We start from the raw sequence: 144,179 nt of genomic DNA, 5'->3' as shown, positions 1-144,179 counted from the left end.
TGGTATTCGGCTCAAGCCTTTTGGGTTTTTTTTTTACATTTTTTAAAATTGGTTTTTAATGGCATGGTCAATTATCTTTTATATTTGTATGCTGTATCTCTCCCAAAATTAATTGTTACGCTGTTATGCTATTTCGCATTTCTTCTTCAACATTGTGTTATGATGTAATTGTTGTTCTTTAAGTTTTGAAAAAAAAAATTCCAATGCTAAACCTTTGGATCTTGTGTGTATTTCTTTACATCCAGGTTTAATAGCTAATACCTTCACTACTACTGGATTTAAGTGGACAGTGCCCTGATTTCTAACCAATCCTTTACACACAGTTTTCCTGTGCACTCAGCTCCTATGAGCATAGAGTGACCACAACAACACAGAAAACTGTGCACAGCCTATTCATTTTGTTATATTGGTCTTTAAGTTTTGTTCCTGAGACACTGGAGGGTAAAATCGCTTTCCTAAGGTCATAGGAGGTGAAACGGGCTTTGTTTGAATCTAATTTTGGGGGGTCTTAGCCTGCTGCTCTAACCACGAGGCTACTCCTCCATTCCATTCCATTTCTCTGCATAACTTTATACAGAAAGTCTAATCTAATCTAATCTAAACCTTAGGTTTGTGTACCGCATCATCTCTACATTCGTAAAGCTCGACACGGTTAACAAGAGTTAGGGTAGAAAGGAACTCCAGTGGAGGGAAGAGGCAAAATGAGGAGAAAAATTTAGAGGACTAGAATGACCAGAGAGGGAGGAGGAGTTACATTTTTGAGAATAACCAGGTTTTCAGATGTTTACGGAAAAGTTGAAGGGAGTTCAGATTCCTAAGAGGGGAGGTAAGGTTGTTCCAGAGCTCAGTGATTCTGAAAGGAAGGGAAGAGCCTAGTTTTCCTACAAGGGAAACGCCTTTTAGAGAGGGAAAGGAAAGTTTCAGTTTTGGGGTGGATCTGGTGGAATTGGGGTTAGAGGAGTTCCAAGCGAGAGGAATGAAGGGAGGGAGGATGCCGTGTAGGATCTTGAAAGTGAGGCAGGCACATTTGAAGTGGACTCTGGAGATTATCGGAAGCCAGTGGAGCTTGGACAAAAGCGGTGAGACATGGTCGAATTTGCTTTTTGCGAAGATAAGCTTAGCAGCGGTATTCTGAATCCGCTGGAGTCTTTGAAGGTTTTTCTTTGTTAGGCTTAGGTAGATAGAGTTGCATTCATCGTACTTTATACAGTATTGACAGCCTTTTTGGGCTAATGTCCCAAAGGTGCAGTGGAATGACACCCAGGTGAGGTGTCTTTCTACTCCTGGTATCAGCAGCCTGATGTGAGACCACTGAACCTAAGACAGGACATTTGATATGTCATTATTTGATCTCGGGACATTTGGAGGGCAGGTGAGCATTCAAAACAAGTTTCTAAGGACAAGGACCGGAATGACCTCATCTGTGACTGGACATTTTCTTGACTGATGATTAACTGCTTCCACATCTGTTATTAGAAGGGAGTGTGGATTTGGCTCTCAAGGCAAGTTACATTCTGGTATAAGTAGGGCTATCAGACTTCCGGATTTCCACGGACATGTCCTCTTTTAAGTTCAAACAAAGCCCATGTCACCTCCTACGACCTTGGGCAAGCCATTTTACCCTCTAGTGTCTCAGGAACAAAACTTAAAGACCAATATAACATAATGTGGAAGGTTTAGAACAGGCTCTGCACAGGTTTGGGGCGCGGAACAGGGCAGGGCTGGGGGAGGGGCAAAGTGGGATGGACCCTGGGGCGGAATGGGGCAGGGCCACACATCCTCTATTACCAGATGGAAAATCTGGTAACCTTAGGTATAAGGCCCAAAGTTAGACCGTTTTGATCCACACTAAGATAGTAGTCTGTTAAGGGTGCTCTGCACAGAACAGCTTTACAGAATACTAACTTAGGGTGCATTTTGCATCTAACTTTGGGCACAAGCACTTATGCCTGCCAAATGCTGGAATAAATGCTTGCATCCAACGGATGGCAGTTAGGCAAGCTAATGCAGGTATTGCATAATCAGGGATGACTTAACCTATGGACCTGGTGAGGCTCTGACCCAGGGTGCCAACTCTAAAGGGCCCCATGAATCCAGGGCCGTGACATCGCTGACCTATAAGTTAAGCTACCCTGCGGCTTTCCTCCTCCTTCCTCTCCTGACACTGCTGCCCTGTCTCAGCATCCTACAGGACCAGGCAGTAGCGTCAGAGGAGGGAACTAGACCGGGGCAGGGTGGAGCATGGACTGAGGGGGTGGGGCAAGGGCCAGGGCGCCGTAATCTCTTGAGCCAGACCTGTCTATAACAAGGTGCATAATTTCTAGAAACACCCCTGACTCACCTATGCCCCTCGCATGGCTAAGCCCCCTTTTCAGCTGAACACTCTGAAATATAGGTGCACGTATTATAGAATAGGATGTAGGGCAGATCTGTGCCTAACTCCTAATTACTGCCAATTAACTGCTTGTAAACACCAATTAGTGAATATTAGCACTTAATTAACCAATTATTTTACACTCAGATATGGGGTCCACCTAACTTTGGACCACCTATACTGAATCCAGGGGATAGTGGGTATGTTCCTGTTCTGGAAGGCTTACAAAGGGGTTAGTTCTATAAAGCGGCCGTGTAAATGCCAAAACTCTTCCTAAGCACTCACACTTACAGGTACATTAGATAGATTGTGAGGCCACTGGAACAGACAGGGAAAATGCTTGAGTACCTGAATAAATTCATGTAAACCGTTCTGAGCTCCCTTGGGAGAACGGTATAGAAAACTGAATAAATACCGTATTTGCCGGCGTATAAGACGACTTTTCAGTACCTTAAAATCTTCCCCAAAGTCGGGGGTCGTCTTATACGCCGGGTACTGTTTACATGGCCTTACTTTACATTAGAGAGCTGCACGGGGACGCCCCTAGGGTCGCGGGGATCCCATGGGGACGCCCCCTAGGGTCGCGGGGATCCCATGGGGACGCCTCCGAGGGTTGCGGGGCTGGATGCTCAGTCTTCTGGATGTACGCGGCTCTTCTTCTCCCTACCTTCTCTGCTTGCAGCACAGAGCCGAACGGAAGTCTTCCCGACGTCAGCGCTGACGTCGGAGGGGAGGGAGGGCTTAAACAAAGCTTAAACAAAGCCCTCCCTCCCTCCGACGTCAGCGCTGACGTCGGGAAGACTTTCGTTCGGCTCTGTGCTGCAGGCAGGGCAGATAAGGAGAAGGAGAGTAGCCTCGCGGTACCAAGAGAGAGGGGCGGCCGCCCCGCCCCGGTTGCAGCACAGCCGGCCAGGTTCCCTTACTTTTGTGGCACTTCCCTGACCGACCGATAACAGCCCGGGTCCGACAATCCTCCCTGCCCTGTAGCCGCGAATCTAAATTACCTTCTTACAGCAGCTGTAAGAAGGTAATTTAGATTCGTGGTTAAGGGCAGGGAGGTTTGTCGGACCGGGGCTGTTGTCGGTCGGTCGGGGAAGTGCCACAAAAGTAAGGGGACCTGGCCGGCTGTGCTGCACCCGGGGCGGTAGAGAAGGTGTGCGGAAGAAGGGGTAGTCTTATACGGCGAGTATATAATAAAACTCTATATTTTAACTAAAAGTTGGGGGGTCGTCTTATACGCCCAGTCGTCTTATACGCCGGCAAATACGGTAAATAAAAAATAAATTATGCGCATACAGGGGAATTCCATATATGGTGCCAAATGATAGGCACGAAAGAGTTTTCCAACGGATGCATGGCACCAAAACGGGACAGAACAGCAGATACAATATAATTATTCTCGTATTCTGCAAAAGTCTATCGAGGTTCTATGTGGATAACAATCAGAGGAAAACTAAGCAGACCTCGAGAATTGTGCATATACGAGAGACGCTGAAAAGTTCTCAGCCCAAGCAAGAAAAGGATGATGTGGAGCTATGAAACTTACAAGTTGTTCCACACTTTTCTTGACACTTTTTGTTTCAATGATATGAAATGAAACGAAAAGTAAGGAGTGCCTGAACAAATTCAAGTAAACTGTTCTGAGCTCCCCTGGGAGAACAGTATAGAAAACTGAATAAATAAATAAAGTATGGAATAACTTGTAAGTTTCATGGCTGCACATCATTCTCTTCTTGGTTGGGCTGAGAACTTTTCAGCTGCCCCTTATATTGTGGTGTCATAATGCCTCGTTCTACCAATAAGAGCCAACCTCACTGGTGATGTCACAATGGCTTGGTTTCCCTATACTTGTGTCCATGTACTAGATGCATTTGCCTCATTGAAATGGAAAAAAAAAGGTGTCAAGAGAAGTGTGAAATAACTTGTAAGTTTCATGGCTCCACATCATTCTCTTCTTGGTTGGGCTGAGAAGTTTTCAGCGGCCCCTCGTACTATGTACAGTGCTGTGTACATCTAGTAATGCTATAGAAATGATAGGTAGTAGTAGCAAGTACAATGTTAAATTAGATTAAGTTATATAGCAAACAAATTTTCTTTAACAGGTAGCCCATTTGTTCACAAATAAGAACCCCTCTATGACAAAGGCCTCAATAAAAGCCAAGAATTTGCATTCCCTCCAATTAAGAGAGATATGTTTTAAATAGAAAGGTTTTAAAAGCTTTTCTAAATGATACATAATGGCAAATTTTTCTAACTTCTAAAGAAGGCATATTCTACACTGAGATAAAACTCAACATAAAAGCGTTTTAAATCATTGCCCTTTCGGAGTAGAATAATATAATAACACTAGTGTTTTAGCCCGTTACGTTCGTTACAGTAACGGGTGCTAGAATGTACCCTGACCATGACTCTGACCTCACCCATGCCCCGTCTCTATTATGCCCGGACCCTGCCTCCCACTGATCCCAGTCTCACCACCTCACCTTTCACCATTTCCTTTGTACCCTTTTGGCCCTCATAGATCCTCCATTGCATTTATCACCTGACAGGGTCTTTACTTACAGCAGCAGTCCTGACTTACCAACCTTTCCTCCCTCAGTGCCCCAAAGCAGCAATGGTCCTACCATTTCCATCTCTCCTTGTCCCCCTTTCACACCCTCTACCATCTCTCTCTGACCCTGTTTCACCCATTTTGCCATCTTTCCCTTTCATGTCCCCCTCTGTCCTTCCCCAAGATCATCTCTCTCTCCTGCCCCCTCCACACTCCCTGAAGTCTATCTCTCCCTATCCCCTACCATCTCTCCTGGTCCCCCTAGTAGCCCCTCTGTCCTTCTCATCCATCTGTCTCTGTCTCTCTCTCCTTTCCTCACTTGAGTCCAACATCTCTCCCTTCTCCCACTCCCTCCCCCGAATCCATCACCTCCTGCCTCTGCGGAGCTCTCGCAGCTCCTCCTCGTCCTCCTCCAGCCAGGCTTCAGCCATCTACACTGGCTCCAGGCTCAGCCACCGCAGCCTGCATCCGCCAACAGCCACTGCGGCCTGCAGCCACCGACAACTGCTGCGGCATACAGCCACCGACAGCCGCCGCGGCCGACATCCGCTTCGGGGGAGAAAGAGAGAGAGATTCTCGTGTGTACCGGGAAAGGGTGCATGGGGGGGAGGAGGTCACGATGGTGGCGAATGACGGCGGTGGTTACAGGGAGGGAGTAGAAGCGCGCATGCACACTCTTGCCCGCGGGGCCCTACAGCTCACGGAAAACGGAACACGCAGGTGTGGGAGTGTGCATGCGCGCTTAGGCTTTTATTATCTTAGATTGAACTCTGGAGACTTCTATTTTGTGTTGCAAAACATATTTGACCTATTAAATAGCCAAATGCCAAACCATACAATATTTTAAAAATCATAGCACACAGTTTTAAATGAATTCTAGCCTCTATAGGAAGCCAATGTAATTGAATGAATAATAGAGTAACTCATATTTATGAGTGGAGAAAATCAATCTGACTGCCATATTTTGAATCGTTTGACGTTTGTTGTAAGTTCTTTTGACAGCCTGCATAAAGTACATTACAGTACTCTAGAGGTGACAGAAGAAGAGATTGTACCACTAACGAAGGGGTGCTGAAAAGTTCTCAGCCCAACCAAGAAGAGAATGATGTGGATTTGGTTCAATCAATGATCTGGAACAATGTCAAAACATAGAATTTTGTTTCTGCAAACTGGCACTTAATGAAATAAGATAACACTCTTTTCAGCTACAGTGTAAACAAGAATCTATACTATCTTGTATGGCAAAATAATTGCTCAGAATTTAGGAAGTTGGTTGGTTGGGCTGAGAACTTTTCAGCAGCCCCCCTCATAATAGCCCTTGAATCTGTCTCAATTTTTGTAAGGACAGAAATGATTTCTTAATTAGTGCATTAAACTGTGAATCCATAGAAAGCAAACCAGAGAAGAGAACTAGAATTTTGATACTTAATTCAAACTTCAAATTGGGATTACACAACTGCAAACAAAAAAAGGGGAGGAAAAAGTCCACCACAAAAAGAACAAACTGCAACCAACAGCAGGCATGATAGAAGACAACAAATAGAAACATAAAAACATGATGGCAGATAAAGGCCAATGGCCCATCTAGTCTGCCTATCCACAGTAACACCCTTTTACAAAACTGCAAAAGCGGTTTTTAGCACAGGCTGAATGTTCTGTGCTGCTCCCAACGCTCATAGGAACTCTATGAGCATTGGGAGCAGCGCAGAGCATTCAGCACGCCAGCCTGCATTAAAAACCGCTTTTGCAGTTTTGTAAAAGGGAGGGAGGGGATAAATCTAGTAGTGTTCATAAAACATTTTATTCAGAATTATTTTAATGACTCAACACATGTTCCTGCCTCAGGAATCTAAAAATATAACTAAAGTTGAAAGGGGATAGATTCCGTACAAACATAAGGAAATTCTTCTTCACCCAGAGAGTGGTGGAAAACTGGAACGCTCTTTCGGAATCTGTTATAGGGGAAAACATACTTCAGGGTTTCAAAACAAAGTTGGACAAGTTCCTGCTAAACTGGAATGTACGCAGGTGAGGCTGGACTCATTTAGAGCACTGGTCTTTGACCTGAGGGCCACCGCGTGAGCGGACTACTGGCAGGATGGACCACTGGTCTGACCCAGCAGCGGCAATTCTTATGTTCTTATATGGATGTTAGCTGTTGTATGATATTATATATTGTTAAAAATGTTAATCAGACGTAAATAAATATCAATATAGCCCTTATGAATTGAACAATACAAAATATCCATACAAATAAAAACTTTTAAAAACAAAAATTGAATCACATAAGCAAGTAAGATTGCATAAGCAAGTAAGATTGAACAATTCATCACAGAAGCATATCATCAAATAAATGAATCAATAAGTGAATATGGACAGAAATGACTCATAAATAAACCAACATAAATGATTAAGAGCCCCTTTCACAAAGCTGCAGTAGTAATTCTCCTGCGGCAAATGCACCAAAGCCCATAGCAGCTGAAAGCACGCTTCAGTGCATTTGCCACGGGGGAATTGCTACCGCGGGTTTGTAAAAAGAGCCCTAAATGATTAACTAACTAAAATGAACATATATTGTAAAATAACATTAGAAACAATATGTAGAGGGGTCACGTGATGACGTTGAGCTGAGCGGCGGCTCCTTGCTCGTGCTCCGACCCTCTTGCGCTTTAATCTTCGCTTTTTAAAGCCATCCTGTTTTGCCTTTATCATTTCTTTGGTGCAGGGTGGAGCGGAACGCTGTGGGGAGCTAGCAGCTGCATCGGCGGCTCTCTGCAGCAGCTTTCGGGCAAGTTATGCCCGTTAGGACCCCGCGGCCGATTCGGGCTCAGCGTGTGCACGGAGCTCCCAAGATGGCGTCCGGAACTGCGACCCCGCCGAGAGTGCTACTCCAGGACGACGCAGTCAAGGAGTTGACCCGGACCATCTCTGCGGCGATAGATGAACGGCTCACTAAGCTCCAGGCAACTGTGGAGGATGTGCGGGATTGCCTGGAGCAACATGGTCAGCGACTTCAGACCGCGGAGTCCCGCATAGCTGCCCAGGAGGATCGTTCTGGGGCGTTGGAGACACAGGTTTGGGCCCTGCAGGCTCAGTGCGCGACCCTCCACGAGCGGCTGGAAGACCAGGAGAACCGTGGCCGCCGCAACAATTCGACTGGTGGGCCTGGCGGAAAACATCCGAGACGCTGAGCTGCGTGAGTTGGTGGAGAGGTGGCTGCCTGGAGCGGTGGGTTTTACCCCAGAAGGATCGCGCACCTTAGTGGAGAGGGTGCATCGCCTGGGCCCGCGTCGAGAGGGCGCGGGCAGGCCTCGACCTGTTATTGCCAGGTATCTGAACTTTGCTGACAAGGCCCAGGTCATGGCTCTGTACAGAAAAAAGGGCGCGCTGGAGCATGAGGGCGTTAAGATCCTACTTTTCAATGACTACTCTGCTGAAGTGGCTGCTCGCCGGCGCGCCCTGGTGCCTTATTGCACCGAGCTCCGCAATAGAGGCCTATGCTTCGTGGTGCAATATCCTGCACGGGTCCGGGTCTTTGAGGCCGGGGGACCGAAGACCTGCGAGGACGTGGAGGCGCTACAGGCTTATATAAGATCTTTGGCGCCTATACCTCCGGAGCCCTGAGAAGATCTGCTTCGTTTCCCTAAGACTCTCTTCAGATTTTGTCTCTCTGGTGACTGGACCCAGGGCTGGATAGTCTTGAACCTTTGTCCTATGTTTCACTTTTGGGGGGGCTCTAGGACTCTGGGGCCAGCCTTGTTTTTCTTTTATGTCAGGTTCATGGCTGCCCTGATGGCTGTTTTTGGGGTGTAATATCCTGTTGTACCTGCTGCTACTCCCGCTTTGACACCTGCTCAGGACTTTCCCATCAGGATCCCTGGACTAGGATGCTGTTTTCTTTTTTGTACACAGGGATCCTGGACTCTGGACTTTGGGTGTCGGGTATTTCGAACTTCGCCCCTTGTTCTGTTTGCTTTTGTTTTTTGTTGCCTTTGGACATGTTTGTGCTGGGAGGTTTGCTGTTGGGGGTGGGGTGGTTTCTGAGGCTTTCTGGGTCTTTTTGCGTGAGGGGGTTGGGGGGCTTTCAGTAATATGTTTTTATTGTGGGGGGGGAGGGGATGGCTGGGGTGTTGGTTGGGTATGGATGGGAGGAGTGGGAGGGTGAACGGATGGGGTATTGTATGTCTGGTGGGCTGTGGACTGTTTGTGTGGGGTGTGCTTGGGTGTGCATGTTTGCGTGGTGTGGAAATGGGGCGGGGAGGGAGGGTTTGGCTGTGGGGGGGCGGTTCTCTAGTTCAGTGGAGGGTTTGGGGCTCTATTGATTGTTCTTGGGGGTTTGGCTGGGAGACCCTCAGGGATTGTGTGATGTTTCGTTGGGACGGTGCATTGGTGCTGGGCACTTCCCATGGCTATGGCTGACTTGGTGTGTCTTACGTTGAACGTGGCAGGCATCAACTCTCCTGTGAAGCGCACCAAGGTCCTGTCGTTCTTGAAGAAGGAAAAAGTCTCTGTGGCTTTTCTACAGGAGACTCACCTCACGGCCTGCGAACATCAGAAGTTGCAGCTGACTGGGTGGGGGAAGTGGTGGCATCCTCTTATTCATCTAGGCAGAGGGGGTTGCTATTCTCATCCATAAGGCGATGGTAGCGGTCACCCACAGGGTTATCCGGGACCCTCAGGGCTGCTTTGTCATCTGGGCGGGGACTTTGAATGATAGACCTGTGGTGCTCTGCAATGTTTACGCTCCTAATGTCTACACTCCCTCTTTCTTCTCTACTCTAGTGGCCCACTTGATAGCATTACCGAATTATGAACTCCTGGTGGGCGGGGATTTCAACATCACTAGCGACCCCTCCATTGATTGTAAGCCTCCGAGACCAGTGGCGGCGGATAATGAGCGTAGGGGGGTGAACTTCCTGATGGGAGAGCTGGATGTGTGGAGGGTTTACCACCCTGGGGAGGTGGACTTCACCTTTTTTTCAGGGGTTCATCACTGTCACTCCCGTCTGGACTACTTTTTACTCCCCTCTCGTTCCATTGGGCGGACGGTGCGCACCCACATATTGGATGTTCCTTTCAGTGATCATGCTGCTGTGACATTGACTCTCAAGTGGGGGAGCGGCTCTCTGGTTGATCGCATTTGGCGCTTTAATCCCTCCTTGTATCTGGATGAGGAATTTCACACCTTTTGGTATTGGAGCCCACTAGGGACCAGGCGTTACTAGACCTGGTACTCACCAACGGAGACAGCGTATCAGAAGTTTCGGTAGGTGATACGCTGGCCTCCAGCGACCATAACATGGTTTGGTTCAACCTTCGGAAGGGTTTCTCCAGATCGACCACAACAACAAAGGTCCTAAATTTTCGTGGCACTGACTTCAAACGCATGGGAGACTTCGTCCATCGGGCACTGCAAGACCATGCCGAAACCAATAATGTAGAGGCCATGTGGGCAAACCTGAAATCTACCCTACATGAAGCAATAAATCGCTATATAAAAACAACAAGCAAACGACGGAGGAATAACAGACCCCAGTGGTTCACTACAGAAATCTCGGACCTCGTTAAGAAAAAGAAAAAAGCATTTGTTTCCTACAAACATTCAGGAAGAGGAGCAGCAAAAGAAGACTATCTGGCCAAGTCCAAAGCTGTCAAAACGGCAGTCAGAGAGGCCAAGCTTCAGATAGAAGAGAATCTAGCAAAGGACATTAAGAAAAGGGATAAATCCTTTTTCAGGTACATCAATGATAGGAAAAGAAACACAAATGGGATAGTACGCCTTAGGAAAGCAGACGGGACTTATGCAGAATCAGATTCCGATAAAGCCGAACTACTAAACGAATACTTCTGCTCAGTCTTTACCTGCGAGGCGCCAGGGTCCGGTCCACAGTTGCAAGCAAGGCATAGCTCAGATGACCCGTTCTGGAATTTCGAGTTTACACCCAGCAGCGTCTACTGCGAACTATCAAGACTCAAAGTGAACAAAGCCATGGGACCGGACAATCTACACCCCAGGGTGCTTAGAGAGCTGTGTGATGTCCTGGCAGAGCCATTGTCTGTGATCTTCAATCTTTCCTTGAAGGCGGGAAAAGTCCCCTTGGACTGGAAAACAGCCAATGTAATCCCACTCCACAAAAAGGGCTGCAGGACAGAGGCTGAGAATTACAGACCGGTGAGTCTCACATCCATAGTGAGTAAACTCATGGAAACACTAATTAAGCATAAATTAGATACAATCCTAGACGAGAAGAATCTACGGGATCCCCGCCAACATGGATTTACCAGAGGCAGGTCCTGCCAATCCAATCTGATTAGTTTCTTTGACTGGATAACAAGGAAACTGGATGTGGGTGAGTCCCTGGACGTCGTTTACTTGGACTTTAGTAAAAGCTTTTGATAGCGTTCCGCACCGCAGACTATTGAACAAGATGAAATCAATGGGACTGGGAGAGACGTTAACTACATGGGTCGGTGATTGGCTAAACAGTAGACTTCAGAGAGTGGTGGTAAATGGTGCCCCTTCAAAAACGTCGGAGGTGATCAGTGGAGTGCCTCAGGGCTCGGTCTTGGGCCCGATCCTCTTCAACATATTTGTGGGAGATCTGACTCAGGGGCTTCAGGGTAAAATCACATTATTCGCCGATGACGCCAAACTATGCAACATAGTAAGTGAGAACACTTTACCAGACAGTATGACGCAGGACCTACTTCTATTGGAACATTGGTCCTCGACTTGGCAGCTAAACTTCAATGCTAGAAAATGTAAGGTCATGCACCTCGGCAGCAGGAATCCATGCAAAACTTACACACTAAATGGTGAAACCTTAGTTAGGACCAAGGCGGAACGTGATTTGGGGGTGATCATTAGCGAAGACATGAAGACTGCCAATCAAGTGGAGAAGGCTTCATCAAAGGCAAGACAAATGATGGGATGCATCCGAAGAAGTTTTATCAGCCGGAAGCCCGAAGTTATAATGCCATTGTACAGATCCATGGTGAGGCCTCATCTGGAGTATTGTGTACAATTCTGGAGGCCACATTACCAAAAGGATGTGCTGAGAGTTGAGTCGGTTCAAAGAATGGCCACCAAAATGGTCTCGGGACTCAAAGACCTCCCGTATGAAGAAAGGCTGAATAAATTGCAGCTATATTCACTTGAAGAACGTAGAGAGAGAGGAGACATGATAGAGACGTTTAAATATATCACCGGCCGTATTGAGGTGGAGGATGATATCTTCTTTTTTAAAGGCCCCTCTGCCACAAGAGGCCATTCGCTGAAAATCAGGGGTGGGAAATTTCATGGCGACACCAGGAAGTTCTTCTTCACCGAAAGGGTGGTCGATCGTTGGAATGAACTTCCACCTCAGGTGATTCAGGCCAGCAGCGTGAAGGATTTTAAAAGGAAATGGGATACACATGTGGGATCTCTAGGGGGGTAAATTCAAGGGGGTAGGGTTGTTGGAGTGGGCAGACTTGATGGGCTGTGGCCCTTTTCTGCCGTCATCTTCTATGTTTCTATGTTTCTATGTATCTCATCGAGGAATGGTCTAAGTATAAGCAGACGAATGAAGGGACCGAGGTCTCGGATACCGTATTCTGGGAAGCAGCGAAGGCTTATCTCCGTGGTTGTATAATAGCCTACTCTATTCGCAAGCTTAAGCTCCGGGATGCTGAACTTACGTCGTTGGCAAAACAAATGAGGGAATGCCGGTTATATCATCTGCGGCACAGTTCTGAGGAAGCTCGACAGTCGTATCTCCATCTGCGTAAACAAATTGACGCCATTCTTTCTGCGCGGGCTTTAACTCATCTTGATGTGTACAAGTTTCAACTCTATAGGTGGGGCAACCGGGCGGGGAAGCTCCTGGCCAACCTGGTTCGCCCACATCGTCGTGCAGCGCACATTTCCCATATTCGGGACTCCTCAAATGTGTCGCATTGGACGGAGACGGCTATCCAGTCCCAATTTGTACGTTTTTACAGCGACTTATACAGTGCGGGCGTGTATGATACTGAGGCTCGGGACCTTTTTTTTCGAGACTTGAATCTTCCATTTGTCTCGGAGGCGCACCGTGACTTACTCAATGCCCCTATTACTTGTCGGGAGATCTCCACGGCTATCGGACGCTTGAAACTAGCTAAGGCTGCTGGACCGGACGGCATGGGGCCCGAGTTTTATAAGATCTTACAACATCATGTGGGCCCTGCCTTATGCGCCATGTTTGGTGATATGCAGGCCTCGGATAGAATTCTCCCGGAGCAGAACCATGCTCACGTCGTGGTGCTTCCTAAACCGGGCAAGGATCCCACCTTGGTGGGCTCTTATAGACCCATATCCCTGCTTAACCAAGATATGAAACTTCTTACGGCTATCCTGGCTAAGCGCCTGGCTCAGGTTGTCCCTTTGCTTGTACATCCTAACCAGGTGGGTTTTGTGCCTGGTCGCTTTTCCTCGGCTAACATTCTCAAGGCACTGGTGGCTCTGAGGGAGGGCAGGGGACGCCCTGGGGACCATTTGCTGGCTAGTTTAGACGCCGAAAAAGCCTTCGATAAGGTTGTTTGGCCTTACCTTTTCTGGGTCCTGCGCCGCTTTGGCATTACAGGCTCTTTCCTTGAATGGGTGGTCCGTTTGTATATGGCTCCTACCGCTCAGCTCCTTATTAACTGTCAGCGCACGGCTCCTTTTCCTTTGCGGAGAGGGACCCGGCAGGTGTGCCCCTTGTCGCCGTTGTTGTTTATACTTTCGCTTGAACCGCTGGCGGCTAAGATCCGAGACGCCCCGGGAGTAGAGGGCATCCAAGTGGGGGCAGAGTTATGCAAGATTACCATGTTTGCGGATGACATGCTGCTATTTGTCGGTAATGCCCGGGTTTCTATCCCTTGCATAACTTCCTTTATTGACTCTTTTGGGGCTTTTTCCGGATTGTGTATTAATTTCAGTAAGTCTGAGGCGCTCCCTGTCACTTTGCCTTGCGCATCGCGAGCTCTACCCTCTTTCCCTTTCAGGTGGGCGGTGGGAGAGCTTAAATACCTTGGGATCTTTCTTAGCGCTGACTGGGCCGTGATTTATCGAAGCAACATTGTGAATCGTCTTGCCCAGCTTCGGGATGCTTGTCATCGATGGGGGGACCTCCCCCTGTCGCTCTTTGGTCGTATTGCCTTAGTAAAAATGGTTCTGCTGCCCAAGATTCTTTACCCTTTACAGATGATTCCCCTGTGGTTGTGGACGACCGAGGAGAGGGCCTACAGGTCCTTTGTTGGCTCTTTTATCTGGCGGAACCGGAGGGCCCACGTTGGGTTTTGGAGACTCACGCAGAGCAGAGACCGGGGTGGTTTAGCACTCCCGGATCTCCGGTTATATAATGTGGCGCCCTGATGCGCTGGGTGCATGAACTCTACACGCTAGGTTACCGATTTGCTCCTCCGAGATTGTTCGATTCTTGGGTGGCCCCGCACTGTGCGCTGGCTTGTCTTGACGTCCCTAGGTGGCGGCTCCCCAGGACGGGTTGTAACTCTCTTTGGATGGATCTGCTGCGGCATGCGCTGCTCTGGTGGCGGCGCTGGATAGGGGGGGGACCGCGGGACCACTGGGCTTTTCAATTTTTTAGGGGTAACCCTGCGTTCCCGCCGGGTGTTGGTGGAGCACGAGGCCTGGAGGCCAGCTTTGGCACTTGTTTCTGCTTGGGGCATGTTGACTCATCGCCATCCGCAGATGGGACTTTCCCTTCCCTTGCTGACCTCCGCCGTCACTGGTCTCTCCCTGATATGCCTTTCTTTGCTTATTTACAGCTGCGTCATTTTTATGAGGCCTCTCGGAAATGCGCCTCAACTGACTATCGTTTCTTGAAGGTTGACCACATCTTTCTCTCTCTCCCTGCCTCTATGAATTCTCTCTCTACTTGGTATAGGATGGCCCGGGTGGAATGACCGGACCCTCGGCTCCTTGGTTTGGCTTCCCAATGGACTGAGGAGCTGGGGGAGCCGGTCGGGGTTGAGATGTTGGTTGCCTGCTTTTCCAGCATCCCCAGAGGGGCGCGGAACGTTTCCCTGCAGGAAATACAATTCAAAATACTACACCGCACATATTTTACTAGGGTACGGGGCAGGAGGGCGGGCCTTTGGGGATCTGATCTATGTGTTAAATGTCAGCGTATGCGTGGCACCCTTGTACACATGTTATTGGAATGTCCGCAGCTGGAAACTTATTGGAATGGGGTGTTGGATTTCTTGGCTCGGGTTGTGCAGCTGCCTTTTCAGTGGTCCTATTTACTTATTCTACTGGGGTGTGAGGGGGAGGTGTTAGACCAGGGCCTTAGTTCGGAGCACTGGCGCTTTCTGTACACCGCTCTATTGGTGGCCAAGCGTGGAGTGCTCCGTCTTTGGATGGATGTCAATGTGCCTGAGGTGCTAGGATGGAAGCGCTCCTTACTCGAGGTGGCTCGCTGGGAGCTTCGCATTAGCCCAGAGCCGCTGACGGCGTCCCGGCGCCTGTACCGCTCTCTATGGGATGCTACCGTATTGGAGGTTGCCTCTCTGTGACTGGATGTGCGTCTTGCCCATATTCACTTTCACTGGACTGGGGGTGGGGGGGGTGGGGCTATCTGTTTCTTCGTTTGCTTGGATGGTTGCTGGTGTGTGAGTGTGCGGGTCGGTGTGACTGGGGTATGACTAGAGTATGGATGTTGTGGTGCATGTGAGTTGGCTGGATATTGGGGGTTTCTTTTCCTGTATTTCTCTTGGGGGTTCTGTTCATTACAAAACGTTGAATTGTACTGATCAGCTTACATGCACTTTGTGCTTCTTTCTTATGCGGACTGTGACGGGGTGGCTTTTGATTTGATTTGCCCTTTTCGGGGCCTCGTGGGGTTGGTCTTCCCCTCCTTTGGGGGGGTGCTCCCCTGTTTGCTATGTTGCATTGCTCAATCCTAGTCCTGTCTGTAATGTATTGTTTTCCTTGGCTGTTCAGTGCTTTTCTGTTTAATAAAAATTATTTCAAACAAAAAAAAAGAAACAATATGTAAAGTTATGGGGAGGGGGGGGAAGGATTGGTTTTATTTTTTAATTATGTATTTAAAGTGCCTTCTTTGTAGTGCTTATATCTAAATTAATTGTATGGCACTGTTAAAGTTTGAAAATGTGATCAAGGATATTTTGATATGAATGTGCCAAAGGATAATAAAGTGTATATATCTAAAAGTGACCTTTCAAAAAGAAAAAAAAAGAAGTAATTATATTGTATTTAATCAAAATGGGCCTGGTTCTCTAAAGGATGTCGATCTCGGCAGCCACCTAAGAAGCGGCTGCCAATCGTGTGTCAATCATGCATCGGTGTCCTTTAGAGAATCACATCTTTTTTTCTAACAGATGCGTTAAATATAGACTAGCATTTTACAGGTCCACATTTAAGGCGTCTGTTCCCTGCCTATGGAAACGCATCCCTATGCATCTCTTTAGGCAAGAGACAAATGCCTACAACGTAGGCATCATTCACTGCATCCATTTTTGTTTTAAATGTGTGTCCTGATTGGCTGGTGAGAAGGCGGCAGGATGCCTAAGACCGCCTACAATCAGGATGCCGTTTGTAGAATCAGCCCCCGATATTTATAACCACTGAATTAATGATCTACAAATGAAATGCCTAAATGTACATAAAACTCTCAAAATGACAAATTAAATACTCATTGAAATGACTCACCTATGTATAGCATAAGAAAATGTGGACCACCTACAATGAAGAAAAATTATTAATATGAACCAGAGAATGACACGGGGACAAATTTTTCCCTGTCCCCGCAAGAACTCATGGTCCTGTCCCAAACTCCTTCCTCATCTGCACAAGCCTCAAACACTTTAACATCATAAGTGTTTGAGGCTTGTCTGGTTAAGGCAGAGCTTACAGGAATGGGGCAGGGACAAGAAAAGAACTCTCTGGGGCAGGACCATGAGTTCTTGCGGGGACAGGGAAAAATTTGTCCTCGTGTCATTCTCTAATATGAGCCATGTGAAGTTCAAGTGAATACCTGCACAGTAACATGTGAATCAAATTATAGAAACAGTGTGATCTGAATTGTAAAAATAGTGTTATTGAGATTTTAAAACAGTCTAAAAAAGTGATACTGAAAAAGGAAATGTAGGTGAATAAGATGTGCATCACTCACTCCTTTATTACATAACATCCAAAAGAATGCTTGTCTTAAAAACAAATGCCATGACAACGATTATGTGGACCAGCAAAAGAATAATGTGAACTCTACATTACCCACTAAAAGAGATGCCAAACAGAACACAATAGGGCTCATCCAAAAGACAGCCCAAATTTAATCACCTCACTTGTCGTTCCAATTTCCAGGTCATTTATAAATATGTTGAAGAGCACGGGTCTAAACACCGAACCCTGCGGCACTCCACTTAGGACACTTTTCCAGTCTGAGTTTTGTCTATTTACCCACACTCTCTGTTTCCTATCTGCCAACCCGTTTTTAATCAACGTGAGTATTTCACCCTTGATTCCATGGCTTGCAATCTTTCAAAGCAGTTGTTCACGCGGGACCTTGTCGAACGCCTTCTGAAAATCCAGATGCACAATGTCAACCTATCTGCCTGTTTACTCCCTCGAAGAAGTGCAGCAAGTTCGTCACCCCTATCCTTAAATTACTTCACTGGTGAATCTATCGCCTGTTTGAACTTATGGGGTTCACTTCTGGTGTCGTTTGCTGGTCGTATATTTCTGTACAACATGATGGTGGTGCAAGAAGTTCTCCATGCCCCCTTTTGTGTTTATGCTTTGTTCCAATGCTGTTTGTTGGCTTTTGGATGTACTGTAACTGCAGGGGGCTCTGTACTTCTCAACTAAGTGGGAGGAACAGAAGGAAAAAAGTGTGTAGCTTTCTGCAAGACCTGGTTTGCGGGTTAAGATAAAATGCCTGTCGTATTGACTAGGGATACCAGACGTCCGGATTTCCCCGGACATGCCCTCCTTTTGAGGATATGGCCAAGGCTCCGGATGGCTTTTCAAAATCCGGTACTTTGTCCAGGTTTTGAAAAGCTTCTATCAAATCGCCGTTGGTCAGGAGGGCACATGAGCATGATACTGGTGACACATTCTGCAGGATCAGTGGCTTATTAAGGGGAGGCGGGTTGCTCTGGGTGCCGGCACCTCTCCTCTTCTCTGCCCCACCCTGGTCCTTCTCCGCCACACACATGCCTTGCTTTCCCCCATGCCTCTAACTATTCATCCAAATGTATTCAGTTCACTATTTTACATTCAGGTACTCAAGCATTTTTCCCTATCTGTCCAGGCGGGCTCACAATCTACCTAGCATGCCTAGGCCAATGGGGAATTAAGTGACTTGCCTAGGGTCACAAGGAACAGCGCTGAGCTTGAACCCACAACCTTAGGGTCAGGGCCGGATTTTCCTATAGGCTAACTAGGCTTCAGCCTAGGGCCTCAAGATCAAGAGGGGCCTACATTCAAATTGTTAGCAAAATTAAAATTACACTATTCTAAAAACAGTGAACACTAAAACACTGAACCGAAAATAAGGAGAAATTCTACGCTTCGGGATCGGAACCGGCTCCGGCCGCAACGGGACGCCGACTAGGCTTCTCTCTTTCTTTTTCTTACCCTGGGAGGAGGATCGGGGAGGGAAAGACGTCAGTCCGGAAACAGCTGGGCAAAGCCCAGCCCCGCGGGGAGAGAGGCAAAACGTGGATCCGTTAGGATAGGGCGTCCCAGACTGGCATGGGGGTGGGGTGGGGTGGGGTGGGGGGTTTCAGTGGAAGGGGAATGGGAGGCAGGCCGGCTGGGATCGGAGGGGGGGGGGGGGGGTTTAATGGAAGGCAGGCAGGCAGGTAGGATGGCATGGGGGGTGTTCAATGGAAGGGGGATGGGAGGCAGGCGGGCATCCGAGGGGGGGTGAGGTGAGGAAGGACGCACTGGGGGCACTATGGACATAGGAAGGGGCAATGTTGTGTGTTATGTTTGATTAGTTATTGTTACAAGTACTTTATATGGTGCTGAGAATAAATGTCCAAATAAGTGTTCTCGACTTTTTTTTATTTATTATCCGTGTCACATTTTTTATAAAGGTTAGTACCAATAACAACATGTTTCATTTAACATATTGATATATATCACAGTAATGATGTATTTTATTATCTCTCATGTAATTTACAAACTTAAAAATGGGAGGTGAAAGGGCCTCATAAGTGGAATAGCCTAGGGCCTCTTTTCATCTAAATCCGGCCCTGCTTAGGATGCTGAGGCTGTAGCTCTAGCCACCAGGCCACTCCTTCCTCCAGTGTCATTGCTACAGCCAAATATGCGTGCTTGTTTTCACATTGATCTGGTTATTTTAGTCTCTGAAGCAGTCATATGGCGAAACTTAACCAAATTGGGCTTTGTGTTCAAAACCCTCTTTTACAATAAAGATGTTTATGTATTATTTTGGACTTCTGTGGTCTTTTTGTGGTCTGCTCACCATTTCCTTCATCACAGAATACTAACATAGTCTGTATTTTAGCATCTAACTTTTGTTGCAGGAACTTAAGCCATGTCCAAGGCCAAAGACTTTCTGTCCTCTCGAGTTCTGTAACACGAAAGACTGGCTGTTGGAACCTTTAGAGATCCCGCCACCAGGCCCTTCTCTAAACCGTCGTGCAGAAATGACAGTACCTCGGAAATGGGAGTCCATAAGGGGTCTAACTGTTTCTCCTTACACAAGTACTGAGTTTCAACACTTTTGCACAGGCTATTACTGTCGCAGGTTTCTTCAATTGTGGAAGATAATCATATCCGAATAGCCTGTTGTTGCTAAGGTTGCGCGCTCAATAGCTATGCCATATGCCAAAGCGTTCCAGGTTCTCTAGGACTATGGGCCCCTGTAACAGAAGATCCTGGTGCAACTGGGCTAGAACCACGTAACAAGGACGATGCCAATCTGGGGCCACAGAATTACAGATCCTATGAAAGACTCTGCCTATCAGCCACAAAGGGAACACATTCAATAGCCCCATCACTGGCCATGGTATTACTAGAGCGTCTATGCTGTTGCTTCCGAGCTCAGAACTTTGATAGAAGAAACGAGGGGTTTTCCTGTTGTTTGCTGAAACCATGAGATCAAAAGTGGATGCTCTATGGAACAGGGACTATTCCCCTGGATCCAGGGTCTGCTAGCTGAAGTAGTCAGCTTGGACATTGTTCACTCCCATAATATGAGCCACAGCGAGCATTCTTGGTTCCTCCTTGTCTGTTGACATACGCCACAGCTGTGGCATTGTTTGAAAAGACCTTGACTGCTTTGCCTTGCTGCTTCACTTGGAAGAACCGCAGAGCCAACTGAATGGCTCTCAACTCCAGTCTGTTGATGAACCTTGTTCTCTTTGAGGGAAACCAATGTCCCGTATGGGGTCCAAATCATCTAAGGAGTCCACAATAATTAGTTTCCACCAAAATAAAGGCAATCTGAGGCAGAAAGAGGCTTTTAAAATAAAATTGGGAAATCCAAAATAGCCGCTGTGGCAGCATTTTAGTGCAAGAAAATGGCTCATGGGAGCAAAACTAAAAGACCACAATTACTCAAAATAGTTTCAAGTTTAATTTTAGTCAAATCTTTGATATACTGCTTATCAAATGTCTAAGCGGTTTACAATAAAAGTAAATAGAAAAAAGTTAAATTACAAATACTAGGAAAAACAAGAAAACAGTCAACTAGATACATAGGGATAAAAGTGGACATATACAATATATAAAAAAAATACAAAGGTATAACATAAAAGGTGGGGGGAAATATATTTAAAATTATCCAGAGTTGTCTAAGTTTGGATTAAATAGGATTTTAGAGGTGGGGAATCCTTGGGACAACCTCAGAATCCCTTGCTAAAATCAGACACAACCTTATTTTTCTATAGACAGTAATGAACTGCCATGTGCTGTGCCTGCATCAGCTTCTCACTGCAGCTGAAAATGGCGAAGGGAATTTCTGCCTCGGACAAGTAACGGGGCTACCTTTTTATTCAGGTTCCAAAACCTGAAAGCCTCGACCACTCACACATCCACACAATTCTTTAAGGGGGTGGGGTGCAGCCGACCTCTGACAAACCTCCCAGCCAGTCACAGGAGCAAATTAGCCTGCTCAAGTGCCTGACTCTGCAGGGGGCGAGCACTGCTCCCAGGGGACCTGACTCCCAAGCTCCCAAATGTTACACAGACCAGCCAGGCAGGTACTCTTTTATAAGTGTGGTCCTCCTGGCGACAGACTCTGACGTCTGACTCTTCTCCCAGGTAGAGTTGTCCCAGGATTACTGGGAACCTTTTAGCACAGGGAAGCCCTGATAAAAGATCAGATTAAGACCCCAAAATAAAAAATCTAGTACAGAGCAGATGAAGAAAAAATTAAAAAATGAAGAAAAAATTTAAAAATTTAAATTGAATCAGGTTGGGCAGACTGATTGGACCATTCAGGTCTTTATCTGCCTTCATCTACTATGTTACTAAAAGGCATCTTCTCAACTCGCTTGCAGAGTTAAACCGAGGAGAGGGGGCACTGCCCAGAGAGACAAGGGGGCGGAGAGAAGAAAATAACTGATGATTTCTGCAAGCAACTTGCAAGTTGGGGTGTTTAACCCATCGGTAAGGAATTGTATGCTGTTTGCATAAGAAAGGAATTATACACAAAGAGGGCTGTTACATGTATAACTACACATCAGCATCAATTAACTCCAATTATAGCTTATTACTGGTCATTAATACCCATTATCACCTCATTTAACTATTGTTACGAATGTAACTGCCATCTATAATAATAAAACCCTAGAGCGCGCATGCGCTGTTGAAACATCGTGATTCCTGGCGCCGTGAGGTGTGCCTCCGTGCCAAATTCGATTTTCGAACACGGAGGCAGGCCAGAACACAGAGCAACTCCCCCCTCGCCGTCACTCACCGCCAGAGTGCCGCCTCACTGTTGCCGCTGATTCATAGGGGGGGAGGCACAGGCGCACCTGCCAGCATCTTCTTCTCACCCTCCTCCCTCTTGCCTGCTCACCCGCCCGCCGCGGCTCCTCTCTCGAATGGGCCGGGGACCACGGGCAGGCGGCCCGCAGACAGGAGGCTGCTGAAATGCACAAAGGTTCCCCGGAGGGGGGGGGGGAATGGCAAGCGGTGGTGAGGAGGGAGTCGGAACAGGCCGCAGAGGCTATCAATGCCTGCAGGCTGCGGCAGCTTCAGGCGGATGTCGGTGGAGGGCAGACAAAAAAGAACGGAGGTAAGGGTTGCTGCTGGACAGGGGAAGAGGTGCTGATGGACGGGGGAGTAGAAAAGAGATGCTGCTGGATAGGGAGCGGCAGAAAAAGGAAGGGAGGCCTACTGCTGGACAGGGGGAATAGAAAAGAGGTACTGCTGGACAGGTGAAGCGGTGCTGATGGAGGGGGAGGGCAAAAAAAGGAAGGGAGGTCTACTGCTGACAAGGGGGAATAGAAAAGAGGTGCTGCTGGACAGGGGGGCAGAAAAAGGTAGGGAGGCCTACTGCTGGACAGGAGGAGTATCAAAGAGGTGCTGCTGGACAGGGGGGGCAGAAAAAGGTAGGGAGGCCTACTGCTGGACAGGGGGAACAGAAAAGAGGTACTGCTGGACAGGGGAAGAGGTGCTGATGGATGGGGGGCAAGAAAAGGAAGGGAGGCCTACTACTGGACAGGGGGAGTAGAAAAGAGGTACTGCTGGACAGGGGGATCAGAAAAAGGAAGGGAGGCCTACTGCTGGAGAGGGGGAACAGAAAAGAGGTACTGCTGGACAGGGGAAGAGGTGCTGATGGACAGGGGGCGCAAAAAAAGGAAGGGAGGCCTGCTGCTGGACAGGGGGAGTAGAAAAGAGGTGCTGCTGGACAGGGGGGAGTTAAAACAAAGGGAGAAGGGCTGCTGCTGGATAAGGGGAGCAGTGAAGGGGTGGTGGTGGACACAGGGGAAGAAAAAGGAAGGGAGAATGGACAGGGGGAGCAGGCAAGGGGTGGTGGTGAACAGCCGAGGAAAAAGAAAGACAGAAAGAAAGAAATACAGAAATAGGCTAAGGAGAGAGAGAGAGAAAGAAAGAAAGAAATACAGACACACACACACACATATTCTAGCACCCGTTAATGTAACGGGCTTAAAGACTAGTTATACTATAACCTATGTGTATAATTTTGTATACTAAGGGGCAGATTCCCAAAACTAAAATCAACCTTTAATGGGCTCGCTAAACCAGTTCCAGTCGGTTTAGTATGCAAGTATTTTAGTGGCAGATTATCAAAACAGCTTACCAAGGTCTTTTCTGAGGTTGTTTTTAGCAGTCTTTAATACTGCCATGCAAATGTAGTACAACGAGGTCATTTATATTAAAAATTCTCTAACCTCGTGCCACATTTGCAGCCAAAATTTATTGACAGGTCTGAGCTATCGTTGCCTTACTTTCTGATCAGTACCTGAGCGCTGATTGGCTCAGGCATTGACAGGAAAGTAAGATTTGACAGCTCAGATCATTCTCACCCCCCCCCCCAAATTAAAATAATAATACAAGAACAAAACAAATTGAAGATTGGCAAGAGAGATGTCCACTCACTTCCACCACCAAGCAAAACACCCCCAACACCCCCCCCCCCTCCCCGGCAGCGGGAGAGATGGCTCGCAACTAAAGCGAATGGGGACTTGTATACTGCCTTTTTGTGGCTTTAGCATGTCAAAGCTCACACTCAAAGCAGTGGGCACTGGAGTATTAAGTGACTTGCCCAAGGATTTGATCTTACAAGCTCTGGATGCAGAAGCAGCAGTTCTATCAGTGAGCGGTTGGGTGCATAAATGACCTATTCTTTAACATCATGCCTAAATTCCAGGAATGCTATGACCCCTGTTCCCTCTAAGTTGTGTGGGAGTCCTCCACCTACAACCCTGCCAGTAGATGGTGCTGTTTCACTATCACATTTTCAATAGTGAGAGTCAGGCAAGCTCTGCTGGACTCCTGGTAACCTGCCTCTGTCTCTAGCGATTGAAAGCATAATATTGAAGCCCCCCCCCCTCCCACACCCACACCCACAAAAAAAATGGCAACAGTACAGCTGGAAAACTCTCTCATCGCTTAGAGGGAACAGCACCACGACCTCAACATAGGATTATCAGATTTTGTTAAGCTAAAACCTGGACACGTGGCCCTGATCAGGCCTCACCCAGTTCTGCCCAAGCTACACCTTGTTTCACCCCAGCCCCACCCCCCCAAACCTCCTCTTGCCTCGTGCTCAGAGCCACTGGCCTCTGAGCATGTACAGATGTGATACAATGATGTCACACGCATGTGCACACATACAATGGAATTCGTTACCTATTGAGATCAAGCAAGCTGCTAGTATTTGACAGTTCAGAAAGGATGTAAAGACATTTTTATTTGAGAGAGAGTACACATAGATATCTCAATTTAAGTGTGATAGTATGGTGTAATTTGAAGAGAGAGCATTTATAGATATTTTAATTTAATAATAATAATAATTTATTTTTATATACCGCCAGTGAGTTCTAGGCGGTTCACAACAATTACGCATAGTACAAACAATGCAAATTGTTTGAGATTCGACAAGTTAAGTGCATACAATATAAAAGAAATATATACAATATAAGAAGAATACAACAATGTTAAAAGAAAATAAAAAGTTAAAAAGAATAAGATACATTAAAAACCCAGCCTGTTAAATAATTGAGTTTTTAACTGTTTTCTAAAATCGAGATAAGAAGAAGCTTCTAACACAATTTTGGCCAGCCATAAATTCAATTTGGCCGCCTGGAAAGAAAAGGTTCTCTCAAGGAATCTTTTATAATAACATAATTTTATTGAGGGATATGCAAACAAGTGTATTCTTCAAGAACTCTTATTAGTGTAACTCAAAGTAAAATGAGGAGTAAGATAACCCGGTAACATGCCAAATACGTATGATGCTATTTCATTTTTTTGTGTGTTTGTTGCACTTGAGAGTGGGTTTTAATAGATATTTTGTAAGTATGATATTGTATATAACTGTGTATTTGTTATAATTTTATTATGCATGTTTTGTTGTAAACCACGCAGAACTGTGGGATGTCACAGGATATAAGTTGTTTTTTTAATAAATAAATAAATACACATCAGGGGTCACTGAAGGATCCCTAGCTAGCTGACATAGCTGGGTCACGGTGTAGATGAAGAAAATTCCATTTTAGATCAGTGGGTCATAATTAGTACAAAGAACAACCTGTGACTCCATTTTATTGCTCTGAGAAATCACGTATACATACAGGCCTGTTCTATGTATCTGTCTTAAGTGCCAGGCACGGCAAGGAGGCAACAGGATGTTAGCCTGTTAGTTAGCCTTGATGTATAGATTATAGGATGGATTTATGGTTTTGTTTTTCTCTCTTTTGGTCAGAGCTGGTTATACCGGTTTGGACTGGTTAGGAGGGGCCGGCAGCGGGACCCTATATAACTTTTGTGTCCGAGATCCTCAGGGTCTTCTGTTTATGCAGCCAGTTCTGCCCAGAAGTCCAGCATATATGCTTGTTTAATAAAAGCCTTTTTACATCTCTTCAGTCTCTGGCTCAAGTCTCTGCACTACTGACGGAGGGCCTTATCCTAAAAGGTACCTTCATTTGGCGCAGCCGAACAGGGACTTGATCTACAGACTTGAGCCTGTTTGGCACGATCGTCTCCCTCGGAGGATTTCAAACCTTGCCTCCTACGAGACCCGTAATAGCCGGCATTAACCTGGTGGTTGACCAGGAACGGTTTCTCGTCGAAGACAACGGATTGCACCTCGAGAAGGAACGAATCGGTGGAGATTTCTGGCTCCTGGTTTTGTTGTGCCGGTACCGGACCTGTCTTGGTAAGTGAGAAGTTGATTCCTTCTCTATCCTGTCTCTACCTCTTCTGTCTAGTAACTTCTTAATCCGTTGTGAAGCACAGAGAGGTATATAGGATTCTGGTTTCTGGAAATTGGAACTTTTGTTGGGTGCATATATAGATTCTATAATATGGGTCAGAGCACCACCGACCCCCTTCAGATCATGCTTAAATATTTTACAACTGCCTTTTCTGGCGATTATGGCGACCCTAAGATTTTTTATTGTTTTCTTCACCCTTATTTTTATTGTTGTCAAAGGCTTAGTATTTGGAATTTAATCAACTTTTTGTCATACTTGTCAAATTAATAAAACAAAAGCTCTGGGGACACCTGACAAGACACAGAGAACGAGAAATTGGTGATGTTGAGAAATTACCCGGGGAGATGGAAATAGCATTTAGGTTGGAAACCTGGGAAAAGTTGGTAAAGCAAGCCAGCATGATTGTTTTGCCGAAAGTTGCAGACAGGATAGTGTAAGTTGCTTAACAGGGTAAAATGCATGTGGATCAAGACAGAATTAAGAATGTGAGTTCGCACTGATGAACGAGAATAAGGACTGTGATTTTAGATATATGTTGCGTGCAGTGGATTTGTTACAGACAGTGAGTAATTTCAAGAAAGTTGAGCCAGATAGTTTACGTGTTCTCGCAGTTGTCAAAGTGTGTCTGCTGGTAATAAAAAAAGAAAGAAAGAAAAAAAAAAGCAACCGTTTGTCAGACATGTGGGGTTTGTGTTGGGCACATCCCTGCCTTTGTATCCCAGTGTTGGGGGATTTAAAGTACAAGACTAACAATGATAGAGGTTAAGTATCCATATTTTTCTGAAAATTGAAATATTTGCTAAACATGGGCTTGATAATTCAAGTTCAAGTTTCAAGTTTTATTATTATTTGATGAATCGCCTATACAAACATTCTAAGCGCTGAACAAAAAAAAAAAAAAAAAAAAAAACATTTTAGAGGACAAACAATTTTAAGACACAAGTACAAAGTTAAATAACAAAGTTTTTAAGAGTTTTATAAAAGAGATAAGATCTTTTTCTTTTCTGATGTACAGTAGCAGTGCATTCCACGTTTGTGGCGCTGTAACAGAAAACATGTCATTTCTTCTTGTACCCACAATTTTTAAGGAAGGGACAGTTAATAAGTCTTGTGATGATGATCGTAGAGAACGAGGGGCATAATAAGGAATGATCATTCTAGACATGAATTGAGGCTCATTGAAAGCTAGAACTTTAAAAACCAAGAATAATATCTTAAAAGTAATTCGGTGGCTAATAGGTAGCCAGTGGGACTTAATCAATAGTGGTGTAATGTGGTCAACTTTTTTTTTTTTTCCTTTATGAATGAGTTTTATTGATAACGGATGGATTGAGATTACTTCTTTTGTGCTAACAGTCTCCCTTGCTTTCCCGTATTGTGTCTTTATTCTGGTGTTCTTTATGAATTCTTTCTTCCCATGCATGTTTGTATAAAGTGTTATTATCAATCAGATTCTAAATACAATTGGAAACAGAAATACCTTTCAAATAAACTTGGTAGCTCAAACTCCAGAGGAAGGGGGTAGTTATTATGTAAGGACAGTGCAGACTAAAGTAGCTACATCTAGTCTGCAGCAGTGCCCACTCCTCAGAGTGTAGCGGGACCCAGGTGGCAGACAAGGGTTCCAGGTCTGCCTGCAGGGAACATGGCTAAGTGACCTCAGGGGTGGTGTCACGTTAAAATGTCTCTTCTTTGTCTTCGCAGTCATACATACAGAGCTGTTCTGGACCTGTTACAATGAGCCTTTTTCTACCCAGAGAAGGAGGACAATGTTCTGCTTTCAGTAACCTTGAAATGACCTTGCACTTAACATTTAACATGTTTCTTTTTTTTTCCTTTGAATTGACATTGCCATACTTCAGAATACCTCTATATTAAACATTGTACACTGTATCTTACTTTACCTAGTAAGTTTTGCTTATTTTTCAAGATTGAAGCACACCCTAGCAGTTGCGTCCCTGTCTGCCTTATGAATGTAATTGGCAGGGCACCAAGCCAGAGTGATAACATTCTTACGTTTTCTCTTTCGGATGTTCCAGTAACCATTTAGATGCCTTTTATGATTATGTGATTATTATGCCATGTGTTATATCGCACTTTACTTTGCCACTGTGTGCACACAATTATGATTCGTGCTATGATGGACGTTTGTTTTTGTATAACTGTGCATTTCTCTGCAGATCTAAGTTCAGCTCTGAATCCTTGCCAGCTGGAAGAAAAGTTTCACGCCTTTTCTGTTTTCTATGTTTGTTTATGCCCTGTAATCTTTGTGTTGTCTATCTGTTTGGTTTGTGGGGTACCCCAGGGAAACCAACTATACCATTGGCCATTTTTGGAGATTTTTCTCTCCCTTTTTGCATTTTTGTTTTTTTCCTATCTAAATTGCCTTTCTAGCTGTTCACGCCCATGCTGCCTCCGTGATTTCATCAGCCGCGGTAATGCCTTGGCTGACCGCTCGGCTCGCCAGGCGGCCCTCCAAGGTCCGCCCACACCCCCTCTTCTGTTATCCCTTTCCTCCCCTCAACCTTTCCTTCATTCCCTTTCCCCCCAGTACACTGACCCCGAGCGCAAGTGGGCCACGCAGCAATCTGGCCATTGCACCCTCCCATCTGGATGGATTACTATACCTTCCTCCCACACATCCACCCCCCTCCTGTACGTCCCTCAACTCCTGGCCCTCACTGTTGTCCAACGTGCACACGATTTTTCTCATGCCGGTAACCCAGCTCTCCGCACTCTTCTCCGACAGAATTTCTATATCCCGAATCTCTCTCAACTCATCTCCCATGTTCTGCTCCGCTGTGTCATTTGCCTCCGACACACCCCTCTTCTGTCAGATCCCCCGTTCCTGGTCACCAGCCTATCGGTTCACATCCCATGCAAGTCCTCTCTACAGATTTTACCCACTTGCCCCCCCTCCCATGGGTTCCGTTACCTCCTGGTTTTCATTGATTCCCACACTGGGTGGCCAGAGGCCTACCCAGTGTGCACAGAGAAAAGTAGGGAAATAGTAAAGGTTTTACTCCATGACATCATCCCTCGCTATGGCCTGCCCCTAGTGATTGGCAGCGATAATGGCCCCGCCTACATATCACAAGTCACACAAGCAGTCTCTCGGGCTCTGCAAATCACCTGGAAATTACATGCGGCCTATCACCCCAGAGCTCTGGCCAAGTTGAACGCATCAACAGAACTATTAAAACCCTCCTCGGAAAAGCGGCAGAGGAAAGCCGCCTGCCATGGCCCAAACTGATCCCTTCTGTTCTATTTCGCATCCGCTGTACCCCAGGTAAACGCAATCAGTTGTCCCCATTTGAGCTCATGTATGGCCGACCCCCGCCAATAGTCAGTCTAGACCCTGAGTCTCTTGAACAGATAGGGAACACTATCACAGACGCAGAGATAAAGCAGCTAGGAAAGACCATTATGAAATTACAGAACTGGGTCATTTCTAGAGCCCCGCTACCAATTACAACCCCTGTCCACCTCTACAAACCTGGGGATCAAGTGTGGCTGAAAGTATGGAAGAAAGAACCGCTGAAACCCCTTTGGACAGGGCCTTTCACTGTCTTACTTGCTTCTCCCACAGCTGTCAAATTGTCCCGCCACGAGTCTTGGATTCACTACAGCCGTGTGAAGCCCGCTGCTGAGTATATTTGTGAAAAAGGGCCCACTGACCTTCAACTGAAAATCACACGGCTGCCCCACACTCTGGAAGAGTAATCACGCACGTCTGATCCGGAGATCTGACAAGATATTTAATATGAACTCTGTTGTATATTTACTGCTTGTGATTTACGTCTTGCCAACATTGTCCATGTCCCCTACCCCTCCCACGCCTGGGTGTGCCCCTTGTGTGGCACTAGTGGACAATGGGGGCAAAACGGAAAATGTTATTAGATTTCAAACTAATTATGAGTGTAAGGATCAACTAGTGACCCCTGTATGTATATATAACAAGGTTGAATATTCTATATGTAATAATGGAGATTCACAGATCTGTTTCGACCCCAGAGCAACTAATAGGGATACTTGGATAGAGGTCAGGTCAGTCTGGGATCAGGGCCCCCTGATTCAACAAACCCTGGTCACTAATCCCCATGTCCCGGCCTCAGTCCTCTTTGATGCTTGCTATGCCATGGACCAGAACCCCACCTTCCTTGGACGTTGTGGTGCCCTAGCATGGAGGAGGGAATATATGCACAACGATAAATACATGTGCCTGGCGGGACAGAAGCCGTCCCACTGTGAAGGGTCTTCCGAACACTACTACTGTAACTACTGGAAATGTGTATCCTGGGCTACTTGGGGTATGACCCGACTGCCCACCACCCGAGCCATATTATCCAAAGTGGTGACTACCTCTGACTGTGGCCTCCAGAACTGTAATCCACTTAACTTCACTATCCTACAGCCGTTTAAATGGAACCTCGATGATAGCCTCCGGAAAGCTCGCTATCTTGTGGGCCTACAGATATATGGTAAGGGCACGGACCCTGGTACTGTCTTGCACATCAAACTCGTTGAGAGACACCGAATCCCTGAACAACACAGCATTGTGTTTCCAGACTTTTATGAACATATGAAACTTGACCAACAAGACTTTGTGCCCTCTGTCACCACCTGCAACCTTTTCATACAGTTCGCTGAAGCCATAGGAGCCACCTTAAATCTGACAAACTGTTATGTCTGCGGGGGCACCCAGCTGGCCTCTGAAAAACTCCATTCTGGCAAAACACTGCATACAGCGTCTCGGACCATCCTTTACCACTCGTGTTGGACACCTGCAGTGCCAATCCTTATGGACTAAAAACAGCACCTCTCAGCCCGGTTGGACTTATTGGACCGGAGATCCTAAGTTAAAAATACCCAGACGATGGAATACTACTGGCAATGCTACCACATTAAATGTCTACCTCAACCTGCCTGCTTCTGCCCCTTGGGCTGCACCGGAAGGATACTACTGGATCTGTGGGAAAACAGCATACCCCACTCTACCCTCAAATTGGACTGGCACTTGTGTTCTGGGCACTATCAAACCAGCCTTCTTCCTCCTCCCGTTATCCGAAGGAGAACATCTGGCTGTCCCAGTATTCGATCAACGGGCCCGTTCTGAAAGAAGCCTGGAAATTGGTAAATGGGAAGACACTTGGCCCCCGGAGCGCATCATTGCTGTCTACGGTCCTGCTACATGGGCTGATGATGGTATGTTTGGGTACCGGACTCCAATCTACATGCTTAACCACCTCATACGACTGCAGGCGGTTTTAGAAGTTATCACCAATGAAACAGCTAGGGCCCTGGGAGCCCTGGCCAAAGCGAACACTATGATGCGTACCGCCATCTATCAGAACCGACTGGCCTTAGACTATCTATTGGCCGCTGAAGGAGGGGTATGTGGAAAATTCAATTTTTCCAACTGCTGTCTACAACTGGATGATGAAGGATTTGTGGTTGAAGAGGTCATAGACAAGATTACCAGATTAGCTCACGTTCCTGTCCAGACTTGGAAGGGTTTTTCTGCTGATATGTTTGGACTCAACTCACTGACTGATTGGGCCTCCAAACCGGGACTCTTTAAAGCCCTCACCATAATTTTCCTGGTATTCTCTGTCATATTTTGTGTTCTTCCTTGCCTGTTACCATGTTTATTGAAAACCCTTAACCGTACTATTAGGACTACGATTGACAAAAGTACCACCGCCCTAGTCCTGGCCCTTTCCTCCTATCACCCAGTCCCCACTTCTGATACAGATGGCCCTGAACTCCCATAACCCAGCTAGTCAGCTAGCCTACAGAAGAAAAGTTGGGAATGAAGGATCCCTAGCTAGCTGACATAGCTGGGTCACGGTGTAGATGAAGAAAATTCCATTTTAGATCAGTGGGTCATAATTAGTACAAAGAACAACCTGTGACTCCATTTTATTGCTCTGAGAAATCACGTATACATACAGGCCTGTTCTATGTATCTGTCTTAAGTGCCAGGCACGGCAAGGAGGCAACAGGATGTTAGCCTGTTAGTTAGCCTTGATGTATAGATTATAGGATGGATTTATGGTTTTGTTTTTCTCTCTTTTGGTCAGAGCTGGTTATACCGGTTTGGACTGGTTAGGAGGGGCCGGCAGCGGGACCCTATATAACTTTTGTGTCCGAGATCCTCAGGGTCTTCTGTTTATGCAGCCAGTTCTGCCCAGAAGTCCAGCATATATGCTTGTTTAATAAAAGCCTTTTTACATCTCTTCAGTCTCTGGCTCAAGTCTCTGCACTACTGACGGAGGGCCTTATCCTAAAAGGTACCTTCAGTCACCTTCAGCCCTACACATAAGTGCCAACATTTCAAAATGATTGGGGGTACCAGACACAATACAAATTACGCTTCCCTGAACACAGTGAAGGAGATTGCTCAATTATGAGGTACTTGAGTCGGCACCCACTGCCACTACAGAGCTGGCTCCTATGGCCCTACTAACTGGAAGACTGGCTACCTATATATTTGAGGATGCAGTCATCCCTGCCATAGCCAGAAAGTCATGAATCCAATTATTGATGGACATAATTCATCTCTACCTTATTTTAAATTTTTTTGTAAACTGCTTGCAACCATATATTATTGGAGGAGTCATATATATGCCTCAATTGGTCTACCATAAGAAGAAATGGAGTCCCCCAGTTCTGACTGCCATTACTCTACCCATATATACCCATATTTGCTATGTTATCAAGCAAAATCTTATAATTAAGAGACACCCTGTAGCCTTTATCTGTATATAGGCCTAATTCCTCTTCAACTTCCTCCTCATTATCCTTTCTTAGGGCTTTGGAATCCAAAGTTACCACATAATGTTGGACTTGACAGTAAATGTACTAGTCCTTGTTGCAGATGCCAAATTTGGCAGTTATTTGTGGAAATCTACAAAGTACCCTTGGTATCCACAAGGTCTTTAAGTTGTTTCTTCTGCCCCAAGCCCTAAATTGCAAATTTGTCATGGCTCCTTTAAATTTTGCATTATCATGCATGCGAGTCAAGGGGGTCACTTTAGAGTTAAATTTATTTTGTTTGCAAAACCAATGCCAAACTAGCTTGAGGGGTTTTATCAGTTTTTCCCTTAGCAGAGATGGTTAATTGGTTATCCTCAGCCAGCAGCACATAACTAGGTGCTAAAAGCTTCACTAATTCCTGTTCAAAAGCTAATGGGGGTGTAAATTGTATTTCCTCCTAAACAAACCTTTCTCCTAGGACAAGCAGGATGAGTCAGCCACATATGGGTGTTGTCCCAACACCTCCCAATTTGCGGATAAGCTCTCCAATAGCTCAGAGAGATTTTTTTTTTTTTTTTTTCTCTGAGCATGTGCAGTGCCCGGGCCCCACTGGGCATGCCCGAGCCCTACCCATTTCCCCCTGCTTCCCCCTAATCCCCAGTCTTTAGTTTCCGCCCGTTCCCATCGGTCGGATTTTCTACAGCTCTCCATTACAACTTTTCTACTCATCAACTTGAAGATGCCTGAATCATCTAAAGAAACAACTGGGATGCAGGAGGAGGATGAACACACTGGATCCTCACGAATTGTGCGCCCACTGATTGGATCCGGCGCTCGAGGTTTCCGTGTGGCTTGCATTGTGCGCACATGTCACCACGTGCACGCAAGCTAAGGAAGAGGGCACTGAGAGACTTCATGAAGAGAAGTGAGGCCCGAGAATCTCCCTCCAGCAGCCATCCTCATCGGAGCGTAGCAGCGGGGGATCCACAGACGAATCCGGTGAGGAGCCTCCAGGACGTCCTGGCTCAGTCAACCCCCCCGACTGCAACTTGCCCGGTCGAGAAATCTCTCCCGGAAGTCCTGTATGCTGTCGCTAGCCGTCGGCCCCTACAGGAAGCCGATAGGAGTCTCACCAGACCGAGAGATCTCTACAGGAGTTCTTGCATGTTGCTGCTGACAGCCAGCCTCCGCAGGGCATGAAGAGAAGTGAGGCCCGAGAATCTTTCTCCAGCAGCCATCCTCATCAGAATGCAGCAGCGGGGGATCCACATGCTACAGTGGCAAGGAGCCTCCAGGATGCCCTGGCTCAGCTAATCCCCCCGCCTGCACTTGGCCCGGTAGAGAAATATCTCCCGGAGTCCCTGCATGTTGCCGCTTAGAACCAACCTCTGCAGGGCAGCCGATAGGAGTCTCGCCAGACCGAGAGATCTCTCCAGGAATCCTTGCATGTTGCCACGCAGCCATCCTCTGCAGGGCAGCCGATAGGAGTCTTGCATGCTGCTGCGTAAATCCACAGCCTCTGCAAGCAACAGATCGGGGCTTTCACCCTCCAGACGGCATGCTGCCTCTTACAGCCGGCCTCTGAAGGGAGCCGATTGGGGTTCAAAGGTAAGTCCTATCTGCTTGTTTTTGGGAAAACCTCTGATAATCTGTTGCAGCCCCGAGGGCTCTGCCCCACCCTCCTCCCAATCTGAATTTGAGAAAGAATCTCCCATGCTTCTTTTCCTTGGAGGGGACCTGCAGACCTCTCCCCCCAGTAGGAGACATGCTGCCCCAGAGTTCAGCTTATAAAGGACATGCTGAAAAAAAAAAAACAAAAAAAAACCAACTCGATGTTTCTTTCCCTCTTGGGGTCCTGCAGAGTCTACAATTCACACCTTTCCCACCCCTCCCCCCTCCCCCTCTCAGGTTGGGAACGAGGAGTCTGCCTTTCTCAGCAGGGTGCTGATATCTTCAGAGATGCGGCATGTCAGACCATGCCTCTCCAAGGGTGGGGGTTTGAAACTCCTCAGTCTAAAAGCTGTTTGCTCTTCATAAAACCTAGGCAGAGTGTTTTTCCAGCTAGCATGAGGGACTCTGTACTATTCATGATTTCTATAGCACTGAAAGGCATATGCAGCGCTGTACAGTTTAATATACAATAGGCAGTACAGCAGCAGAAGCCCACTCAAGAGGCATTATCACTCCTCTTTCTCTGCCTCCAGGCACAGTGGGAAACGCAGCCAGGAGCACTGGCACAGATGAAGGGGTGCATCCTGCCCCCTCTCTGCAGGCTCTCCCCCCCTCTCAAGAAGGACAGAGAAGGGTGGTGGGGTACATGGAGCCACCCAACCAGTCAAGTGGAGCAGCACATGAACCTGCGAACCACCAGGGGTGGGACCATCAGCCACAGTTAATCCTCCTGCTGACCCACTCCTCTCTCGGTGGGCTACACTCCCCACAATGCCCCCCTTTAGAGGGAGCCACGCACAACAACATGGCACGGTTCAGCAGCAGGCCATGCACCCAAGCAACGGAGGAACAAGCTACACACCAGCCTCCAGCCACGCCCCGAGTCACCACCCACAAAAATAAATATATATTTACTAAAAAAAGATCCACATGGGGGGACAACAAGTACCCAAGACAGAGTACTACAAGGCCTGAACTACCAGTACCAGTACTTCACGCAGGCAGTGGCGATTCCAGTCCACAAGAAACTCCTGGACTGCAGAGACAAGATTTGGCTGACTCCCTCCTCAGGGCAACCAACATCAAGGAGACTGGGATTGAAGTACCAGATCTTTCCAGCCCAGGGATTCGACAACCCGCAGCAGCCATACATGGACATTGCGGTAGCTTAAGAGAAACAGGGCAGCACGACCCCCCCCCTCCAACCCCCGTCAGGGAAGGACCTGAAAAACCCTGGTTTCCACGGGGAAAAAGACCTTCGAGGGCGCAATGCTGAGCGCACGAATTGCTGCGCTCCAGTTCCAGATGCGGCTTTATCAGGAGGCCAGTGAGAGGAAATAAATAAATAAAATAAAATAGAGACTCCAGCTCACAACTGAGCCAGTCCACACTGACAGCAGTCTGTGCCCCAGCACTCGCAACAGTAACATAACTGCTACGCAAACAAGCACCGCCCGAGGGGCAGGGGCATCCAAGGGCAGCCCTCTCCCCAAGACAAAAATAGAACCATGACCACCCTCCGGCCCAGCAGGATCAGATTGTCTGCGAAGACTTGGCCCAGGATCACCATCGACCAGTGGGCCCTCAGCATCATCAAGCAGGGATTCCGAATTCGTCTCCACTCCCGCCCCCCCCCAAGTGGGCGGGGCACCCTCCATCTGACGACCCAACTTTCCTGCAGCAAGGAGAGGACCTGCTTCGGCAGAATCAATAGATGCGGTGACGAACAGAGGAGATCACCAAGGGGTTTCTACTCCGGGAACCCCCGCGTCACCATGGACAAGGACAACGCTCGTCCCTGGATCTCTGTAAGCTCAACAGATACATACACAAGGTCCAGATGCACTCTCTGGGTACAGTCTTGGCCCTGTTACAGCCCGAGTATTGGCTAGTATCCCATGCACCCAGCCCACAGGAGGCATCGTCGCTTCTAAAGCCAAGACAGACGCCTCCAGTACAAGGTCCTGCCCCTTGGACTCTCAACGGCTCCAAGAGCGTTCACAAAGTGCGTGGCAGTGGCACATCCTCGCCTTCAAGGGGTGCGCGTCCTATCTTATCTCGACAGCTGGCAGCCCCGTTAACCACCATAACCCTCCTCCAAGAACTGGGGTTCCTCATCAACTACATGAAGCCCAACCTGATACCCACCCAGGGGATATCGTTCATCTGGGCAGTCATCGACACCACGCAGACCAAGGCCGTCCTACGGGACTACCAGATCGACGCCATGACATCCCTGGCCCAGTGCTTCCCTGCCAGCAGCTCATTGTCAGCACGCTCCGGTCTTTGTTGTGCAGCACACCAGACTACTCATGTGATCCCTGAAAGGGCACCTCAGACATCACTGAGACCAATGTACCCAACCTCTGACCACCCACCCACTGGAGCTCAGGGCCTTAGGGAATGCCCTCGAAACCTTCAAACAGGCAGGGCAGTCCTCACCCAAACAGAAAACCAGGTGGCCTCGCACTATATCAGCAAACAGGGAGGGACAGGGTCAACCTCGCTATGCAAGGAAGCTTGCCACATGTGGGAGTTCTCCAACTCCATTCAATGCACCATCCAGGCAACTTACCTCCTGTGGGAGCAGAACGACCTGGCAGAAAGACTCAGCCACCAGCTGGATCCCGATGAGTGGTGTCTCAACCCAGCGGCGATTAAGAAGATCTTCAGCACCTGGAGCACACCGAGCATCGACCTGTTTGCAGCCGAACCGAACTCAAAATACTCGACCTTCTGGGCAAAGAGATCAACCCATCGCCATCTCAGCCCCGACGGTCTGTCTGTGAGTTTGAACACCCTAAGTCCTGCAGAAGATTCTTCAGGACAGAGCAACGGTGATCATGATTGCCCTGATCGGGCTCCTGCAACCATGGTTCCCGTTCTGGCAAGGGATAGCGGTTCACCCACCTCTCCCCGCTCCAGATCAGTGCAGTTCTCATTACCCCCTCCACCACGACCTGCGTTCCTTAGCCCTGACCGCATGGATGATGAGAGGATGAACCTACCACAAGACGTGGAGCACACTCTTATGGCAGCCAGAAGACCTTCAACCAGAAAACGCTATGGGTTGAAAGGGAGAAGGTTCCGCTACCAGTGCACAGACACGCAGCGAGACCCCTACAACTGCCCCATACCGGACATCCTGCAGTACATACTGAGCTTATCTCAGGGGGACCTAAAACCTACTTCCATCAAGGTCCACCTAAGTGCAATCACGGCATACCACGCTGGCCTAGACAGCAAACCAGTGTCGAGGCATCCAGTAATCACAAAATTTCATGAAGGGACTGTCCAATCTGCACCCACCGGTCAGACCACCACCGCCCGGATGGGACCTCAACTTGGTGCCGCATCATCTCACCTCGACCCCTTCAAACCTTTGGGGGAGGCAGATCCCGTATTCCTGGCTGGGAAAACCCTGATCATCGTGTCTACCGACACACTCCCTCATGAGAACAGGGTGGTACCCAGTACCCATCCCCGATTCTTGCCGAAGGCGGCTTCAACGGGCCTCCCGGCACTCTACATCTCCCCACAGGGAGGCACACTGCCACCTCAGCAACACCTCCTGGACTGTGTGCGGGTCCTGACTATGCAGCAGATTAGACAAGCCTCAATTGTTCGTCTCCTACGACCAAAACAGACCGGGACTTCCGGCCACCAAATGCAGGCGCGCGCGCTGGATATAAGAGTGCATCCCCTTCACCTATAGAAAAGCGCAGCATCAACCGCAGGTGGGAGCCAACGCCCACCAGCGCAGAACCATAGCCAACACAACGGCACATCTGCACCACACACCAATAGGGGACATCTGCGATGCAGCCACATGGTCCTCCATGCACACCTTCACCAAGCACAGGTTCCCTCCCAGGAGGGACAGCAACCACTAGCACAGCCTTGACAAACACTGATCAAGTAGGGTGTTATAAATATCGACAAATACTGTTCAAGTAGGGTGTTATAGATATTGATTAAGTAGGTCTTCCAGCACTCCTTCTAGACTGAATGTGTAATAGGCAAGTATGAATTCTCATATGCAAGTACGATTTGTCACTGTTGACCAGTTGGTTTCTCACTGTTCATTGATTGTCATTGACCAATTTCACTGTTCTGTGAGTTAAGTAGGTCTTCCAGCAATCCTGTCTAGTCTGAAGGTGGAATAGGCAAGTATGAATTCTCATATGCAAGTATGAATTGTCACTATTGACCAGTTATGAATTGTCACCGTTGACCAGTTGGTTTTCTCACTGTTCATTCATTGTCATTGACCAGTTTTCGCCGTTCTGTGAGTTAAGTAGGTCTTCCAGCACTCCTGTCTAGTCTGAATGTGGAATAGGCAAGTATGAATTCTCATATGCAAGTACGAATTGTCACTGTTGACCAGTTAAGAATTGTCACTGTTGACCAGTTGGTTTTCTCACTGTTCATTGATTGTCATTGACCAGTTTCGCTGTTCTGTGAGTTAAGTAGGTCTTCCAGCACTCCTGTCTAGACTGAATGTGGAATAGGCAAGTATGAATTCTCACATGCAAGTATGAATTGTCACTTTGGACCAGTTGGTCTCTCACTGTTCATTGATTGTCATTGACCAGTTCACTGTTCTGTGAGTATTATTGCTCAGTTAACACAGCACTTTATCTAAAACCTTGTTTCCACAACCTACCTGCTTTGCCTGATTACCCTGCCCGGCTCGGCCTCCACAGCCAGGCGAGGGATGCACAAAGCGCTAAGGCGCAGGTCCAGTCGGTACATCCCTCGGCTAGGGAGTCACCCATATGTGGCTGACTCATCCTGCTTGTCCTAGGAGAAAGTGTAGTTACTTACCTGTAACGTAGGTTCTCCGTGGACAGCAGGATAGTCAGCCACACAACCCACCCGCCTCCCCATACGGCCGACCCGGCCACAGCTAGGAACATCCTGGGGATTAGGGGGAAGCAGGGGGAAATGGGTAGGGCTCGGGCATGCCCAGTGGGGCCCGGGCACTGCACATGCTCAGAGAAAAAAAAAAAAAAAAAAAAATCTCTCTGAGCTATTGGAGAGCTTATCCGCAAATTGGGAGGTGTTGGGACAACACCCATATGTGGCTGACTATCCTGCTGTCCACGGAGAACCTACGTTACAGGTAAGTAACTACACTTAATCTGGCAAGCTGATCCACTTTAACACAGGGCTAGATTCACAAAGGGCACGGATCGGGTCTGATCTGTAAGGGATCCGATCTGATCTGTATCCAGGGGGCTGATTCACAAATCGCCTTCATGCAAATAAGGGCGATCAGAATCATGCCCCCCATCCGACTATCGGGATCGCTCATTAGCGATCCCGACTCAGGCGCAGACCATCTGTAGATGGTCTGCGTAAGATCAAAAGCAGCAACAGTTTTTTTTCTTTTTTTAAACTTTATTTTTTTTCTTTTTTACTTTGTGAGCCCGTGTTTTTAACGCGTTTTAAACCTGCAGGTTAAAACCACGAGCTCGTAGTGCAGGAAAGGGCAGGAGAGATTTGGGGCGAAAGTGGGGCGGCAGGAGAGATTCGGGGCAGACAGGCAGAAGAATGGGAGATTTGGGGCAGGCAGGAGAAGAACAAGAGATTCGGTGCAGGCAAGAGAGAGCAGGAAATCGGGGCTGAGAGCAGAGAAGCAGGGCGGCAGAAGGCATGGCAGTCAGAAAGGACCTCAGCGACTGATCCTCAGCAGTCGCTTGTTTGTGATCAGCCAGCCCAATCGGTGTTTTAGGGATTTGGTTAGTGAATCGCGTCCCTGCCTACTTTGCATGCCATTCCCCTCATTTGCATGCGCGGATCAGAGGATGGTCGGCAGAGAGGTAAGTGAATTGGGCCAGAGTAAAACCGGGTCTCAAAGGGGTCACAAACCGATCGGTACACAATTGGTTTGCTTAGTGAATCTAGCCCATAGGCTTGGATGTACTAAAGATACCAACTGGATCGCTGGTGGCTGATTCTCCAGGAGTGATCGATGCGCTATCAAGTTTGCATGCAAGCCCGACAGATCAATCGCTCAGTGAGCGATTGACACATTCACAGAGCCCTAACAGTAGTAATAGGGGAAGCAGCCTTCTGTCACTGCTGTTAGGGCTTCTTTTTTTTAATGGCACAGATGTGTGTGTTACACACACACACAAACTGCCCCATTAAAAAGAAAAAAGCCCCCTCCTGCGCTGATGGCCCTCTCCAATGACCCCTAACCCCCCTCCCCTCATGGCAGTGAAAATGGCAGGAAGGATGCCTATTCCCTCCTGCCTGGCCGAATACCCCTATGCCATGCCCCCACCCAGTCCTGGCGCCACCGACTCTCCTGAACCAATCCCCTCCCCTTCCCCCCAAATAGGCACTCCTGCCACACAGAACACCCCTGCGCCATGACCCCTGGGCCATTGTCCCCCCTTCCAAAAAAAATGGTAGGAGGGATGACAACTCCTTTCTGCCACCAGATACCCCACCCCATCCCCCGAACCTACCCCCAAATCTCCCCGTACCTTTTTAAAAAGTTAGAAGCAAGAAGCCCGCTCTGAGGTTCTTGCTTCATGCCCGCCAGTCCTAAATGAAGGGCCTTCACCTCCCCGGTACATCATGTGATGTACAGGAAGGGGCCAAAGGCCCTGATTGGTTCAGTTGCCTAAGGTACCTCCAAGAAGTAGAGCTTAAGTGTCTGAGTCAATCAGGTCTTAGGCACCTCCCTCTGTATTCAGGATTCCGCGGGAGTAGCTAAAGCTCTAATTGGTTATGCCAGTGGCTTTCCCAGGGTCACAAGGAGCAGCCCTGGGATTTGATCCCATGGCCTCTGGGTGCAGAGGTGGCAGCTCTACCACTAGGCTACTCCTCACCTTAAATTTAACATGGAATACTTTTGACCTTTTTTCCAGTTTTTCAAATCATCTTGCATCTTATCATAAGAACATAAGAATAGCCTTACTGGATCAGACCAATAGTCCATGTAGCCCAGTATCCTGTCTTTACAGAGGCCAATTCAAGTCACAAGTACCTGGCAAAAACCCAAATAGTAGCAGCATTCCATGCCACCAATCCATGGCAAGCAGTGGCTTCTCCCATGTCTGTCTCAACAGCTAGTGTATGGACTTTTCCTCCAGGAACTTGTCAAAACCTTTTTTAAAACCAGCAGTATTAACCACTCTTACCACATCCTCTGGCAACACATTCCAGAGCTGAACTATTCTCTGAGTGAAAAAATAATTCCTCCTATTGGTTTTAAAAGTATTACTGTGTAAATTCATCGAGTGTCCCCTAGTCTTTGTAAATCTTTTAGTCTATTGCAAATGTTCAAATCATCTGCAAACAAAGTAGGTCCTCTGACCTGATGCTGAAGGCCATTCAGTGAGAGTTGGAGACATGGATGGGATTAGAAGTCTGTAGGTAGAGCAGCTTTGTATGCTTAGTGCTGAAGTTTACACAGGGAGAGTAGATGCTGGTGGTAGTGATAGGATTGGATGGGACCCAGGTTTATTAGTGTAACGGGTCAGGGACAGTGGTACATCTTGTTGCTTGGGAGAACCAAACAAGCAAAATTCTGTTCCTGCCCCCATTTGCCTAGTCACTAATGTGGGGCAAAATCGTAGGGCCATGGCACACTCCATTCCACTGCCTATATAACAGTTAGGTGCTCTCTCTGCTCTTATAGATTTCTGCTACTTCTCTCCAATGCTCTAGGACAGGGGTGTCAAAGTCCCTCCTCAAGGGCCACAATTCAATCGGGTTTTTAGGATTTCCACAATGAATATGCCATGAGATCTATTTGCATGCACTGCTTTCATTGTATGCTAATAGATCTCATGCATATTCATTGGGGAAATCCTGAAAACCCGACTGGATTGCGGCCCTCAAGGAGGGACTTTGACACCCCTACTCTAGGAGGTCACAGGGCTGGCTTAACCATTAGGCAAACTATGTAGTCACCTAGGATAGCAGCTTCTGGGGGATGGCACAGAAGAGCTGCAATCCAAGCAAAACAATAGATCCTGATGGCCAGACAAACTTTTGTTCACAGGATAAACAGTTATTTACCTGGGTATGTAGCTTTTGAACAATACCCTCATCATACCAAAGTTTTTTTATTTATTTTTTCCCCAAAGTTTATTAATTTAATAGTAATAGTGCTCATCTATGCAAGTTGACATGATTATTCTGGGATGGGTGAGGTTAGTATAATCATGATCGCTGGGTTTAATTATTAAAATCTCATGGAAGGGGTAGATAGACTAGAAGAATGAAAAATAATTGAGGAGGGGGATGCAAGGCTGAAGGTTGGCCCTGGGGCCTCTAATATACTTGCACCGACACTGATAGGTCAGGGTGGAGAGGGGTCTTTTGTTTCTCTTAGATCATAGTCTTCCATTAGTCTGGTCCCCCATACATAATAGCCTTTCCTTACTCTGGCAGACAGACCTATGAAAAAGGCTATTGAAAATGCTGCTGGCCAGCCATGTGAGTCTTGGCACCCAGGAAACTAATAGTAGAGATACTAGTTTGGGATTGAGCCAGCCTGATCTGACTTTGTCCCGTTGCATTGGCATGCATGAGCTCTAGTTGCCAGTTAGAGTAGGAACCCTGATGTGACTAAAGCAGACTCTAACCGTAATTGTTCAGCACTGCCTCTTTAAGAGCGTCCCCCACCCCCCACCCCCGTTGCCAGGGGCGCGGTCCTCTCTTAAAGACACAGCACAGCCGCATCCTTTCCTCATTCACTGTGCAAGCAGCTTCAGCATCTGCATCTCACCACTGCTTCCCTGCATCCAATCTGCTCCTGCTGCAAAGCTTCAGAGCAGCTCATCTTTGCCAGGTGAGACCCAGTCTGCGCTGTGCTCCAGGGACTCAGACCCCTTTCAGTGTCATCTGGGTGGGCGAGACGAGCAGATCTGCCGCTTACACCTTTCTATCACTCTCGAGGCTGTATAGATCATTCTCTGTGACCAGCAGCTGACTGAGGATCATGTCTTTTAAGGACACATCACAAGACTAGTGGTTTGATCATCACTGGCATGCATTTAATAGACACACAAACATTCCCATAACCGTGCACAGGGACATATATATATACACACACACACACATATCCAAAAGCTTTACGCAAAGATATGATCATTGACATATAGAAACATGTCACACACACACGGTGACAGTCACAGAGACACAGATAGAGCCAGACACTTTCAGAGCCTTTGCATTTCCTTTTTTACTTTGTTGCTTCTATAGATGGATCTCTGTCTGCTGTACAGGCAAACCCTCCTCTTGGCATTGCTGCCTCTTGCTTGCTCATCCACAGGTTTATCTCTAGTGATGCTGAGGCAGGGAATAGCCAGAAAAAAATATCCGGGTAGGAGAATCCAAGCAGAAAGTTTTTCTGCCCAGGCACTGAATCTCCATAATACCAATTTGAGAGCCTTAGGAATCAGACAATTCCAAGAACGCTGAGATCGTTGAGATTAGGAAGCCGAGATGTTATAAGACACAGTTGTTTTATATTAAAATTATTTCACACTTTTTGTTGTGCATACATGCAATTTCTGGTTATGGCAGGGGGGAGGGGGACAGGGCATTTCAACCACTTTCCTGCTCCATATTGGGGGGTAAGAACATATGCCTGATATTCTCCCTAGTAGCAATAAACACTGGTGGGGGAGGGGCATATTGTGAGGGATATATGAGAATACTAAGGTAAGGAGAACTGGCAATGGATGGTGCTTCTCCTCACCACTTTTCCATACAGAGTCCATTAAAAAAGTATCAAACTGATTCGGAAGCCACACATGAGTAAAGCAGCGAGGTAAGGAAGGTAAAAAGCTGGGGGTCTCTGGGAGTGAGAACCCCTATAATTAGTGAAGGCAGAGAGGATCATCCACCTTGGGAAGGATGGGATGGAGAGAAGTCCTGAAAGGTTGACCTCACAGCTGCCCTGGCCTAAAGTTTGGTGTGTTCTCGAGTGGAAGCTATAATTCTTCTCCTCTTAAAAAAGTGATGGCATTTCTCCCCTCCCCTGAGAGGATATAAATCCCCACAGGTCTTTCTGCTCTGGCCTAAGGGTTGGGAGTCTATGTAGAGGTCTGCTAAAGAGAAGGAGCAAAGCAAAACTCTGATAAGAAACATTGTACAGGGAGTTACTGTGAGATGGGAAAGATTCAAACATTGTAAAAATGGTTTGTTATAAGAGGCCGACACATTTGCATGGTAGAATCAGAAAGAGGAACCCTGAGAGAGACAGAGTGAGGGATAGCGGAAACAGCTTGAGACTGTCAGAGTGCTTTTTAGCTGCAGTGTATTTATTTATTTATGTATTTAACAAATTTATAACCCGCATTATCTATAAAGTCTAAGCAGCAGTGAATCTTCACTCATCCCATGTAACTGTTGACACAGAAATGTTGAGCTCCTGCAGTGCACAGAGACCCACTACTCTGACTCTCTCAAAGGAAACACAGAGGCCCTGGAGACCCAAATGCAGCATCCATGGGGGCTGCATTTTCCCAGTTATAACTTGCCCGCATGCTGATGGGAGAGTATTATCACAGAGAAAAAGCCCAACAAGCCCACTGCTTTCAGAAACAGGTAACCCTGCAGAGTTGATTCATTCCTTTGCAATGAAAGCAGAACCAGAGGTGGGGTGGGGTGGGATGGGGGAGAATAGCAATGCTGAAAGTGGCAGAAGAGGCAGACCCCCCTCTCAAATTATGTGCTCTTACACAGAGTGGGATTATGGAAGGGCAGGGGGGGACTCCAGATCATTTTTCCATTCCTTCCTTGCACTGAATAGCCATCTAAACTTTCTCTGCTTCCCACACTGCTGTAGAGGACCCACAGCCAGTCAGGTTTTCAGGATATCTACAACGAATAATCATGAGACAGATTTGTATGTGCTGCCTCCATTGCATGCAAGTTAATTAATAATCATTATGGATATCCTGAAAACCACTCTACAACTAATATGTAATAGATTAGTGGTTCCCTAAGTTGCCTTGGAGAGGACCACCAACCAGTCAGAATTTCAGGAATATTCATACAATCGATTTACATGCATTGCCTCCACTGCATGCAAATTTCTCTCATGCATATTCACTGCAGATATCCTGAAAATGCAACAGGCAGGAGGTTGCCAGGGCAGATTGGGAGTCACTAATCTATTACCTATTAGTTGCAGTATAGTTTTCAGGATATCCAAAATGAATATTGAAGAACTTACATGCAATGGAGGCAGCACATGCATATCTGTCTCATGAATATTCATTGTACATATCCTGAAAACTTGACTGACTGGGGGGTCCCCGCAAGACAAATATAGCAACCTCAGCTCCAGTATGCATTATCTATATTATATCATAACTATCTTATCTCTATTACCTATGTCAGTAGTTCCCAAAGTTTCTTGATTCACGGCGCCCCTAATGTTTAAGAAATTTTTCATAGTGCCTCTAGGCAATTCCGGTCCTCGAAAGCCAGAGCCAGGTCAGGTTTTCAGGATCTCCACCATGAATATGTATGAGATGGATTTGCATGCACTGCCTGCTTGAGATGCAAATCTAATCTATCTCATGCTTATTTATTATGGATATCCTGAAAACCTGACCTGGCTCCGGCTCTTGAGGACTGGAATTGCCTACCCCTGCCCTAGGCCATACATTTCTCTTGGGCCTTCTCCCTCTGCAGCAACATGGAGTCCTACTTTTACTAGCAGGGATACCTAAGCCCTGCCAACTGGAGTAGTCAGCTGCTCAGTCCCCAAGCTTCACACTCTCCTGAGCAGCGAGGGAATCAGCAGCATGCTTGAGCTGCCGACACCAGCACTCTCGCTCATGCTCAGTTCAACATGCCAATGACTTCTTCAGGCAGCAAGGATCTTTGGGCTTAGACAGTGGAATTCTTCACCTGGCAGGGCTTGGGCATCTATGCTAGTCATTCCACATGTGCCACAGTTTTGAAGGGAGTCTTAAATTATCCCTTGGCTCTCCTATGAGATTACTGCGATGCCCTGAGGTGTTGCTGATCTATGTATTGTGTTTATAACACAGTTAACCATTCATCCTTCCCTCCATCCCTCTTTCCAGCCACCTATTTAGCCTATTATTAATACATCCATCATTGATCTGTTTTCAATCTTTCTTGGAACTATCCTGTCATACAGCTGCCATGAGTAGGAAGGTGGTGCGCTCCAGCAAGTTCCGGCACGTGTATGGGCAGCCGGTGAAGGCAGACCAGTGCTATGATGACATCAGAATCTCACAGACCACATGGGACAGCAACTTCTGTGCCGTTAATCCCAAGTTCCTAGCCATGATCGTAGAGGCCAGTGGTGGAGGGGCCTTCATGGTGTTGCCACTCTCCAAGGTAGGACAGAAGAGAGGGGAAGAAACATAGAGGGATAGAGAGAGACAGACACAAAAGCATAGCATGTCTTTAAACACCTATTGGTAAGCCAATCTAAGGCAGTGAGTGCTGAGAGGTCTTCTGTGCTGATGAAGGGATTCTTGGAGTGCATTCAGAAGAGCCTGGAGCTGATGCTTTATTACAGTATAACACAATATAAGATGACCAGCATTCCTGTGTTTCTGCTGTCCCCAAAGCAAAGGTTCATTCATTTCATGATTTCTCCTGTACTTCACCCCAGGAGTTGCTATTAGGTACTATAGAATCAGTCAAAGGTTATTAAACATGGCATTCAAGGATATCCCCTTGGCTTCAATGCCAAAACTGTGACTGCGGGGCGATGAAAAAATGACAGAGATGGCAGCTCTGTATATTATTCTCATGGGCGGAGTCTGGGCTCTAGGCTAGATGGACCCAGTAGTACAATTCACACAAACTGAAGATTCATGGAAGAGGTGGGGGGGGGGGGGGGGGGGGCTGTGGAAGGACTCTTTCTTCTTCTTTTTTTTTTCTCTCTCCTTTTTGCCTTAAAAGGGAGCATTGTGGGGAAGCAAGACAGGAAGAAGCTGTTACCTCCTCCTTCTCTGATGTGAGAGCGGAAGTGGCTGTGGCTTCTGCAAGCTGTAAGGTGCTTTCACCATGCTCAGAGTTGTGCCAGGGTGTTTCTGAGAAGGAGGGGAGAGAGTCAATACAGAGTGACAAAAACAGCATCCCCACCCCCCCAATTCAGATTAAAAGAAAGGTTTTGCATAGCCATTTCTGGGATGCAGCGTTGTATATAATTTGGATTAAAATTTAAGCATTCTACTTCTAAGTGTTAGCAGAAATTAGTGGCAGTACAATATTCTCTGTTTATAGCATCGGATACACAACTTCACATCTCTCTCCATAAGTTGTGAAGGATATGATGCAGTTGTGGTTCAACGGCTCTGCGTAACTGCACTTGCGTTGCAGAGATGACACATGGGGAGGCGAGACAATGTCAGGCCATTGCTGTATCTGGGGCAGTGGTTTTCAGCTCAGTTCTTGGAGCACACCCTGCCAGACATGTTTTAAGGATATCTATAATTAATATGAATTAGACAGATTTTTATGCACTGCTTCCTTGGTTTGCATAGGGTTACCATATTTGTGAAATGAAAAAAAGAGGACACATGACCCCTCCTCCACCCCATCCCCAGCCCTGCCCATCCTGCCCTTCCTCCGCCCCTGCCCAATGAAGCTAGTTTGGCAGGGCCTGTTTAGAAAGAATCCTGTGGCTTTTCCCCTCATATCGCATCATGCCTGGAATTCACTTGTCTTCGGGCTACTGGCAACTCAGTGAGGTGAGCCTGCTGCTGTTGGCCTGCCCTGAAAGCTGCCTCTCTGCAGCAACTTCCTCTTCCCACGTAGGCAGGATCTGCAGAAAGGTGGCTTCCAGGGCAGGCCAAGAGGAGCAGACTCACCTCGCTGAGTTGCCAGTGGCTCGAAGAAAATTGAATTCCTGCGCCAAGGAGGTAAGAGTGGGAGAGCCACTAGATTTTATCTAAGTCCCCTGTCAAACCTGAATAGACTTCTACAATATAAAAAAAACCCCCATCCGAATACCCTTACAGTAAGAGGACATGTCCGGGTTTCCCGGATGAATGGTAACCCTAGGTTTGTAGATCCATCTATCGTGAAAACATGACTGGCTAGGTAGGTGTGTCCTAAGGAGTGAATTATGAAGTACTAATCTAGAGCAATGGCTCTTAAATCTGCCTTGGGGGACCCCCAGCCAGTTGGGTTTTCAAAATATCCCTAATGAATATGCATAAGGAAAATTTGCATATAATAGAGGTGACAGGCATGCAAATCCGCCTTATGCATATTCATTAGGGATATTTTGAAAACCCGACTGGCTGGGGGTCCTCCGGGACAGGTTTAAGAGCCATTGATCTAGAGCAGTGGTTCCCAACCCTGTCCTGGAGGACCACCAGCCAATTAGGTTTTCAGGTTAGCCCTAATGAATATGCATGAAAGAGATTTGCATGTAATGAAGATGATAGGAATGCAGATCTGCGCCATGCATATTCATTAGGGCTATCCTGAAAACCCAGCTGGCTAGTGGTTCTCCAGGAAAGTCCAGAACTACAAGTATATAAACACAGTGGATAATAGAAGGGGTTCAGCTTGCCCTCTGCAGAGCTTCCCTGTTATCCTGTTCCAAGAAGAGACATAGTGTCCAGTCCTGGTTTTTAACTTACATGTAGGATCAGTTTGAAGATTTATAGCTATGTAAGTATATAATATGGAATCTGCTTTGAATATAAAAGAAGAAGTTTTTCTGCCAATGAGGTTCTCCCAAAGTAAAAACCTGGCCCCATAAATTGGTTGGGGTAGGTTTGGAGTCTGAGGCTTTTCCTCCTTTTTGAAAAGTTGGTCTTTGGAAAGTTGGTGTGTAAGTTTAGTTGCTGGTAACCCTTTCCTAGAGCTTTTGATTTAAAAAGGGTATTGGGTATTGTGTGAACCCCACTATTTACCCTTCTCTATTAAGAATATTGACCATTTACTCTCTGTTTTCTGTCCTTTAACCAGTTCTTAATCCATAATAGGACACTACTTCCTATCCCATGACTTTCTAATTTCCTAAGGAGCCTTTCATGAGGTACTTTGTCAAATGCCTTTTGAAAATCCATACACAATCAGTGCCGTAGCTAGGGGTCTTGGCGCTGGGGGCGTTGATACCTGGCATTGCTGCGCTGTACGACTTGCCTCCACTCTTCCCTGCCCCTTGGGCACCCCCCACTCTTCTCTGATGCTTGAGTGCCCTCCCCACTCCCCACGTATCTCTTGAAATGTTTGCTGCTGCGAGGAGCATCTTCCACCTGCTGCTTGCACCGTCCTCTGCTCCTCTTTGTCACATCCTGGACCTTGAGGCCAGAATGGAGCCAAGTCCGGTGCGAGCAGCATGTGGAAGATGCTGCTCATGCCAGAAAACATTTAATGAAGTACTCAGGGGGGTGGAAAGGTGCCAGCGTCCCCCCTGAAGACAGCACCCGGGGTGGTCCGCTCTCCCCCCTTACTATGACACTGTACACAATATCGACTGACTCACCTTTATCCACATTTACTCAACCATATGATGAAATGTAGTAGAATGGTGAGGCAAGATTTACCTCGACTAAGTCCATGTTGGCTTTGTCTTATTAATCCACGCTTATGTATATGCTCTGTAAAATCAGTCACATCACTGACTGCTTCATTGCAGCACAGTGGATGGCACTGCTGACTAATTATAACATCATGGCTTGGTTTTCTTAGGTTTAGATAGCCTATTGCATCATCAACCTGCAACAGCTTTTGGGAAAGGGCTATGACAATTCTAGTTATTTTGGAAATTTCAGGCTGATTTTATGACTTTGAGAGGCAAGATACCAAAAATGCTATCCAAGAATAAGGCCTTATACGTATATTTTAATATAATATACTGTTAAACGAAGCTTTTTGTTTCCACAAGCCTAACTGCAGAATTAACTAGCCAGAATAATTCCTTGTAAACCTTACATCTACCCCTATAGGCTATTTGGCAGGGCCATAGCCACGGGTGGACCCAGGCCCACCCAGGAGCAGTGGATCTTGACAATGCTGGCATGTGGGATAGCAGGCTGGGCTCCTGCATTCCTACATCTCCTTCTCTAAAACCTTTTTCCCTAAAGTTCCCCGGTAGTGGTAGTAGTAGTAGTGGCAACAGCAGCAATTCTCAAACGCTGCCTGCCACTAACCCAGAAGCCTCTCCTCTGCTGAATCCTGCCCTCTCTGTTATAACTTCCTTTTCTACCTGGGCAAGGTGTGGCAGACGAGAGGCTTTTGGGTTAACAGCAGGCAGCATCTGGGAATTACAGCTGCTGACTCACTGAAATGAAAGAGAGAGAAAGAGTTGTGGGTGGGGAAGGAAGGAAGGAAGGAAAGAAGGAAAGATGTTGCACGTAAACAAAGAGGAAAGGAGGGAAATAGGGAGAATTGTTGGATAAGGGGTGGAGAGGAGGGAGAGATGCAGGAAAGGGGTGGAAAGGGATGAGAAAGGGAAAAATATGTATATGGGGTGGAGGGGAGGAAGAGATGCTGCGAGAGGAGAGAGGGATGAAAAAGTGAGAAATGTTGGACATAGGGATGGAGGGGAGGAAGAGATGCTGCATGGGGAGAAGAGAGATGATTGACCCAGGGCACAAGGTAGGGAGAGAACTATGGTGGGTAGTGGAAGAGAGGCAGAAATATTGGACATGGCAATAAAAAGGAAAAGGGAGAGACTACTGTACGGGTGGAAAGGGGAACAGAGATGTTGAACCTAGGGTTCAAGGGAGAGAGAGATGTTGAACATGGGAAGAGAGGGGAGATGTTGAATCCAGGAGTGGAAGGAAGTGGTGGAAAGATGTCAGACAATAGGAAGTAAGAGAGAGGGAGAAATGCTGGACCATGGGGGGAGGGCAGGCGGTAAGAGAGAAGGGACAGGGAGATGTCATGCTATGAGGGGAGGAGAGGAGGAAGAGGGAGCAGATGCTGCACTAGAAGGGTAGAAATAGGCAGTGGCATACCTAGCATATGTGACACCCGGGGACCATAATTTTTTGGCACCCCCCCATCTGTACAAAAAACATGATTTTTAGTAACAAGCCACACGTCACACATGAGTACCTAGGAAAAGGAGGCATCTTACATACTGCAGTGAGCAGTACAACATCAATACACCCATTGTAAAACTAAACAAGCCAGACTAGTACAGATCAATCCTACATCGTCAATCCTAATAGAAAATCATGTCTTTTGAACACACAGAACACAGAAAACACCTTTGCCTAGTATGGAATATGCCATCACAAACTAACCCCTCCCTCTTTTACAAAACTGTAGTGTGGATTTTAGCCATGGTGGTAACAGCTCTGATGCTCATAGAATTCTGAGCATCAGAGCTGCTAGCACCAAGGCTTGTGCTAAAAACGCTCCACAGTTTTGTAAAAGGGGGGGATAAAATAGAAATACATAGACAAAGGTTAAATTGAACCAGCAAGAAGCTGGACTCTACATACAATGCAACACCACAGAACAGTGACACATGTCTCCTAAAGCAATAAATAAATAGAAAATTTTTGTTCTACCTTTGTCTTCTCTGGTTTCTGCTTTCCTCATCTTCTTGTTACTATCTTCCTTCCATCCACTGTCTGCCATCTCTCTGCCCCTATATGGCATCTTCTCTCCTTCTATGCCCCTTCCAGAAACTGTATGCCTCCCCCTTCCATCTCTCCTTTCACCCCCATTGGTCTGGCATCTCTCTCCTCACCTTCCCTCTCCCACACCTCTCTTCTGCAATCTGTTTCTTCCCTCATTTTCCTTTTCAGTTTATTTTCTGCATCCATCTAAATTACGTTCTTACTACCCTCTTATCAATTTCCTTTTTTACTGTCTAACTACAGCTCACTACCTCTTTCCCTCACCCCCTCCAGTATTTCCCTAACTCAATCCTTTTCCCCCGTCATGTGCCCTCCTTTATTTTTTGCCTCCGTCTAAATTAAATTTGTTCTTACTATGCAGTCCCTCTTTTCACTATGTCTACCCACAGCATGCCACCCCTTTCCTTCACCCCTCCACTATCTCACTAACTCTATCTTCTTCCCCCATCCAGCATATGTTCTTTTTCTTTATCCCTCCTTCCATCCAGTATGTGTTCTCTTTCTCTACTTCCATTCAGCATTTGCTCTCCCTTCTCCTCACTTCCATCATCTGCCCTCTTCTCTTTCCCCACTTCCATCATCTGCCCTTGCTCCCCACTTCCATCATCTTCCCTCTTCTCTCTCCCACTTCCATCATCTGCCCACTTTCATCATCTACCCTCTTCTCTCTCCCCCTTCTCTCCACTTCCATCATCTGCCCCTTCTCTCTCTTTCCTCCCACTTCCATCATCTGCCCTCTTCTCTCTCCCCACTTCCATCATCTGCCCCTTCTCTCAATCTCTTCATCCACCACAGGCCCATCTTTCTCCCTTCCTTACCTTTCTGATTTTGGTAACAAGAACGGCAAGGCCCCCCCCCCCTGCGATGACACTAATGATCGGCAACGGGCCTCCTTCTACCCCCGGCATCAACAGAACTTCAAATCAGCAACAGGTGCTCAGTCAAAAGCTTCCCTCTGACTGAACTGCCTGGGTGGAAACAGGAAGCTGAGTCAGAGGGAAGCTTTTGACTGAGCACCTTTTGCCAATCTGAAGTTCTGTTGATGCCGGGAGAAGGAGGCCGAACTTGAGTGCTGTCATGGGGGAGCACCGATGCCACTAAGTGCCGTTGCGGTGGAGGGAGTGTATCAATGCCGCTGATACAGTGCAGAGCATACCATCACGGGGGGAGGGCGCCGATGCCGCTGAGTGCTGTTGCCGTTGCAACCCAGGAATTTTTCGGACCTGGCCGGCAGTGCACCCCCCCCTAAGGCTGTACCTGGGGTGGACCGCCCCCGCCCCCACCCCTTGGTACGCCACTGGAAATAGGAAGATGCTGGGAAGGGTGTAACCCTATTGGAGAGACCAGGAGGGAGAAGAGAGGGTGACAAGGAAATGAATGAGAGGATATGGATTACAGGGGGTAGCAATATGGCAATGGGAAGAAGATTAAAGATGAAAGGGAATGGAGGGCTGAGGAAGGAGTGAGATGGGGAATGGGAGAGCTAGTGGGTGAAAAAAAGAAGATGGAAAATTGATAATAGCTGAGAAATAAAAGGAGAAAATGGGTGAAAAAGAGGCAGAACAGAGCTAAAAAGGAATGATCAATATGTTGGAGGCAGGTGTAGTGAGGGAAAAGGGTCATCATTTGGATTTGTTTTCATTTACCAATCATTTATCAGGCCAGAATTCCTATTGGGATAATGGTTGGGATAAGGTAATATGATTAGATCATTATCCCCCCCCCCCCCTTTTTACAAAACTGCAAAAGCGTTTTTAGCACAGACCTGTGCGCTGAATGCTCTGCACTGCTCCCAAATGTAAGGTTTTGAGGGGTAATGTTGAAGCAAATAAACTCCAGCGATATATTGTGGCGGCTTTAAAGCTAGACAAATGCTAGGTTGCATCCGGAGAAGCTTTGTCAGCCCAAGGCCCGAGGTGGTGATGCCGCTATACAGGTCCATGGTGAGACCATATCTGGAGTACTGTGTACAGTTTTGGAGGCCACACTATCGGAAGGATGTGCTACGAATGGAATCGGTTCAACGATTGGCCACCAAGATGGTCTCAGGGCTCAAGGATGTCCCTTATGAAGAACGACGCAGAGAGAGGGGTGACATGATAGAGACGTTCAAATACGTTACTGGCCGCATTGAGGTGGAAGAAGATATCTTCTTCCTTACAGGCCCTACGGCGACAAGGGGGCATCCGCTGAAAATCAGGGGCGGGAGATTCCATGGTGACACTAGGAAGTATTTCTTCACCGAAAGAGTGGTCGACCGTTGGAATAATCTTCCACTTCAGGTAGTTGAGGCCAGTAACGTGACTGATTTTAAGATCAAATGGGATCAACACGTGGGCTCACTTCAAAGAGGAACTTAGAGGGGAGGGTTATTTGAGTGGGCAGACTTGTTGGGCCGTAGGCCCTTTTCTGCCGTCATATTCTGTTTCTGTTTCTGTTTCTTTACAATCCGCCAGGCCCCGGGTTCAATACTCTCGTTGAAGATTCAGTAGGCAGTAAAATTACTGACAAAGACAGCTAAGAGTGATTGCATAAAGAATATAATGTACAGAAAGGCAAGGTTTATAAAGATATATCAAGCATATACTGGGTTACAAACGTACAGAAAGAAATAGACATAAGCTTTACAAATACAGAATTGATTCAGAAACTACTTCTGTGCTCTTGTGAATGAGAGAGAAAAGACAGCTTCCTGAATAGGTGCTGTGAGGACAAAGAAAGAGAGAGAGGTAGAGAGAAGGAGGGGTATGTTGTTCCAAGCTTCAGGTTTCTGAGAGAGAGAGGGGGGGGGGTGTTGCAGAGAGGAAGGAGGCTTTTATAGGTTGGAATCTTATTCTAAATATAGAAACTATTGTATTTCCCAGTATTTTTCTGTTTATAATTTGTAAACTGTTTGAAACAGTGGTTAGTTTAATTGATAAGGAAGGTGTAACACTTACAGGAATGGTAGATGGGATTAGTCTCTGGCTTCTTTGTCCCATTGAAGTAGCCTATCTTCTTGATAAACAATCCAGTCTGGCTGGATGCATAATGCATGTGAATTCTGTGCAGGAGCATTTAGGGTCTATCTGCACCAACATTCCAGAGTCAGATTGCTATAATGTCCCATAGGCCTCTGCTGATATTGGTTAGGCCAACCGAAAATGCTGACTGCTAGCAATGCTAGGTTGACACCTATGAGCATTGGGAGCAGTGCAGAGCATTCAGCGCGCTGGCCTGTGCAAAAAAACACTTCTGCAGTTTTGTAAAAAGGGGGGGTATATGTTGAATTTTGTAATTAGTTGAAAATAAACTCAAAGGGAGAGACTAAAGTGTAAAAGCAAAGTAAAATATGATAGTTGGTCAAGAGGGAAAATAGTTCGTAATTTGTTTTGGCAAAAAGTCACAAACTTATGTGATGAAAATGCAGCTACTGATCTGTTTAGAACATGGAATTCAAGGAATACTTCTATCTAGGACCAAATAGCTCCTTTAAAGAAGATACTCAGCTTGAAAAGAAAATCCTGTATTTGGTTCTCAGAAGAATTAACAACATTAAAAAGAAAATGTAGGAAGTTGGAAAGATATTGGAAAAAAATTGGAGCTGAAGAAGCTAGAGGGTTCTTTAAAAAAAAATTCTTTATTTATATTTTAAACTTTTGACATACTTTGGGCCTGTTGGGCCTGACATACTTTGGGCTTCGGGACCGTTACCGCGCTGCTTTGTAAAACAGGCCCTTAAACAAATAAAGAAAAAATACAATGTAAACAGAAATATTTCTAGCAAGCATTAACTTCTTGCAAAGAAATTAGACAATGAAATAATAATCACAAAGTATAATCAGTCCTCAATAATTGGAGGAGGAGCTGCAGTTAGGCTGAAAAATTAACAGGAAATGAAGAAGCTAGAGTTAATTGAAGAATCATGATTCGTAATTATATAAATAAATTGATATTATCTAGGAAAAATTACTGAAACTATAATGGGTTAAAGCATGTAAATAGATTATTTGTTATGATAAATCACTTAAGTAAAATTGATGATATAACAACGGATATTAATTTAAATTTACCATCAGCTAATGATTTGGCTAATTATTTTAAGTCAAAGGTAAAAAAAATTAAGAAAAGAGATTTTTCTGGGATCTTTATCTCATTTATTATCAGAGGATGTAACAAATTAAGCAATTCCTGTGAACAGAATCTGGAGTACTTTTGAATTATCAACCTATCATGAGGTAGAAAAGTTGTTTAATAAGTATCTCCCCCTTATACAAAACCGCAAAAGCAGTTTTTTAGCACAGGCCAACACGCTGAATGCTCCCGACACTCATAGGGCTCCTTTTACAAAGGTGCGTTAGGGCCTTAAAGCGCGGAATAGCGCGCGCTAAAATGCCGCGTGCGCTAGCCGCTACCACCTCCTCTTGAGCAGGCAGTAGTTTTTCAGCTAGTGTGCACTATAGTGCACGCTAATCCGGTGCGTGCACTAAAAATGCTAGCGCTCCTTTGTAAAAGGAGCCCATAGAGTTCCTATAAGTGTCAGGAGCAGAGCAGAGCATTCAGCATGCCAGCCAGCGCTAAAAACCGCTTCCACAGTTTTGTAAATGATGGGGGGGGGGGGGGTATGTTAAGTCTTATTGTATACGAGACTCTTATTCATCTCAGTTACTTCAAAATTGTCTACCTTTCTTTTTAATAGCTATAACAGATTGATTAAATGAAGAGTTGCAAAGAGGTACATTAAATAAGTCAAAAGGAAATATAACATTGACTCCAATAATAAAAAAATCACAAACAGTGCAAGATGTTAAAAATTATAGATTGGTAGGTTCAAATACCTTTGTTTACTCAGATAATGGAAGGCTGGGTTGCAGCAAAATTGACAGAATATGTGGACAAATTTGGTCTGTTACACCCAATTCAATCAGGGGTTTAGGTCTGGTTATTGTACCGAGACCTTGCTCTGTTCGTTAGTAGCTAAAGGTAGGTCATTACTTGCTCAAGGGCAAAATGCCTTTGACCTTGTTGATCATAATTTACTTTTATTTATATTACAAAATTGGGGTTTAGAGGGCAAACTATTAAATGAGATAAGGGAGTTTTTGCCTCATTGTTTATTTATTAGTTAAAATGAATAATCTGCTATCTATAAGTTGGAAAATAGGTTGTGAGGTGCCACAGTTTTCACCCCTTTCCCCAATACTGTTTAATGTTATGATGTAATCTTTGGGTAAAAAATTAGAACAATATAACATGTTTAGTTATATCTATGAAGATGATATTAATATCTTATTACCTTTTAGAAATATGAATTTAGACTGGACCTTGTTAAAAGCAGTGCTTAATATTGTTGAAGAATGGGTTTTGAAAATATAGAAAAAACTTTAAAAAAAACCAACCCTTTTATAAAGCTGTGTTAGGCTTTTTTATCACCGGCTGTGGTGATATTAGCTCCGACGCTCATAGTAATTCTTTGAGCGTCCGAGCTAATACCGCCACAGTCGGCGATAAAAAAGCATAATGTGTCTTTGTAAAAGGAGCCCTAAGTTTCTTTGGTTGGGTCCCCTGAATCTAGCTAGATCAGACATGTTGTCAACTATAGGTAAGAATAATTATATTTTTGATTTGCAAACCAGAGCTCTGGGAGTCCAATTAGATAATTTACTGACTATGGTATATCAGTTTAAATTGGTTAGTAAGAAAGTTCTGCTTATTTCTTTGGACTTATTCACCGCCTTTGACACAATCGATCATAATCTTCTTGACCGCCTTCAAGAAATCGGAATCACAGACCAAGTTATGGACTTGTTGACTTCAATTTCATGGATCGTTCTTCAAAAGTTATCTTTAATGCCTCTACCTCTGACATTTTCCCTAGCAATTACGGTATCCCTCAAGTTTGATTCTATCACCTTTATTATTTAATATCTTCCTGGCACCCTTACTAACTTTAGGGCAGTCAATTGGTTTTAATACGTTCGCTTAAGCTGATGACATACAGTTAATTCATCCTATCAATTTAGGGAATCCCGAAGACATAACTATCATAAATCATAAATTAGAAAAAAAAAAATTGGCTGACTAATAACATGCTAGCATTAAATATTAACAAAACAAAAAACATGATTTTCCCCATCAAAGATGGTCTTTCGTTATCCAGTCCTATTAAACTAGATTCCACCCCTATACAAATCGTATGGAATGTCAAACTACTACTATCCTTGATGAAAAATTATCTTATCGTGAACAAATTAGCTCAGTTGTGCCGAAATGTTTTCACCGACTGAGTGTGATACGCTCACTTTCAAAACTATTGGACTCTTCCTCTTTAAATATCTTAATCCATTCACTCATGATCTCTTGCCTCGATTACTGTAATGCACTTTATAAGGGCATAACCCTTAAGGAAATAAGACGCCTACAGATAGTGCAAAACACTTCCATCAAAATTATAGCCCATGCAAGAAAGTTTGACCGGGTTACCCTGCTGTTGATCAAAATCTATTGGCTACCTGTGGAGCACCGAATAATATATAAAATCTTATTATTAACTTTCAAAACTCAAACCTCTTGTCAACCTGAATTCATCAATAAATTACTAATACTGTATGCCCCTCAAAGAACTCTCCAATCAGTTTCACAAAACTTGCTTACCATATCATCCTTAAGACACATCAATACCATGCGTACTAATAACTTTTCGGTTACTGCTCCTTCGCTTTGGAACTCTGCCCCAAACCATCTAAATATGAAACATCCCTCAATTACTTCAAGTCAAAACTAAAAATCTTTTTGTTTCATGACGCCTTCAGGACTTTTTTTACCTATAATTTTCTCAGCGTGCAACTTTTCTGTCCTCCCTTCCCTTTTGTATCTGCCCTTCTCCATTCTGTACTTTGATACAATTTAGTTCTCCCACTTTTCCCTATCATTTTTAGTCTGTTTTTCTTCTTTGTTGTTTGTCTCAGAGGAAGAGCCAACGCTGGCGCAAGTGGCAGGTTGAGGTTGCTGCTCGTGCCGCAAATGTTAATGAGATATGAGGGAAGGGAAGGGGGCGCTTGGGCGGTAGTGGGGAGGCAGGGAAAAAAGCAGGGGGCAGAGGGTAGGACAGGTGTCGGCACACCTGGTGGACCACCTCCCCTTACTACACCACTGATCACATCATATTTTATTAAATTATATTGGTTTCCAGTACATGCAAGGATAAATTTTAAGCTTTGCATGTTAATTTTTAATGTTCTGTATAGCCAAGGATAATTTGATTTTCTGGAATTAGTCTCCTTATTAGTACAAAATACTAATATGTACAAAATACTGTTCAGTTTTAAAGTCTTTTATTGTTATATTGTGACTTGGGTTATACCCCCTTTTTTATTTTTAATTTAATTATTAGATGTACACCGCCTTGACGTCTGATTAGGTGGGATAACAAATTTTTAATAAACTTGAAAGCCTTTGGTCTTTTAAGGAAATTGTGGGTTGTATGTAAATATTTTAATACAGCAGTGTTTGCTGTATTATAATATATAGTAAAACCTTGGTTTGCGAGCGTATTCGTTCCAGAGGCATGCTTGTAATCCAAAGCACTCGTATAGCAAAGCAGATTTCCCCATAGGAAATAATGGAAACTCAGACGATTCGTACTACAACCCAAAAACTTTAATACAAAATACTATACGTACTTGTATTGCAAGACCTCGCTCGTATGGAACAGTCACTATACTCCCACAGCGTCAGAGAGAGAAGAACCATCGGCTCAGTTGTGATGATGTGACTTGTGTATACTGTATGTACTCATATTGCAAGACTTTGTTCATTTAGAAGTTGCTACACTCCTACAGCGTCAGAGAGAGAAGAACCATCGGCTCAGTTGTGATGTGTGTATACTGTATGTACTTGTATTGCAAGACATTGCTTGTATATCAAGTTAAAATTTAATAAAATGTTTTGCTTGTCTTGCAAAACACTTGCAAACCAAGTTACTTGCAATCCAAGGTTTTACTGTATCTGGGATGTGCAAAGGGATTTACGAAGAGACTACAGACAGTGTAGAACACTGCAGTTAGGGTCATTTTCTCGATTTCTAAGTATGAAAGAATCACATCCAAGAGTAGCAAGAGTGAGAGGCGCCCGGGGCATTGGTTCCCCTCCCCTGCCTTCTTCTCTGCTCCCGCCTGCTGCACACACGCACGTCCCTTCTTCCCCGTACCTCTTTAATATTTGCGATGTGAGCAGCAACCCCAATCTGCTGCTCATGCCAGCTTCGGCTCTTCCTCCGACGTCAGTTCCTAGGCGCGGGTCCAGGAAGTGACGTCAGAGGAAGAGCCAACGCTGGCGCAAGTGGCAGGTTGAGGTTGCTGCTCGTGCCGCAAATGTTAATGAGATATGAGGGAAGGGAAGGGGGCGCTTGGGCGGTAGTGGGGAGGCAGGGAAAAAAGCAGGGGGCAGAGGGGAGGACAGGTGTCGGCACACCTGGTGGACCACCTCCCCTTACTACACCACTGATCACATCATATTTTATTAAATTATATTGGTTTCCAGTACATGCAAGGATAAATTTTAAGCTTTGCATGTTAATTTTTAATGTTCTGTATAGCCAAGGATAATTTGATTTTCTGGAATTAGTCTCCTTATTAGTAGTTAGACCAGAATGTGCTGTAAGGATACAGTATTATCTTCGATTTCTCTCCCTAAAACAGAGTAAATTATCTACTCAATGGAAGGCATCTTTTTATTATCAGGCCCCTTTAATTTGGAATGCCCTGCCTTTTTCAATTAGATTAGAAGCTTATTACACTGCTTTTAGGAAGCTCTTAAAAACATTTCTATTTAAGAAATTTTTATTTTGAAATTGATAATTATGTATGCTTTTTCATGTATAATTTTATTATTGCATTATGTTTAACTGGATTTATTTCTGGTAGTCAAATCTATTGTGATCTGCTATGAACTCATAAGGGCTTTGGCAGAATGCACATAGTAATGTAATAGACAGGAGAGAGAAGAAAAGACAAATGGGCAGCAGTCACTTGAAGAATTAGCAGATGACAGAGAGGACAGGAGAAAAGAGAAACTGAAATTAACACAATGGAAAAATAAACTGGCAAATTCTATATAGCCTGCCTAAGTTAGGCACCTATATTAATGCATCTAGCCAATGTAGGAGCTAAATTAATTGGTTAATAGTCTTAATTAGTGCCAATAATTGGCATTTAACACCTCATAATTGCCATTAATTGGACTGAATTGAAAGTTAGGCATCTAACCTAACATGATTCTATAAAAAGTAAGGGCCAGATTCTGTAAAGGATGTCTAAAAGTTAGGTGTCATTTAGACATCCAGGAGCACAATGCTGAGCGTGATTCTATAATGCAGAGACGCACTATAGAGAATCACGCTCAGTGGTGCTGAGCGAATCTAAGCGCATCTATATTATTAGACGTCTTTTGCAGAATCACCTTTTAGGCATTACATAGGCATCCTAATAACGTCTGTAACATTATCATGTGCTAGTGTTAAGACGTCATTAGAATGGCAATTTTATGCTTTTTTTATATTAAAATATTATGCAGTAAAATGCTGGCACCGCTATTATATTTTATTTATTTATCTTTTAATTATTTATATACCACTTATATCCTTTGTGGTATTTAAATTTGTCTCCTTTATCATATTTCTCTTCTGTTCCAGTTGCCCAGGGTCACAAGAAGCAGTGGGGGATTTGAACCAACAACGTCAGGGTGCTAAGGCTGTAGTTCTAACCACTGCACTATACACACTCATATAGTAAACTAAATGTCAGTTCCAAAGCCTAGCTAGGATAAATATCAAATATGTACCTTCAACACTTATCCAGTTCTTCTTTTGGCCTCTATGTTCCTCAATCAAAGCATATGAAAAAAAATAGAAAAAAAAAATATATATATACATATTGCATACTAAATCTTCTATTTATTAGTGGAAAGAGGACTCCTTGCAGGTCTACTTTTGAGCGTGAATTGGGCGCTTGATAGGCTTGAATTAGGTGGATGCTACTTAGGCGTCACTTAGGCGTGCTGGAAGAGTCCGCATATAGGTGAACGGGGCTTTATTTTTTGGGATAAAGATGACTCCAGTTTATACTACCGTCCCTCTGGACAGAATGAGCAGACAGATGAAGAAATGTTTTCACATATCAGGAAGGCTGGCAAATCGGGCAACAGTATAATAGGTGATTTCAGCTACCCCAACATTGACTGTATCAGGGAGTGCTAGGGAGGTAAAATTCCTAGACGTCATAAATGACTGCTTCTTGGAGCAGCTGGTCTGGGAATCAACAAGAGGGGAAGCTATTTTAGATTTGATCCTTAGTGGAATGCAGGACATAGTACAGGAGGTAACTGTGTTGGGCCCACTGGGAAACAGTGATCATAACATGATCAAATTTGAGCTGATAACTGAATTGATGTCGCTAAAGAAATCTACTATGGTGGCATTTCATTTTCACAGGGCGACTATGATAAAATGAGTAAAATAGTTAAAAGAAGCTAAAAGGGTCTGTGGCAAAAGTCAAAAGTGTAAACCAGGTGTGGATGTTGTTCAAAAATAGCATCGTGGAAGCACAGACCAGATGTATTCCACATATTAACAAAGGTGGAAAAAAGAGAAAACGAGAGCCGGTGTGGTTTAAAGGTGAAGTGAAAGAGGCTATTACAGCCAAGAAAACATCCTTTAAAAAAAGAAAAAAGAATCCCAATGAAGAAAATAAGAAGAGAATATGCACTGACAAGTTAGATGCGAAGCATTGATAAAGAAAGCTAAACAAGAATATGAAGACCAACTTGCCAAAGAGGCAAAAACTCACAGTAACAATGTTTTTACGTACTTCAAAAGCAGAAAACCTGTGAGGGAATCTGTTGGATGATCAAGAAACAAAAGGGGCGCTCAGGGAGGATAAAGCCATAGCGGAGAGACTGAATGAATTTTTTGCTTCGGTCTTTACGGTAGAAGATGTAAGAAATCTACCTGAACCAGAAATGGTTTTCAAGGGTGATGAGGCGGAGGAATTGATAGAACTCTAGGTGAACCTGGAGGACGTACTAAGCCAAATTGACAAGTTAAAGACTGATAAATCGCCTGGACCGAATTATATACATCCCAGGGTACTGAAAGAACTCAAACATGAAATTGCTGACCTGCTTTTAGTGATCTGTAATCTGTCACTAAAATCGTCTGTAGAACCTGAAGATTGGAGGGTGGCCAATGTTACGCCGATTTTTAAAAAGGGTTCCAAGGGAGATTCGGGAAATTACAGAAAGGTAAGCCTGACCTCGATGCCGGGCAAAATAGTGGAAAAAATTATAAAAAATAAAATTGTGGAACATGTAGACAAACATGATATAATGAAACAGAGTCAGCATGGGTTCAGCCGAGGGAGGTCTTGCTTCACCAATTTGCTTGACTTCTTTGAAGGTGTGAATAAACATGTGGATAAAGGCAAGCCGGTTGATGTAGTGTATCTAGATTTCCAGAAGGCTTATGACAAAGTTCCTCATGAGAGGCTCCTGAGAAAATTAAAGAGTCATGGGATAGGAGGCAATGTTCAGTTGTAGATTAAGAACTGGTTATCGGACAGAAAACAGAGGGTAGGTTTGAATGGCTGTTTTCTCAGTAGAGGAGTGTAAATAGTGGTGGGCCGCAGGGATCTGTGCTAGGACCGGTGCTATTTAACTTATTTATAAATGATCTAAAAATTGGAACTATGAAATCTCAGGAGGCACACAGTTAGTGATACATTGCGCTATTCTATAACATATGTGCCACAATCGTTTAGATACAGATAATTACAAACTTGTGTTTTTCTCAAAAAAAAGTTTTCTTACAATCTGTGTTGAAGTTGTGGATGCTAGGGGAGCCTACAAGAACTTTGGTGTCTGTACCTAAAAGTTTGATCTCAACATATGTTTTTCAATTCACTATTGCACATTGGGAATGATTATGGTATTAGTACTTTAAAAGATTCAGATTTAGATATAGCAACAAGTAAAAAGATAAAAACAAACTTGAGTTACAATTAGACCACTTAATACTCATTTTCACTGGATTTTACACAGTTGCACAAGGTCTGAGGATGTTTCACACTTGAGTACTCCGTTGGTAACATTGCCTCATGACTCTCATTATAGGCTTGTCCTGACTAAAGAGGAGTGAATACTGGGGACCTTAACAACTAAACAACTAAACAATTTAGCATTATTAATCCAGTATTTGGAACTTGTGCCATTGGCATGTTTGACTTCCCAGTGGCAATATAATATAATATTATAGGAAGTTTTTGTTTTATTTTGTTCATTCACGCTATTCTTCTTTTTGTGGGTTATATTATCCAAAACAATCGTTTAGCACATACATGCAAGGGGGCACAAACATAGACAAAGTATGGGTGGGTCATGGGAGTATCTCTGAGATACACATGTAACCTATGGAATATTATATATTACGTGCATGTCTGGGCACAAGTAGGTACCAACTGCAATTGGCATAACTGTGCCCAACCATAGGTGCCTTATTGTCTTTCTTTCCTATAACCTATGTAGTTCTGCCCCTCTACTCTATTGTACCAGTACATCGGTTTGTCTTTTAATCAATGTAACCAAGTTTTTCCTTTTTAATGTAGACTTATATGTACCTCGCATAGAATTCTGATAGGCGGAATATCAAATTTTTTAATAAAACTTGAAACCTGAAAACTTGCACCAATGCCAGCTTATGTTATTCTGTGACAGAATCTTGATGCCAATATGCAGTTATAGAATTGGCACTAAGCATATGGCATTTTGGTACCCTAGTGAAAAATTTCAAATACTTAGGGCTCCTTTTACTAAGCTGCGCTAGTATTTTTAGCGTGCGCTAAAAAGGATATGGCAATACTCGAGAGGGTTCAGAGGAGAGCGACACGACTGATAAAGGGTATGGAAAACCTTTCGTATGCGGAAAGATTAGAGAAACTAGGCCTCTTTTCCCTGGAGAAGCGGAGGCTTAGAGGGGACATGATCATGAAGGGCATAGAGAAAGTGGAGAGGGACAAATTTTTCAAACTTTCGAAAACTACAAGAACGAGAGGGCATTCGGAAAAATTAAGAGGGGACAGATTCAGAACCAATGCTAGGAAGTTCTTCTTCACCCAAAGGGTGGTGGACACCTGGAATGCGCTTCCAGAGGGTGTGATACGACAGAGTACGCTACTGGGTTTCAAGAAGGGATTGGATGATTTCCTGAAGGAAAAGGGGATTGAAGGGTACAGATAGAGGATTACTATACAGGTCCTGGACCTGATGGGCCGCCGCATAAGTGGACTGCTGGGCGTGATAGACTTCTGGTCTGACCAGCAGAGGCACAGCTTATGTTCTTATGTTCTTATTAGTGCGTGCTAACACCATGCTACACAAAAAATACTAACGCAAGCTCTATGGAGGCGTTAGCATGTAGCGCACGGGGCAATGTAGCATGTCGTAAGAGTGCACTAAAACCGCTAGCGTAGCTTAGTAAAAGGAGCCCTTAGTCAAATATAACAACTCATAAAATGTTCCAGTAGCCACTCTTTATATATTAAAAAAAGAGTCTAATTTAAATATTATATTTTTCCTAATGCCTAAAGTTTTGGCTACTCTGATCTCTAATCTCTGTCAGTCTCTATCGGTTCTGATGTTCACATACAAACACTTCCTGTCCCCACATAGAAAGAAAGATGACGGCAGAAAAGGGCTACAGCCCATCAAGTCTGCCCACTCTACTGACCCACCCCATTAAGTCTGCGTGCATATGACTTAGTTCCTTAGCTCGACCTTCGTAGGGATCCCACGTGGATGTCCCATTTATTCTTAAAGTCGAGCACGCTGGTGGCCTTGATCACCTGCACCGGAAGTTTGTTCCAATGATCCACCACCCTTTCTGTGAAGAAGTACTTCCTGGTGTCACTACTAAATTTCCCTCCTCTAAGTTTAAGCGGGTGCCCCCTTGTGACCGAGGGTCCCTTGGGAACGAATATGTCGTCTTCCAGCTCTACACGACCTGTGACGTATTTAAATGTCTCAATCATGTCACCCCTTTCCCTGCGTTCCTCTAGAGTATAGAGCTGCAATTTGCCCAGTCTTTCTTCGTATGAGAGACCCTTGAGTCCGGAGACCATTCTAGTGGCCATCCGTTGTACATATGCACACATACTCTTGTGCTTATAACCATCATTGATTTTCTCACACTGCTATGCTCACAAAGAATGACAGTACACATAAAATAAATCTTTTATTAAACAATAATACTTCTAGTAAAATATGTCAGTCAATATTCATCCCGTGGTGGTCAGTGCTTTTTAACTGACAGCCATGGGCAGCATTAGCACCAGATATTAAATACCGAGCCATGTTTGGGCACTGGCACTGAACATTTGGGGCTAATTAAAGTTGTGTTGGCTGCTGGAGCTTATGTAGATCCTGGCCAATATTTCATCTGGGACCTACATAAGAAACCTATGTGGGTCCCAGCTGAATATTAGCTAGGACCCACATAAAGGTTTCTGCCCCGGTCCAGAGTCCCTCCTTTCAATCCCCCCTTCCACCCACCCCTCGGAAATGCAGCATCCTCCCCTCTGATTCCCCCACAACATTATACGCCTTCAAAGAAGGATGACAGTAGACCCTAGAGCCCCCCACTGCTCTTATCTTCCCTAGGCCCCCAGGCCTACCCTGATGGTGTTTGGTGGTCTAGTTCGGCCACAGACAGGAGCAATGCCCACTTACTCCTACTTCATGTGGCAGCCTTTTCAAAAGAGGACGTTATAGGGCAGAATACAGTACTGGGATTTAAGAAAGGATTGGACATTTTCCTGCTGGAAAAGGGAATAGAAGGGTATAAATAGAGGATTACTGCTCAGGTCCTGGACCTGTTGGGCCGCCACGTGAGCGGACTGCTGGGCAAGATGGACCTCAGGTCTGACCCAGCAGAGACATTGCTTATGTTCTTATGTTCTTAACCTCTAGCGGCCATTTTGAACCAGGCAGGAGTTAGTGGGCAACACTCCAATATGTTTGCCCTGCATCAAAGTAGGCGGGGTGGGGGGTTGCTTATGGGGGGTCAGTCCTGCGTTATCTTTCTTTGTTGGAAAGGGGGTATGCTGTTTTGGGGTGTTGGAGGGGGAACTGGAAGGAATGTTGCAGTTCTAAGGGTGGGAGGGGGATTGGAAGAAGATGTGCTGTTCTGGCGGGTGGGAGAGAAGATGGAAAGGGGGGGGGGCATTCTGAACTCCTCTGCCGTTATTGAGAGGTTAACCGGGAACTGGCTGATATTCAGACTGGTGTGCAGTTAACTTGCCGCACAAAGTTTGCTCTCATAAAACTTACATTTTCTTTTAAGGGACTGGTATTCCCAGAAGGAAGCTAGTTAGGAGGAATAGGAGCCTCCTTCCCCCTCTTTACCAGTCTCACCAGTGTGTCATGGTTCTTCTGAAAGGGAAAAACAATTAAGGAATTGTCCTCAATGTATTACTAGCACAAAGCAAAACACTGAATTGAAAAAGGAAATCTATACTGTAGGCTGCTTATACAACTCCACAGCCAAATAGGCCATTTATTCCACTCTAGGGTATATCCCAGTGCATGCATTTGCTGGTGGAAGACCCTGACTGAAAATGTTGGGCCCCTTAGAGAGTGAGCTGCCCGGACTGTCTAAACTGAAAAAAAAAATACATACAGTATACGAAAACAATGTTGAAGCTAGAAAGCTCCAAACAGACATTCAGACCCCCCCCCCCCCCTGTGAAAAATGCCTCTGCCAAGGAGTGAGAGGGACTAGAAATTTCAGGAGTAGGATTACCAGACATCTGTGAAAACCCGGACATGTCCTCTTTTTAAAGGACTGTCCGAGTGCCTAAATGGATTTCCAAAACCCGGCAGTTTGTCTGGGTTTTGGAAGTCCCTGAACTCTGGGCCGCATCTGGAGGGCCTCTGTGCATGCGCGGATATCGACATGATGATGTCACATGCACTTGCGCATACATGTGTCATCATCACATCGATGTCCATGCATACGCAGAGGCCCTCCAGATGCGGCCCAGAGTTCAGGGACTTCCAAACCCTAGACCGGGGGTAGGGAACTCCGGTCCTCGAGAGCCGTATTCCAGTCGGGTTTTCAGGATTTCCCCAATGAATATGCATGAGATCTATTTGCATGCACTGCTTTCAATGCATATTCATTGGAGAAATCCTGAAAATGGCTCTCGAGGACTGGAGTTCCCTACCCCTGCCCTAGACAAACTGCCGGGGTTTGGAAATCCCTCTAGGACATATCCGGGACATATCCGGGTTTTCACAGATGTCTGGTAATCCTACATAATTAACATACTCTCTGGATGAACTATTTTGCATAACCAGGGCCTTAAAACAAATTGGGCAGACTGGATGAGCCATACAATCCTTATCTGCTGTTATTTTGTCTATTTCTCCTTTTATAATGTTCATTTATTCTTAATAAATTCACAAAAACTTTTTCTTTTTTCAAAATCTTTATTCATTTTAAAACTTTCAATAAGTGCAACAAAAATACAATCATATATACTTTAACATCACTTACTAATCCATCAAACACTAAATCACATCAATTACCCTCCCTCCCATCTTTATAGCCAACATTATATAACATTAGAATAACCCCACCCTGGACATTAGTAAACAGTAAAGGGGAAAATAAAATTATTAATTATATTCAATCTGTACAATAATTTGTTAATGGCTCCCAAACATCCTTAAATCTTTTATAGCGCCCTTGCTGAATAGCTATTACTCGTTCCATTTTAAAAATGTGGCACAATGAATTCCACCAAAAACTATAACTTAATCGATCATAGTTTTTCCAATTATTCGTGATATGCTGAATGGCAACTCCTGTCATTATGAGCAAAAGTTTATTATTATTAGAGGAAATTTGACTCTTAGCCCTCATTGATGTACCAAATAGTACCGTACAAAAACTTTTTCAATACAATTTAAAAGGAACAATATCACTTAGTCTTATAGTTGCCACCAAAGCCACACACACGCCCTTTCCCCAAGCCTCCTTTGTTTGATGCTTCTTCCTCTTATGTCCACCACTTTTCCCTCCATGGCTCAACCAAACCACGCCTAGCCAAGCCCTTGCCTCTCTAATCTTTGTACTCTGCCTGACACCTCACCACATCCTGCTGTATTCTCTTATGTTCACAACCCTTTTCAACCCCAAACCAGCAGTTGACCTGATCGACTCAAATGGTGAAAGTGCCTTGCACTCTTTGCTTTGACACGCAGCTCCTGATTGGTTAAGGCCCGACTTAGTGCAGGAAGAGGCAGTCGGAGCATACAGCAAGTGATTTCTTGCATTCGCCGGTGCTCCAGCTGCTCTCTCCTGCCTCTCCCGCTGCCCTCTCCAGTCTCCCACATGAAAAACCGTATTCACAATTTTTCAAGATTCACGGGGGTTCCATACTGGTACTTCAATCAGCCATTAGAGCCATGAGGTGTGCCATAGAATTTATAGACTTCAATATATCCCAGCCACTACCCAATTCACCTTTAATTTGATCAGGTAACCCCTCTGCTCAAGGAATTACATTGGCTTCCAGTGTATCTCAGAATTCATTTTAAGTGCATTTGTATTGCATTTAAGATACTATTTGGCATTTATGCTACTTTGATTCCTTTAGACTGGAATGTTCATAGATCTCATCTTGCCAGAAGTTCTCAAAAATTAAAACTTACATTTCCCTCTCTCAGTGGCAAAAACCGAACCTTTAAGAGATTTAGTTATTCTTTTGCTTTTAAATTAACCGAATTCTGGAATGCTTTACCACTTACATTAAGAAGTTTAGGTTTTTTTGCTTTATTCCGGAAAGTTCTGAAAACTTTTTTGTTTGCTAAACATTTTGGAAATTAACTATTTCAGTCTACTTTTTCTTATCAAATTTATGTATTATGTTTTACAATATTGTGAACCGAGTCGAACTCCTCGTGGTTGATGACTCGGTCTATAAAACTAAGGGGTCCTTTTACAAAGGCGTGGTCATGGTTTAACGCGCGGAATACTGTGTGTTAAACCGCCTGCCACGCTAGTACCTAACGCCTCCATTGACGAGGCGTTAGGATTTTAGACTGCCGCGGGGGTTAGCACATGATGAAATGTCCGACGTGCTAACCCCCGTAGCGCGCCTTGATAAAAGGAGCTCTAAGTTTTAGTTTAGTTTAGTTTAATTATTATGAAAAATGTTGAACCAACCAAAATAATTTTTAATTGAACCATCAGTGGTGGCATATTTCAAACAAGCAATTGATCATTTTAGCTTGTCACTCCCTATTAATTGTCATCGGTCCCTTTTTTAATATTAATTTTTAAATATCCTTCTTTTTATTCCATCAATTATCCCATTTTACTTGTAGTGCTTCATTTCCAGCATTAAAAGCCATCATGGCCGATGTTTCGCTTTCTTCCTCGGGGAAGTGGTCCATTGTATTATTTAGAGCGGTATGCGTACCTGTTGGGAGTAGGCAAGCTGGCCGCCCGAGATCTCTCCTTGCCTGCCCACCACTGAATCCACCACCGCCGTCGCAGGTTCCTCCCAGCCCGCTGCACCCCTGCACCCCGCTGTACCCCCTGTACCTGCTGCACCCCCTGCACCCCCCTCCACTGCCCTCATTCATGTTACCACAGTGCCTTTATGTGTTAACAGAAGTATCTGATTTGCAAATAAGCGTACCTGGGCTACATCAGTCTTTGTCGCTTAGGGGCATGAAGAGCAATTCTACTGTATAATCTAAATGTCTAGAATGTTAGCACATACACATATAAATGCACTCTTATCCATAAAAGTGCCAATAGGGATCCTAGATGCTATTCTGTAAAAGCATGCCTAATTTGCGTAGCATATAAGTGAAAAGGGGTGAGCAACAGGTGGAAGATGCTTCTTTCACCAGCGAACATTTCAAGAGGTATGTGGGGGTGGGGGGGCCCAAGCAGCAGGGAAGAGTTGAAGGGGAGGGGGACGCAACCTCCCTCGCTATGCCATTGAGTGGAGCTTCCAGTAACGCATATATCATTTACAGAATACTCAAAGTTATGCATGGTCCTGCCATATTCAGGTGCCCACACTCATGCCACTGTATGGCTAGTATAACTACAGGCATGCGAATATTAAGGCACACTAATACCAGGTTACACTAGTATTCTACAACGGAACCTGGGCACCTAGGTGCTGTTAAAGAATAGGTTTTATCATGGTTCAGTTGAGGGTCCTTTCTCCTTGTGAAATCAGAGCTGGACATCTATATTGTGGTCTCTTTCTAGTCTCACCCAAAACAGGCCCAGACCACACCTCCTTCCCAATCAGGCATACGTACTGCAGTTTTAAACATCCCGAGTTGATGGCGCCTAACTAACTAACTATCCCAGCTTTATAAATTAGGATTTAGACATCCATGTAATATGACGATCTATATGCTGGTTTCAGATATCTAAAACTCAAACAGAAGACAAGATTCTCAAAACTTTAGCGCGGTCGCTAAACTGTTTTCTGGCGGTTTAGCCTGCACCCATTTTAGCAGTGGATTATCAAAATGGATTGTCTCTGTCTTTAGCGAGGTTTTTAGCAGTCTCCGACAATGGCATGCAAATGTGCTCTTTAACACTGAAATGAGCCCTCTGGTAGATTCGTAAAAATTGCCGAGGCATTTTCGAAGAATGGCGTCGGCTTTTGGAGACAAAAAGCAGCGACTGGTCCGGGGGTGCCGTTACAGTGCCAGCACTTCTGTTTTGACTGTGGCAAATGAAAAAAAAAATGTCTATCTATATATTTTATAAGTGGAGGGTAGTAAAATCACGCTTCTTTTGAGTTTATGGGAGAGACAGGCATGTTTCATGCGAGCTTGTTAAAAGCCAATGTTTCTTCTTGAGCGCCTGTTTGATATCCTTGTCTTGTGTGTTTCTGGCTGTGGGTCTTGATTAAATTTTTCATTAGAAACAAATCACAAGATTTACCTGAATTATAGTAGTTTTTTTGGAGAGAAAGGCATGTATTATGCATGATTGATAAAAGTCGATGTTGCTTCTCCCCTCCTGTCCCTTCCATTTGTCCAATAGTGCATCAGGAGAGTGTGTTTATTTTTTTATGGCGTTTTTCTGTGCGTATGCAAATGTAGGAAATCTTTGCTGCTGTCCGCCGATCTTTTTTGCATGCGCGATTTTTTAAGAATGTCTCAGGGGTTTAGATTTGGTATCAAAACGGCTGCATTAACAGACCGTCGCTTTTTAACGCGGGTTTTTGAAAATCCTGGTCAGAGCTTCTTAACTAAGGACCGTAGCGATTACTGGAATATAAATTAACCAAATGAAAACGAAATGAAACAAAAGGATTTGGATTTAGCTCAGGTCTTTTAAATTGTAGCCCGAGGTGAGTTACATTCAGGTACAGGACGTATTTTTGTGTCTCTAGAGGACTTATAATCTAAGTATATACTTGAAGCAAGGGAGGATTAAATGATTTTTCCAAGATCACAGGTTGCTGCAATAGGATTTGGCTTCTCTGGCTTTCCACCCACTGATCTAATTATTAGGACTACTCCTCTACTCTGAGGGGATTGGTATGGGAATAGACTTAGTAGATAAAGACAGGTTGTTCACCCTCTCAAAGGTAGGGAGAACGAGAGGGTATTCTCTAAAGTTAAAAGGGGATAGATTCCGTACAAACGTAAGGAAGTTCTTCATCAGAGAGTGGTGGAAAACTGGAATGCTCTTCCGGAGGCTGTTATAGGGGAAAACACCCTCCAGGGATTCAAGACGAAGTTAGACAAGTTCCTGCTGAACCAAAACATACGCAGGTAGAGCTAGACTCAGTTAGGGCACTGGTCTTTGAGCTAAGGGCTGCCACAGGAGCGGACTGCTGGGCATGATGGCTCACTGGTCTGACCCAGCAGCGGCAATTCATATGTTCTTATATGTGTGGAGGGGTGGAAATCACACTCCTCCTCTGGCTTCCAGTCTATGCTTCACTGTTGCTGCTGCCTCTTCTGACAAGTGCACTTTTTAGCCAGTAGACTCTCCTATACCTCTCTTCTCCACTACCCACAAGCCTCCTCCCCAACTACCTCCACTACTTCCTTTTATAATGTCTCCCCACTGTGTCCACTGCCTCCTAAAGTGCGTTTGTTATGGGTGCTGTCTGCCTCTTCATTGTTGCTGCAATCTCCTCCTGCATGTCTTCATTCCTCACTACTGTTCTTGCTTCTTCCCACTGCTACCAGGCTTTTCTTCTGCAGTTTCCTTTTGTCTGACCTTCTATTGCTTATTGCCCTTGTCTTTTCCCACACCGCTCCTCCAATCCCTCCCACCCCTGTCTTCTCCTGCACTCTCCCTGACTCCTGCCTCTGCTTTCTCCAACACTCCTCCTTCAATCTTTCCCTAATTACTGCCCCTACCTTTTCCCACACCCCTTCTCAATCCCTCCTTAAATGCTCCCGCATCCCTCTCCCAACATCTCTTTCATTCTACCCCTGCTTTCTCATAAATCCCTTTTCCAGCCCCTAACCACAGACTCTGCTTTCTCCCACACCCATCCTTCAATCCTTCCCCAAATACTGCCCCTACTTTCTCCCATACCCCTCTTCCATACCCTCCCTAATTACTACCCCTGCCTGCTCTTAGCAATACCCTTCCTCCAATCTAGCTACTGTCCATACCTTCTTCCACACTTCTCTGCCAGTCCCCCGCCCCCCGGTAACACGATCCTGCCTTCTCCCACATCCCTCTTCCAATCTCTCCCTAACTATTGCTCCTGCCTCCTCCAATTATCCTTTCTCCAGTCCTCTCCCTCCACACCACACAGATTCGGACAACTTTATTAGCAGGACAATTTTTAATGTGTTGTTTAAAGTAAAACATTTACACACTGCCCCTGCTGTCTCTTCTGGTTTCCTCTATGGCTATGCTGCTGCTTTGTCCAACTGAGGTACTTGTGTTCAGTTTATATGCTGTGTAAACAGTAATTGTGCTTCTGAAATGTGTCAACATCACTTGGCTTGGTATGCTCAGCATAGACTGCAACAGTACTGAGGCAGCAGGTAGGTAAAGGTAGAATGGGAAGACAGAGGAAGAATAATGTGGAAAGGATATAATAACGGAAGGAAGAAAATGATGAATGAGATGGATTGAGAGTGGAGGAGAGGGAAGTATGATAGACTGTCAGAAAGGGGGAAAGAAAGGAGGGATAAAAGACATTTCATATTGAAGAAGGTCTTTCGTTTCTTTACTGCTGAGGCTAAGACTTCTAGAACTTTGACATAAGTTTAATTTTATATCAGTGGTATTGATTATATGATAAGAAAGGGTGGGAAGGGTGGGAGATAAGAGCATATTATTTGTACCATTGATGATTATTAAGTGTTATATTTATTGTTAATTTGTTTGGATATATTGTTACATTTATTGTAAATTTGAAAATGAATAAAGAATTTTTTTTAAAAAATTTATATCAGTGGTTGTAATTTGAACAGTTTAAAATTTTTTTGAAATTTTATATGTGCTTCAAGAATAGGAACTTTTCCGTGTTGTAATGATTAAATTGGGCCAGTTGATTTGCCTGTGGTAGGGCATTGTTTTATGCCTGTCTGAGCACATTGGTTTCTCCTCTATAACTTTTGAAGTATTCCATTTTTTTCGTTTCTTCCCAAATAATCAAACTACTAATCTCCTCCTCAAGAGGTAAAAATCTTGAGGAAGCTGTGGCTCTCTTCCATATATCCATGGCATCCTCTTTCCTTTCATACTAAGAAGGATAAGGTGTGGAGGAGACATTCCTTCCAAGTCCAAAAGCGAAAAGAAAGAAAACTAACTTGAAGCGGGCAAGCAGTAGTTATCCTCCAAGAGAATGCTAAGACGTTCACCTCCCCTTTTACAAAACCATGAAAGTGGATTTTAGCGCAGGCCAGCACAGTGAATGCTCTGTGTTGCTCCAGACGTTCATAGGAACTCTATGAGTGTTGGGAGCAGCGCAGAGCATTCAGCGAAGGAACAACTTCAGGATATTGGGCCTACCCGAAGCATGGGAAGGTCATGACATGCAATTCCTGGAATCCACTCTGCTGCAGATCTTAGACTTGAGTGTTGGGAGCAGCGCAGAATGTTCAGCGCTAAAAAACGCTTTTGCTGAGGAAGATGGGAGAAAATAAAAAGCTCATTCTCCTGAGAGTTCATAGCTCTCCTCTCTGAAACCCTTCTAGAAACAGGAGAGATCACTGAACTAACATAAAACTCAGATTGACCCATTACACCATTCTGTAATGTAGACGCTGTAGATAGATAGTATATTCCACCAGCCAGCACTGATGAGAATATCCATTCTACAAGGACATTCTGCTTAGAGAGGTTCCTAGGAAGGTCTTACATATCTATCTATATATACTAATTATGGCCCCTTTAATCAATGAGGTTTTTTATTGCCAGCCGCTGTGGTAAAAGCTCTGATGCTCATAGTATTCCTATGAGCGTCAGAGCTTTTACTGCAGCGGCCGGCAATAAAAAAAACCCTAACATGGCTTGATAAAAGGGGGCCTATGTTTGTAAATGTGTCACAGAATTGCTGAAGAATTTTGTAACCTTTGCCAAACAGGAATCCAGAAGTCTTTGCTCTATCAGACAATATTACAGAATAAATGTTCTTATTGCACAAGCCATGCAAATGTTCAAACTATTAAAACACACTACATACATCCTAATAATACTCTTAAAAAATTACTATCAGATTTTAAATGAATTTCTTCTTGAAGAGAAGGTTCTAACATGAAGCTAAAAGAGTTTCCATATCACTCAGGCCCCATACAGCTGCCCCATACAGCTGCTTGTGTGAGCGTCACAATTTGATCATGTAACTCCAATTTTACAGGATCTACATTGGTTGCCAATTAGTGCATGGATTGAGTTTAAAATGCTGTGCTTAATTTTCAAGCTTATGAATGATGATGGCCCGTCAGTGGTGAGGTCATTGTTGCACTATGATCATCCATTGCAAATGTTAAGATCGATGGATGTTATGTTTGGAAGTGCCATCCTTGAATGTGGTGAAACTTTCTGGTCACCGTAAAACCATGCTGACAGTACCCAGGGGCCAATATGGTGGAATACCTTGCCCCTTAAGATAAGGCAGTCATCTGGTATTTTGCAGTTCAGAAAATGGCTAAAACTATGCTATTTGAGCGAAGTTTCTCATTAAAATTTTAGGGGTTTAGCTATGGTTTTGTACTCTTGCTGAGTGTAGTTTGATTTATTATATTTTTGTTTTAATGATGCTTTTAGTATTTTTGTTTCAGTTTGGTTATGTTATATGTTTGTAAGTCATTTCATTATGTATGTTATGCTGTTACCTGCCTAGAATTGTAGGATATGTGGGTTATACATTTTTAAATAAATATAGGTGCCACCTGCAGCTATAAAGGCTATTAGGATGGTAGATAGGTGGGTGGAGTAGGTTTTGGGGGAGTTTTGGACAGCTTGACACAAATTATAAAGGATATATAGTGAGATGTGTATGTGGCACCCTTTCAGTGAAGTTCACAGCAGTGCCTTCAAAGGTGCCTCACTGCTCTGTATGTATGACTATGTGACCAGTCCATTAGAATGGCGGCTACTCACATATCTAAATGGTGCTGATTTGGACATTTCTAACTTGGATGTTTTTGTGGTTGAAAATGGTGAATAAAGTTAGATATCCTGGTGGTCTAGACATTATGATGTGCCACCAATTCTTATATGGTACAATCCCTGAATTTTTTAAGGGCTTAATGTCAGAGTATCAACCGTCAAGATCATTGTGCTCTGAAAGTTCAGCATTGCTGAAAACGAAGGCTAACCCTAAGTATGTGGAGATGGAGGCCATGACTTTTACATGTGCAGGGGTTAAGTTGTGGAATGGCCTGGTTGGTCAAATCCGAAAATGTAGAGATAGGAGCTCATTTAGGAAAATGCTGAAAACACAATAATGATATGTAGATGCATTTCTTTGAGAAATTGATTCTATGTAAGGACTGAATCTGTTTGTCTTGTTTTAATCTTGTTTTGAATTGTATAATATCTTATTTATGTAACCATTTGTAAACCGCTTTGGGAATAAAACGGTATATAAATTTAAAAAATAAATAAGTAGGCAATTTAAAAGAAAAAAATTTATTTGGACATCCTGTTCGAAAATTAATATTTCTCTGCTTCCAACTTTGAATGTCTTGCGGGAAACATTCAAATTCAGACTTAGATGTCCTATTGAAAATGGCACTCCACATCTTTTTTAAGATGTGGTGACAAGAATTGGTCCCACTGAATATAATGGGACCTGTGGTAAGATAATATTCCGTAATGGCCTTAGCACACGCGTTAGCAACTTTAGCTGCTAGACACTTCAGCAGAGCCGATGCAAGGGAAATGGATGCCCAAGAGAACCTTTAGCCTCATATCCTCCCCCTACCCATTAACTTTCAGGCCCCTAGCTGCACCCCCTAAAATTTTCAAAAATTAACAATCATGATCATAATCTTCTACCTCATGGTAGAAAGAGTAGTGGATCATTGGAACAAACTCCCACTGCAGGTGATTGAGGCCAACAGCGTGTCGGACTTTAAGAGAAAATGGGATATTCACATGGGATCCCTAGGGGAGTGAAACCAGAGGGCGGGTATTTGGAATGGGCAGACTTGGTGGGCTATAGCCCTTTTCTGCCGTCTTTTTCTATGTTTCTATGTTTCTATAACATAAAAATCCTGTACAATGCAAGTTAAAGTTTGTATTGGGGGGGGGGGGAGGTTGAGTCTGTATGGCTGTCAAGTGCTATTGCTTTGCTTTGATTGTAGCTTCTCTGTGGTGCCTCCAAGAAGTAGCCCTCCTAGGCACCTGCCTAGTCTTACCTAAGTCTATCAGCCCTGCACCTAAGTCCCAACTAGGCTTATAACAATGTATGCCCTTTTGACCTTTGCACATTTGTTCTAATGATTCTTGTTGGAGAATTGATGAATTGAACATTCGATAAATAGCTTTGGTCAGAGATGCACAGCTTTAGAAATGTAGCCAAGTAAGAGAAGAGGGTGAGACTGAGAATGGCTTGTCAGTGGATCCCCCGCCCTCCTTCTCTTTGCCCTGGAGTGCAGACCTCGTGATTCCTCCGTGACTAATGAATCTGCTCCATTCCCACATCGCTCCTGAAAAAGTTGTCTCTCTAGTAATAGAGGCCACTTTGTAAAAGGGAGTCTTTAGGGTGTATGTGAGTGCATGAGATGTTGCTCTCTGTAGATCTAACAGTTTTCTTCCTTCCCATGCTGCCCTTTGGTGTATAATGATGGGATATGAATCAGAAAAAGGGGAAATGGGCAAGCTTCAAGGCAGGTTTGAGGCGTAATTCACAGAGCTGGGCGTACGGCAATAGGGTGTGCTGCAGGGCAGGATTCAGGTGCCTTGGCACAGTTGTGTCTGAGTGGGTCTCAGTGCTAAAATAACAGGGGATGCACCGACAGCTCAGAATACTGAAATAGGAAGGGGTAATGCAGCATAAAACTGAGGGACATTGGTAGAGTTTAAGAGCTGTGTATTTGTGGTCTCAGTACTTAAATGGCAGAGGTACTGCAGGGCAGAATGGAGGAGCATCGGAAGATCTGTTTGTTGGCCAACATGCTGACAGATTAACTTGTGAACATACTATGGAGGTGCTGTATATAAGGTTTCTTTCACTCTCTGAAAGATTCTCATACACTTCCTGTTGTCAGTTTGCCTGCAAGTGCACAAGGGCAGAAAAGAGAAGCGGCAGACTGCTCTTATTACCTTATATGGTAACCTTATTCACGGTGCATTGCTTTATGTTGCAAGCTCTTTATTTCAGCCGGCATAGCCTGATCCCCTATACTCTCCAGAGACACTGACAGAGAGGGCCAGAGAGACTGATAACCCAACATGGAAAGCTTCTGTTATATCTAGGGTGCTGAGTGCCATTAAAAACTCTGCACTTGCACTGTCATCTCAAAGCTGGGACATTAGATCATTTACTATTCTATTGTCCATTGATACTTAGTTTTTGGAAATCCATTTGAGAGTCAAATGAATGATCTACTGGAAAATCCGGTGGCATTATCATATGACACTGTGTTATTTGGTACTTCCATGAGAGCAAAGAGTCAAATTTTAGTGGAATTCATTATGCCAAATCTTTAAAATGGAGCGGGCAATAGCCATATAGCAGGGGCATTTTAAGAAATTTAGGGATGTTTGGGAGCCATTAACAAAATACTGCACAGAATAAATATTATTTTTCCCCTTTTGTTCATACACTTCCAGGGTTGGGAGGGGGATGGGAATATTTTATGATTTCTTGTGCTTATGAACAATTGTTGGGTATAAGGGAGGGGGGATATTTGATGTTAAAGTATAAAATGATTGTATTTTATGTTATACTTATTGTGAGTTTTAAAAATGAATAAAGATTATAAAAAAACCCTCTGCACTTGTACACTTTCAAGTTCCAAATCATATACCACCCCACCTCCGACCCATCCATAAACGTATATGATATCATGTCAGTCACCTGCAGAAACTTTTGTTAAATAAGCGAAGCTCCTCCATACACTTCTGTACATGTAGTTTACCTAAGGCCAGTGCTACACCTGCTGGGGCTCAAGGCAAAAACTTGAGAGGGATCCCCCAAAGCCCAGTGGCAGATTGTGCCCTCCTTCAAGTGTGGGCAGAATTGGGGCCTCCTGTGACATGGAGTCCCAGAGTATTTCCCTGGTGGCTTCCCTTCCTCATTTCCATACTGGTCCTGAATCCACCATCATGGACTTCTACGGCAACTTCTGCTTGTGTCTTTCACTATGAGACTTCGACATCATCCCTTTCCCAATCACATCCATATACTTCAAAGATACGAGTATTTTATTTATTTATTAGGATTTATGAACAGTTCACCCAAGACAGTGTACAGCGAGTTTTAAAATCAGTATTTTCCCTATCTGTCCCAGTGGGCTCACAATCTAACTAATTGACCTCCTAACTATGGGGGTCTTTTACTAAGGCACGCGAGCCGATTTAGTGCACGCTAAATGCTAACACGTCCATAGAATGGGCGTGTTAGCATTTAGCGCATGCTAAATTGTCTAGTGTACCTTAGTAAAAGACTCCCTATGTTATTTCTCTCCATGAACCTTAAACTAAACCTTAAGTTTGTATACCGCATCATCTCCATAAAGATAGAGCTCAGCACGGTTAACAGGTAAATTCAATAAATGAGGGAAGGACATAATAAGAAATTAGAGGTTATGAAGAGGATAGCTAGCTTTACGTTTTGGAGAAAAGCCAGGTTTTCAGATGCTTTCGGAATAATTGGAATGAGCCTAGGTTCCGCAGCGTGGCAGAGAGGTTATTCCAAATCTCAGTGAATTTGAAGAAAAGGGATTTCCCTAATTTACCATACATGACGCCTTTTAACGAGGGGAAAGATAGTTTGAGTATATGGGCGGATCTGGTAGTGTCAGGTCTCGAAGAATTCCAGGATAGTGGAATTAGGGGAGGAAGAATGCCATGTAGGATCTTGAAAATTAGGCAGGTACATTTAAAGTGAATCCTAGAAATCACCGGAAGCCAGTGAAGTTTACACAGAAGCGGGGAAACATGATCAAATTTGCTTTTTGCAAAGATCAACCTAGCCGCAGTGTTCTGGATCCGCTGAAGTCTTTGAAGATTTTTCTTAATTACATAGCCCCCCTCTCCACTCCCATACATACACACTTCATGGATTTTGGTGGCATCTTACTCTTAAGTATAAGAATTACCTTTATTTTAAAAGGCACAAATACATTCATTTGAGATTTTGCAGGGTAAGAGTTGTGGCACTTTAATAATAGTTTGTATTCTGTCCTGAATGTTATTCACACTGCATTCTGGGATTTTCTGATTTTTGCTTTTCCTACAAACAGCTGTATAACTATAAATTCTACAATGCTATAGAATCTTAAATTAAATCAAAATAGCTTGGGGTAAGTTGACGGTGGTAAAAAAAATAATTAAAAAATGGGAAGTCCATTTCTGCTGCCTTTGATGTCATTTAACATTTCCAGTTATATTGTAGCCATACTGATCCCCCCCCCCTCTCCCCATCCCCCATTCCACTGGAGTAATTCTTTCCTACAAAAAAATCAGAACTGTAAGTTCTATCATGTTCTTATGCCAAAATCAGGCTTCGCTCCATCTGGTGACACAACAATGGTTATCAACCTTGTACAGGAGAAATACTTGGCTTTTACGATAACTGCAGTGAATACAGTATGTTCTCATTATCCATATGTCCCATATTTACGGATTCACTTATTTACGCAAAATAAAGTGCTATTGGTGGACATTTTTGCTTGTTCACGATCATGCACAGTGTGTTCCCATGAGGCTGAAGATATTCCTATAGCTATGCATGAGTATTGTTATACCAAAAGCCTGGACATATTGTACTATTACAAAAACAAAATAGTGTACAAAATACATTTATAAAATGTACAATATACTGTAAAAAGCATAGGAACCTAACCTCCTTTTTTCTATAGGATAGATGGTTCTGTATTTCTGTTATTTAGGGGTTTGCATGGAGTGGGGATCCAATATTTATTTATTTATTCAATTTTCTATACTGTTCTCCCAGGGGAGATCAGAACGGTTTACATGCATTTATTCAGGTTCTCAAGCAGTTTTCCCTCTCTGTCCTGGCAGGCTCACAATCTATCTATTGTACCTGGGGCAATGGGGGGGGGGGGGGGATTAAGTGACTTGCCCAGGGTCACAAGGAGCAGCATAGCTTGGAACCCACAACCTCAGGGTGCTGAGGCTGTAGCTTTAACCACTGCGCCACACTCTCCTCTGCAGATGTGCCATAAGCATTTTCATTAAGGGTATCCTGAAAAACAGGATAGGTTTGCTTGTGGAAGCACTGCACTAGGGCTACCAGATGATTCTAGGCCAACTAGAGTAGGCTGTTAGTCCTGCTTTTAACCCATTAGGTGGATAGTGATGTAGTAGTAGTTCCAATTTTCCCAAGAACAGAGGCAAAATTCATGCAGTGGGTAAATCCAGGGCTGGCTCAATCTGGCTTAAATCACTTGGTCATCTGGTAGTTCTCCTAGGTAATAAGGGATGTGCATTGATAATCATTAAGAAGTGCAAAATGATCTACTTTTGAAGATATTTGCAAAAATATTTATGAAGCATCTACATACATGAGAGATACCAGTGGGATTAGTTTGCATATTTCGAAAACCAGACTGGTTTTCAGCCCTCAAGGACTAGACCTGTAAGTCCCCACTCTAGCTGAGCACTATTCAAAGCTCAGGAAGAGAATGAAAGTTGAGTGGTTACTATGTTAGTCCACTTAAATTCATAGATATACCAATCAATAAACAAAGCTGCAACTGATATCCTTTTAATGGACTAAGTTAATGCGTTTGTGGTTTGCTTTCAAGAGTTATGTCCTCTTTATTAAGTCAGTGAAGTATGACCTATGAATGGAGGGAAGGGAGAGGTGAAATCAGCCTAGAGCTCAGTCAGGTAGGTTGTGGCTGTGGATGGTGTGGAATCAGCGTTTCTAGTCTCTGGAAGTAGGAAATCATGGTTGTCATTTAACCATAATAGACAAAATACACCCGCGCCATTTGATGAACATAAATGCACTTGAAACAGAGATCACTTGCTGTGCCCAGAGAACTGTTATAAACTGAGACCGTTGAGTGAGTCAAGACATTTAAACGGCCATTTTCTCAATCAGTGCACATGTTACTCTGTTCAGCATTACTGTTGATAAGAAGACAATTACAGTAATGTTAATATTCTCAAAACCACACTTAACTTGTATCGAATCTTTCAAGTCCAGGGTCCTGACGCGTTCTGCATTCCGCTGCCTCAGAGAACCCCGACAGCCACGAGCATAATTTTCAGTAAATCTTGCCCACACTGTCTCTAAATGGAAATACAAAAACTTAATTACAACTTTTACTTCATAAAGCAGATCCCTTAAACATGCTTGAAATTCACAATGCTCAAGGTATTCAAGCATGTTTAAGGGATCTGCTTTATGAAGTAAAAGTTGTAATTAAGTTTTTGTATTTCCATTTAGAGACAGTGTGGGCAAGATTTACTGAAAATTATGCTCGTGGCTGTCGGGGTTCTCTGAGGCAGCGGAATGCAGAACGCGTCAGGACCCTGGACTTGAAAGATTCGATACAAGTTAAGTGTGGTTTTGAGAATATTAACATTACTGTAATTGTCTTCTTATCAACAGTAATGCTGAACAGAGTAACATGTGCACTGATTGAGAAAATGGCCGTTTAAATGTCTTGACTCACTCAACGGTCTCAGTTTATAACAGTTCTCTGGGCACAGCAAGTGATCTCTGTTTCAAGTGCATTTATGTTCATCAAATGGCGCCGGGTGTATTTTGTCTATTATGGTTAAATGACAACCATGATTTCCTACTTCCAGAGACTAGAAACGCTGATTCCACACCATCCACAGCCACAACCTACCTGACTGAGCTCTAGGCTGATTTCACCTCTCCCTTCCCTCCATTCATAGGTCATACTTCACTGACTTAATAAAGAGGAAAATAAAAATAATAAAAATTCAATACAAGTTAAATGTGGTTTTGAGCCTATTAACATTACTATTAATAAGAAGACAACTAATGTTGAACAGCATGTGCAAAGATTGAGAAAAGGGCCGTTTAAATGGTGGGCATGTCTTGACTCACTCAACGGTCTCAATTTATAACAGTTCTCTAAGCACAGCAAGTGATCTCTGTTTCAAGTGCATTTATGTTCATCAAATGGTGCCTGGTGTATTTTGTCTATTTAAGTTAAAGCTCATTGTCCTATTTTTCATTTGGGTGTCATTTAACCAAGGCATCTGAGTGAATTAAGGGTTTGAACACCTCCCCCCCCCCTGAAGATTACCACATAGGTATGTTTTGGGAGGAGAGCTGGAAGCAGAATATGAAATTGAAACAGGAGATGATGGCAGAAAAAAACCATTTGTACATGTCTGGTATGTTGTCACAGGTCTTATTTGTGACCATCTCTAAGAAAATATGACTAAAGTTGTGGTTTCTTGAGAATGAGTGATTTTCAAGTCATGGATCCAAACGCAGCCACCTGTTGGAACTTCTATAACTATTTTAATTTTTTCACAGAAAAAGATGGGGTTTGGATCTTTGCATTACAAATTGCTTGCTTTAATAAAATTCATCAAACTTCATTTTTCTATTCTGATGACGTTCCCAGAGATAGACACATTTTTATCTGTGATTTCCCTCCCTCCACCAGTAAAGTCTGTTTGTATCTAGCCCATTTAAGATTCAATTCTGTCAGTTTGGCACCTGTATCTTCTGTTCGAAGTCTGTTTCAGGTGGTGAAAGGGGTTTTCTTTGAGTTTTCATCCCTTCACCTTCATATGATGATTTTTTGCCCTTGAACGTTTCATTCTGTGGACAAAGCATCCTTCTAGTACTTTCTGGAAGCCTGCTATATAGTCATGTGTGTGTATCATATCTCCATAATTTCATAGTATTTTCATTTCCTTAGTCCAAGTACCATTTTAGTGACCTTCCTTTATATTGCCTCTACAAAATGTCCTTTTGTACTGTAGATATGGTCTCCAGAACTGAACACGGTGACCTGAAGTGAGGTTAACTTTACTTCTCTTTTTGTACTAGTGTTATCTCTCCCTTTATGAACCTAACTCTAATTTATTTATAACATTTATATCCCACATATCCAAAAATCTATGCATGTTACAACACACATAAACATAATATAGAAACAAACCACAACATTAGTTATGCAAACTTGCTGCCTGGCTGGCCCGGAACTTCCTCTCTGATATCAGAATTGACATCTTGGAGGGGGGGGGGGGAAGGCTTGTGCAGTCACTGCAAGAAGATGATGTTAGTGTGGTAGTGGCTTGGAGAAATAAGCGGTGGTGGCGGCAGCTTTGGGGGGGGGCAGGCCGGGCCAGGAAAGAAAATGAAAGACAGAAGGGGGGGGGGGAGAGAGAAAGAAAGACAAAGAAATGAAAGAAAGAAAGGATGCACAGAAGGAAGTGCAACCAGAGACTCATGAAATCACCAGACAATAAAGGTAGGATCCAAGCACTAGTTCTAACTGAGCTGGAGGCCTAAAGGAACAGGGAGAAACTGCCAGATCAGAAGGTTTTTTTGAGGGATATATTATTCCCTCCATTTCAAACTGAAATGAAAACTTCTTTGCATGAGGGGGTATGTCCTTGCTTTGAAACAGACCATGCTTAGATAATTGTTGGAAAAACCCCAGCCTTAGATGGTGCAGGCCTGAGAAATTATCATTCAATAGCTAATTTACCCTTTTTGGGAAAAATTATTGAGAAGATGATTGTTAGGCAGTTGGAGGAATATAAAATTGTGCATACTTTTCAATCTGGATTCTCAGGACTAACAACTTTCTTCAGTTGCAGAGAGATCAGGGGAAGGACTGTTTGATTGTGATGTTGGACCTGTCTGTTTTTGGACACAGTGAAGTGTTCTACTTTACTAAGCCAATTTATAAGACATTGGGGTAGAAGGGGAGTTTTAAAAGTGGTTTAACTTCTTTATGAATTACAGGACTTTATGGCCACATGGATCTCTTTTAGGCCAGGTTTTTGAGGAGTTTGGATTTTTGTTTCATATACTGTATATGTGGATGACATTCAAATTGTGGCGATGGTGGAAGGGGACCTATAGGATATCATCAATTCAGGGACCAACTTTTTCTGCATGCAGAGCAAATATGCAGAATTATATCCCCACCCTTACTTTATTCAAGCTTGCTTTGCTGTGAGGGTAGGAGGAGGGCTGTATGGAGCAATGGTTATTTATTTATTTTTAAAATTCTCCTCAGGATTGCAAGTGCAAAATAATCTGTCAGTCAAAGTGGGAACGGGGAAGTTTGCAGACCAGTGTGGTCTGTGGGCAAAATTTGGAGTGGCAATAGGAGAGCAATCCAAAGTGACATTTCCACACATTCCCTCAACCACATCACAGTCTTTTCCCTGCATCCCCACTGGAATCTAACTCATACCTACCTATACTTGCTAAAATCCATCCCATCGCCACCCATCTCCACAATTAACCCGCAGAAGTTGATGCTATTATTTCCTTGCTTGCAGCCCTCTGTTTCCTCTCAACCCCACCGCCTCCTATGTTTTTTGGGATGGTGTTCACTGTTCAACCAATGAGTATTCAAAGCCTCATTCTCATTTTCTGACTGGGCATTCCAAGCCTCTTTCTGGTGCTCCAACTGCCTCTTCTCCATATGTTTCAATCTTCATTCTGGTGCTCCAGTTCCCTCTCTCAGTGTATTCCAAGCCCCATTCTGGAGTCACCAGAGATTTTGACTACACTTGTGGGAATCCCGTGCAACTTCTTCCATGCCTACGGAAATCCTGTATTCCCACAATCCCCATTCCTGTGCAACTTCCTAACATATACTCAAACTGTCCTCTTTTTTTTCTGGAGCCATATGGTAACCCTAATATTTCAAACAATATAATCAATCAAGCAGAATATCAAAAATATTATATCACCACCTAAAGATATTCGTTCAAAAAAGTCACGTTATCAGAGATTATTAAGAGCAGGAACCTATCACGGAGAAAAGACCTCAGTGTTCCCCAAGAATAAACCTGGGAAACTACTATGATAATTGCTAAGTTGTCATAGGTAACACATCCTCGGTCAAAAGAAAAACTCCGTTTAAAGTGCAATCAGTGCGCTGGATTCTAAATAAATATGTTTTTAAAGTCTCTTTCAATAAAGTCTTCTGACACGGTAAAGATCACCACAGCTCGGTGTAGTATACTCTCTCCCTTCAGTTTTCAATTTTGGAATATCATCTTATAATTCCCGACAGGGGAATTTCTAAGAAAACAAACAAAATACTCACAGTCAGTTGATATTTTCATTATGTCAAACTTCAAATATGCTATCCATTCCATACCATTTACATTTAAGAACGAGCAACTGCTTCAAAAATCTTCTTCCAGAAAATGGCGACTCAGCGTCTGCCCAGGTTATAATGGGATGCGCGTTGACATCAGCAAACACCAATCAAGAAGGATCAAACTCAAACAGACCAATCAGAGAGCCTTTTCTCAAATTTAGCAAAAAAACTCCAAAAGATGTATTTAAAAAAAGGCTCTCCATTCTACTTTGACATTCAAACCCCTTGGGGCACATGTTTGCAATCTAAAATCCATTTTTGTTCATGTTGTCATAATAATAATTTAAAGTCGCCCCCTCTCTGTGGTGGAAAAAAATTTTCAATAATCCAACAATGCATCTCTTGGAATGAATGGTGTAAATCTACACTGTTTTACCATAGGTGCCTCCATTTTATTGCAAGTAAAACAGGATCTGTGTTCGATTATTCTCGTTTTAAAAGGTCTAGATGTCTGACCTATGTATAATAGATTGCATGAGCATTGCATTGCATAAATAACCCCACTAGTTTCACAGGACGTCAAAGATCTCAAATTGTATTCTTTATTATCACTAGGATTTATGAATGAAGTGCAGCCTAAAGTAACTGAACAGATTGAGCAATGTCCACTTTTGAAATGTCCCCTAATTTCACCTGGACTGCTTACCAAATCAGCAGGAGGCATCGCATCCCTACTGGTTGGGCAGATGAGCTCCTGTAAATTTTTGTTCCTTGAATAAGCAGAAATCATCTGCACTTCTTTAAAACAAGGATGAATAGTTAAACAATTCCAATGTTTTTTCAAGATTTTACCGAAAAAACGAGCTTGCTGGGAATGTCTCAGTGTGCAGACTATATTATTATTCTCCGGTACAGGTTCCACATATTGCAATAACAACTTTCTCTGATTGTATAACGCCCGTGTGTACGATTTTTTAATACAGGGCTCTGGGTATCCCCGATTCAACAATTTTTCACCCAAAATTTTAGCTTGCACTTTATATTCATTTTTCGTGGAACAAAGACGACGGTAACGTAGGAACTGTGAAGTTGGTAAGCTTTCTTTTAGATGTAACGGATGAGAACTTGAAACCTCCAAAAATGTGTTTCTATTCGTCTTCTTACGGAAAACCGTAGTGAAAAAATCTTCCCCTTGCACCTTAATCAGAACATCTAAGAAGGGAGAGAGTATACTACACCGAGCTGCGGTGATCTTTTCCATGTCAGAAGACTTTATTGAGATAAGTGCGGGTTTCCTAAACTTTTCTAGTACTTTTATTGAAAGAGACTTTAAAAACATATTTATTTAGAATCCAAAGCACTGATTGTACTTTAAACGGAGTTTTTCTTTTGACTGAGGATGTGTTACCTATGACAACTTAGTAATTGTCATAGTAGTTTCCCGGGTTTATTCTCGGGGAACACTGAGGTCTTTTCTCCGTGATAGGTTCCTGCTCTTAATAATCTCTGATAACGTGATTTTTTTGAACGAATATCTTTAGGTGGTGAAACCCTAATATTTCCCCATCTGTGGTGCTAGCATATTTCCTCTTCCAGCTCATCATACCAAAATAAAATTGTGTTATCAACTCAGGAACTCTTCCACTGCTATTAGATACTTTGTAAATAACAGAAAACCTACAGCAAACTTATTATAGCAGTACTAATCCACAGGACTAAAATGGCACTATGCTATCTGTTAAAGGCAGCCCTCTAAATATTACACTAGGCTCAGAGTATACCTACTATTGGGAAAAAGAACAAGCAGGTCTATTATTAATCTTTAGATGCAGTTAGGCTTTTTTTCTCATTCTTTTCTAAGTTTTTTTTTTTAAGTTTTTTAAGTTTTATTAGGATTTTATATACCGCCTATCAAGGTTATCTAAGCGGTTCTACAATCAGGTACTCAAGCATTTTCCCTGTCTGTCCCGGTGGGCTCACAATCTATCTAACGTTTCTCTAGTTCTCAGTCTCCCACTGTCCCTTGTGTCCTTCTTTCTCAACTTCCTATTTCCCTATCATCTACTCCCTAGTCCTACATGTCATTCTCTGAAATTGTCCCGTCACACACCAGCATCTACTTTCATCTGAATCTCATTCCCTCACCAACCACAGCTCCTTCCTTTGTTTTTCAACTTTTTTTGGCATCTAATTCCTTTCTTCTCTTGACCCTGCTTCCCATTTTACTCCTTTTACCCGGCATCTAATTCCTTTCTTCTCTTGACCCTGCTTCCCATTTTACTCCTTTTAACCATCCTCTGCCCTCCCATTTTCACAATCTCTCACCCTAGTTTCCATAGAACCACGTACTTTTTTTCAATTTTATACTAGCCCATCCAGATTCTTCATACTCATAGGCGCCAGCTCTATGGGTGCCCAAGTACCCCCAATAATTTTGGGACCTCATGAAACCAGGGCCAGCGTGCAGTCCAGGCATCTCTTCCCCTTCTATCCATCTCCATCCCTTCCCTTCACCTTCCTGGTCTCCTTTCAAAAAGACATCTTTATCAGAGGGACCCCATTGCAACAGCCATTCTTACAGGCTGCCAGTGCTGCTCTGAAGCTTCCCCCTTGCCGCGATCCGCCTCACTCTGATGCAACTTCCTCTTTCCACCTGGGCATAAAGATGCCAGACCATAGGAGGGGGAATGGGGAAGACAGAAATGTCAGACCACAGGAGAGGAAGAGAGAAGAAAGAGATGGTGCACAGCGATGGGTATGGAAGGGGAGAGAGATAGAAGAAATGCTTTTTATGGATAGATGGGAATAGGGAAGAAGAAAGAGAGAGGAGATGATACACACGAATAGATGAGAAGGAAGGGAAAAGTAGATAGATTTTGATAAGAAAGAAGAAAAATGGAAGAAAGTTGAATGTTAAAAGTTAATGCCAAAGCTGGATGTGGCCAAACAATTGAATCCCACTCTATTGAATCATGAGTGTAACCTCAAATATCTTATACTCTGATATAATGCTTTATATACTTACTTTAGTTTTACATATGCTCAGAGACGTGAAGCTCTGTAGGGATTAACCCCATCATGGAGCTTACCATCCAGTCATAGAATATGAACTAACTTTTCTTGGTGACTTATTCAATGTGGATAAACCTACTATCTTAGTGACTTAGAAGTGAATTATTTTATGTAATGTTCAATAAGGATTGACCATATTGAAAACCAGGAACTGAAAATAGCCACTTATCTTAAAGGCAATTCGGGGTGGGTCCCGAAGCGGACCACGTTTCGTTGTCTTCCTCAGGAAACCCGAAAAAGAATTTTCAAATGTGGTTAGTTCTGTTCTTGAAACTTTAAACTCCAAATAGCAGAGAGCTAAGATGTTATGACTTAGACCTCCTGGTTCATTTCCCTTTTACTTGGCTGCCCTGAAGTCCCATCTCCGCAGACAATACATATAAAAAAATCTTTCAATGTGTAAATATATTTTTGCACAGAATGCCTTATATATCAAGGATTCTATGAAAAAATATATACACATTGTAAGTTTTTATGTATTGCCCGCAGAGATGGAGCTCCGGGGCAGCCAAGTAAAAGGGAAATGAACCAGGAGGTCTAAGACATGTGGTTTAATACCTAAGGTGGGGCGGGGGGGGGGGGGGGGCTAGGACAGATAACTGGCACCTAGAGAGCTAGCAATGTAAGGCTCAGTGTAAGAGCTGGAGGGAAAGATGCATACCTGTTGTAAATCCAAGTGAGTCTGGTTGGGAGTGTGTGGTGCGGTGGTTAGAGCTACAGCCTCAGCACCCTGAGGTTGTGGGCTCAAATTCCTCACTGCTCCTTGTGACCCTGGGAAAGTCACTTAATCCCCTCATTGCCCCAGGTACACTAGATAATAGTTTGAGCCCATCAAGACAGAAGGGAAATATGATAAAGTAAAAAACATGATATACTGTAAGTGATATATAAATAATCGATAAATAAATAAAATATAATAATGATGCTTCTTGGAGAGGCCTGGCCAGCAGGAGGGAGCCCTCCTCCCCCCCCCCGCCTGTAAAATTGGGCTGCATTCTGCATGCCATTTTACGTTCTAATGATGTCATAATGTTAGAACACGATAACATTATAGACGTTGCCAGGATGTCTATGCAACGCCTAAAAAAGGTGATTCTATAAAGGATGCCTAACTATATAGGTTCGTTTAAATTTGCTGGGTGCTGCTGATCACGATTCTCTATTGTGCGTCTATGCATAATAGAATCGCGCTCAGCAGTGTGCTGCCAGATGCTTAAATGATGCCTAACTTTTAGGGGTCCTTTACAGAATTTGCCCCATACAGTGTAGTTTAATTTTGTGCTTAACCATTATGTATTGATAATAAAATTATATTGTGTTAATATAAGCAAAATGAATAGAAAAAAATGTCATTACAATTAGTGCTATTATTATGGGGGTAAGGACAGAAGCAAAGCTGAGGCAGAGTCTGGGACGGGGCTTTTGAGCACCCCCAATCATTTTGAAAAGCTAGCGCCTATGCTTCATACCATATTGTCATCCTTCCCTCCAGACACTCTTCCCCTCTTTTCATCTCCTCCCACCATTTCTATGGGCTCTTTCCCCTTCACACCTACTCACTGCTGACATTATTCCTCTTTCTTCCTTACTCCCTCCACACACTTCTCCCTTCTTTCCTCCTGTCTCCTTTCCCCCACTGTTCATGTGAAAACTCAATTGTGGGCTCTATGAGAAAAATGCTTAGTACATAAGACCCTGCGTATACTCATCTCAAGGGAAGGGTTAAAAAAAATCTGAAGGAACTGGGAAATTTCAAGATGGGATTGGACTCATTTTGTGAGTATATATTTATTTATTTAAATAAGTCATTCAGGACATTCTTATCAAGGCAATATTTAGTTTTAAAGTTTGGACGGAGGTTTAAAAAAAAAAAAATTGTATTAGGTACCTTAAAATTTTTTCAATATTACATAATCATTCAAAACATTTTTCCCTCTTTGCACTTTCCTCTCTAAAGATACTCTATTCATCTTCTCGCCTGTTTTCTGTCCTCCTTCCAGATATTGTTCTCCTTTCTACCTCTCCCTAACTCTGGATGCTCTTTACCCTTTTCAGCCTAACCTTCCAGATATGTCTGCTTCTTCACCCCTTCTCACTTACTCCCTCTAAAGAGGCTCTTCCCGCCTTCTCACACCCATTCTCTCTTGAAATGCTATTTCCCTCCTCACCCTGGTTTGTCCTTCCCAAGCTCATTCCCCTAACCCCCTCCTTCCCATCTTCCTGGGCTGAGCAGCCCACCGTTAAATTATTCACACTCACTCCCCCTCCCATCATCCAACAGCACAAGTTGTGTTTAATCTGATGTAATTCTTGTTGCTGTGAGATCATCTCACAGCTCTTATCATCAAATATGGCCCTGAGGTGGCAGAAAATTATGTCAGATTAAACATGTCTCCTATGGCTGTGAAGGGATGTATGGTGAAAAGGAGAGTGAGTGTGGGTGATCGTTTAGTCTTGGAGAATGGGGAAGGTGGAGAAGGAAGGAGAAAGGAACCTAACAGAATGTTGCCTAGGGTTACCATATGGCTCCAGAAAAAGGAGGATGGATTGAGACATCCAGGTTTTACTTCCAATGCTTTCAATGGAAGTAAAACCCAGATGTCTCTATCTGTCCTTACTTCCATTGCTTTCAGTGGAAGTAAAACCCAGATGTCTCAATCCGTCCTCCTTTTTCTGGAGCCATATGGTAACCCTAGTGTTGCCTAACATCTCTTACAACATGGTACCTGAGGCAGCTGCCCTGTTTGCCACCTCTTAGTCCCAGCACTAGATACTATAGTTCATTTGATCAGATGTTTAGAGGGGGTCTCCAGTCGATTATGATTGCATAAAATAATGTTGAACACATATCTAAATGTGAATCTCTATAGGTATCCCAAAGATGAAAAGAGCTTTTATCTAGTTTGTGTGGTGAGAATTCAGATTACTGATAAGAACTATAGACATAACCTGTTTGTTTGTTTTTTTATGGATCGAGCTATATTTCAGTGCTCAAATTTTAGCTGTAGTAAAGTCATCTTTTTATGGTTTAAAGCTTTATGGAGGTTACGACCTTACCTGCCTTCGCAGGACTTGCGCTCAGTAGCATATGCATTAGTACTGTCAAAATTGAATTATTGTAACTTCCTCTATTGTGGATAAGTAAAACAGATGAATGCGCAATAGAGTAGCACCGATTTTAACCAAAGGTGTTCACTGGGAGCCTGCTTGCTCTCTATATTGGCAGTGCTGCATTGACTGCCAATACTAAAAAGAATACAAATTAAATTGATCTCTTTGGTCTTCAAATTTGTCCTAGCTACTTAAGCTGGACTCTGCAGTCAACACAAGATGGTTGTTTGGGATTATTCTCTTTATATGTAATCTAGTTAGAATGTGCGTACGGCCTAATCTTTATATATTCTAGGCCCAGGTTATGGAAGTCATTAACTTGACAACTCCAGATGGAGACCTCATAAGATTTTTAGAAAGCAGCTACAGCTGGTTTTATTTGTTTATTTATTATTAAAGATTGAAGGTATGGTATAAATCTGGCTTTTTTGTACTACTATGTGCCCAGTGGCCTACCAAGGCGGAGGGAGGGGGGGCAGTCTGCTCTGGGTGCAGCCCATAAAGGGATGCTCCCAGGGCAAACATCATGATCCAGTAACTTCTTACGGCAGTGGCAACGTCCATGGTGAACCCTTTTCAGAATTGGCCAGTAGAAAACTTCCATGCTAAACTCTCTGGAACCAGTGTAGCGACCATTGTTAAAGGCACAGTGGATTTTGAGAATCTTCTTCTCAAAGGCAGATTCTCAAAACTTACCATGCTTTTAACGATGGTCGCTAAACCTGTTCCAGTCGGATAGCATGCATGTATTTTAGCGGCCGAATATCAAAACGGCTCACCGCATTCTTTTTGTCCCCATTACTTTTTAATATTTTTCTCGCACCTTTAATGACAGTCTGTCAATCTATAGGATTTCATGTTTATGCATATGCAGACGATATTCAACTTCTGCATCCTTTAGATCCCAATAAAGCATCAGACATCATATTAATTAATAATAAACTTGAACAAATCCATCAATGGCTAGATACAAATAGGTTAGCTCTTAATATTGAAAAAACAAAAACATTACTTTTTCCATGGAAAGAAACTCCTAAAATCAGTGCACCCATCACAATAAAAAATATTCCTTTACAAGTAGTCAATAGTATTAAGATCCTAGGAGTTATATTTGACAGCAAATTAACCTTTCATGAGCATATAGGCAGTATTGTCAAATCTTCATTCTATAGACTCCGCCAAATTCGTTCCTTGTCGCAATATCTTTGTTCTAAATCATTAAATATTCTTATACATTCATTAATAATTTCCAAATTGGATTATTGCAATGCACTTTTTAAGGGAATTGCACAAAATGAAATGACGGTTACAAATAATACAAAATACTGCCATTAAATTAATAACAAAAAAAAATAAAATTGATCACGTAACGCCGCTTCTTAAGAACGCCCACTGGCTTCCAGTAACCCATAGAATAACATATAAAATATGTCTATTGACTTTTAAAGCAATGTTGTTTAAAACTCCTGCTTTTATCTATAAAACCCTGATTCCCTATTCCACAAATAGAGTTTTGTGATCTAACGAACAGCATTTACTGACAATTCCATCTCTTAAAATTATAAATACTAGTAGACAATTCATCTTTTCTGTTACTGCTCCACAAATGTGGAACTCCTTGCCAATCTACCTAAGAAAAGAGCACGATATTGATAAATTTAAGATTAATTTAAAAACGTTCCTTTTCAAAGACGCTTTTGATTAATAACTTATAATCTGGAACACAATGATTCAATATTTAAAGAAAATAAATTCCTACCTTATGTTTTTACCCAACCTCCTTTTAATTATATTTTGTAGTTCTTATCCCTTTTTTCCCTAAATTCATGTCATGTTATGTTTTTTTGTCTCTTTCACATTTATTTTTACGATTATGTATAATTAATGTTTTAATTTTTGTTTTTAAGATTGTAATATTAACTAATTCTATTTATATATATGTATGTTCATCGCTTTGAAAAAAGACAAAGCGATTAATCAAAAATTTTAATAAACTTGAAACTTTTCTGAGCTTTCTAGAAGTTTCCAACTCTGCCCTGCAAATGTAGAACAACAAGGTCATTAATATTAAAATTCTAGTAAAATGCGCCATCAATATTCAAAGGAGCACTCCGGACAATTCTCTATCATCGCTGTGTAATTCCCCAAGCATGGTGCCGGTTTTTGAAACCAAAAATCACCAACTGCTCCAGAGTTGCCGGTACTATGAATATTGCATCTCAGACATGTGTTTCTAGCTGTGGCTCATAACAAAAATATAACAAGACTAGTCTTTAAACCTGTTACATTAACGGGTGCTAGAATAGATGTGTGTGTCTGTCATTCTTTTTTTTTTTTTTTAATTTATAATTTTGAATACATTACAATATCCAATAATTCAAAAGAAAAAGGAAAATCGCATAAAAACAATACATAATCAAATCATGTCATTCTTTCTTTCTTTCTCTCCTTGGCTGCTTTCTGTCTGTCTTTCTGTCTCTCTCTTTCCTCAGCTGTCCACCATCAATCCTTGCCTGCTCCCCCTGTCCAGCAGTAGCCCTTCTTCCTTCCTTTTACCTCCCCCATCTCCAGCAGCACCCCTTCCCTGCTCCCCCTATCCAGCAGCACTTCTTACCTGCTCCCTTGTCCCTCTTCCCTGCTCCCCCTGTTCAGCATGTGGCTTCCTTGTCGTTTGCATCTGCCCTCCTTTTCTTTAAAGCAGCCTACTGAGGATTGCGTCCGGCTGTAGCGAACCTCACAGGCCGCTCTGCACCTTGGTAGCACGTTCCCTCTGACGTGATCATGTACGTCAGAGGGAACATGATACCGAGGTACAGAGCAGTCTGCGAGGTTCGCTACAGTCGGCCGCGATCCTCAGTAGGCTGCTTTGAAGAAGAGCAGTGCCATCGCAGCGGTTGGTGAGTGAGGGCGGGAGGGAAGAGTCATCGGCGTGTTCCCTGCCTCCGTGTTCCAAAATGGAATTCGGCACGGAGGGACATAGCACAGCGGCAGTGATCAGAAAACCCTAAGTGCGCATGCGTGTTTAGGGTTTTATTATATAGGATTCTCGTGAATTATAGTAGGATTTTTTTATTGGGGGGAACAAAAGCATGCGTCTTGAGCGCGTGTATTATAGGTGTGTATCATGTGTTTCTGGCTATGGCCCATGATAAAATTTGATATAAAAAAATTACAAAATTGAAAAGCCTGTGAATTATAGGCATTTGTGAGTCACACATGTTTTGTGCTGCAATAGCGGACGGCATTATGGATGGTGGTTCTTATCCTCACGCTTTCCATGTTGTCCTAATGAGAAGATATGCAATGAGACCTGAAGATGATGCTTTTCCTGACACATGCATACATTTAAACCTCTTTTCGTGCGTATTCTGCGCATGTGCCAATCGCTTTCACCAGCAACTCATCACACGTAAATTTAGTGACCCTTTGCAAAACTCCACAAACCTTATTTGCATGTGCGTTTGTTTGGTTTTTTTAAATGACTCGTCTTTTTGAAATTCCTATTAGAGAGCTGCACAGGAACGGGGTTGTTGGGAATTCTGGGTTTGGAAATCCATCCAGGCACCCGGACAGTCCTCTAAAAAGAGGACATGTCCGGGTCTTCCTGGACATCTAGTAACTCTAGGCCTGAGATGCCATCATCTGTCGCTTAGGGATGTTGTTGCTGTCTGTCAAGCGTAGTAAAAAGGAGTTTTGGCCACATTCAGAGGAAGTCTTTAGCTGACAGAGCTTGAGGATCCTCATCAGCTAGCGTATTTATATTTTATATTTACATTAGAGTCTCTGGCAGAGACTCATTTACAAAGTATGTATTCTTTCCAATTAATGTTTCCAAATTAATAAAGTGTCTTTGTTTATTTAGAAATGTTGGGAAGAATACATACTTTGTAAATGGATCGCTGCTAGAGCCTCTAGCGTACTTCAGTAGCATAATTAAATGAAATAACATATGAAGTACTGATGATTCTCCTTACTGAGCCCCTGATGACGCTGAAGCGAAATGGGGTACAAATGAAACTTAACTTGATCTGTTGACAGCTTGAAGATAAGTACTGTACTTAATTTGCTATCCCATTTATTGGACAAGGCTTGTTATATTTTTCCTTTCTGCTGCCTCCTGTGGGGAAGAGCTGTTTTGAGCTTCCTGCTTTGAATTTGAGTGCAGTTCTTTTGCAGACCTATGAGGAAGAGTGAGCTTACTTGATCACAGCTGTTGCTGATGTGTAATGTTCATAAGAACATAAGAATTGGGTCAGACCAGTGGTCCATCGTGCCCAGCAGTCCGCTCACGCAGCGGCACCCCAGGCCAAAGACCTGTGCCCTAACCGAGACCAGCCCTGCCTGCGTTCATTCTGGTTCAGCAGGAACTTGTCCAACCTTGTCTTGAATCCCTGGAGGGTGTTTTCTCTTATAACAGATTCTGGAAGAGCATTCCAGTTCTCCACCACTCTCTGGGTGAAGAAGAACTTCCTTACATTTGTACAGAATCTATCCCCTTTTAACTTTAGAGAGTGCCCTCTCGTTCTCTCTACCTTGGAGAGGGTGAACAACCTTTATTTATCTACTAAGTCTATTCCCTTCATTATCTTGAATGTTTTGATCATGTCTCCTCTCAGTCTCCTCTTTTCAAGGGAGAATAGGCCCAGCTTCCCTAATCTCTCCCTGTTCGGCAACTCCTCCAATCCTTTAACCATTTTAGTCACTCTTCTCTGGACCCTTTCGAGTAGTACCGTGTCCTTCTTCATGTACGGTGACCAGTGCTGGATGCAGTATTTCAGGTGAGGGCATACCATGGCCCGGTACAGCGGCATGATAACCTTCTCTGATCTGTTCGTGATCCCCTTCTTAATCATTCCTAGCATTCTGTTAGCCCTTTTCGCCGCCGCCGCATATTGCGCAGACGGCTTCATTGTCTTGTCAACCACTACTCCCAGGTCTTTTTCCTAGGGGGTCTCTCCAAGTACCGCCCTGGACATCTTGTATACGTGTATGGGATTTTTGATACTGACATGCATTACCTTACACTTATCCACATTGAACCTCATTTGCCAGGTCGCTGCCCATTTCTCGAGCGTGGTTATATCGCATTGCAGATCTTCACAATCCCCCTGCATCTTCACTATTCTGAATAACTTCGTATCATCTGCAAATTTAATCACCTCGCTCGTTGTACCCATTTCCAGATTGTTTATGAATATGTTAAAGAGCACAGGTCCAAGCACTGAGCCCTGCGGCATCCCACTGGTGTCCATTTACTCCCACTCTCTGTTTCCTATCTGCTAGCCAGTTTTTAATCCACGTGAGTATTTCACCCTCTAGTCCATGGCTCTCAATTTTTCGAAGTAGTCGTTCATGCGGAACCTTGTCGAACGCCTTCTGAAAATCCAGATATACAATATCAACCAGGTCACCCTTGTCTATCTGCCTGTGTACCCCCTCGAAGAAGTGCAGCAAGTTCGTCAAGCAACATCGTCCTTTGCTGAAGCTGTGCTGACTGGTCCTCATCAGATTGTGTCCGTCAAGGTGATCAATGATGCGGTCCTTTATCAGCGCCTCTACCATCTTTCCCGGTACCGAGGTCAGACTCACCGGTTTGTAGTTTCCCGGATCTCCCCTCGAACCTTTTTTGAAGATCAGCGTAACATTCGCCACCTTCCAGTCTTCCGGAATCCTTCCCGATCTGATCAACAGATTGGCTATTAATTGAAGCAGTTCAGTTATAGTCCCTTTCAGTTCCTTAATGACCCTCGGATGGATGCCATCCGGTCCCGGGGATTTCTCGCTCTTAAGCCTATCAATCTGCCTGCATACTTCTTCTAGACTGACCGTCAACCTTGTCAGTTTCCCGTCTTCGCCTCCAGCGTATAGCCTGTTGGCTTCCAATATATTGTGTATATCCTCTTTGGTAAATACAGATGCAAAAAATGTGTTCAGTTTATCGGCGATGGCTTTGTCCTCCTTTAGCACTCCCCTTATTCCATGATCATCCAACGGCCCTACCGCTTCCTTTGCGGGTTGTTTCTCCTTAATATATCGAAAGAACGGCTTGAAGTTTTTAGCCTCCTTGGCTATTTTTTCTTCGTAGTCTCTTTTGGTCCCTTTTACCGCTTTATGGCACCTGCATTGATGCTGTTTGTGCTTTTTCCAGTTTTTGTCCATTTTTGACCTTTTCCATTTATTGTGAGGTGGTTGGGTTTTTTTTTCTCCACTTACAGAGTGTGGTTGCTGATGTTTATCTTCCCACAGTAGAAAAAAATAGATTATTTTATAGCTGTGATAGTATTCTATCTTACTTTTGTGTGGGTTTAAAATACATCCCCATCCCATCAACTACGCTTCCTCAGCTCCAGCCCAGGCCCTGGCAAATACTCTTCTCTCCATCACCTAAGCTTTCTCACCCTAGCCCCGAGTTGTCTTCCCCTAGATTCTAGCAAAAATTCTTCCTAGCTGCCTCTGATTTCCTGTGTCTTTGGGTGCCATGTGTTTGCTGTGGCAGCAGCTAAAGATATCTCTTATACACTGGCCTGACTGTGGGTGAGAATGCCAGTGCATGGCACTAGCTGCTAACATAGGTGGCTGATGTCACATCTTATTCTATATGGGCCAAGACAGCGTCCATGACTGGCATCTGTTTTCTGCATGAGACCTGTGTGCAGGGCCAGATGTAGGTGCATCTGATAGGGTCCCTAGAGGCTTTCAAATGTTCAGACCCTAGGCAATTGCCTAGTTTGCCTATTCCCACATTCTCTCCTGACAAAAGAATGGTTTTAGCCACAAATGTTTCCCAAACTTTATTTCTAGAAAGAAGAAATGAAGTGTCTTGCTATAGATCAGGGGTGTCCAAAAGGTCAATCACGATTGACCAGTAGATTGCAAAGGCAATGCGAGTCGATTGCGAAGCCTATCCCGGGCTCAGCGATTGACTCGCATTGTCTTTGCATTCTCCCTGCTTCCCCAACGCGGTAACAGGCCAGCAGCCACTACAGAAGCGCTGGACATACCAGTCCTAGCCCCCTCCCCGATGTCAATTCTGATGACGTCTTGGGGGGGGGAGGCTGGTGGGCTCGGTGCTTCTGCCATCGCTGCTGGTCTGTTGTGGCATCAGAGAACAGGGAGAACTCGGCAACAACAGCAGCTTGGGGACCTGTTCCCAGACGGCGGTGGTAGCTTGGGGGCCTGTTCCCAGACGATGGCCCTGGCAGTGCCTTGGGGAGAGAGAGAAAGAAAGGGGAGACAGAAAGAAGACAGGGAGGCAGAACAGGGAGACAGAAAGGCAGACAGGGAGACAAAAAGGCAGGCAGGGAGACAAAGAAAGAAAGGGGGGGTAGGGAGAAAGAAAGACAAAGAGAAAGAAAGAAAGGGAGCAGGGAGAGAGAAAGAAATAAAGAAAGGGGAGGGGCAGGGAGAGAGGAAGAAAAAGTTGGGGGAGGGACTGGATTGTGTCGGGTGGCACGGGGCAGGCAGGGAGAGAGGAATAAAAAGTCAGACTCAAGGAAGGACAGAGATGTTGGTTGGAGAATGGAATGAGGTCTGGAGGAGAGAAAGCATGCAGGAGACAAAAAGAAGGGAAGAAATATTGGATGCACAGTCAGAAGAAGAAAGTGCAACCAGAGACTCATGAAATCACCAGACAACAAAGGTAGGAAAAATTATTTAATTTTTAATTTAGTAACATAGTAACATAGTAACATAGTAGATGATGGCAGATAAAGACCCGAATGGTCCATCCAGTCTGCCCAACCTGATTCAATTAAAAATTTATTTATTTTTTTTTTTTCTTCTTAGCTATTTCTGGGCAAGAATCCAAAGCTTTACCCGGTTCTATGCTTGGGTTCCACCTGCCGAAATCTCTGTTAAGACTTACTCCAGCCCATCTACACCCTCCCAGCCATTGAAGCCCTCCCCTGCCCATCCTCCACCAAACGGCCATACACAGACACAGACTGTGCAAGTCTGCCCAGTAACTGGCCTTAGTTCAATATTTAATATTATTTTCTGATTCTAAATCTTCTGTGTTCATCCCACGCTTCTTTGAACTCAGTCACAGTTTTACTCTCCACCACCTCTCTCGGGAGCGCATTCCAGGCATCCACTACCCTCTCCGTAAAGTAGAATTTCCTAACATTGCCCCTGAATCTACCACCCCTCAACCTCAAATTATGTCCTCTGGTTTTACCATTTTCCTTTCTCTGGAAAAGATTTTGTTCTAAGTTAATACCCTTTAAGTATTTGAACGTCTGAATCATATCTCCCCGTCTCTCCTTTCCTCTAGGGTATACATATTCAGGGCTTCCAGTCTCTCCTCATACGTCTTCTGGCACAAGCCTCCTATCATTTTCGTCGCCCTCCTCTGGACCGCCTCAAGTCTTCTTACGTCTTTTGCCAGATACGGTCTCCAAAACTGAACACAATACTCCAAGTGGGGCCTCACCAATGACCTGTACAGGGGCATCAACACCTTCTTCCTTCTACTGACTACGCCTCTCTTTATACAGCCCAGAATCCTTCTGGCAGCAGCCACTGCCTTGTCACACTGTTTTTTCACCTTTAGATCTTCGGACACTATCACCCCAAGGTCCCTCTCCCCGTCCGTGCATATCAGCTTCTCTCCTCCCAGCATATACGGTTCCTTCCTATTATTAATCCCCAAATGCATTACTCTGCATTTCTTTGCATTGAATTTTAGTTGCCAGGCATTAGACCATTCTTCTAACTTTTGCAGATCCTTTTTCATATTCTCCACTCCCTCTTCGGTGTCTACTCTGTTACAAATCTTGGTATCATCTGCAAAAAGGCATACTTTTCCTTCTAACCCTTCAGCAATGTCACTTACATACATATTAAACAGGATTGGCCCCAGCACCGAACCCTGAGGTGATCAAAATGTGTCCGTTTTGAGAATTTATATCTGCTGTCTATATTTTGCACTATGGCCTCCTTTTACTAAACCGCAGTAGCGGATTTTAACGCTATCGCGGTTTAGTAAAAAGGGAGTGGGTATATTTGTCTATTTTTGTATAGTTGTTACTGAGGTGACATTGCATATTTTAAAGTCATCTACCTTGACCTCTTTGAAAAAAAAGCCGAATATAAATGATAATTAACATTTTCTCTGCATACAGTGTGCTGTGTGTTTTTTTTAATGTTATTGTTGGTAGATCATTTTGACGTGGTCATTTTAAAAATAGCTCGCAAGCCAAAAAAGTGTGGACACCCCTGCAATATATGTTTCTCATTCTATATTGCAGTGTATATCTTTGGTGCCACCTTGTGGATGAAAAGGCACAAATGTGGCAAGGAACATATTCTCATCATATTAGCAGGATGGTTTTTGTGAATTTTCAAACTCTGTGTTATAGATTGTGTTCTATAGTTTTGGGGTACCTCTTTAATGGATTCTAGAACTTCTGTGTGGGTGGGGCCAGACACACCTCATCCCTTTCTTATTAAACCTTGTTCTTCACTCCCAGTCCTTAGAGGAGGTCACGACCAGGTCCATTTTTCTGGCTATTCCTAATGAATAGGCATGAGAATGATTTGCATTCCTACTATCTGTGTTGTAGACAAATTCTCTTCATGCCTATTCATTAGGGATATTCTGAAAACTTGGCTCACTGGTGCTCCTCGATGACTAGGAGCAGAAACAAGGCTCCACTCCTAGTGCTGGGGTGGGATGGATAGGCAACTTTCAAGGCCCTACCTCTGTGGAAGCTCTTCATCTCACTCTTGGCTAACATCACAAGCAGCACAGTCACTCTCAAAAAGGTAAATACCCAATCTGGGTGTTCAGGATCTTTGCTGCTGAATGTTTTCAGAGCAAGGACAGATATAGATTTTTAACAATCTTCAATAGGTCAAATAGAGAAAATGCACAAACTGATCCTTCTCTTTCTTTATGTAGACTTTAGCCTCCTTCAGGCCCTCGTATCACCGTGCTCTCTTCAAAATCCTGCATCCCTCTATATTCTCCGCTTCCTTGGTTCATTGAACCTCTACATAGGGTTACCAGACGTCTGGATTTCCACGGCCATGTCCTCCTTTTTGAGAACATGTCCAGGGGTCCGGATGGTTTTTCAAAACCAGACACTTTGTATTTGCCTGGGGAACCTCTTTATTTTAGATTGCAGAAGGATACCAAACTATTTCCCACTATTCTGAGTGCCATGGGCCTGATTAAAAGGAATTTTCGGGCACGCTTAGATACAGTAAGTTGCTTATACCTGTGTAACATCTTATGAAAGTCCAGAGGGAAGCTCTCTTGGCATGATACAAGTATTAGGCATAAAACCTCAATTAATGCCACACTCTACTGTATCTTACTGTTCTAATTGTCACTCATTATTCACAGAAATTTCATATTTTGTTTTACTTATTTTTCATCTCATAGCAAACTCCTGCTAATCTTTATTCAACTCCTTCCATGGCCTCAGCGGCTACACTCGAGTGTCATATTCCATGTAATACTCGAACATACAAGTAGCCAGCCTTCTCATCAGCCTTTAAATAATTTTCTTATTGTTTAAATATAGTTGAAATAAATATATAATTTCTTTTATAGAAAACTTATTTCATCTTATGTAGATATACTGAATGGGGCTCCGACGTGAATTCAGCGTTTCGCATTGTAAACTGTTTCAAGAAGAATTCCCCATTTAAGAAATAACACCACTATCTCCGTGTATTAGGCAAGCATTAGCAGTAAAGTTAAGAAACTGAATACCCACCCACATTCCCTGACTTAGGAGTGGGATTCATTAACGTCTTGGTATGCGCAAAAACAACCAAAGCAAGCAGTATATAGTGAGAACCAACTAGGCATCCAAATGGGATATGATCTTACAAGCTCTTTATTGTAGAAGTATGTAAACTATTGCAATATTATATACTTTGGATCTTTTAAAGAAAACCATCAAATGACTGAGAATCGTTCAGAATGCTGCAGTCCGTCTCATCAATAGTCTCAAGAAATCGGATCATGTAAGCCCATTTTACAAAAAACTACACTGGCTGCCCATGGAAGCAAGGGTTATTTTTAAGTCTTCTTGCCTTTGCTTCAAAACCATAACAGGTTCATCCCCTATCTATCTCGGTGACGGGTCAAAAGCGCGCGAGGACAAAGGCGCGCAGACAACTGATCGCAGGGCTTAATCGCGCTGAAGAAAACTCGTATTTTAAAGGGCTCTGACAGGGGGTGTGGGGGGGAACCCCCCCCACACACTCTACTTAATAGGGATCGCACTACCTCACGCTGCCATGTTGGGGGGGTGTGGGGGTGTAACCCCCCACATTATACTGAAAACTTAACTTTTTCCCTAAAAAAACAGGGAAAAAGTTAAGTTTCCAGTATAATGAGGGGAGTTACAACCCCCCCAAACCTCCCACAATGCCAGCATGATCTCTATTAAGTAAAGTAGGGGGGGTTCCCCACCAAAACCCCCCATCGGAGCCCTTTAAAATACGTTTTTTCTTCGGCACGATGAAGTCCTGCATTCAGTTGTCCGCGCTCGGTTGTCGGCGCGCATTTGTCCTCGCGCGCTTTAGACTATGAACCATCTATCTCATCATTTTGATTATCCAGGCACAACTTGTACACTTAGGCCCTGATTCTCCAAAAGTGCGTCCCGATTTTAGGCAGCTGTAGACGTTCTACAGCTGTCTAATCAGCCAATCGGGATGCACGTTTTTTTTAAAAAAATGCTCCCCAGGCAGGCCGCCCGGGAGAGGCGTCCTATACTAAACGCCGATTCTGTAACCGGCATCTTTAGAGAATCGGGTTAAATTAGACGCGGCCGCTATACTTATGGCAGCAAGGGATCTCCCTGCTGCAATATGTATAGCGGCCGCGGTTGTTGCGGCTGCCTGTCCCATCACCGACAGGAGAATGCCTAACTCCTCCTGTCGGAACCCCTCCCCCCCTCCCCCCCAAACTCGTAATCACCGACAGGAGGATGCCCAACTCCTCCTGTCGGAACCCCGGAACCCCCTCCCCCCCAAACTTGTAATCGCCGACAGGAGGATGCCCAACTCCTCCTGCCGGAAAGCCCAACGACCCCCCGCCCCAACTAATCTCCCTCCCCCAACTAACCTTTCAATGTTGGTCAGCTGAACGGGTCTTGCTGCCGTCCAGCCGACGGGTCTGCCTCGTGGAAATGAGACAGCACGCCCCTTCCCGGCCCATCCCCGCTAAATCTAAGGCCTGATTGGCCCAGGCTAGGCACCTTCGCCAATCAGGCCTTAGGATTAGTGGGGATGGGCGGACCCGCTATGCCTAAGGCCTGATTGGTCCAGGCTTCTATAGCCTGGGCCAATCAGGCCTTAGATTTAGCGGGGATGGGCCGGGAAGGGGCGTGCCGTCTCATTTCCACGAGGCAGACTCGTCGGCTGGACGGCAGCAAGACCCGTCCAGCTGACCAACATTGAAAGGTTAGTTGGGGGAGGGAGATTAGTTGGGGCGGGGGGTCGTTGGGCTTTCCGGCAGGAGGAGTTGGGCATCCTCCTGTCGGCGATTACAAGTTTGGGGGGGAGGGGGTTCCGGGGTTCCGACAGGAGGAGTTGGGCATCCTCCTGTCGGCGATTACGAGTTTGGGGGTGGAGGGGGTTCCGGGGTTCGGGGTTCCGACAGGAGGTGTTAGGCATCCTCCTGTCGGTGATGGGACAGGCGGCTTAGGCCGCTATACTTTATTGCAGCAGGGAGATCCCTTGCCGCAATCAGTATAGCGGCCGCGTCTACTTACAATGTAGACCAGCATTTTGCTGGCCTACATTTTAAGCGTCTCTTCCTCTACTAGGGAGACGCGTAGGGCTGCCTAAGTTCGCCTAAGGCCTGTAGGCGAGCTTAGGCATCTTGCGGGTCTCCCTAGGCTCCCGGAGGCGCCTTCAGGCCTGCCTGGGGAGCATTTTTTTTTTTTTTTAAACGTGCATCCCGATTGGCTGATTAGACAGCTGTAGGACGTCTACAGCTGCCTAAAATCGGGACGCACTTTTGGAGAATCAGGGCATTAGTGCCTACTTGTTCGCTTTCCCATCCTTGAAGGGCTGTATCTACAAGAGATTCCTTGATAGAACATTATCATTCCAAGCAGGCAAATGGAATAAATGTTTAACCAATGCTCTTTCTTACCAAACTTTTAGGAATTCAATCAAAGCTTATCTCTTTGACAAATTTCTCTGCCTCCATTTTTACCATAATGTACTTCTAAAATACTTCCAGGAAAAATTTGATTAATCTTACCATGCTAATGTAATTTTGAAAGTTTTTTGCAACATCGCTGTCTGTCTTCCTCTATAAACTGCTCTGAACTGTTTGTGGTATTGCGGTATATAAAAATAAAGTTATTATTATTATAAACAGGACTCAACGCAAGCTGTATTTCAGCCATAGCCTTCATCAGGAGTCCAATCAAGGTCAATATATTCAAATTACCTGAGTGCTTATGAACTACCTGGAGTTTTTTATTAGTGAACACCTAACTTTTCAAATACATGCAGTGCAACAGCATTGGCGCTTCGCTAGCCTCAAAGCCCAACAAAAGGCATGCCAGAGAGGCATTCAGCTTTCAGTCTGAGTTGAAAGCACCTATGTTTGATTTTAATGCAATGGAGCATAACCTTGGTACATAGCTCTTTTTCTAAATATTCGGTTCTTTCTCCAATCAATGTGCCTGGGTGACTCAAATACCCTTATTAGTCTGAGGGTTGGAGAGAAGGCTGCTCTGTGATCTACTCTCTCCGCTGCCCTATGGCCAGCCAGAGTGACCATATTCCCATCCTTTCTGAGACTGAATGCATTATCCTCTGCAGTTTTTCTATCCTTTGCCAACTCCATTGGCAGTAAGCTTGAACACATATCTCATTTGCTGTAGTACTAAGGCCTAAACCACAGGCCGTCTGCAAACCAGCATGATTTTATTAAGCGTGGAAAGTAGCAGTTCCATAGATGCTTCCGGGTATGCTTACAGAATGCTAATTAGACCCTGATCTAAGCAGGTCCAGTACTCGGGTTTCTGTGTTGTATTACAGAGCAATTGACCAGTATAAGTACAAATACTTTCCTTGAAGCTAGACCCAGAATGCAGCCAGTAGAGACTATCATTGCTGAACACATAGCAATACTTACAGAGTATGAATACGCTGGCAATTTTTACAGAAATCTACACCCCGATATTCAGACAAAACTATATGTTCACTAATGGCCAGTGAATTTATAATTTGTCTATCCATATGACTCGAAAGGGTGATGAACCCAAAGGGTGATGAGTCAAAACTGCGTGAGACAATTGCATACGGACAATACAGGGCAGACAATCACGCGCAGGATATCAGTGCGCTGGAGTAAAACAGTATTTTAAAGTGCTCTGAGGGTGCGGGAACCCCCCACTTTACTTAGAACTGTTAGTGTTATGTAATGTACCAATGATTGTTTATAAGTGATGTATTTATTGTTACTGTGAATGAAAATATTTAACACTTAATGTAATTTTTGAAAATGAATAAAGAATTATAAAAAAAAAAGAACTGTTAGTGCTCCCATTACTCCCATTACAGAGGAAACTGTAATTTTTCCCTAAAAAATAGGGAAAAAGCGCTGTTTCCTCTATAAGGGGGGGGTTCCCTCCAACACCCCCCACAACAGGAGTGCCAACAGTTCTAAGTAAAGTGACGGGGTTCCCCACCCACACACCCCCTCGGAGCGCTTTAAAATACTGTTTTAATCCAGCACGCTGATGTACTGCCCACAATTGTCTGCCCAGCATAGTCCGTGCGCGATTGTCTCACACGGTTTAGTCTATGAACCAACTCAAAGGCTTGAAACTATCTGTATAAGAAAAAGATGAAGTGAGAGCGTGCTGAAAAGTTACTTGTATAGTGGTAATATCCGGCCACTCTCCAGATAATTTTTATGTTCAGTTTAGGACTGCCGAATAACATGGCTAGAATTGACATGGTGATCATGCTATCCATATACCTCCTGCTGCATATATACAGTATATTAAATTTAAAAGCTGGTGGTTAATTCATAAGAACATAAGAACTGCCATCTCCGGATCAGACCCATGGTCCATCGAGTCCGGCGATCCGCACACGCGGAGGCCCAGTCAGGTATACACCTGATGTAGTTTTACCACCCATATCCCTCTATGCCTCTCATAAGGAGATGTGCATCTAATTTGCCTTTGAATCCTAGCACAGTGGATTCCTTAATAACCTCCTGTGGAAGAGCATTCCAGGCGTTCACCACTCGCTGCGTAAAGCAGAACCTCCTGACATTTGTCCTGGACTTGTCCCCCCTTAGCTTTAAACCATGTCCTCTTGTCCGTGTCACGTTGGACAATGTAAATAATTTGTTTTTCTGCTCTATTTTATCGATGTCTTTCAGTATTTTGAACGTCTCTATCATGTCCCCTCGCAGCCTCCTCTTCTCAAGGGAGAACAGTCCTAGTTTCTTGAGTCGTTCCTCATATTCCAAGTTCTCCATACCTCTTATTAGCTTCGTTGCTCGTCTCTGCACCCTCTCCAGCAGTTTTATATCCCTCTTTAGTTTGGGAGACCAATGTTGGACACAGTATTCCAAGTGTGGTCTGATCATTGCTCTATAAAGCGGCATTATGACTTTCTCCGATCTGCTCATGATTCCTTTCTTTATCATTCCTAACATTCTGTTCGCTTTCTTTGCCGCTGCCGCGCATTGTGCCGACGGCTTCAGGGTCCTATCTATCAGTACACCCAGGTCCCTTTCTTGTTCGCTCTTACCCAGAGTTGCTCCTGACATTCTATACTCGTGTTCCTTATTCTTACTGCCTAAATGCATTACTTTGCATTTCTCCACGTTGAACTTCATCTGCCATTGCTCTGCCCATTTCTCTAACTGATACAAGTCGCTCTGGAGTTCTTCGCTATCTTTCTGCGTTCTGATTGTCCGGCATAGCTTTGTGTCGTCTGCAAACTTAATGATCTCACTGGATATTCCGTCTTCAAGGTCATTGATATAAATGTTAAACAGGATCGGCCCAAGTACCGAGCCCTGGGGCACACCACTAGTCACTTTCTCCCAGTCTGAGAACTTCCCATTTATGCCCACTCTCTGCTTCCTGTTTTCCAGCCATTTGCCTATCCACCTGTGTATATCTCCCTCTATTCCATGGCATTGTAGTTTCCTGAGAAGTCTTTCATGCGGAACTTTGTCGAATGCCTTCTGGAAGTCCAAATATATTATGTCCACCGGCATTCCACTATCAATTTGCTTGTTCATGGTCTCAAAAAATTGAAGCAAATTCGTTAAACATGATTTCCCTTTCCTGAACCCATGTTGACTGGGTTTCAGCAAATCGTGTATATCTAAGTGCCGGACTATGCTATCCTTGATCAGTGCTTCAACCATCTTTCCAGGGACAGACGTAAGGCTCACAGGTCTGTAGTTGCCCGGTTCTCCTCTTGATCCCTTTTTGAAAATTGGCGTGACGTTCGCTATCTTCCAGTCATCTGGTATCTGTCCAGTTCTGATTGTCAGATTGGCGAGTTTTTGCAATAACTCTCCGATTTCAACCTTCAATTCCTTTAAGACTCTCGGGTGAATTCCATCCGGTCCAGGGGATTTGTCACTTTTAAGTTTGTCGATCTGGTAGTATATCTGGTCCAAATCTACTTCAAACTTGGTTGACATTCTGGCTCAAAATTCAACCCTTACTTATATCAGTCTGTACTCCAGATCAGTGCTCTCTTTAAGGCTGTGTGTGTGTGTGTGTGCAAATTTTTTTTTCTTGTGAGCGACAAATTCTAAAACATTTCTTTTTCTGTTAGCAAGTTCTAAAAACCAATAATTTTCCAGATTTCCATGCATTTTTGTGAGTGATGCTCCTAGAACATATAAATGATTATTCTTGCTCTCCGTTTAGAGGAACCATAACTCCAGATGTACATAGATTTTTTTTTTCCAGCAATTTTGACTACCAGTAGGCCAGTAGTATAGAGCGGTGGTTCCCAACCCAGTCCTGGAGGACCACCAACCAGTCAGGTTTCCGGATAGCCCTAATAAATATGCATGGGGAAGATTTGCATACCTGTCACCTTCATTATATGCAAATCTCTGTCATGTATATTCACTAGGGCTATCCCGAAAATATGACTGGCTGGTGGTCCTCCAGGACAGGGTTGGGAACCAGTGGTGTAGAGCACATTGGTTATAGCACCTGGGTTCTAGAGAGATCTCATCTATCTGTTCTCCATTTAGTCATGTGATCTTCAGCCTGTCACTTCTGCTTCCTGAGGCAGCTGTGCACATGCCAATACCGCATTGCATTCATTTAATAAGATAGCTGCTATTATGATTATGACTGTTGAAACCATGGGAATCTTCACTGACCCATGACTCCTTATTTTTTCTCTTCTTCCATGTCATTGCAGAACGGGCGTCTGGATAAATCCCAGCCTGTAGTGTGTGGTCACACAGCTCCTGTGCTGGACATTGACTGGTGCCCACACAACGACAATGTCATTGCCAGTGGCTCTGAAGACTGTACTGTCATGGTAAGGAGAAAGACTCTAATATGATTGCCATTTTCAAGGGGCTTAAGGGAGTTTGTACTGTTGAGTGGGAGGTACACTATATGGTATGCATCAGTAAGATAAGTGGAGAGCAGTAGGGGGAGTCATGTGATTATGATAGGATAATAAGGAAAGGGGGCAACGGTAGGGGAGAAGGGGTGGAAGAGATTTGGAAATAATTGTACTTTTGTGAACTTCAAGTTTGCTGAGAGGTGGACTTCAGATCTGAGAACTGAACACAGCTGAGTCCTGCATAAAGAGCATGACAGGGTTCCTTGTACAATCTTCTAGTCAAATGGGAGGAGTTGAGCTTTGAGGGCTTCCCAGTTTAATTTCTGCCCTCTGGCTAGGATGAAGTTCACCAGCAATAATAATAATAGAATAATAAATATAATAATAGAATAATAAATGCTAGAATAATAAATGCTAGGATCTCCAATTTCAGCAAAATTGCAGGGAAATGGCACACCTTCTCAAAATCTCTTTGCCTCCTCTGATCTCTCTCATCCTTCACTTGCTCCAGGTTTGGGAAATTCCAGATGGCGGTCTCACGCGGTCCATAACGGAGCCCATTGTGACACTGGAGGGCCACTCCAAGAGGGTGGGCATCATTGGCTGGCATCCAACAGCACAAAACATCCTGATGAGCGCTGGTAGGCACTCTGACACTTGGAGACAGTATAACAATTACAGAGAGAGCATGGAGAAAAGGGAGAAAATTGCTATGCAGAGGGCTAGAGGGAGGGACACAAAGAGACCTAATTCCTTAACACAGTAGTCTCTCTAGTACTGACTTCTATCTCATTGTTTCTTTCTAAAAACATCATCGAAAGTTGTTCTTCGGAATAGGTGGTTGGATGAGAAAGATGACTGGGTTTTATAAAATGGGCTGTCCTCCCACAGAGTGGTGCTACCATAGGTAATAAAATGAGGTGGACCACAGGGGCCATGGCCTGACCAGTATTTTGCCCAACACAATATCTGGAACTAGAGAACGTACGGCACCTCTAACATACAAGATGTTTTGTTGTCCCTAGGTGTTCTGTGGCTGTGACAAAAGCAGTCTGGCCTTTAACCATGTTCTTTCTATACAAGACCATTTCATAAAAATCTGGTGTCTCGCCACGAGTCTTCACAGCCTCTGCAATTCTCTGTCTCTCCAGGGTGTGATAACGTAATTATAATCTGGAATGTGGGAACGGGGGAAGCAGTGATCACGCTGGATGAGCACCACACAGACATGATCTACAGTGTAAGCTGGAACTTCAACGGTAGCCTGATTTGCACCAGCTGCAAAGACAAGAAAATTCGCATCATTGATCCACGGAAAAACAAAATTGTGACAGTAAGTCCAGAGCAGAATTATGGACAACTTGGAGGGCAAAATCTGCTCTTGCCCCTCTGAAGGGAAGAGCAGTGGCCTGAATTATTTCTCCTCCTAGAAAGAATCTGAGGTAATACTTTCAGCAGCCAGCTATCAGGCAGGCATGTTGCAGAGCATAAATTCTAATCCCTACTGTACCCCTGTCTTTACATAATATGTACCTTAATTCTAATTCCCTCATCATTATTTGTCTCACAGTAACGTACAGTCAATTTAATATCCAATTTGCAAGTTCTTGCAGAATTAATCCAGCTACCTCTCCTCCCTTGTAACCAAAAACAAAACAAAACACAAAACTGTTGTAACTTCACTGGAAATGTCCAGTTAGCTCTTTTGTAATCCGCCTTGAACTGCAAGGTATAGGCAGAATAGAAGTCCCTAATGTAATGTAAAAATGTTCTGACATGGTTTGGGGGTTTTTTCTGTTGGGCCCTGGCAGGAAAAAGAAAAGCCTCATGAAGGCAGCCGTCCAGTCCGGGCTATCTTCGTTTCTGATGAGAAGATTCTGACCACAGGCTTCAGCCGTATGAGTGAGCGACAGGTGGCACTATGGGATCCGGTAAGGATATATTTTGGAGAGGAAAGCTTGTGTGAGAAAATGCCATTTGCCATGACTGGCAGTGTAATAGGAGCAGCTCTTACCGCACCTGATATCCCAGAGGCAATATAAGTATCCCACAGATTTGGTAAGGAAAAGGAACAGACCTAAATCCAGATCTCAATCTCTCTCTGTAAAAGCCTGAAGAAAGTGATCCACGTGATCTTGTAACAGTTAATTAGGCTAGGTTGTTGAGGACATGGGAGATGATCTATATGAAGCATATAGAAACTTGGCTGTACTTTTCCATCTTCTCTACTCCACAGAAGAACATGGAGGAAGCAATGTCGCTACAGGAACTGGACACAAGTAGTGGGGTGCTCATTCCCTTCTTTGATTCTGATACAGGAATTGTCTACCTGTGTGGAAAGGTGAGGCCAAAGACCATGCACTGGCTATCCCTGCCACAGTGTTCCCAACTGTCTCTTCGCTCTCACTAATCCCCCAATCAGCTCTCCCATGAATCCTTATATGTGATGTCTTAAACAATACTTAAATCCTTTCTGCAACTTAACCCAATGGTCTCATTATCATATTGCAGCCCAAGTCTTTGTGCTTTATACAAGGTCCCTTTCCAAAAGAGCTTAGAATTCAAATCAAAGATATGTCTAGATGGGATCTGAACATGACACGGGAATCTTTCCCCTCTCAATTATAACCCCTTTGTTTTCATATTATGAGGGTGATTTTCTAAAAGTATTTTTCTCCTAGGTAAACCCTGTTTTAACCAAGAAAAAGGGCTTTTATAAAATTATCCCATGGTATATGCAAGAAGGTGCATACTGTTATACAACCCGCATGTAGGTGTGTTTAGGACTTCGTTTGGGCAGATAAAATATGCATGTGTGTCACCAGTGAATGTTTACTCCTTTTCCCCATGCCATAATTTCTGCAGGTTTTGTGGGTCTGTTAGATAATGATACATAGGCATCTATTGTACTTAGAATTCCTTCCTAGGTGACATATTATAAAATAGCCCTCTATAGGGGCTTGCTTTCCTTCTTCTGTATACATTTTATGTTAGGATTGTTCTTCCCTCTGGTTAATAATCTCTGATTAATGCTTCCTTTATGTGCACTTTATAGGGGGATAGCAGCATCCGATACTTTGAAATTACAGACGAAGCTCCCTTTATTCACTACCTCTCCATGTACAGCAGCAAAGAGTCCCAGCGGGGAATGGGCTACATGCCAAAGCGTGGACTGGAGGTCAACAAGTGTGAGATTGCAAGGTGCGTATAGGGTTACCAGATTTTAAGTATGTAAAATCCGGACCTATAGACCCGCCCCCCGCCCCCAGGCCTGCCCAGTTCCACCCATCCCTGCCCCGTTATGCCCAGACCATGCCCCAGCCCCGCCCCTAGCCCCGCCCCTCAGCCTGCTCGTCTCAATCGTGCATGCACGGATGCGATGCAATGACATCACCGCATTACATCCCCCCTCCCGACAAAGTGCTGGGTTTTGAAAAGCCGTCCGGACATGTCCTCTATAAAGAGGTCATGTCCGGGTAAATCCGGACATCTGATAACCCTAGGTCGTAGCATGGAGTCCCACATGCCCTGCTTCCCTATATCAGTTATCCTAGGACATCTCCCATTCCCCACCTGTCATTTCATAAAGCAGCAACCTATCTCCATGTTCTCTATCATTGCCCCTAGATTCTACAAACTGCATGAGAGGAAGTGTGAGCCCATCATAATGACTGTTCCAAGGAAGGTGAGAATCCAGGGGCCGTGAGAGGGTCTCAGTAATGGAATGGCAGGGGAGGATTGAACTGCTGTAATGGAAATGTCCATCTGCATAACTGATTGAACAGCAGGATGCATTGGCAGTTGTCTTTTTAACTATTATTCATATATGGAGCCAGAAAACTTGCCTGTGGATCTTTAAAAACTTTGAACTTAGACTACTTACTTCCTGGGCATCCAGTGGATAGCTTATAATTGTGAGCTGAATTTTATCTCCTAATGCTTTTGCTCAGAGTTTTAATGCAGCAGCGCAGCTTGTGAGGAGCTAGTGAGCAGTCTGCCTTAACACTATACATGTGTATGGTCTATGTTCCTCTGCTGCCTGTCTACTAAGAAGCTAATGACGGCCCACCTTCTTGCCACTGTTGAACTGTAAGTGAAGGTAAGGGATGCTTGTGAAACCATAAGGGGCAGGTGTAGGTTTACCATATTTGACGATGGAAAAACCCGGACACATGACCCTGCCCCATTCTGCCGCCAGCCCCGCCTTGTTCTGCCTCCAGCCCTGCACAAAAAAGAGCATCTCTTTTTTCCTGACCTCCAGGCCGTGTCTGGAGGGCCTCCAACATGCACGGATGCATGTTACGTCATCCGCACATGCTTGTTGAAGGCCCTCCAAATGTGGCAGGAGCTCGGGACTTTCCAAAAGCCGGGTTTGGAAAGTGCGTCCGGGAACCCAGACAGCCCTCTAAAAAGAGGACATGTCTGGGTTTTCCCGGACGTCTGGTAACCATAGGCAGGTGGGAATGAGCAGTGATTTTTGTGTGCTGGGAGCCAGCCAGATGGGGTAAACAAGGGAGGCACAAATTTAGGATTCGGAATGGAGGGGGATGATAAGGGGCATGTTGGGACAGGAAGGGAGGAAGAGGGACTATGTTGATATTGGAAGGGAGAAGCAGGGTCACATTGGGATGCAGAAGGAAGGGACAAAGGATGGAAGAAAGGAGGGAGGGAGTATGAACATGGGACACAGAATGGAGTGAGGGAAGGGAGCATGAACTTGGGACATAGGATGGAAGAACGGAGGGAAAGAGATGCTGAGGTGGGGAGGGAATGGAAAGGGACAATTGTTGGGCATGGGTGTCTGAGTGAGAGACAAAGAGAGATGTTGCACAAATTGGAAACTTAAGGAAAAAGAAAGCTCTCACCGCCAGAACCTTAGAATGGCATAATCAAAAAATACGTCTAAGTCTGTTTTGGGCCTAGGATGCTAGTTGCCCAAAGTCGACAGTGCCTAAAGTCCATTCTCGAAAAATAAATCCCCCCCCAATTTTTTTTTCTGAAAATTGTCTACTTCTACGTCCAGCCGTTTGATCGTCCAGACCGCCAAGTCATCTATCTTTATACCCCATTCTCATTCAAAAAATCGTCCAAGCTCCAAACGCTTATAACAAGACCTTTTGGACGTGGGAAAGGCCAGCAAAGTGATGGACTGGACACCCAGACGGCAACAAAGTAGTGGTGCACCTTACAGGACACTGCTGTGAACTTCACAAAAAGGGTGCCACATAAACATCTCACCACAACTCCCTTACAGGTCATGGTGAGTCCCCCCATACCTACTATACCCACCTGTCTACAACCCCAGTAGCCCTTATGGCTGCAGGTGCCACCTATATGGCAGTACAATGGGTTTTGGTGAGTTCTCCGCTCTATGGTTCACTAGCCCACCCCCCAGACTACTTAAGCCACCTCTGTGCAGCTCTACTAGGCTTTCCTATACCAGGTGCTGATGTTCTGGAGGCAGGTATGTACGTTTTTATTCCAATATTTATGGAAGTGTGTGTGTGTATGGGGGGGGGGGGGTCAGTGATCACTGAGGGAGTGTGGGGGGGTCTGTACTTTGTCCCTGCAGTGGTTATATGGTCACTTGGGATACCTTCTGGGCACTTAGACCTGTTTTTAGATCACCTAAGTCACAACGTATAAATTCTGTCCAAGCAACCTCGTAAAACTTTCAGTTATACTTGCAGTATGACTAAGTCTAGGTCGGTCCACGTCCCGCCCTCACCACTACTCCTAAAACGCCTCTCTCAGCTCTTGGCATATAATGACATTCAGAGGCCTAAAATGTCCCTGGATACATCTAAAAACCAATTTCGATTATCGGCACTTGGACGACCTGTCTTTTAGGTCGTTCAAGTGCCAATTTAGGTGGGGTTTTTAGATGTATTTCTGTTTTGATTATGAACCTCTTAGGCTTTAACTGTAAAAAAAAACAAAACAACCAAAAAAACTTCTTCTCTTGCTCTGAAGAATTACAATCAAAGTAAATCTCTTAGTAATTAAATCTGTGATAACTCTAAAGACTTAGAAACATCTAAACTATCAGGTGTAGTAATTGAATCCAAGGCACCCTCCTCATTACGGTAATCACCAAGAAGCCCTTAGGCAAATAATGAGCTCTGGCTGGGGAAATTGCAATACATCTCTCAAACACATCTTAAATAGCTCGAGGGGTGCTAAGTTATGTACAACAGGAAAATTAAGTATTCTAAAATTACGTGTCCTAGAAACATACTCCATAGCTTTTAACTTCAAACACGTAGACAAGCAGCTATAAATGTAGATTGCATTGTAATGCACTCAGTCTGTTTTATTTAAACACAACACAGTGTCTGAGATGTTATCATGCTTAAGAATCTTAGCTGAGGTTTCTTTAGAAAACATGCACAGCTGGGCTATATTTCTCTGCAACACACTCTCCATTCTAATTACTGTGACCCAAATATCTTTTAATTACCTCTGCAGTAGAGGACAATGCACCAGAGCCAAAGCTGGATGATGTAAAAATTAAAGTTTAACCTGGGTAGGCAAAGGATTACAGTAACTTGCTAGCAGGATGACACAATTCATTAGTGGGGACTAGTCTAGCAGAATAAGAAAATAGAGTTTGCATGCTTTTAAAGCAGGGGTATCAAACTCAATCACATAAGGGGCCGAAATCTAAAACATAGGCTAAGTCATGGGCTGAATTTTTTTTTATTTAAGGTATGTTAACCAATTTAGCACACACTAAATGCACACTATAATAAAAAGACTCCTTAGTCTTAGTAGAAGTATAGGATTACAACCTCTCCAGCCTCATGCCAGCTCTGTGATGTAAACAAAATAAATAAAAAAGACTTTTCCTCTCTCTTTTAGGTCCTAGTTCATGCTTGCTGTCTAAAACCAGCTCTGGCAGGATACACATTTCAAATCTAACATATTGTAATCACAAAACAGAAAATAAAATTATTTTTCTACCTTTTGTTGTCTGGTCATTATTCAAATCATTTTGGTCCCAGGCTCTGGTTGTCTTCTGATAACTCGCTTGCCAGGGTCTCCTGCCCATTTGTTGTTTTCTTCTTTCTCCGTGCTAACCAGCCATCTTCCATCTCTGTCCTCCCCTTCTGTTTCCCTTCCCTCCCCTGGAGGTCTGGCATCTTTCCTGAAGCGATGGACCCCACCTTCCCCAGATTCACCATCTCTCCTTTTCTCAACTACCCTTTCATCCAGCATCTCTCCCTCCTTCCCCACCACCCCAGGGTCCACCATCTCTCCCATTCTCTTCCCAACTACCCTCCTATCCAGTATATCTATCCCCCCTCTACACCATCCCTTGTGTCCAACTCTCCCTTTCTGTTCCTTCCCTCCCTCCACCCTATTGTCCACCATCTCTCGCCCTCTCCTCTGTTTTTAGACTCATTATTTCTTCCCCTCCCCCCTCCCCTCAGTCCGGCATATGCACGTCTGTTTGGACCCCTCCTTCCCTCCCTCCATGTAATTCTACACCAGGGCTAAGTTCCTCAGGATGGAAGTCCTGAGGGCTGCTCAGTCAGGACTATCAGCCCTTAAATTAGTCTCCTCCATGTCTCCCTGCACCATTTCTAACAAAGGAAACATCACATTGCAAACTGAGAATATGGTAGGCCTGCCCTGGCTGGTATGCTCCTGCCCACCTAACCATGGCTTGGTGCTCCCTGGACTATCAAGGTGGCTTAGCACTACTTTTGATACTGCTAATTTTTTTTCAAAGCCTTAAACAGCTTGCTCTCTCTTTTTAAAAATCAGTCTCAGACCCCACTGGTCCTTTGCTAGTAGGAGTACAGGTCTCTATTCGCTTCCTGGGGGTCTCTATTCGCTTCCTGGGAACTTTGTTCCCGCCTGTACTTCTACACCAGGGCCTGCGTCCCGCCCCCCATCCAAAGGCCTGCATGTTTTCCTCCAGCTTCCCAGTCTCACCTTCAAAGCAGCCTGCATAGGATCGCCGGTTGGCTGTAGCGTTCCTAGCAGGCTGCCGTAGGCCTCCGCAGCTTGTTCCCTCTTCTGTGGTCCCGCTCCTCCTCTAACGTACGGGACCACGGCAGAGGGAATGTGCTGTGGATATCGACAGCAGCCTGCTAGGTTCGATACAGCTGTCCGGCGATCCTCTGCAGGCTGCTTTGGAGAGGAGACCTGGAAGCCGGCTGGAGGGAGGGAAGGAACGGTGGGCCACATCTCGGGCCAAATTTAATTACCCTACGGGCCAAATTTGGTCCACGGGGCTGAGTTTGACACCCCTGTTTTAAAGGTTATATTCAAGGTTCAATAAAATGTTTTAAAGTGGCAGAATGCTACAAACAGCCAGCACTTTGCTTTCACTGCCATAGGCAGCAACAACTATGAAACCCCTTTCTTTTTGAAGGTTTAATGATGAGAGAGATGTTTCTCTGCTGTGCATTGCACTTATAAGTCTTCATGTTTGCTGCATTTTTCATCCCCTCATTTGCAAATGTGCTAGTTTTGTTAACAAATTTCTTAGCTTCTGATTTGATGGGCATCCTTTTTGGCAGGAGAGCCATATTAGAAGCCTTGTGAAATGAGTTCTCCCCAGAACTCTAAGGAACAGGGGAGTAACTCCTTAAGATCGCTTCAGTCCAGTTAGGTTATTTGCAGTAGATTGTCACCAAAGGCCGACACCTTATTCATTGGTGTGGAATGACATGAATGCTTCTCTGGGCCAGATATGCCTCACCTAGAGAATGACACAGGGACAAATTTGTCCCCATCCCGTCTCCCGCAAGTTTTGTCCCTTCCCTGCAAGCTCTGTCCTCATCTGTACAAGCTTTGAACACTTCAGGGTCGATTCTATAAATGGGCATCACAATTGTAGGCAGCTGTAGGCATCCTACCACTATCTTAGCAGCCAATCGGAACGCACATTTTAAAAAAAACCAACAAAAAACCCCCAAGGCAGGACACCTACACTGTGGACATTTGTTGTGGTCAAGGAAGATGCATCAGGACACTTAAGCTTGCCCAACGCTAGGCGTGGTTTCACCCGGAAGTGGCATTGGACGAGGGGCCAATCAGGGCCGTATGCTCCTCCCTGGGGCATCCTAGAATGCACCAGGAAGGCCTGCCATTTTGGAATGGCAAGCCTGCCATTCAGAGGGTATAAGCATCCCTCCGGCCAGACTTTCTCATATTAGGTATAGGAAGACTTGGGGCTTGCAGCCTTGGGGGATAAGGTTCATGGGGTATCAGGGGTGTTCTGGGGGAGGGGTAGGAGGAAGTGGGCTTTGATCCTGCCCATCAGCTTCAATGGGGAGGGGCAGGGGTTCAATGAGACTTGTGGGGGGTCCTCTGACGCAGCTGATTATGGCAGGGGGATTCACTCGCATGATCAGCTGATGGCAAGGATCAGGTGCGATTCTCTAACTGGCGCCTGTGACATGGGTGCTGGTTAGAGAATCGGGGCACTTAGGCAGGGTTAGGCATCTGTCCATTAGGAGAGACTTGATTCTGTATAGGATACCGGTGTGCGAATCGCATCTCAGCTGCTTCTTAGACGACTGCTGAGACCGGCATCCTATACAGAATCTGCCCCCTTTGTGCAGATTATGACAGCACTTGCAGCGATTGGGCAGGGACAGAACTTGCAGAGAAGGAATGGGGATGGAGATAGATCCCGCAGTCCCCAAGTTATTCTCTATCCACACTATTGTTTGCCTACGTCGGCACTGTGTCAGCAGAAAATCAAAAGTTTTGTCAGATTGCACCATTAATGTTTAATCTATCCCATTCTTTCAAAATCTCTGTGATAACAAAACATATTGGGGGAAATTCTAAAAATGGCAGTAAAAATTAGACACCAATAAAAATCAGCACTCAATGTTATTCTATAAAGGGCGTTCCAGGGTAAGCGCTCTATATAGAATAGCGTCAAGTGACTAATTCCACACTCAATTTTGGGTGCAAGGACTTATGCCAGCTGAAAGCTCGTATAAATCCTGGTGGGGATCTCCACTATTCTGTAATACTGCATGCATCTTTTCTGAACATCCCTGACCTGCCTATGGACCCCCAAAGCCATCCCCCTTCTGAGTTGTACACGAACCAATGTAGGTGATCCTTATCTGGCATGCAACCAGATCAGCATCTAAATCATAAATCATAATTAGTACCAATTAAGTGCTTGTTAACTCCAGTAATGAAGGCATTGGAGCCAATTAACTATTTAGGGCACCAATCTGGTATCTGTACCCAACCTTGGGTACCCTTTATAGAATCTGGGGGATTATGTTATGCAATGAACCCTGCAGCAAATAACACCTTAAGTGTTACTTGCTGTATAAAGTGAGGAGAATATGCACCATTGGATTCTTCTTTTTATTCACATATTCTTCATATTTCCTGCTGTTAAAACTGTAGCTGTTGATTCCAGTATATTCATTCTATAATATCCTTGTCATTTGATTCTCTGTCCATTCTGTTTTTGGTAGTGGTTGCAAAAGAATGCGATGAGCTAATGTACGTATACTTTTTGCAAACTACATGTTACATCAAAACATATCTTTGGAGGAAGTGGGATGCCAGGAGCTGAAAAGGTAGACGGCAGAACAGGATCGTATGCTGAAATCAGACAGGGGCCAAATATCTTCCTGGTGAATTTTTATTTGGTTGCACGAAGCCTTGTTCCTACTTACATTTTAGAAAATTACTAAAATCAATATTATTTACAAAATTCCTAGAGCACTAATATGATGTTAAGACAAGTTTTGCTGATCATTGGGCATATCCAGTTTTTATCTTTTTATGAACCGCATCGATCCACAAGGTTTTGCGGTCTAGAAATGTAAATGTAATGTGATGTACAAGCTGATTGCATAATTTAGAACACCAGCTCAACACATCAATGTCAGCATAGTAAACAAAAGATTTTCCTTCTTCAGAATCATTCTTTCAGTTCTCAAGCATTGTAACTACACTTCTCCCTCCATATTCATGGGCCAGCTCTGCCACTAATCCTCACAAATATGGAAACATTGTAAATAACTTTAAGGCCAACTCTGACCCACCTATGCTCCTGCCCCATGCAGAGCCGGGAACAAAAATGGCTGCCGTGAGTTCCACCGAGACCATGGGAACTCATGGCAGTCATTTTTGTTCCCAGTTCTGCACGGGGCGGGCGCATAGGAAGATCGCTCCTGCCCTGCTTCACTGCTAGATCACTAGGTTTTAAAAAGCAAATAAGTGGAGAGCTCCGGGAGGTGAGGGTGGGTCACCCAGACGAAAACTGTGAATAACTGAAATCGTCAGTTCTGAACCTGCGAATATGGAGGGGGATGTGTCTTATACCTTGTACCTTTCCTTCACTTCATTCTTTGTCTGTCTGCTGTTCAGCAATTGGTGAGGGCCTGTTTTTTTGGAATGTTTTCATCAAGTACTTTCCTCCTGAATAATCTAATAGAGCAGCAAGCTGAGAACCAAGGAAACCAAGGTTTCACCCCCACGACCATTCCTTCTGATCTTGGGCAAGTCACTTAACCATTCATTGCCTCAGGTACAAACTCAGGGACCCTTTACTGTAGCTTTACTAACTCAGATACAAACTCAGAGACTCTTTTCTTTTTTCTTTTCATTCTTTATTAATTTTCAATCTTACATCAAGTGCACAAACAATAAAACAATACAATTAAACACATCACTTGACAATCTTTCTAATTTATCTTACAATACATAAAATTACCACCCTCCCCTCCCATCATTACTCTATTATTTCCCCAATATGAATAATGTAAAATATACCTCCCCCTCCCCCCAAACATTAGACGGTGTATATTACAATAGAAAATGGTGTTTACTCATTACAATAAGAAGTTAATGGCGCCCAAATTTTTTAATTTCTTATAGCTTCCTTGTTGAAAAGCTATTGCTCTTTCCATTTTATATATGTGACATAATGAGTTCCACCAGATATTATAATTGAGTCTACTGTAATTTTTCCAATTACTTGTGATATGCTGAATGGCGACTCCTGTCATTATCAATAAAAGTGGTATACAGGCCGCACAGTGGTATAAAATTATAAGTGAATCTGTTGAAAAGAAACCCAAAAATGGTCTTAGAGATATTTGGAGCATTGAGATTAAGCATCAAATTTCAGCATCTCAATGGCCATAAATTTGGTCTTGGAGGATGAGATGTACAGTGTCTGCATCTATGAGACAAACTTGTTTTTTTCTTCTGCATAGAGCGTTTTGGACCCCAGTTAGACTACAAAAGTTAAATAGCTCAAAGTCTAATAGATGTTGACACTGTAATCTTGAAGTAGGGACTTTAGATCATCTTTTGTTTTATTGTCCCTTTATCTTAGCCTTTTGGAACTCAATTTGGGATCAAGTAAATTGTTTATTGGAAAAGCATGCGACATTATCTTATGATAATGTCTATGAGGAAAAAGAGCCAAATATCAGAGACTCTTTACTAATGTTTAGTGTACGCTAAATACTGCACATAGTAATTGACGGTCCATCCAGGCTGCCCAATAGTCACACACATTATACGGTTAAATTGTCTTTTTCTTTAATATTTCTGGGCTTTAGACCGTAGAAGTTTCAAGTTTATTTTTTATTTTTTTTCAAGTTTATTTAAAAATTTGATTCAATCGCAATATCATATTTCAAAGCGATTTGTAAGTATAAAATCAAGGTATCAATAAATCATAGTGTAAATTAAACTCTGACAATACACGACAAACAAAGGGCAGGCAGGTTGAACTACAATATATTAAAGAAAAGGAAAACATGTAGGGTTAGAACAATAGGGTGGGGAATTGGTACCATCTTTAGGTTCCCACTACCAGAGCTGCTGTTGAAGTTCAATCCAGCCTATCCTAACGATCCTGTCATTTGCAGGATACAGACCATAAAGTCTGCCCAGCACTATCCTCATGTTCCAAATAACTTCCATCAAGCCCTCCCTGAATTGCCATATAGAGGACACAGACCATTGAAGACTGCCCAGTTCCAGACTTAGTTTGTTTTATACCATTCATTTTCTAATTAGAGACTCTTTGGCCACGATTCTATAAAGGGTGCCTTAGGCTTGCTTTAGACTATTCCACATATGGTAGTATAATTTTTCCACCATTAGAATACCCTTATGTTTATTCAAATTTTAAATACAGTTTTAAAGGATCCTCAGCGGCACCACTTGGAACTCAATAATATTTAATTGTTCCAAGCTTTATGTGTCAACTCGTCATCGGGTCCTAATTATTCTAGTCAATTTTGACATATATTCTTCACTTCTGCATATTATCAAACACTTTTCAAATTCAAATATTTTTATAAGCTATCACTTAGCTTTTAGATGTGGTCTCCGGCTAGGGGAATGTCATACCGACATGTTTCGCTAGAAGTAGCTTTATCAAGGAATTTCCCCTATCAAAACAGCAAAAGTTGCATTAGAAAACATACATACACTACCGCTACCCTAGTGATCCATATATTTTAAAGAAAATCACCCTGATAGCAAGCTTCTTACCCCAATAATAAGCCGTCAGCCCTTATGACCACTCAGTCTTTAGAGATGGCGGTGGCGTCTTCTGCTAGCTTTTTATATCTACGGGCCCGAGAACACTGTACTACGTGGCAACAGCGTCACGGGGCCAGACACCGGTTTTAAGGTGGAAATGCTACTCGATTAAATTCAACTCAAAAAAGATGATATCCAAGCCCTCTATCCAGAACAACAGGTTAAATCAAGGGCCCCCATTCTAATTCCCCATTCAGCCCATGAGGTATTACCGTGTTAAGATGATAAATCCATCGTTGCTCTTTGTAATTTAGCAATGCCTCACTATTACCTCCCTCCCTCCCTATCTCAAGGCTCTCTATCATAAGGGCTGATGGCTTATTATTGGGGGGAAATTCCTTGATAAAGCTACTTCTAGCGAAACATGTCGGTATGACATTCCCCTAGCCGGAGACCACATCTAAAAGCTAAGTGATAGCTTATAAAAATATTTGAATTTGAAAAGTGTTTGATAATATGCAGAAGTGAAGAATATATGTCAAAATTGACTAGAATAATTAGGACCCGATGACGAGTTGACACATAAAGCTTGGAACAATGAAATATTATTGAGTTCCAAGTGGTGCCGCTGAGGATCCTTTAAAACTGTATTTAAAATTTGAATAAACATAAGGGTATTCTAATGGTGGAAAAATTATACTACCATATGTGGAATAGTCTTGATTAAGGACCCTTGTGGAAAATCAGATTGTGTTATTGGTGAATTTATTAACATTAGGCTTGCTTTAGGCATCCAATCTAAGTAGTTAATGAGCCAATTAAGGATCTTAACAAGCGATAATTGGTACTTAGGCGTCCAAAGGATGTAGACGCCACTTTGTAGATGCAGCCATAATTTCATGGACACCCATGTTGAAAATTCGCACCTACTCAATAGGCGTGGGCGTGGAATGGGCATGGTTTGGACAATGACTCAATTTGGGCTTCCTTTAATTCATTTGCATAACACTGTGCTGTGTTTCAGTTAATGGATCTTTCCCTCTAATTAGCAAATAGCATTGCTATTTGCCCAGAAAAATAGAAGGTTTTGCATGCAATATCTTTGTATTGATGTGCCCTGTTTATGTGGTGGCTTATTCAAAGTATTTTGAGCTTAATAAAGCAAAAATAAAAACCCAGAGAGATATTTAGCAGATCACATTAGGGACATCCAAACTGTGCCTAAGTTTCGTCCATAGAACTCAGATCTATCTGAAGCCTAAACTATGCTCAAAAGTAGACTTCCTTACAATGCCTATAAGACCTATTTTTTTCAATGGCTATGCAGCTTGCTAGCTCATTCTGTAGTATACTGGTTAAGCCTATACCCTAGTATTACAATTATAATGAAAAACAGCATAAAATCGCTATTCTAATCATCCTATATAATAAAAAGCTAGCCGCACATGCGCACTCCTATTTGCGTGTTCTGTGTGCTGTAGGTCTGTGGCCGAAAGAGTGCGCATGCGCGCTTATACGTCACCAGCCGATCGCCTCCACAAGCCGGACCGCAGCCAGCCGCCGATCTCCGTTCCTCCTGCACCATGGCACGCCAGGCATGTCCCTGCCTCCCCCGCCGCCAGCCTCGGGCTCCTGAGGGCCAGCGGCGCAAGCTGCTCGGCTGGTGCTGAGGCCCTGCCTCCGCGCTTCCCACGAAGAAATAACAAAACGGCCCTACACTCACAGACCCGTGAGCAGGGTTGCCATGGAAACCCAGCCGGAATAACATGCAGTCGCAAGGGTCAGTGAGAGTGGATCAGGAGCTAAAGAGAGATTGAAAAAAACAAACAAACAACAGTGGACAAGGAGAGACAGACACACAGACAGTCACAGAAGGACAGAGGGCTAAAGAGACAGATTGAAAAAATAACAAAACACAGAAGACAAGGAGAGAGAGAGACACAGGAAAAAAACGACAAACAGACATACAGCAGCCAAGGAGACAGACAACAACAAAAAAAATACAGACATACTTACATACAGCGTCCAAGTAGACAGACAGAGAGACAGTGGGCAAGGAGACAGCAAACAAAAAATTCAAACTGCCAAGGAGACAAACAGAAAAAAATAACAAATACAATGCCCAAGGATAAATTCAGGAAAAAAAGACATACAGACACACAGTGGCCAAGGAGTTAGACTGCAAAAAAGACATACAGCAGCCAATGAGACAGACAGACTGACAGCGACCAAGTAGACAATCAGCAAAAAAACACAAACAAACACAGAAAGCAAAAAAAGAGAAACATACAGCGGCCAAGGAAACAGGCATGCAACAAATAGGAAAAAAAGGCACAGATTCTGCAAAAATGTGTCTAAAGTTAGGTGCCGTTTAGGTGCATATGTTAGGCTACCTTTGTAGAATCGCGTTCAGCACTGTTTAGGCATCTAACTTTTTAGATGTCCTTTAGAGAATCAGGTTTTAGGTGAGATTTAGACATCCAAACAATGTCCTTAATGTTATTATATTTTATTATTATGTTACTAGTCGTTAAGCCGTTACATTAACGGGTGCTAGAATCTATGTCTGTCTGTATTTTTCTGTCTGTCTCTTTCCTCCCTCCATTTCCCTGTGTAGCGCTGTCTCTGCTTTCTTCCTCAGTCTGCACTCTCAAGCTGTAACATTACTGCTTAGCTTTTTCTCCCTGCAAGCATCTCTGCTCTCTTTCTCATCCCCAGTCTCTTTGCTATTTTTCTCTTCTTGCAGGGGTCTCTGCTCTCCTTTCTCTATATGTTCCTGATTCCTGCAAACTTCTGTTTTCTCTGTATGCTCTTGATCCTGTGTTTCCCTGTAGGTGTCTCTTCCTTTTTTTTTTTTTTTATTCCTTCTTCACGTATGGTTGATTTATTAAAAGTTTTTATATTTTTCCTATTTGTTGCATGCCTGTTTCCTTGGCCGCTGTATGTTTCTCTTTTTTTGCTTTCTATGTTTGTTTGTGTTTTTTTGCTGATTGTCTACTTGGTCGCTAGCAGTCTGTCTGTCTCATTGGCTGCTGTATGTCTGTATGTCTTTTTTTTTCCTGAATTTATCCTTGGGCATTGTATTTGTTATTTTTTTCTGTTTGTCTCCTTGGCTGTTTGTATTTTTTTTTCTGCTGTCTCCTTGCCCACTGTCTCTCTGTCTGTCTACTTGGACGCTGTATGTAAGTATGTCTGTATTTTTTTTTGTTGTCTGTCTCCTTGGCTGCTGTATGTCTGTTTGTCGTTTTTTTCCTGTCTCTCTCTCTCTCTCCTTGTCTTCTGTGTTTTGTTATTTTTTCAATCTGTCTCTTTAGCCCCCCTGTCCTTCTGTGACTGTCTGTGTGTCTGTCTCTCGTTGTCCACTGTTGTTTGTTTTTTGTTTTTTTTTCAATCTCTCTTTAACTCCTGATCCCCTCTCACTGACCCTTGCGACTGCATGTTATTCCGGCTGGGTTTCCATGGAACCCTGCTCGCGGGTCTGTGAGTGTAGGGCCGTTTTGTTATTTCCTCGTGGGAAGCTGTCCGGGTCTGGCGGCGCCGTGTAGGGCGGAAGCAGGGAGGCGGGGCCTCAGCACCGGACGGGCGGCTTGCGCCGCCGGCCCCCAGGAGCCCGAGGCCGGCGGCGGGGGAGGCAGGGACATGCCTGGCGTGCCATGGTGCAGGAGGAACGGAGATCGGCGGCTGGCTGCGGTCCGGCTTGTGGAGGCGATCGGCTGGTGACGTATAAGCGCGCATGCGCACTCCTTCGGCCACAGACCTACAGTGCACGGAACACGCAAATAGGAGTGCGCATGCGCGGCTAGCTTTTTATTATATAGGATTACAGTATTTCTTAGATTTTTTTTCTGGTTGCTTAAGAGTTCTGGTTAATTGAGTTCCGGTTAACAGAGAGTCTACTGTAGTTTCAATAATGCAGGTTATTGGTAACTAGGTCCTATTGTATAAAATAGGACCTGTATCAAATACCATGTATTAACAGTGTTGACACATGCTAATTCAAGAGCACATATTAATAACCAAGTGTAAATATTTTTGAATTTGTTTTCTCATGAATATGCAAATTTATTCATACACTTAAGAGTATAAAAATAGCCTTACTGCGTCTGACCAATGATCCATCAAGCCCAGTAGCTCGTTCTCATGGTGGCCAATCCAGGTCACTAGTACCTGGTCAAAACCCAGAGCAGCAACATTCCATGCTATCGATCCAGGGCAAGCAGAGGCTTCCCATATGTCTTAATAAGACTATGGACTTTTCCTCCAGGAATTTGTCCAAACCTTTCTTAAAGTTAGCTATGCTATCTGCTTTTACCACAACCTCTGGCAACAAGTTCCGGAGCTTAACTATTCTCTTGAGTAAAAAATATTTCATCCTATTGGTTTTAAAAGTATTTCCCTGCAATTTCATTGAGTGTTTCCTAGTCTTTGTAATTTTTGACAGTGAAAAATTGATCCGGTTGTACCCGTTCTACACCACTCAGGATTTTGTAGACTTCAATCATATCTCCCCTCAGCCTTCTCTTTTCCAAGCTGAAGCACACTAACTTTTTTAGTCTTTTCTCATAGGAGAGGAGTTCCATCCCATTTTTCAACTTGGTTGCTCTTCTTTGAACCTTTTCTAACTACAGTATTCCCCCCAAATTTACAGGGGTTCCATTCCAGGAACACCTGCAAATTTTGATAAACTGCGAATACGGTTTTTCGCCTGTCAAATGGCAAGAGGGCAGCTGGGGCGCAGGCGGGTGCAGAAACTCATTTGCGGTATGCTCCGACTGCCTCTTCCAGTTACTAAAGTCAGGCTACACCAATCAGGAGCTGCTTTGATATGCAGCTCCTGATTGGTGTAGCCTAACTTTAGTACAGGAAGAGGCAATCGGAGTATACCGCGAATTAGTGAGTCCGCGATACATGAACCGTGAATTCACGGGGGAACACTGTATATCTTTCTTGAGATAAGGAGGACAGAATTGAACACAATACTCCAGGTGAGGTCGCACCATGGAGCAATACAGAGGCATTATAATATCCTGTCTTGTTAATCATCACTTTTTAAATAATTGCTAGCATCTTGTTTGCTTTTTTGGCCACCGCTGCACATTGGGTGGAAGGTTTCATCGTATTGTCTACAATGACACCCGGATCCCTTTCTTGGGCACTAACCAAGGTGGGCCCCAGCCTCTGGTAACTGTGATTTGGGTTCTTCTTCCCAATATGCATCACTTTGCATTTGTCCACATTAAATTTCATCTGCCACTTGGATGCCCACTTCTTGATCAATAATCTGTGTTTTACACACAATCAGCTCCATTACCATAGTATAAACATACTTTTAATTTGCTTGTGCTATAAAATTAGAAAGAAAAAAAACCCTACAGAGTAGGATTAATGAATATTGCTAGAGATGAGTCAAGTATTGGGATAGACTGCTGTAACACAGTGCTGAAGTACATTGTAAGAGCTGTGTATATATGTAAGAGGTTACTTTGAATCTGCTTCATACTTAGAAATGTTACAAATCCCTGCCCTAATGAGTACTGAATTATAAAAGACAGGGTTGTTTTTCCTCTTGTTGCAGTCTGACCTTTTCCAAGAGGATCTGTACCCAGACACTGTGGGGCCTGACCCTGCTTTAGATGCAGAGGAATGGCTCAGTGGAAAGAATGCCGACCCTATCCTCATCTCCCTAAAGGATGGCTACATCCCAAGCAAAAGCCGTGAACTCAAAGTTAACAAGAATCTTCTAAGTGCCAAAGGGCCTCGTCGTAGCCACTCATCCAACGAGGCAGGGTTCACTTCAGTAAGTATGACTATTTATCTACCGAACAGGTTTGACTATTGATGCCAGTAATTGTTATGACCAATTATGACATATTAGATCCTTGAAAGGACTGCGTATTTTGGATGGAAACAGTATAAACACTTTGCTAATCAATGGAAAGGTTAGGGGCAAAAGCTCCTAAGATTCCCTTTATGATCTGAAAAGCCATAATTTCTTATTATGTCACATCAGTTAACTCTAGGATGTAGAGGGTTATAAAGCATGCAAAGTAATCAACAAGCCACTGTTGTTCAGTCTGACAAGTCATATACTGGTTTGTCTAATACAACTAAATTAAAAGACAAGCTAGTATTGAATGCATCTACCCTTGGGGTGCATCTATCATATGTATGGACCTTCAGGCAGCAATCGGGTATATATCACCAGTTGCTTAATGCTTCGTCGGTCCAACCTTTATTAATTCAATGAATCACTCTCCTATTTATGTAATTGCCATTTTTTTTAGTAATGTATTTTTTTTTTATATATAAAACATCATTTTTTCAATAACAGACCATCACTTAGCTTATAGTGAGCCTGTGCTGTCTTCACCTCTCCCGACATGCATGTTTCAAAAAAGAAACCTTTCTTCAGAGTCGAGGGAAACGGTTTGATGGAGCTGCAATTGCCTTGTAATAAAGCAAACATTCACTATCACAAATCCCCACTAAATGTCACATTTATTTTAAAAAATCATGTATAGCTGCAATATATAAAATCCTATTTTTTTTTTCATTTTTGTAAAAGGAAAAGACCTAGGAGTCCAATCTGTTTAAAAACTTAACAAGACAATTACCTCATCAGTCAAAGGTGTCTATCTGTAAAGCTACCTTGTAATCGAGTAATTCACTTATCTTATCTATGGCACAAGCATATATTTTAATGGACCCACTGATGGTGGCCAGTGTCCTATACAGCATTTTAAGCAAAAACACTGGTTACCATCAGCGAGACCATTAAAATATATGCTTGTGTCACAGATAAGTGAATTATGAGGTAGCTTCACAGATATGATGAACTTTACTTTTTTGAGTAATTAAGTTTGAATGTGGACAGTTCTGGACAATAAGGTAATTGTCCCATTAAGTCTTTAAACAGTTAGACTGGGACTCTAAGGTCTTTCCTCCTTTTACAAAAATTGGAAAAATTATCATATACTAGCTGATGCCCCGGCGTTGCACGGGTATTTAATTATAGCAATAACAATGTAAATGGATTCAAATAAAGATGCTTTATAGTGGTGAATGAAATTATTTTTTTACAGCTTTATAAAAAGTACAATATTCAAATTATAATGTGAAATATTTGACAAAATGAATACAATACAACTAACACAAAACTTGATTATAAACAACATTTTTAGTTTCACCTCCAGGAGCAAGAACATATACATTCTTGGGTGAATCCACCCTTCCCACGTATGCAGGTGGGCCGCGAGACCCCCAGAACATATCACCCCAGGTAGTGAAGGATCTGCATACCAAGTTTCGTTCAAATCGGTCCCACAGCTTCTTACATTTTTTCCATTGACTTGAATGGGTGAAATCTGATTTTCTGTTTGTAGCTCCGCCCACATGTGCAAGTGGCCCGCGAGACCCCCAGAACATATCACCCCAGGTAGTGAGGGATCTGCATACCAAGTTTCGTTCAAATCGGTCCCATAGCTTTTTACATTTTTTCCATTGACTTGAATGGGTGAAATCTGATTTTGTTTGTAGCTCCGCCCACGTGTGCAGGTGGGCCGCGAGACCCCAGAACATATCACCCCAGGTAGTGAGGGATCTGCATACCAAGTTTCGTTCAAATCGGTCCCACAGCTTTTTACATTTTTTTCCATTGACTTGAATGGGTGAAATCTGATTTTCTGTTTGTAGCTCCGCCCACGTGTGCAGGTGGGCCGCGAGACCCCCAGAACATATCACCCCCGGTAGTGAGGGATCTGCATACCAATTTTCGTTCAAATCGGTCCCACAGCTTTTTACATTTTTTCCATTGACTTGAATGGGTGAAATCTGATTTTCTGTTTGTAGCTCCGCCCACGTGTGCAGGTGGGCCGCGAGACCCCCAGAACATATCACCCCAGGTAGTGAGGGATCTGCATACCAAGTTTCGTTCAAATCGGTCCCACAGCTTTTTACATTTTTTCCATTGACTTGAATGGGTGAAATCTGATTTTCTGTTTGTAGCTCCACCCACGTGTGCAGGTGGGCCGCGAGACCCCCAGAACATATCACCCCCGGTAGTGAGGGATCTGCATACCAATTTTCGTTCAAATCGGTCCCACAGCTTTTTACATTTTTTCCATTGACTTGAATGGGTGAAATCTGATTTTCTGCTTGTAGCTCCGCCCATGTGTGCAGGTGGGCCGCGAGACCCCCAGAACATATCACCCCAGGTAGTGAGGGATCTGCATACCAAGTTTCGTTCAAATCGGTCAAGCCGTTTTTGCGTGATCGCGGCACATACACACACACATACATACATACCTCCGATTTTATATATATAGATTTTGTAGCTATGCGTAATTCTTTTTAATAGATGTTATGACATCAGTGTTGATGGGCAGACTGGAAGGACCATTTGGCCTTTATCTGCCTTTAGGTTTCTATGTTGAAGACACATTGAGGGGGAATTTGTTCATGATATTGTTTGTTGGTTTTCCACTTCTATTACCTTGTGACAGTGGGTTATAAAACATTTTAGCCCGTGAGTTATGTCATAGAAGCAGAGTTGTGGTCCTGAACCAGAGAAGTGATGTTGACAACATAGCACCTAGAAAACCCTGTGCATATTTTGTCCCATATGGTCTCTGCCTCTTTATTTCTCGGAGGATAAAAATTACCAGAAAAATCCTGCTCTAGAAACACACACTGAGACCCCTGATTTTTCCCCATAATGAAATTCCCATATAAAATTGTTTATCATAGAAACAGTAATAGTCTCATCCAGCCTCTTTAGCTTGGGAGTTAGTCTCCTCTAAGGCAGTGTTTCTCAACTTGGTCCTGGAGTACCCCCTTTCCAGTCAGGTTTTCAAGATATCCACAATGAATATGTATAAACTTGATTTGCATACATTGCCTCCATTATATTCAAATTTCTTTCATGCATATTCATTGTGGATATATTGAAAATTTGACTGGTAAGGGGGTACTCCAGGACCGAGTTGAGAAACACTGCTCTACGACAGGGCAGGATTAACCAATAGGCCAAGTAGGCACGTGCCTAGGGCCCAAAATGGTCAGAGGGGCCCGATGAAGGAGGGCATCAACACTGTTTTTTCCAAATGGCGATGGGCCCCTCCAGCATCGATCGGCAATGCGGGCCCCCAACCCCCCACCAATCTACAGAAAGTAAGACAAGCAAGCAACATGGGTAAGAAAGGCAACGGAACTATAATTGTGCAAGTGGTGCTGCTTGCCCAAAGTTTCCCTCTGACACAGCTTCCTGTTTTCGCCTGGGCGCATGGTGGGGTGGGGCAGGGGGGCACGGTGTACTTGTGTGCCTAGGGGCCCTCGACGAATTAATCCTGCCCTGCTCTAAGGCATTTCACCCTTCTTGGGAAGTAGGCCCAGCCAGGATTAACACAATGATTGATCACACTGCACAACAATTTTTTGGTTAAGTCTTGATTCCTGAAAAGTTTTTGGTGATTATGACAGGTACCAACTTGGTATGCTCAAATATGGTTTTGGTTTTACTGCATCACGTAAGAACTATGAGAAATAGACATTTTTATGTTTACTGACAATAAAATATATAGTCAAGTTTACGTTTCGCACAAGCGACTAAATGAAACAGAATTAAAAGTGTTTTGCTCCCGATTTTCTTTTATATTCAGTGTCTGGTGCATCACGTTGTAGCATCCAACAATAGTCGGCAAGCATTGACGGATTCCAATTGCCCTGGTATCGTTTCTCCATCGTAGCTATGTCTTGATGAAACCTTTCACCGTGCTCGTCACTCACAGCACCGAGATTTGCGGGGAAGAAGTCCAAGTGTGAATGGAGGAAATGAATCTTGAGTGACATATTGCACTTCATTCTCTTGTATGCTTTGAGAAGTTTGTCTACCAGCTGAATGTAGTTTGGGGCTCTGTAATTGCCCAGAAAATTGTCAACAACGTCTTTCAAGGCTTTCCAGCCAATTTTTTCCGGCCCAACTAACAGATCTTCAAATCGCTTGTCACTCATAACATGTCTGATCTGGGGGCCAACAAAAATACCCTCTTTGATCTTGGCATCAGTTATTCTTGGGAACATCTGTCTTAAATAACGAAAACCTTCCCCTTCCTTGTTCATTGCTTTCACAAAATTCTTCATGAGTCCCAGTTTAATGTGAAGAGGAGGCAAAAATATCTTTGTCGGGTCAACAAGCGATTCATGTGCTACATTTTTCTGTCCTGGAACTAACTTTTTACGGAGTGGCCAGTTCTTTCTAGAATAGTGCGACTCTCTGTCTCGGCTGTCCCATTCGCAGATGAAACAGCAGTACTTTGTATAGCCAAGCTACAGTCCTAGTAACAGAGCAACGACTTTGAGGTCTCCACAGATATTCCAGTTATACCTGGTATACTGGACATACTTTAGTAACATTTCCATATTCTCATATGTTTCTTTCATATGTGCTGCATAGCCAACAGGTACTGAAGGATAAACGTTGCCATTGTGCAACAGAACAGCTTTCAGGCTTAACATTGACGAATCAATGAAAAGACGCCACTCTTCCGGGTTGTGATCACAACCAAAGACCGAGAACAATCCTTCAATGTCACAACAGAAACAGAGACTGTCGACTTGTGCAAAAAATTTGGTTATATCATGATGCCGGTCTCGAAACACATAAAGCACAGTTACTTACCGTAACAGGTGTTATCCAGGGACAGCAGGCAGATATTCTTTACGCATGGGTGACGTCACCGACGGAGCCCACGGTACGGACCTTTTTACTAGAAAGTTCTAGTTGGCCGCACCGCGCGTGCGCGAGTGCCTTCCCGCCCGACGGAGGAGTGCGTGGTCCCCAGTTAGTATAAGCCAGCTAAGAAGCCAACCCGGGGAGGAGGGTGGGACGTAAGAATATCTGCCTGCTGTCCCTGGATAACACCTGTTACGGTAAGTAACTGTGCTTTATCCCAGGACAAGCAGGCAGCATATTCTTTACGCATGGGTGACCTCCAAGCTAACAAAGAGGGAGGAGGGATGGTTGGCCATTAGGAAAATAAATTCTGAAGTACAGATTGGCCGAAGTGCCCATCCCGTCTGGAGAAAGCATCCAGACAGTAGTGAGTAGTGAATGTGTGAACTGAGGACCAGGTGGCCGCCTTGCAGATTTCCTCAATGGGTGTGGAACGGAGGAAAGCAACAGAAGCGGCCATAGCTCTTACCCTGTGGGCCGTGACAGCACCGTCTAGTGACAGACCGGCCCGAGCGTAACAGAACGCGATGCAAGCTGCAAGCCAGTTGGATAGCGTCCGTTTAGAGACCGGTCGACCCAAACGATTCGGGTCGAAGGTCAGGAAGAGCTGAGGGGACAAGCGGTGAGCCCTTGTACGATCGAGATAGTAAGCCAGGGCACGCTTGCAGTCAAGACTGTGCAATGCCTGTTCTCCGGGATGTGAATGAGGTTTCGGGAAGAACACAGGCAAAACAATGGACTGGTTGAGGTGAAAAGCTGAGACCACCTTTGGAAGGAATTTTGGATGGGTGCGCAGAACCACCTTGTCATGGTGAAAAATAGTGAACGGTGGATCGGCAACCAGTGCATGAAGCTCACTAACCCTCCTGGCAGAGGTGATGGCAATGAGGAAAAGAACCTTCCATGTCAGAAATTTGAGCGAAGTTGTGGCAAGTGGCTCAAAGGGAGGTTTCATGAGGGCAGACAAAACCACATTCAGGTCCCAGACGACCGGAGGAGGCTTCAGAGGTGGTTTGATGTTGAAGAGGCCCCTCATGAATCGGGAAACCAGAGGGTGAGCCGTGAGAGGTTTTCCTAGGACAGGCTCATGAAATGCCGTGATGGCACTGAGATGGACTCTGATTGAGGTAGACTTGAGGCCTGCGTTGGACAGGGAGAGTAAGTAGTCCAGAACAGTTTCCACCGCTAAGGAGGTGGGATTGTGATGATGGCGGAGGCACCAAGAGGAGAACCTGGTCCACTTCTGATGGTAACATTGGAGGGTGGCCGGTTTCCTGGAGGCGTCCAAAATGAGACGGACAGGCTGAGACAGATTTCCTGAAGAGGTCAGCCCGAGAGAAACCAAGCTGTCAGGTGGAGGGAAGACAGATTGGGATGTAGTAGAGACTGATGTTGCTGTGTAAGTAGAGTAGGAAACACAGGCAGAGGAATGGGCTCCCTGGAGCTGAGTTGAAGTAGAAGGGAGAACCAGTGTTGACGAGGCCACCGGGGAGCTATGAGGATCATGGTGGCTCCGTCCCTGCGGAGTTTGGATAAAGTCCGCAACATCAGAGGTAGAGGAGGAAAAGCATAGAGGAACCGATCCGTCCAGTCGAGAAGGAATGCATCCGGGGCCAGACGATGAGGAGAGAAGAGTCTGGAGCAGAACTGGGGCAGCTGATGGTTGTGAGGAGCTGCGAATAGGTCCATCTGCGGAGTGCCCCAGCGAGCAAAGATGGAGTGGAGCGTGGGAGGATCCAAAGTCCACTCGTGAGGTTGAAGGACGCGGCTGAGATTGTCGGCCAGGGAGTTCTGTTCGCCCTGGATGTAGACCGCCTTGAGGAAGAGACTGCGGGCCGTGGCCCAGGTCCAGATACGAAGAGCCTCCTGACAAAGGAGGCGAGATCCTGTGCCGCCCTGTTTGTTTATGTAGTACATGGCGACTTGGTTGTCCGTGCACAGGAGCAGAACCTGAGGACAAAGAAGGTGCTGGAAGGCCTTGAGAGCATAGAACATGGCTCGTAGTTCTAGAAAATTGATGTGATGTCGACGCTCCTGTGGGGTCCAAAGACCCTGGGTGCGTAGGTCTCCCAGGTGAGCTCCCCATGCATAAGGGGAGGCATCCGTGGTGATGATCATGGAATGTGGGGGCAGATGCAACAGAAGGCCCCTGGAAAGGTTTGAGGAGTTCAACCACCATTGTAGAGATCGCTGAAGAGATGATGTCACAGAGATGGGATGAGAAAGAAGATTCGAGGTCTGTGACCACTGGTCGGCCAGAGTCCATTGAGGTGTCCTGAGGTGGAGTCGTGCTAAGGGAAGCACATGCACCGTTGATGCCATGTGTCCCAGGAGGACCATCATCTGTCGAGCTGGGATGGTGTGATGAAGAAGCACCTGATGACAGAGGTGGAGCAGAGTCCGTCGACGATCGGAGGGGAGGAATGCCCTCATTAGTGTGGTATCGAGAACTGCTCCGATGAACTGAAGGCGCTGTGTGGGAAGCAGATGCGACTTGGGGTAGTTGATCTCGAACCCCAGTAGATGGAGAAGAGAGATGGTATGTTGAGTGGCTTGTAGCACAAGAGGAGACGTAGGAGCTGTCACTAACCAATCGTCCAAGTAGGGAAACACTTGGAGGTTGTGAGACCTGAGGAAGGCCGCCGCCACAATGAGGCATTTGGTGAACACCCTGGGTGATGAAGCGAGGCCAAAAGGTAGCACCTTGTACTGATAATGGCGATGGTGCACCTGGAATCGCAGGTAGCGACGTGAAGTTGGATTGATTGGTATGTGCGTGTAGGCCTCTTTGAGGTCCAGGGAACATAGCCAGTCGTTGTGAGAGAGATGAGGGTAAAGCGTGGCAAGGGAGAGCATTCTGAACTTCTCCTTGACTAGACACTTGTTGAGGTCCCTGAGATCGAGAATGGGACGAAGGCCTCCTGTCTTTTTGGGTACCAGGAAGTAGCGGGAGTAGAATCCCTGACCCCTTTGATCTGGAGGTACTTCTTCGATGGCATTGAGAAGGAGGAGGGATTGAACCTCCCTCAGGAGGAGGGGGGTTTGAGTTGAGAGAGAAGCAGACTCGACGGGAGGATTGTCTGGCGGAAGAGTCTGGAAGTTGAGGGAGTAGCCGTGGCGGATGATGTTGAGGACCCACTGGTCCGATGTGATGACCTCCCAACGGCTGAAGAAAATGTGGAGCCTGCCTCCGATTGGCTGAGGAAGAGGCAATGAGGGTGGAAGACTGGCTAAGCCCTGGAGAGAGGAGTCAAAAGGGCTGAGAAGGTTTGGCAGGAGGAAGAGGCTTTGCAGGTTGATTAGGCTGGGCACGAGCCTGGGTGTGTTGGTGCTGGCGGGCCCGCCTAGGTTGCTGTGCAGGTGGGTTGAGCGGTCTGGCAGAGAACCGGCGTTGATATGATGTCTTCGGCCTATAAGGACGAGCAGGAGGAGTCTTTTTCTTTGGTTTAATGAGAGTATCCCATCTGGTCTCATGGGCGGAGAGCTTCTGAGTGGTGGTATCCAGGGACTCTCCGAATAGTTCATCTCCCAGACATGGGGCGTTGGCTAGACGGTCCTGATGGTTGACGTCTAGATCAGAGACCCTGAGCCAGGCCAGGCGGCGCATAGCCACAGCGATGGCAGATGCACGGGAGGAGAGCTCAAAGGAGTCATAGACAGAGCGCACCATGAACTTCCTCAGTTGAAGCAGGCTGGAGATGTGCTGCTGGAAAAGAGGGACCTTGTGCTCCGGCATGTATTTTTGCATGGAGGAGAGTTGCATTACTAGATGTTTCAGGTAGAAGGAAAAATGGAAGGAGTAGTTGTTTGCCCTATTGGCAAGCATGGCATTTTGGTAGAGCCGTTTGCCAAATTTGTCCATAGTTTTTCCTTCTCTGCCAGGAGGGGTGGAGGCATACACACTGGTGCCCTGAGTCTTTTTCAAGGTGGATTCTACCAGGAGAGACTCGTGGGGCAGTTGGGGTTTATCAAAACCTGGGATTGGTATGACCCTATAGAGACTGTCCAATTTACGGGGGGCCCCAGGGACAGTTAGCGGGTTCTCCCAATTTTTATAAAAAGTTTCCCGTAGGATATCGTGAACAGGTAACTTTAGGAACTCCTTGGGAGGTTGATCGAAATCCAGAGCCTCCAGGAAAGCTTGTGACTTTTTGGAGTCAGATTCCAATGGCAAAGACAAAGCCCCTGACAACTCCCTGAGAAATTTAGAGAAGGAAGATTGTTCAGGTTTGGAAGTGGTCTCGGGTGCGGAAGGCTCTTCGTCCGACGACGATGCATCCTCCTCGGTACCGGGGGGGGATTCTTCCCATAGGTCCGGGTCTCTGACATCGGTGGTTGCGTGTCGAGAGACCGGAGTGGACGGGTCGGCGTGGTGAGTCTTAGACAAAGACTTGCCTGAGCGTACCGAGACATTCCCTGGCGATGTAGACCTGTGTCTGTCCCGATCCCGGGAAGAACGGTGCCGGTCTGGGTCTTGGGAAGACCGGTGCCGGTCCGGGTCATGGGAAGACCGGTGTCCTGCTCGGTCCCGAGGAGGATCCGTCGTCGTTAAGGCGACTGGCTCGTGCGGTGCCGAGAGAATGGGCATGGAAGAGTCCATAGGTACCAATGGAGTGGATACCGGTTGGACGGTGCGGGGCTCGGGCCGGTCTGGTACCGAGAGCAGCGGTGCCAAGATAGATGGTAAGAGCTGCTGAAGTTGCTGGTGGAGTTGCTCTTGCAACTTGTCCTGGAGGATGGCCGCAATGCGGTCATCCAGGGGAGGCACCGGAACCACTTTTTTCTTTTTTGGTTCCTTGGGTGCCGCTCTACACTCCGGCGATGAGGGAGCCGATGACGAGGCACTCACCGATATCGGAGTGGAGCGTTTCTTGGCCCGGCGTGGAGCCGAGAGGACTGGTGCCGTCCCCGAGGTGGGAGGGCGCTCAAGGGTGGAAGGCTTCTTAGCCGGCTTACCTGGCGCCGGAGGCGCCGACGTCGTCTCAGGCGGCGTCGAAGTGGTCGGTGTCGATTTCGACGGTGCCGCAGATGAAGATGTCGAATCCATAGACGGGCCGGTGCCGAAAAGTAAATTCTGTTGGATTTGACGATTCTTCAACGTGCGCTTTTTAAGAGTGGCACAGCGGGTGCAGGAGTCCGCCCGATGCTCTGGTCCCAGACACTGCAAGCACCAATTGTGTGGGTCAGTGAGGGAGATCGGGCGTGCACACCGCTGGCACTTCTTAAAGCCTGGTTGCGGGGGCATGAATGGAAACACGGCCTCCGCAAAATCAAACCCCGAGGCCTGGATCGTGGCAATAGGCCCCGCCGGGGTAGGAACGAAAAAATAAAACAAAAGAAAGGTTTTTTTTTTTTTTTTTTTTTGGAATTGGGAAGAAAAAAGTACCCGAAGGTGAAAAACCGAAAAAAATAACGCGAGCGGGAAGGCAAAAGGAGGATTTCAACTCTGTTGAAAAAACACACGTCTTCTTCGCTCCGCGGAAATGAAGAAACTGGGGACCACGCACTCCTCCGTCGGGCGGGAAGGCACTCGCGCACGCGCGGTGCGGCCAACTAGAACTTTCTAGTAAAAAGGTCCGTACCGTGGGCTCCGTCGGTGACGTCACCCATGCGTAAAGAATATGCTGCCTGCTTGTCCTGGGATAAATTTTCGTACCTGGTGATAGCAAACACCATTCCTGCAGTCTCGAACCTAGCAGCTCAGCTTTTGCTTTTGACAGACCCAAATCTCTGACCAAATCGTTCAATTCGGACTGTGTTATCAGATGTGGATCGCCTGATGAGGATGGTTCAAAATCCGGGTCAATGTCACTGTTAGAACCCTGCACTGCAGTTTCTTCATCTGGTTCGTCTAAGGTCCAATCCTCTGGTGGTTTCGGAACTGGAAGACTGTCATCATGTGGCATGGGTCTCATTGCTGAAGGCAGATTAGGATATTCAATTGACTTCTTGTTTTTGGCAGAGAAACCAGACACATTAGTCAAACAGAAATAACAGTCCGTCACATGGTCTTTCTGTTCTCGCCATATCATCGGAACAGCAAATGGCATCGTCTTTCGAGTACCTCTGAGCCAGGCTCTCAGACTAACAGCACATGTCGCACAGCAAATGTGAGGCGCCCATTGCTTGTCTTGATCACCTATTTTGCAGCCAAAATACAGATGATAGGCTTTCTTTACAAGGGCAGTCATCGAACGTCTCTGAGGCGTAAGTGTATATTCCCCACAGATATAGCAGAATGTGTCGCGGCTGTTACGACACCGACGAGACATATTGCCCGACACCAAAACGTCTATAGCATCAAGCTTACTTACTGTTATATTGCTACAGCTACTATACTACTATACTTTACTATACTGATACTATATACACACACGGACTATCTATATTAACCAAATGAGCAGGATCGGTGTATGGAAGCCACCATTATAGCATGGTGAGACAGCGCAAGCTCGTTCAGACCTGCCCAGACATGCCCAGGATGTCATCTTCCATAAAACAGCTTCCAACCTGGCTAGATTTTATGCATGGACATACCCAGGCGGCACAAACCGTTGTTGATAAGACACTTATGGGAGAAAAAATTGTTTGCATCCAAATATAAGAAAAAATCACGACAAAATTGAAGATTTCTCTGAAATGGTACGTGATGGGTAATTTTTGATGTAATATTCATGATCAGCACCCAAAATTCTATAAGAAACACCCAGCAGTGTTCAGGAAGCAAAAACTTTGTTGTGCAGTGTCATTAAAAGTTTTTATAGATGGAGACTCACTGGATGAAAATCTCTCATGCCTTTTCATTGAATATATCCTGAAAACCCAATTGGGTAGGTCTACTTCTAGGACAGCGGTCTCAAAGTCCCTCCTTGAGGGCCACAATCCAGTCTGGTTTTCAGGATTTCTCCAATGAATATGCATGAGATCTGTTTGCATGCACTGCTTTCAATGCATATTAATTGGGGAAATCCTGAAAACCAGACTGGATTGCGGCCCTCAAGGAGGGACTTTGAGATCCCTGTTCTAGGAGATGGCTGAGAAGTACTATCTTAGAGGTGCCTCAGAGTTTAGGAGCGCCTTTCTGCTTGGAAATTTTTGTTATTTCTTCTCTAAGAAGCCCTTACAACTTGGAGATTATACTCTGGTCCCTCAAAGTTATTACAAGTGGGAGCTGTGCTGTTCTCCAAGTGCATTTCACACCTGAGAGTTATATACTACCCTAACCAAAGCAGTCACTTAAAAAAAAAAAAAAAAACCCACACACCAGGCAAAGATTGTTTTTGGCACCTACCTCAAAAGGATGGTGTCTGTCTCCTTAGCCACTATTCAGGGTCATCACCTTTCTTGGCCACCTATTTAAAAAGTCCTGCCCTTATCTGTTCCTTGCAGAATAGCATGGAAAAAACCTGACTATGGAAGTCTAGAAATAGACAGTTCTGTGTGTACTTATCCAATCCAGTTGCCCTGGCATTAAGTAAGGGCCTGTCTACCTTTTGACATTGCTACAGGACTCTTCTTTGGACAAATTGGTAGAGGAGATTAAACAGCTGAAGGCTACAGTGAAGGATCAAGAGAGACGCATCACAGAGCTGGAGGAGAGAACTGGCAAATAAAGACCTCTTAAGATAAAGAAATAATTGACTTCCCTAATCTTTTTATTAAAACTATATCATTTACTTTGTATGTTTTTAAAACTTTATTTTTGTTTGGTGGGATAATAAAAATAAAAACTAGGGTTATCCAGACTGAAGACAAAGTATCCTTCTGAGTTTAGGTCAGTCATTGTACTACTGATGTCACTACTACACAGCAGTCATGTTTTCAAGTATAGTCCCCAATACTAAGCAAAATTATAATCTGTACTGTGATCTGTCTTGATGCTTTTTCCATTAAGGCAGAATATTCTATCAGTAAATCAATCGCACCTCACCTACTCATTTGGCAGAGAATAAGGGGGTTGCCTAGACCTCTTATCAGTCCCTTCCCTCCCTAATTTCTTAGGAGGCACGAAAGCTCCTGTTGGGTTAGTGTTGTTTTCTCTTCCAAGATCAGAGACTTTCTGTATTACTCCTCCTGGATATACCATATGCACACTCCCTTGAGTTCAGATGGAAGATGTTAAGCCCTCCCACACACTAGGGCATTGTCTCATATTATTAAGGATTATTATTTTCTGATTTAATACAATCCAAGGTTAATATTGTATAAAAACTGTTAAGTTGTGACAGTGTGAGGGCGATGCATGTAATGGCAGAACCACCACCAAATCCTTTATATTCTAAATATAATTTTGCATGTCTTGTTTACAAGAATCAAAAGCTGGAATGTCAGACATCTTCAATAGCCTATACATGACCTGCACTTACTTGCATACAAGGGACTAGCACATTGATGATAATAGGGAAGTACAGTGGAACCTCGGTTTGCGAGTATTTTGCAAGACGAACAAAACACTCAGCAAACTTTTGTCTTGCAAACCGAGCACTGCCTCGATAAACGAGCACTTACAGCTGCTGGCAATGTCACTTCAGGGGGGATGCCTCTTTCGTCCGCTGGCCAGCCTTCCATGCCAGGTGCCTTCCGCACCATGTTGGAGATCCTCTCAGCCCACGCAGCCGGAATGCCGTCCCACCTGCACGTTGCGTATGATCACACACAATGTCAATCATCAACGCTGTGCGTGATCACATGCAACGTGCAGGTGGGATGGCGCTTGGCTGTGTGGGCTCAGAGGCTCTCCAATATGGTGCGGAAGGGACCCGGGGTGGGAGGCTGGCCAGCAGATGGAAGAGGTATCCCCCCCGAAGTGGTGCTGTGTGGACTCAGGGGTTTTCCAGTGGCTGGCGGATGGAGGAGGCGTTTCCTTGAGGCGGCGCTGCAGCACCCGGCACCCAACAGGTACATACCCCTGGGCCACCCCTCACCACTTCCTCCCAGTTCCTTGGAACCTTTTGGGTAGTGGAACGAATCGTCAGCATTGCCATTATGGCCTATGGGGAAAGTTGCTTTGATATATGAGCACTTTGGATTATGAGCATGCTTCTGGACCAAATTATGCTCGTAAACCAAGGTATCACTGTATATTTAAAAGCTATTGTCAATCTTTTATTTATTTTAGGTATTTTACATACCTCCTATCAAATTATCTAAGTGGTTTACAATCAGGTACTCAAACATTTTCCCTATCTGTTCCAGAGGACTCAAAATCTATCTAACGTACCTGGGGCACTGAAGGATTGAGTGACTTGCCCAGGTCACAAGGAGCAGCATGAGATTTGAATCCACAACCCCAGGGTGCTGAAGCTGTTGTCCTAACCACTACGCCATTCCTTCCTGCAAAGCCTGAAGCTTTCTGAGTTTTAAAATACAAGGGTA

General features: G+C 44.3%; 1 protein-coding gene across 1 annotated transcript; it reads left to right on the top strand.

Moving 5' to 3' along the window:
* The first annotated feature begins 42,999 nt into the window (after nt 1–42,999).
* Nucleotides 43,000–142,550, top strand: CORO1A (coronin 1A). Its single transcript, XM_033946178.1, has 11 exons — nt 43,000–43,098; nt 46,432–46,634; nt 110,423–110,545; nt 111,087–111,216; nt 111,727–111,908; nt 112,387–112,506; nt 112,812–112,916; nt 113,631–113,776; nt 114,203–114,260; nt 129,651–129,872; nt 142,313–142,550. The coding sequence occupies exons 2-11, from the start codon at nt 46,437–46,439 to the stop codon at nt 142,415–142,417; spliced, it is 1,389 nt and encodes a 462-aa protein (XP_033802069.1). The 5' UTR covers nt 43,000–43,098; nt 46,432–46,436; the 3' UTR covers nt 142,418–142,550.
* The last annotated feature ends 1,629 nt before the right edge of the window (nt 142,551–144,179 follow it).

The sequence above is a fragment of the Geotrypetes seraphini genome, chromosome 5 (assembly GCF_902459505.1).
Source record: "Geotrypetes seraphini chromosome 5, aGeoSer1.1, whole genome shotgun sequence".
Lineage (NCBI taxonomy): Eukaryota > Metazoa > Chordata > Amphibia > Gymnophiona > Dermophiidae > Geotrypetes > Geotrypetes seraphini.
The sequence above is the reverse complement of the archived record's forward strand: the minus strand, read 5'-3'. Positions and strand labels throughout refer to the sequence as shown.

Excerpts from the sequence above, each read along its gene's own strand:
- CORO1A (XM_033946178.1), top strand. The coding sequence starts at position 46,437 with ATGAGTAGGAAGGTGGTGCGCTCCAGCAAGTTCCGGCACGTGTATGGG. Across the intron at positions 111,217-111,726 it reads AAACATCCTGATGAGCGCTG|GGTGTGATAACGTAATTATA; the intron begins GTAGGCACTCTG and ends CTGTCTCTCCAG. Across the intron at positions 129,873-142,312 it reads ACGAGGCAGGGTTCACTTCA|GACTCTTCTTTGGACAAATT; the intron begins GTAAGTATGACT and ends ACATTGCTACAG.